This window comes from Gasterosteus aculeatus, chromosome 10 (assembly GCF_964276395.1).
Source record: "Gasterosteus aculeatus chromosome 10, fGasAcu3.hap1.1, whole genome shotgun sequence".
NCBI classification, from domain to species: Eukaryota; Metazoa; Chordata; class Actinopteri; order Perciformes; family Gasterosteidae; genus Gasterosteus; species Gasterosteus aculeatus.
In genome coordinates, this window is record NC_135697.1 from 640,372 (window position 1) to 775,433 (window position 135,062).

At 44.8% G+C, this 135,062-nt stretch overlaps 9 protein-coding genes and 1 long non-coding RNA gene across 15 annotated transcripts; 5 read left to right on the forward strand and 5 right to left on the reverse strand.

Moving 5' to 3' along the window:
* Positions 1-782: 782 nt before the first annotated feature.
* On the reverse strand, positions 783-7,592 carry stx12 (syntaxin 12). The gene is made up of 10 exons (XM_040188906.2): positions 7,426-7,592; positions 6,315-6,433; positions 3,459-3,528; positions 2,931-3,030; positions 2,438-2,575; positions 2,320-2,363; positions 1,836-1,941; positions 1,655-1,727; positions 1,487-1,569; positions 783-1,403 (listed from the first exon to the last, which is right to left on the reverse strand). Exons 2-10 carry the CDS (start codon positions 6,412-6,414, stop codon positions 1,305-1,307), a joined length of 813 nt encoding a protein of 270 aa, XP_040044840.1. The 5' UTR covers positions 6,415-6,433; positions 7,426-7,592; the 3' UTR covers positions 783-1,304.
* A 6,663-nt stretch (positions 7,593-14,255) lies between these two features.
* On the forward strand, positions 14,256-28,564 carry abcf1 (ATP-binding cassette, sub-family F (GCN20), member 1). The gene is made up of 24 exons (XM_040188575.2): positions 14,256-14,730; positions 16,880-16,932; positions 17,026-17,100; positions 17,385-17,511; positions 17,581-17,615; positions 17,691-17,774; positions 18,136-18,219; positions 18,297-18,392; positions 21,018-21,140; positions 21,226-21,326; positions 21,983-22,068; positions 22,149-22,288; positions 23,050-23,198; positions 23,283-23,366; positions 23,731-23,855; positions 24,402-24,514; positions 24,606-24,780; positions 25,535-25,609; positions 26,124-26,194; positions 26,272-26,304; positions 26,815-26,983; positions 27,781-27,845; positions 27,918-27,990; positions 28,348-28,564. Exons 1-24 carry the CDS (start codon positions 14,670-14,672, stop codon positions 28,512-28,514), a joined length of 2,364 nt encoding a protein of 787 aa, XP_040044509.2. The 5' UTR covers positions 14,256-14,669; the 3' UTR covers positions 28,515-28,564.
* Positions 28,565-28,585: 21 nt separating this feature from the next.
* Positions 28,586-31,590, reverse strand: mrps18b (mitochondrial ribosomal protein S18B). Its single transcript, XM_078081870.1, has 6 exons — positions 31,523-31,590; positions 31,019-31,125; positions 30,844-30,941; positions 30,691-30,759; positions 28,999-29,065; positions 28,586-28,782 (listed from the first exon to the last, which is right to left on the reverse strand). The coding sequence occupies exons 1-6, from the start codon at positions 31,588-31,590 to the stop codon at positions 28,586-28,588; spliced, it is 606 nt and encodes a 201-aa protein (XP_077937996.1).
* A 230-nt stretch (positions 31,591-31,820) lies between these two features.
* Positions 31,821-43,943, forward strand: ppp1r10 (protein phosphatase 1, regulatory subunit 10). 6 transcript variants are annotated; one of them, XM_078081251.1, is made up of 20 exons: positions 31,870-32,021; positions 32,430-32,564; positions 32,735-32,814; positions 35,563-35,671; positions 35,782-35,868; positions 36,501-36,636; positions 37,760-37,811; positions 37,887-37,976; positions 38,060-38,188; positions 38,438-38,543; positions 38,677-38,780; positions 38,877-39,010; positions 39,212-39,371; positions 39,452-39,595; positions 39,977-40,223; positions 40,317-40,392; positions 40,473-40,691; positions 42,348-42,465; positions 42,562-42,939; positions 43,139-43,943. In XM_078081251.1, the coding sequence occupies exons 4-20, from the start codon at positions 35,565-35,567 to the stop codon at positions 43,288-43,290; spliced, it is 2,439 nt and encodes an 812-aa protein (XP_077937377.1). In that variant the 5' UTR covers positions 31,870-32,021; positions 32,430-32,564; positions 32,735-32,814; positions 35,563-35,564; the 3' UTR covers positions 43,291-43,943. The 6 variants fall into 6 exon arrangements, with proteins under 6 accessions (XP_077937378.1, XP_077937375.1, XP_077937377.1 ...); XM_078081253.1 differs by lacking the exon at positions 31,870-32,021 and adding an exon at positions 34,078-34,143 and having other exon boundaries at positions 32,429-32,564; positions 32,735-33,018; XM_078081254.1 differs by lacking the exon at positions 31,870-32,021 and adding an exon at positions 34,078-34,143 and having other exon boundaries at positions 32,546-32,564.
* Positions 43,944-47,157: 3,214 nt separating this feature from the next.
* LOC144383524 (uncharacterized) lies at positions 47,158-53,518 on the reverse strand. Its single transcript, XR_013450954.1, has 2 exons — positions 48,640-53,518; positions 47,158-48,449 (listed from the first exon to the last, which is right to left on the reverse strand). It is a non-coding gene; the product is annotated as an uncharacterized LOC144383524 (long non-coding RNA).
* Positions 53,519-55,390: 1,872 nt separating this feature from the next.
* On the forward strand, positions 55,391-57,721 carry agr2 (anterior gradient 2). The gene is made up of 8 exons (XM_040189747.2): positions 55,391-56,040; positions 56,380-56,497; positions 56,584-56,647; positions 56,728-56,780; positions 56,937-57,013; positions 57,178-57,241; positions 57,353-57,436; positions 57,527-57,721. Exons 2-8 carry the CDS (start codon positions 56,392-56,394, stop codon positions 57,574-57,576), a joined length of 498 nt encoding a protein of 165 aa, XP_040045681.1. The 5' UTR covers positions 55,391-56,040; positions 56,380-56,391; the 3' UTR covers positions 57,577-57,721.
* Positions 57,722-84,130: 26,409 nt separating this feature from the next.
* Positions 84,131-86,159, reverse strand: LOC120825941 (sclerostin domain-containing protein 1). Its single transcript, XM_040187802.2, has 2 exons — positions 85,243-86,159; positions 84,131-84,643 (listed from the first exon to the last, which is right to left on the reverse strand). Exons 1-2 carry the CDS (start codon positions 85,436-85,438, stop codon positions 84,216-84,218), a joined length of 624 nt encoding a protein of 207 aa, XP_040043736.2. The 5' UTR covers positions 85,439-86,159; the 3' UTR covers positions 84,131-84,215.
* On the forward strand, positions 86,158-90,327 carry ssr2 (signal sequence receptor, beta). The gene is given in 6 exon segments (XM_040189167.2): positions 86,158-87,641; positions 87,994-88,154; positions 88,281-88,379; positions 88,972-89,080; positions 89,173-89,250; positions 89,942-90,327. Coding segments are annotated over 6 exon segments (720 nt in total). The 5' UTR covers positions 86,158-87,479; the 3' UTR covers positions 90,053-90,327.
* A 5,028-nt stretch (positions 90,328-95,355) lies between these two features.
* On the forward strand, positions 95,356-117,173 carry LOC120826486 (death-associated protein kinase 2). The gene is made up of 12 exons (XM_040188836.2): positions 95,356-95,705; positions 103,193-103,334; positions 104,700-104,921; positions 105,474-105,612; positions 105,715-105,844; positions 106,094-106,142; positions 106,361-106,387; positions 107,386-107,538; positions 107,791-107,836; positions 107,930-108,019; positions 114,287-114,373; positions 115,665-117,173. Exons 2-12 carry the CDS (start codon positions 103,273-103,275, stop codon positions 115,743-115,745), a joined length of 1,086 nt encoding a protein of 361 aa, XP_040044770.2. The 5' UTR covers positions 95,356-95,705; positions 103,193-103,272; the 3' UTR covers positions 115,746-117,173.
* Positions 117,174-120,173: 3,000 nt separating this feature from the next.
* Positions 120,174-131,648, reverse strand: tpm3 (tropomyosin 3). The gene is made up of 10 exons (XM_040189118.2): positions 131,335-131,648; positions 128,210-128,335; positions 126,315-126,448; positions 124,702-124,819; positions 124,447-124,517; positions 124,040-124,115; positions 123,145-123,207; positions 122,939-123,008; positions 122,050-122,128; positions 120,174-121,319 (listed from the first exon to the last, which is right to left on the reverse strand). Exons 1-10 carry the CDS (start codon positions 131,446-131,448, stop codon positions 121,316-121,318), a joined length of 855 nt encoding a protein of 284 aa, XP_040045052.2. The 5' UTR covers positions 131,449-131,648; the 3' UTR covers positions 120,174-121,315.
* Positions 131,649-135,062: the final 3,414 nt, after the last annotated feature.

Here is a 135,062-nt window from a genome sequence, read left to right on the forward strand (position 1 = left end):
GTTGTTGTACAGCAACAATGACATTAATTGAAAACCGTTTGGTCTTTGTAATGCAGCAGCAACATTTCAGTGGTTAACAGTGCTCGGCTGGCTGAGTCCATGTTGGTATCTTTGGACCATCATCTCACCGGGTTTTTCCAGAGGCTTGAAATACGATCGGACCAGTGTGAGCTTCTCCAACAGGAAGAAAGTTTTCAACGCTTTGTCTAGTTTTTCTAAAAATGCTCGTCCCCTAAATAACTTGCCATAGACACGCGGCCAATAGAAAGTCCACAGAGCGATCTGAAAATGCCCTTTTTGCAAGTGATTTAGTGACAACAGTAGAAGCTTTGTGGATCCATGTGACACAACCCTTGGGCTGTCCAGCATTCTGAATGACACAACGCAGAGCAGTCAGCTGCTCTCCCTTTCCACCGGTGGCCCCCCAGCAGGTAGCACGACCCAGTCAGACCATCACAGACTTTCACCAGCAGATGGTATCGCTGACTAAATGGGTTGTTTGTCTTGTCCCAATGACTAAAGCGTGAAGCTGTGCCACTGTTGACTGCAGAGAACATAGTTTTACTACACATTTTGCCAATTGAATACGTTGATATTTCATCCATATTTCTTGCACTGTGTACATGTGTTGTGTTATTGTCCAATCTTCGTGAGCTCTCCCTGAACTCACTGCGCAGTATGTAGATTTCATTCTATACTGTGATGCTTAAGAACTAAATTGTACACCAAGTGAGCTTTAAACATTCCAGCCGGCTTGAGCCACAAGACTGAAGACACATCCAGAGTGTTTAAGACATTTATTAGACTCATAGAAATCAATTTAAAAACATTTTCTTTGCAGACTGGACTCGGAGTACTCGTATAATGTACTTAGCAGAATATATTGCAGCACTTTGTAATATTTACAGACATGGAATAGAGCTTTCATTTTACAACATGTACATTACAAACAGGACTGCCATCAGCAGCAGGATGAATACGAGTCCCGGGGGACGTTACTGGGAGCGCCAGACACTCCTCACACCCGACATCAGAAGCTATGGACTCAATGACTTAACAAGTTGAGTGTTGCTTTTTCCTGCGCTGAAATTGTTCTCAATAACATGTGAAATACTTTGACAACTAGTGTTAGTACAGTAAACCAGACAAGACAGAACTTCAGCCCATCGGACTTTAAATAGGGTTTTACAAAAAGAGTCTAAATGTGCTCAGAGACGGAGCCTCGGCCTCATCTGCTGCCTGCGACTGGGAGGTGGGCGGGGCACAACGAAACGCTACCGACACATCGGCTGTGTGGAGCCGCCTCACTTGCTAGAAGAAGCTTGCCAGATAATGATGCCAAGTATCACGAGCACAATGGAGCAGACCATGGCGAGGACGCACATCTTCTTCCGGGACTTTTGCTGTGAGAGCAGAGCACAGGTTGGAGGGTTACTGGCAGGAACGCCACAGGCGGAGGGCACCGAGTTGGCGGCTGCAGACTCACTTGGTAGTAGGCGGCTCTCTGGAGCTGCTCTGTTCCTCGTTCTACGTGAACTTCAGCGTTCTCCACGTTCGCCTCAATGCTGTCTGCAGGGCAAACGATGAACAAGGTCACGTTCTTCAGCTCAGTTCACACCCCGGGGACCCTGAGAAGGAGCCCAGTGCGACTCACCAATCATCTCCCCCTGATCGTGGATCATCACTGCCAGGTCCTTGAAGATCTGGTTTACATCCAAAATGTCGGACTGAAACACACAAACAAACGAGGTAGAATCAGCTGCGTGGTGCCGGGACAGGGTGGGGGCTTTCTAGCAGAGGTCCTGGTGTGGATGGATGGATATTAGTAAGCTGACCTCCAGCTGCCTGATGTTGGTTTCTCTCTCCTTGATGAGCTCCAGGTCCTCCTCTGTGATGGCCCCCTCCTCTGCCTGGGTGGTCATCTGACCCCAGTCCTCCTGGCTTTACAAAAACACGCCTTTTACAGCATGCTGAAATCCACAGAGGGCCGCTGTGGTTTTCCCTTTCAGATGCACTCCATTAACTGCACAACAATTGATCTCTCTGATTATTATTTGGTGGTCAACTAAAGATGTCTTGACTAATTCCATGTTGGTGGCGTCATTTTTTTTGTTTTAAGGCTTGAGGTTTGTGAGGGAAACGTCCTAACAAGAGATATTCTTTTCTGACCACCAAATGAGAAAGAATGAATTCTCAAAGAATTCAATTTCTGTCTTTAACTATTCAAGTGATCCTTAGTTTCCTAATATCTACATTTCTCCCTGGTCGCAAAGTGCCGCTGCCTGGCAGAGGAAGCCTAAACGAAGGAGCGTCACTTACTTGTCAAAAGAAACCAGCTTTTCATCCTGAGGGACGTCTTCAGTCTGTGGGACAGAGGGACGTGCAGTCAGCCGATGACACGTGGACATGAAGGCCAGTGAGGAGAGTTCCTACTCACTGACAAGCGGGATCCAGCTCGGGCTCTGGCCACTGACTCCTTCTCCTTCTCGGCCGCGCGCCGCTGCACCACTTGGAAGTTGTTGAGAGCTGCTGAGAAATCGTTCATGAGCCGCTCCCTCTGGATCTTCTGCTGCCTCTGGACAGTACGGAGGGAACCAGAAAGATGAGATATAGGAGCAGGTTTACACCACTGACAGATATATCTAGTCAAACAGGCAGTGGAAACTAATAAACTGTATTGTCATAATTATCAGGAAACAGAAGGTCTGAAGGACCAGAATCAGGGAAGCTGAGTCTCTTGCTTGGCCGTTCCTTCTGGTCACATGACATCCAGTCTCACCATGGTTTTCACCATGTGAGGGTGTCGGGACGGAGGATGTTGCATGTGGGGCACGGACTGTAAAGCCCTCTGAGGCTAATTTGTGATGGTATGAAATCCAACGGTTTGCACTGTGACATGACAACAGATCACGAGGCAGAGTGATACTTACTTGCTCTGAGGGGGAGGTGGGCAAAGGGGTGGAGCCCAACTCCTTCAGGTGCTTGTTGGTTTCCTTTGCCAGTTGGTTGGTATAATGTTGTATCTGCTGCCTATGGACACACAACCGTTTAGAACGGCCCCAGAGGACCCAGAACCCCGCCCTGATTATGGTGATCGCCTCGCCGTCTGCCCTGAGCTCTACAGCCACTTTTAACAGCTCATTTAAACCCACGTAGGACATCAAACCATCAACACCCTGAAAATACTAAATAATTATATAATAATAATAATAATAATTGGTTATCGTCCTTCCGTGCTGATCACAACTACCACATATTCTTTCATTTTGGAAATGTAGACCTTTAATATGCCACTTTTTGATATCCTGGGCTGTCATCTCCAGAGAGGAAATCACCACCTGGAGCAGCCAATACACATCAGGAGAACTTCTAATGACAGGGGTTTATTTTGTAAAAGCACGGTGAATATAGTAACGGAGTCAAAGAACAGATGAAGGATGAGCTCAGCGGGTACGTACAGGCGGTCCTGGAGCTGACTGGTGTCCTGGCTGGTCCCCAGCTGGTTCACCAGGCTCTTGATCTGAGCAGCTGTGAAGAGAACAAACTGCAGCATTCTGTGCGTACAGATGTAACCAAACACGCCATGGAGAGGAACAGCTGAGCCCTTCCACAAAGCTCAGGAGTTAGTTAAGCCTGAGATGAAGGAAACTTGGTGTTACTATGGTGACAGACTGTGAGCCTCGCCTTGTCACTGTAAAGCTTCCTGGGTCACATTCAAAGTCCTTGCTGGATAAGAAATCCTGCAGCTTTTATCTATTCCCACTCAATTCTTTGAACAGCACTTTGGGATATTTCACCAGATCAATTTCAAATCTGCTCAGTAGAATCTATATATAAGTATAAGAGCTTTGTGATTGCAGTGTGTCATTGATCATCTTTGAAGCAGTGGTGGCAAAAAACTTCTTTTCAACAAAAGAAGGTCAATTGTGATTGGCTGTTGGTCTCCAATCACAACGCGTCCTAAAGAAGACGAAAAAAAGTGATATTAGAAGTCCAGCTAGCCACCATCAGACATGACCGAAGCAAATGATGAGAACAGCACGTGTTTTAATCCAGGCCGTTAGCATTTAGCACAAATGCTGCAAACTTCAACAACTCGCTGAGCTTCCGCGATGCTGTAGGTAGTTCTACTAGCGTTGTGATTGGAGACCAACAGCCAATCACAATTGACCTTCTTTAATTCTCTGATTGGTTGGTTTTGTGGCACCAAAAAAAGCCCCTCCCTCTGGAATGCAGAGGGAGGGGCAGCTACGGAGAAGGTTGTCACCCCGTGCCCGGTGCTTGGTCGTGTGGGGGGTGGATAGGTGATGATGATGGTGAGGTGGGAGGGGGCCTGATCATGGAGGGCTTTGTGAGTGAGGAGAAGGGTTTTGTATTGGATCCGTTGTGGGAGCGGCTGTTTTGGATGTACTGGAGTTCATTCAGGATCTCAGATGATGTGCCATGAAGAATGCTCTTGCAGTAATCTATTCCAGAGGTGAAGGCATGGGGCAGAGGTTTGCCAGCAGATGTGGAGAGGGATGGGCGATTTTATTTTTCTCTACAGGCCAGTATTGACTCACTGTAGTGACCTACTAGCAGCAGAACTACTCCTCCCAGTCTTTAGGACCTTGCCTGAGCTAGGATACAAAGCTTTAACAACGTTGCCACTGCACATTCCGGTGATTCCACATGAAAAAGGGACTATTGTAACTTGACTAAAGGTAAATCTGGACTAGTCCAAATGAATGACATCGAGCAGGGTGCTAATAAACCTCACCATGTTTTTCTTCACTGAGGACAAAGGAAAAACACAAACATATGGGGGTCCCCCGTGGCCTGATGCCAGGGGCTGATAACAGGAGCCCTGCTGGGGGGGTCCAGACCCCCTTGGTCATAAATGGCGCGTTTCAACCGAGCGGTACGGTACGGTACGGGTCGGGTCGGTACCCTTTTATTTGTGTCTCCACTGCAAAAAGTTGAGAATGGTACCAAAAATCCAAACCGTACCGTACCACTTTTAGGGTACCCTTCCGTTGGGGTACCTGGCACAGTTGTTTGGTACTAAAGGGCGGAGCTAGACTCACTGCAGAGCGTTGATTGGTTGAAAGAGTGTCGTCATTTGCGCGTGCCGCGAGGGGAAAGACAACACACGAGGCTTGCAGCATGTAGCCTTTGCTCAAACAAAGATTGTCGTCTCCTTGTGACAAACAGCCACATATCGAGAAGCAAGAACAGGATCGGCTGTACGTCCTCCATTGTTGTTTGCGGTTAGCTTTCAGTTTTCATGTTTGAATGTGTACCTGCAAATGTCGTAATATTCCCTGTTGATCTGATTCTGTGATACGTTTGCTGTAAGGGAGTGAAAGTGCCAACTGTATTACGCTGTTGAATGATATCTCATGGTCAAAATAGTTCTTATTTTCTTTTCGATCTTATATCGCTATTCCCAGGTCTCCGCCGTGTGATCCGTTTGCCTGTGATTTTATTTCGTATCGGCAGCCACATCGTTTGTTTCCGTAACTGCACACACATAAGTCCAACCGTCCTGATTCACGTTGCTGATCTACGTTTCGCTGGTCGCGGGTCAGAATGCCCTCACGTATCCCCCCCCCCCTTCGTCCAAGCCGTAGTCCCTAGCAACCGATAGCGTTGCCATAGCAGTGCAATTATCGTCTTCTTCTTTGTTTCACTACGTGGAACACTTCCCTGCATTTCGCTTGCATTTCGCATACCGCTCTTACGCCCCTCGCGTCGAGTAGTCGTATTACACCGCCTAACGTTCCCGTCTTCCCCGCCTCTGTGGTTTGATTCAACGGTCTCACTCCCGCCCGCTGCTCTCGCTCGCCCCCTAGTGTGATAATCGGCACTCCGCTTATTGTTGCGCGCAACCCCACAGTCGTTCCTTCCCTGCACCCCCCCCCCCCCCCCCCCCACCCCCTCTGTGCTCACACACACACACACACACACACACACACACACACTCTGGTTTTGATTGCTTGTTTAGCGAGTAGGTTTAAAATAAGTGTTATGTGTTATGCTCAAACTTAAATCCTTCCAGCATCTTCACTCTCAAGCAGTGAATATCAATTATGAGACTTGATTTATAGTATTGGTTATTGGTCCCTGTTAGCTCAGGGTGGTGCCCTGTTATTTGTTTATTTCCTAAGAAGTATCTTAGTGATTATTAATAATTCTATTAATGCCCATAAGTTAGTTCCTCATTTGCTAGTAACCTAATACGACCCCCTAGCCGCTCCCAACAATGGTCTGTCTGTAGACTCATCTGAAACTCCGGATCCTTTGGTTGATGGTGACGGCAGAGAGGCCCTTACTGTTTTGGGTGATCTTCTGGATGTTGGAGCTACATGTCTGGATGAGGCCGTTGAAGTCCCGTGGGACGGGCCGGTAGCTCTCTGCTTTGCCGTAGGACATGTTTGCCAGAGCTCTTCGACTGCAGAAAGAGGGGAAGTGTTTTTCAAGTTACATGCCATCCAAACATGTTCCTTAACAGACCGATTTTATGGGACTTTTGAACGTGGTCGACAATGATGGTGTGGAACCAAGATGGTCACCTGACACAGTTTAGTCCGGGAACAACTTTATTTTACTGACGTGACAGATTAAGTTTGTGAACAGTTAAATCTACTAATGGCAGTTCAACACAGCATGTAACGTTACCACAAACGAATGAATACATATAAACACTTAAAGTCTAATTACTACAGAAAGTTACTTTGCTGAGAGAAAGTAGTGTTACTCGGGCGATGATGGGGAAATGGTGAAAGATGTGGAGGTGTTGAAGCGGGACTTCTTATGGTGAAGGCCAGAATTGGGACACCGGACCGGTTGACAGCATTGATGGGGATTTTAACCCTTTAACCAATATTTAATCTCGCAGATGTTTACAATGACGATGGACGTCTGGCCGTCATGGCTGCACCGCAGCCGGTTGATTCCCCGGCGTTAGCGTCCTTTTACCGACTGCTTAAAAGGCTCTGGACAACTTTAACATAATTAAATTCAAACAGTATTTGGCTCGAAAGGTAAGGTGCTGACGTTAACTTTAACACCGTTAAAAAGCAATAGTTTTACTGGATATTTAGCAAGGAACCGCCCAATTCAGGTCAGGTGATATGTGCTAACTCACACGGGAAGGTTACGCTAAAATGGTTTATATCAGGGATATTTGCGAGTTGCATATTGAGTCTCTTACCTCACGCGACTGTCTACGTCATCTGGCTCTGTTATTTTTACCTAAATGACGTTACGCTACGTCGATAATATGCTTAGCCGATAGCGTTCTAGCTAACTGTTGCTAACCTGGCAGCTTTTGCCTGTTTCGGATAAACTAACGTTACATTCCCTAAACCGCTTTGCTCTTCAGAAACAACAACTAGGAGGGAACTGCGTACTGTTAACACAATGGGAAAAATATAATAATACCTGCTTATATGGGTGGTATTTTTCCTAGTCCTGTCGTCAAGAAACCGCTCTTCCTGATCTGTGACGTATGTGCATAACGGTATAACGTCACGTGAGATGCGCGAGCAGAGACGTTCGTGGCTCTTCTTCTTTGAGGTTTTGTGCGGACGCTGGCATCCTCTCCATTGTATTACTGCCACCTACCGTTTGGCTGCCGTACACGTCTTGTTGTTTTCTCCAACGATAGGATCCGTGTACTTTTTGATCGTTTTTATGCAAAGCGAGGCAAGGCAATTTTATTTGTATAGCACATTTCAACATGGCAATTCAAAGTGCTTCACACAAAACCATTAAAACATCCGAATATAAAGCAAGGAGATTTACAAACAGGTGAGAACGTTGATTGAAACACAAGAGAAAACAGTTTTTGAAAACAGGATTTGAAAAATTACGTTTAAAAAAACTAATAATGGAATACAATTTGCAGTGTGGTTTCAGAATTTCTTTAAGAGTTCCTAAATACAGACATGGTCAATGAATCCAGATATGTGGAGCAGAAAAACTCTGCTTCTCCGTGTTTAGTTTTGACTGGGAACAGAAAGTAGACCAGTCCCAGACGACAGAGGATTTTGAAGTCAGTTCTGTGTTTGATGGGAAGCCAGTGTAAAGACTTGAGAACTGGAGGGATGTGATCCACTTCCCTGGTCTTGGTGAGTACTCAAGTTGCAGTGCTCTGGATCAGCTGTAGCTTTCTGGTTGACTTTTTAGCTAGAGGGACATGTAAAAACACTGTTACAGTAGTCAAGTCTACTGAAGATAAATGCATGGACGTTTTTCCAAATCTGGTTGAGACAAGTCCTATAATCCTTTACATATTCTTTAGGTGATAGTAGGCTGATATTGTAACTGTATTGATATGACTGTTCAGGGTGAGGTCCGAATCCATAATTACACCTAGATTTCTAGCTTGGTCTATAGTTTTTAACATCAGTGCTCGAAGCTCAGTGCTGACTTTCAATGCTGACTTTTCGATACCGAAAACAATTACTTTTGTCACATCCAGTTGTTGATTTGTTCAACGCATTTATCCAGCCCTTCTATTGGACTGTAGTCCCCTGGTGGTAGTTATGTTGATTTGTGTGTCATTTGCATAACACACATTGTTGTTTTCCATAATCTGAGCTGAGGAAGCATGTAGATGTTGAACAGTTGGGGCCCCAGGATTGAACCTTGGGGAACACCGCGTGTCATTTTCTTCAGCTTTGATGTGTATTCTCGGTCTTTCAAGTAGTGTGTAAATGGTGTGCCAGAAAGTCCCACCCAGTTGATTAGTCTATCTAGTAGTGTGTCATGGTGGACCATGTCGAATGCTGCGCTGAGATGAAGTAATACCAAGACAGAAATTCTGCCATTGTATTGTACCGTTTAAATACGGAAAAGGGTGTCCGTGAACAACTTTTCCTTCCGTAAATCCCTTTTTTGTTTTTTCCCTATAAAACGAAAATACATTGATATTTATTTTCCACGTATTGAGCTGTTACCTCAGTGAACAGAGAAAAGACAGAACATTTAAGGAAACACAGAGTAAACATGTTCACATCTTTACCAGTAGATGGCAGAATACGTGTATTAAAACCTTTGATTTTTTTTTAACTGTTTTGGGTTTTTTTTGTTATTTCTCTAGGTCATTACAAAGATATTTAATGTTTTTTTTTATTTTCTGCGATGTTTAGGGTTCATTTTTAATCATTATTGTATACATCTTGTTATATTTATGTCATGGAAGAGTGAATATGCGTTCACTATGCATCACTGATTGCGTTCATTTAAACAGTGAAACATGGTGGTCCTCTTTAAGGATGAATACTTATGCACTTATGCATTTTTTATTTTCATTTTGTTTGTCACAATAAAACGTATTTTGCACTTTCAAAGCACTATGCATGTTGTATTGATCGAATGGTAATAAGTCCAAAGGGGTGAATACAAGTAGACACCTTATCATTCTCATTCATAGATTAAAGCTGTATAGTCGTATCCAACACACTGTGTGAGCTGGTCCTGTGCTGCTTTCATGGCTGCCACATTACCGTCTTTCTCCACTTTCCAACTGATTCCATCCATCTGATTTTGAAAGGCCTTTTATTCTCCCTTCATCTGGTGAAAGATGTGAAAGATGTCAACTAGCTTGATGTAAAAATGCATTTCTGGGCCTGTCTACATAACCTTATGTGATGGTGATGATTATAATATCATGCTAGCAATCAATGCTAACATGCTAATGACACGGATTGTGTTACTTGTCATTAAAAGTTTAAACTCATTCTACTCTCACATCAGTTTGATGTAAAGACAACTTTGGCAGTTCCGATGGAAGGTGCATTGAAGAGAAAACAACCGATACAAGAAAAATAAAGAATGGTTTGTTTTAAAAAAATGAAGAAACTCCGGACGGACAGAAGACATCTTGGATTGAAAGTTAAAATCAAAAGTATTTCATAAAGGAAAAGGTGTTGGGCTAAAAAGAACATATGAGCTGAGGAGTCGCTGGTCTCTGCAATCAACAGACCACAGAGAGGCCCATTCACCACCCATTATCAAGGTGTGATGTGAAGGCATTGTCCACGGCCCTGGGCATGTGACCTCTCCTGGTGCGTCCAATGTAATTCGGATTTCGAATGTCTCTCGTTCAATATCAGCTGTGCTATCAAGTATTACATTGCATTTTGGTTGGTTACATTACATTGAATACAATCATATAGATGCATGTGCATCTGTGCTATTCCGCTCATTACACTAGACTGTTACACTAGTATATTTATTTATTGATTACATAGTTTCAGAATCATAGCTGTATCCTGGTGTACACTAAATGCATTTTATACATTTTTAATTTATGAACTGGGCCGTCAGTTTATTTCTGATAATCTACAAGGGCCAACATCCAATAAAAGGAGATAATGCACGCAGAAATTTAATTTAATTCCAAGGAGGTTGAACCTCTACTGAATTTTTACCTATGTTTCAGGAGGAACAGATAAAGAGGTGAGCTGTCCACGTTATATCCACAGAAGTTCCCGTCGAACGTTTGTGTACCATCAGCCTGGCCAGCCTGCTTCAAACATTCCATCCATCTGGACCACTGTCGCACGTCTGCCGCGTCATCAGAGCAGTGTCGCTCTCGGTGCTAGCAACACGGGAAACATCGCGGGATCTCTGCACACTCAGTTGAGCAGCTTGGGAAACACCGCGAGATCTCGCTACACCAAGCAGGCCAGAAAACGTGTAGTGGATTCCAGTGTACTACGGCCTCTACAGAGATCCACCACAGCATCAACACTCAAAATAGAACTTTTCAATACAAAATCCCTCACAAATAAAGCATCCTTCATACAAGACCACATCATGGACAAGGGATTAGACTTCATGTGACTGACAGAAACATGGCACCAGCCAGGGGTTTACTCAGCACCTAATGAAGTCTGTCCCCCCGGTTACAGCTATCTGGAGAGAGCCCGCAGCACTGGTCGTGGTGGCGGCCTAGCTGTCATCCACCGACAGAACTTGGTCCCCTCTCCCCCTGCCTACACTGTCCTCATTTGAATGCCTAGCATTCAAATGTAAACCCCCCTTCCCCATGACAATGCTCCTCGTCTACCGGCCCCCCAAACCCAACTTAGCTTTCATCTCAGAGATACATGACCTTCTCACAACACTCTGCACCACCTCTGCCAACATTATTGTACTTGGAGATATTAATATTCATGTAGACAACCCCTCCTGCCACTTTGCAGCTGAATTTCTGCAACTACTGGACTGCCTCAACCTCCAACAACATGTCGATGTCCGCACACACTCCCGGGGGCACACACTGGACCTGGTCATTTCCAACTCCGCCCCCATTAGCAACCTTCTGGCATATGATCTGGGTGTGTCTGACCACAAGGCCATCTCAATGGAGCTGCCACTCATTTCCCCACACACCAAAGACAAGCGTCAAATCTGCTATACGGACCTGAAAAAGATCAACCCGGACACCTTGGCCATAGACCTCCAACATCTCTCTTCTGCTGATTTCTCCTCATGCACTGAGTCGGTTGCCTTCTACAACTAATCACTGAGCAGTCTCTTAGATCTCCACGGCCCTGTCAAAACTAGAACTGTCAGCTTCTAACGCTCAGCCCCCTGGTACACCTACGAACTCCGGCAAATGAAAACAGCCGGGCGTGTCCTTGAGCAGCGCCTCAAGGCCTCAGGACTCTTTGTTCATAGACAGGCCTACAGAGAACATCAGAAGTCCCATTCAAGGTCCTTGAGAGATGCACGTTCACAGTTCTATTCCAACATTATCAATAACAGCCCTGGCAACTCCAAGCAACTTTTCTCTACCATAAATGACATTCTTAAACCCAAACTCACTGTCATTCAGAAGCCACAGATGAGAGGTGCAACAATTTCATCACTTTTTTCAGAAAAAAAGTAGACACCATCCGCTCCCTGCTATCCAGTTTCTCCACACTGCCTGTCCCGACTGCTGACCCACAGCCTGGGATTTCCCAACCTACAGCTGTTTTTTTGCCATCTCACAGCGAGAAGTTGAGGACATCATCAAAAAGATGAAACCATCCACCTGTGCCCTGGACCCCTTCCCCACAGCCCTGGTAAAATCCAACCTCCATGCCATAAGTCCCCTCATCACAAAGGTCATTAACCACTCCCTCCGGGCTGGCCATGTCCCATCAACACTGAATACCGCTGTCATCCGGCCATTTCTCAAAAAACCCACCCAAGACCCAGACGTCTTTGCCAACTACAGGCCCATCTCCAACCTTCCATTCCTTTCCAAGGTGCTGGAAAAAGTAGTTGCTGCACAGCTTCAGGACCATCTAAAACAAAACAACCTGTTCGAGAAATTTCAATCTGGTTTCCGCCCTGGCCACAGCACAGAAGCAGCCCTGGTCAGGGTCACAAATGACCTACTGATGACTGCAGACGCTGGCTCCCCATCTCTTCTCATCCTCCTGGACTTGACTGCAGCATTCGATACTGTGGACCACAACATCCTCCTCCACCGTCTACATTCCACTATTGGTCTTTCTGACCTCGTCCATCAGTGGTTCTCATCCTACCTCACCGGGAGAACTGAGCATGTCGCCTTGGGAGAGGCTAAATCCCTGACACACAATGTCACCTGTGGTGTCCCTCAAGGCTCAGAGCTCAGCCCCACCCTGTTCATCATCCAGTTCTCAATGCGCTCCTCGCCGCCTTGAGAAATTGCAGTACATCCAGAACAGCGCTGCTAGGATCCTGTTGAGGGTGCGCAAACATGAGCACATCACCCCCATCCTCAAATCACTCCACTGGCTTCCTGTCTCACTCAAGGTTGAGTACAAAGTCTCCCTCCTTACCCACCAGTGCATCCATGGTGAAGCCCCCCCTTACCTCAAGGAACTCCTCACCCCACAGACATCAACACATACCCTCCGATCTGCCTCAGCATATCTTTTGAAACCTCCCAGGACAAAGCTCCGTACAATGGGAGATCGGGCTTTCTGCTCAGCTGCTCCCAGTCTGTGGAATGCTCTCCCTGACCACCTGAGGACACCACAGACTGTGGATGCTTTTAAACGTTCTCCCAGTATCGTGAGTCCGTTCTCCCCGTCCCGTCAGTCCGTTCTCCCCGTCCCGTGAGTCCGTTCTCCCCGTCCTGTGAGTCCGTTCTCCCAGTCCCGTCAGTCCGTTCTCCCCGTCCCGTGAGTCCGTTCTCCCCGTCCAGTGAGTGTGTTTTCCAGTCCCGTCAGTCCGTTCTCCCCGTCCCGTGAGTCCGTTCTCCCCGTCCCGTCAGTCCGTTCTCCCCGTCCCGTGAGTCCGTTCTCCCAGTCCAGTGAGTCCGTTCTCCCCGTCCTGTGAGTCCGTTCTCCCCGTCCCGTCAGTCCGTTCTCCCCGTCCCGTGAGTCCGTTCTCCCAGTCCAGTGAGTCCGTTCTCCCCGTCCTGTGAGTCCGTTCTCCCAGTCCCGTCAGTCCGTTCTCCCCGTCCCGTGAGTCCGTTCTCCCCGTCCCGTCAGTCCGTTCTCCCCGTCCCGTCAGTCCGTTCTCCCCGTCCCGTCAGTCTGTTCTCCCAGTCCAGTGAGTCCGTTCTCCCCATCCCGTGAGTCCGTTCTCCCAGTCCCGTGAGTCCGTTCTCCCCGTCCCGTGAGTCCGTTCTCCCCGTCCCGTGAGTCCGTTCTCCCAGTCCAGTGAGTCCGTTCTCCCCATCCCGTGAGTCCGTTCTCCCAGTCCCGTGAGTCCGTTCTCCCCGTCCCGTGAGTCCGTTCTCCCAGTCCAGTGAGTCCGTTCTCCCCGTCCTGTGAGTCCGTTCTCCCCGTCCCGTCAGTCCGTTCTCCCCGTCCAGTGAGTGTGTTTTCCAGTCCCGTCAGTCCGTTCTCCCCGTCCCGTGAGTCCGTTCTCCCCGTCCCGTCAGTCCGTTCTCCCCGTCCCGTGAGTCCGTTCTCCCAGTCCAGTGAGTCCGTTCTCCCCGTCCTGTGAGTCCGTTCTCCCCGTCCCGTCAGTCCGTTCTCCCCGTCCCGTGAGTCCGTTCTCCCAGTCCAGTGAGTCCGTTCTCCCCGTCCTGTGAGTCCGTTCTCCCAGTCCCGTCAGTCCGTTCTCCCCGTCCCGTGAGTCCGTTCTCCCCGTCCCGTCAGTCCGTTCTCCCCGTCCCGTCAGTCCGTTCTCCCCGTCCCGTCAGTCTGTTCTCCCAGTCCAGTGAGTCCGTTCTCCCCATCCCGTGAGTCCGTTCTCCCAGTCCCGTGAGTCCGTTCTCCCCGTCCCGTGAGTCCGTTCTCCCCGTCCCGTGAGTCCGTTCTCCCAGTCCAGTGAGTCCGTTCTCCCCATCCCGTGAGTCCGTTCTCCCAGTCCCGTGAGTCCGTTCTCCCCGTCCCGTGAGTCCGTTCTCCCCGTCCCGTCAGTCCGTTCTCCCAGTCCCGTGAGTCCGTTCTCGCCGTCTTCGGTATTGAGACAGGCCCACGGGAAATACTTTTCAGTTGTAAGATCGGTCAACGTCCAAGAGGCGGCAGTAATTCAGATGGCCGCAGTCCTCCAGCCGGAGGTGGCGCTGTCGCTGCTGCAGCCGCTTGTCAGTGGAGCGAAGCGGCACACGAAGCAGAACAGGACTCTGTTGATGACCGGCATGTGCCTCCTGGATTGGGCCGCACGACGCTTGGCACCATCATTGTAATTCAAAGAATAAAGACTTTCTCTTTCCAAGAAGCGGACGCGAGAGAAGCACGATGCCCAAGTCAATGCAGGAAGAAGCGGTGTGGGTGGACGAGGAGGCGGCCCCGCCAGCCGGTGAGGTTAGCTTTCGGTTGGGGAGAAGCTAGCTAACGTTACTGCTTCAACGGCACTCCGTTACAACGCGTCAGATAGCGACGTGCTCATAAAGCACTCTGTCTGTATGTAAGAGACTCTGTCTGTATGTAAGAGACTCTGTCTGTATGTAAGAGAACGCGTTAATACGTCCGTTCAACCAGCGTCCTGTAACCGTTCGTTATCAGCATCTAACCCAATTGAAACACATGATGGATGATGCAATGTCAAGTTATTTCACCAAACCAACTGTAGATGTTCTCTATTCGCTACATGTGTGAGTTCTGTTCGTCCTCATGGACGCTTACTGAATATCACGACTCGTATCGATCCATTTGGCCTCCATGTGACGCTAGCGACGATGCTTTAGAGTTCTGACTCAAAGATGTTCGCCGCGGAATGTTCGAGAAGAAGCTTTATTCCACTCGTGGAACCGTGAATGCTCGTTTAACGTGTTGCTCGTGTCCGCTGCGCCCAGAGGCCTCCCGCTGTGACCGTTAAACTTTGCTACAATGTACTTGAAGAACTAAATGTTCAATCCTCTCAACTGTAAATGACCATTGTGACCAAGACTACATACATGTACGCGTACAGCCACCCACTCTTCACTCTTATTCACTTCACTCTTATAAGTGTGTAAAGCTCCTTTCGTATGATTTAAGACAAGGACAAACAGAAGCTCATTGCACATGACTGACGCTCCGCAGTCTTCATGAGGACCAGGAACCTCAACGCAGCACTTGGTTGTCCTGGTCCTTTAGTCACAATGCTTGTGACCTGGCCAACGGAGACTTCATGGTCCTTTTATTGCTTCCACTGTCCCAACTACAAAAGACACCCGTAAGCCTAGTTTATGCTTCTGCGTTTTCACAGCGGCAGACGCAAGAGCCCCTTGCGTGTCCCTTGCGTGTCTTTTCACACCTTCTTGTGTGTGTGGACCCATTTTTCTAGACGCATCTAAAGCGACTCAGCCTCCTGCAGCACCAGGCTGTGATTGGTCTGCTGACTGCGTCCTTTACAGAGTCTCACATCTCCGCTTTCACAGCACAATACGGCCGTTATTAAAAGGAAGATGTTTACGAGAGAACGGATCAGATTGAAGAGCTTTTAAATATGAGCACTTGTACAAGCCGTCATTGGCGGACTATAAGGACGCCGGATGGCCTCTGATTCATGGAGGGAGATCTCCACAAACGAAGGGAACAAAGTTGTGGAGGAAAATACGGGACAAATGTGTCCTTGATGAAAAGCAGCAGTGTGATGCACGGGGCAATAAAGTCTATGATCAATAAATAAACAAATAAATAAATGGACGTGACTCTCCAGGTCGTCTTCAACAAAACACGTGACTCCACCTGTTGTTCTGGAGGTGAATCGCTCTGCAACACACGCAAGACTTTACAACCAGGAAGTGAAACGAGTGCATCGACACGACGTAAAGACGCAGAAACATGCGGCGGCCTTTAACGTTTCAGTGCCGTACGTCCTACGATCAGGGCAACACGCTATTTTCTTGGCTGAATCATAGACCATTCTCCACTTTTCTTTTTTTGTTGTCTTCATCATTTGTGTCCATCCTGCAGGGTTTCCTTCACTTGCATTTCATCAAACGCCTCCACCTGCCACGTGTGTGTTTGTGCGTCTTAGTAACCTGAGAGGGAAACGATACGTGCAGGATACATCGTTAGCAGCCGTTTCCTTCTCACGGTGTGGTGTGTGAACTAGTTTAAATGTGTGTGTCTCACAGTCACTGCTTGAGGCTTGAGGACCCTGCAATGAGTTTATTATTTTAGAAAAAGGAGCAGGTCCACGTGGAGATCTCTGCTGGCCGACCGTCTGTGAACCGTCCTGAGCTGTTAAGCGGGTCTTTACCCGGCGGCGCGTGACTCTGAAGCACACTGACGTGGTCCGTAGTCACTTTACATGAACCAACGTGGCCGAGCCTTCTGGGCTAACAACCACATCAATAACCGCTCTTTTGCGGTAAAATAAACCGATATATAAAACTCCACCCGCCTCAGGGTTCTCCTCACATTTGGTGGGTGGGTGGTGCTGATGTCCAGACCTTTTTTCTATTCTACGTCTGTAGTTGGTGGAGTCATCATGAAATAAAATATCTGTTCCCTTGCAGCAGAAAAGACGACCGTGAAAAAGGGCAAGAAAGATAAGAAGAAGAAGAAGAGTGTGAGTAATCGTGTGGTTCGTAGGTACAGTATTGAACCGCCGTGACCACTGTGTCACATCTCACCACATCTGTTCTGTGGATTCTTTCTCCAGTTCTTTGAGGAACTTTGCACAGATGTCAAACCTAAAGCAGATGAGGCTGCTGTGAGAGAGACCGCAGGGAAACAGGTAACCGTCCCTCTGCAAGTAGGTCTTTAATCAGGCAGGCTGTGCACGATGTGCCCGTGGAGCAGGAGCAGCAGCACAGCGTGACTATCTGTATCGCCATCGTCCTCTGTCTCATTGTCACTTGATTCAGTATTGATTGCTTTCAGGCTCCGTACATGAAAAGCTTCATATAAATTCAATTTCTGCTGTTTTAAGCTTTACGTTGGTATATGAAATGTTCCATTGTTGCTACTGTTGACATTTAAATATCTACTATTCTTAGAATGTCAAATTCCTCTCCTCAGTCTCATAAAAAGAAAAAAGACGTGCGGAAAGGCAAGGGTGGAGACGCAGGTGGGGACGACGATGAGGACGTCATGCTGAAGCTGAAAAAGCTTTCAATGCAAGCAAGTGATGAGGACGACGAGCCAGGTACGACATGTGTGTGCAATGAGACCATGTAGCCGTCCCCCTACATTAACAGTTCACTGCCCCCCACAGCCACAGCCGGCAGGAAAGGGAGCAAGAAGAAGCAGGTTGGTCTAAAGTCTTCACTGACACGCCGTCCTCACTCGTAACATGTTACAGTGTAAAGCACGTCTGTTCTGCAGGGCGGAAACATCTTTGCTGCTCTGAGCCAGAGTGATGAGGATGAGGCACGCCCAGTGGATGAAGAAGATACACCAGCAAAAAGGGTACTGCACCTTCTTCGGTCTAAAATAACCACAAACAAAGGCAGGAAGTGTGTGCCGCTGCCGTTTAGAGCGGCGTCTGAGGTAGAGCGTGTAATAAAATAATAAAACGTGACATGTCTGTCGGCCAACCAGCGTCTGCGTTCCATCAGAAGAGAAACGGTTTCTTTCTCTCTTGATGAAGAGTAATAAGCTGCTCGTGCACTATGGAGGCCCGTCTCACATTCTTTCATTCTTAATTTGCTGGTTCTATATTTGAGGAGCTTAGAATGTAGCGTCTTCATATGTGTGTAGACGTAAAGGAACAACGCGGCTCGGCTCTTTTTCTAAGTAACCATGATATGTTTGAACTCCGTCCATGCAGAGCGGGAAACCGGCTGTACGACCACACAGTAAGGACGAAGATGAGGAGGAGGAGGATGCCAGTGACGGAGGTGACACGATGATGGTACGTGTGTCCTCCACAAGCTACATGCACCCCTCTCTGCCGTGGCAACCCTCCTGTCTTGTGCGTTTGCCCGTCAGAGCGCTGAGGACGTCATCGCAGAGCAGGCCGACGGGCAGGAGAGCGACCCGCTGGCCAACCTCAGCAAGAAGGACAAGAAGAAGAAAAAGAAACGGGTAACCGCTGTGGATATACACGAGTTCTTTAAACGGCCAACAGTCAAATATTAGCAGGTTTAGTTGTCATTCTACTACTGCCCACAGAGTGATAGAATACAACATACTAATCCTAGTCAGCTTTGTTATGGACCACTAATGATGAAAATCCCTTCATATACACATTGATATCAGTTGTGTGAGACCTTTTGTAATGTTACAGCCTTAATCCAAAGTAGGTCATACACACCCTCTCCATTATAGCAGGACTACCCCCCCCCTGTCACAAGTACCTGAACCCAATCTGCATTATAATCAACCCTGTGAAGTGTCACCTGTTTAACAAAAAAACAAAAATGAAACTCACTTTATATTTAGTTTTCAGCAACATGCATTTTCAGACCGTTACTTTCTTTGTCCAGTTTCCAGTTGCAGTCTTGGTACACGTGATACTCAGGTTCTGTGTAAGAACAGGAAACATCCACTGGCGCTCACTCTGAGGGATTAAAAAATCTAAAGAAGAAATCAAATGAAGGGATGAATAAATAGTTGCCCACCCTGAGTGTAGTATTGTAGGTGCTATCAGAGGGTAGTGTATACAGAGAGAGTTAACGGGTCACCGTTCACCCACATACAGTAAGAACCCCATTGTACCAATACGCTGCAGCCACCCGTGGCTTTGTAAGCCGGTAGGAGTGTTGTTCCTTCCATCTGATAGATGTCCCATAGCTGTTGGGTCCATACGTGGTGTGATGGGGCATCGGAGAGTTCTTCTCCCCTCCAGCCCCTCAGGCATTGCTCCCAGTGGTGCTCCGTGGGGTCTGGTTGGAATACCTCTTTGAGGGCATTAAAGACTTCGCTCCAGTAAGCACATAAGCCACAATACATGTGTGTGATTGGCAGCACGTGCACACTTCCACCACGTTGGAGTGTGTTGGGCCCATCTTGGCTAATATTTCTGAAGAATCTGGTAATTACTGAAGTGTAAGTAATTTCCTCCCATGTATTGTGTGGTATGATCCTGTTCATTTCCGCCTCCCATCAACGCTTTATTTGTAGGGAATTATGTGGTTCAATACAGATTGACAGCAGGGGGGACAAAGGACAACCTTGTCTGCAGCCGCGTTGCAATGGGAATCGTTCATCTATATCCATTAACTAACAGCTGACTGCAGTGATTAATATAATGTTTCTTTCCAATCTAAAAAGTTGCCTCCAAATTTGAACCGTTTTAGTGTTTGGAATAGATCCTGCCATGATACCCGGTCAAATGCTTTTTGAGTCTCGAGTGAAGAGCAGGTATGTGTTTTTGTTTACAGATTCGTAAAACTGAAACGGATTCTGCTATTTCATCCGGTTTTGTAACAAAGGTTTCTATGGCGGCAAATCACTGTCAGAATTCCAGAGCGCAAATCGGGTTGATGCGCGCGTGTAAATCAAACATCCGCGAGCAAAAGTCTGTCTCGCGTGAGATATCTGCCCCATGTCCCATGTCGAAGTGTCCCTGAGCAAGACACCAACCCCTAATTGCTCCCCAGGCAAAATGTGAATAAAGCCCCGGGTTTAAAGCGTAATGTAAGTCGCTTTGGATAAACGCGTCTGTAATGTAATGTTAATCTCTGCACGCGCTCGAAGCTTTCTGACAGTGAGGGGGCGGAGCCAGTCACCATGGTCTCTACACCTGATTGGTTACAAACCCCGTCTGTGGATTGGCTGGAGTGATGCATTCACACAACAATAGAAGCCCATTTATGCACTGAAGAAAGGGGATAGAAAGTCAAAATTCTGAGAGAAAACGTTGTCAAAAAACAAACGCGCCCCTTTGGTAACCGTAGTGGAGCGTAGATGACAACCAGCTACAAGCATCATTTACCATCATTACCGGCACATTGAGAGCAATGCGTCCAGCTGGCAGACCGCTCCGTCAGTCTGAATCTGAGTATCTAATAACTTTACTGAACTATGGAGGAGCCTGCGCACATCTTACCTCATTGTTTCCATTTTCCAAAAAGTCGATCCCTATTGAAAGTTGGCAAGATATTCACAGATTCAGACTTCATTTTACCAATAATTCATGGTAAATGATGGTTGTAGCTGGTTGTCATCTACGGTCCAGCTGGTTGATAATCGGATGGTGAGCGGACATCCACTGAGAGATGACAGGCAGCGATCCGAGTGAGGGAAGGGGAGAATTAGTTGGGTGTCATCGGCAGAGCTGTGGTAGGAGACGAGAAGTAAGGATCTGGTGGTTGACTGTGTCAAATGCAGCAGAGCGGTCCAGAAGGACGAGGACAGAGGAGTCCCACACTGACCGGGACGAAATTCAACACCACCTTTCCCAGCGTACAATGAAAACTGACCTCACGACAGAACCACTGAGTTTATAAGAGGTGGCCAGCACAAAGGGGGGAGACAAAACTACACAACCCCTGGAATGAACAATATCTTTAACAAAATGTGGAGCTATGGATAAACCTGTCAATGCAAAAAGAATTCGTCTTTAACGTTTTTCAGGCCAAGGTCCCCCAAACTGAGGCGAGATGGGGCAGAGACCCCCTATTCTACGGAGCTGGTCCAGTCTTTTATTTTTGAGCTTTGCTAAGTTGGTCATTTTCTCTTGTGTTCTCGTCTGTGATCTGGTTCCAGATGGAGTATGAGCGGCAGGTGGCCAGTGTCCGTGCTCAGAACGCCTTGGAGGGAGATTTCTCCATCTCCCAGGCAGAGATGTCCTCCAGACAGGCCATGCTGGAGAACGCCTCGGACATCAAGGTGGAATACTGAGTGACTGGGCACAACATTTGTGTGAAGATGAACCAATGAACCTAATTGTTTCACGTGTTCGGTGCCCTTTTAGCTGGAGAGGTTCAGCATCTCCGCTCATGGGAAAGAGCTGTTCATCAACGCTGACCTTCTCATTGTGGCGGGAAGAAGATATGGTTTGGTTGGACCCAATGGGTAACTATCTTCTACTGGCTGTGGATACAGACCCAATGATGTCTTCTGCCTGATGTCTATGGGGGGGGGGGGGCAAGAGAAGAAGACAAAGCGAGCCCAGCTCAACTGCACCTGGATGCAGCTTGTTGGGAAGATCGTCTTATAAATAATACAATTATATAACTTAGAAAAGTAATCAATTCAAATCAAAGGCTGAGCAGTAGAAACGTAGATCCAAACTATATGTGAAAGATGGAAGCAGCACGTGCCGTGTCTGTCTGCAGAGGATGCAGCTAGCTATTGACCTGAGGGATAACACTAAAACCAGAGGCTTGAGAAGCTTAAGAGGACTATCACATGAAAGGCACTGTTTTATTCAACCTGCACTTTGTATTGTTCAATGAAAGAATAGAGTTCTACTCCCAAATGGATTAAGTCAATATGTTGTTTTTTAAATTCGTATTAAAAGGTTTGCATGCATGTCTGCTTATGACAAACAAAATATTGTTTAGTCAAATAACAAGGTGATGCAGTTAAATGACCCCAAAATGTCCGTTATTACCGTATATTCCCGTTAATTCCCATAGAAACGTGCAAACTTACTAGCAGTAATAGTAGCCAATGTACTTCCTGTTGTCAGTTCCCTCGTGTTCACTTGTCTCCGTCCCACCCTTCAGCAAAGGAAAGACCACCTTACTGAAGCACATAGCCAACCGAGCTCTGAGCATCCCCCCCAACATCGATGTGCTGCTGTGTGAGCAGGGTGAGTGAGCTGTCACACGGCCTCTGTCCAGGTCCCGCCGCCCGCCCGCTCACTCTGCCATGCCTCTGTTCCCGTGCTAGAGGTGGTAGCTGATGACACCCCGGCGGTGCAGGCGGTGCTGAAGGCAGACACCCGCCGCCTGAAGCTCCTGGAGGAGGAGCGGCAGCTGCAGGTGCGCCTGGAGAAGGGAGAGGACAGCGTGGCGGAGCGGCTGGAGAAGGTGAGTGGAGGAGAGCCTCTGTTTGCATGGAACACCACCTATGCACTTCTTCTACTGTTGATGAAGTAACGTTTCTGTGGCTGCTCCAGATGAGCTTCATGAGACACAACACGGCTGTAGAATGCTGTCTGACCAGAGTGTCACAGGGAATAACAGGAAACCACCAAGGGGGTTTGTCCTGAAAGGACCTAGACATTATGAGTGCAGAGGGCGAGTTGGACCTGAGCTCTGTGGAAGTAGATCTGATCAGCACCGGGGGTTTGATTCAATTCATTTTATTTTGTATAGCCCAAAATCACAAATTACAAATGTGCCTCAGATCTTTACAGTCTGTACACATACGACATCCTCTGTCCCCAAACCCTCACTTTGGCACAGGAGAGACACACACAAGAGAAGAAACCTTAGTGAGACGGTAGATTGAATGCGGTCAGGAAACCACTGGTCCCACTGTGTCAGTGGTTACTGGGAAATGACAGGAAGTGAATAGTAAACCCCAAAGCAGTGGGATCAAACATCAGCGTTGTGTTCTGTTGGCTCTGCTGCTCCCAAATGTCCCAAACAAATACATATTTGGCTCTTAAGAAGAATTCCATTGGACTTCGTACTGAATACATGAATTGCTCCAATCTGGGAACACGGTGACCCAAAAGGAAAAAATAAAGCAAATGGACTGGCACTGATTATGAGTGACACTTGACACTCTCACTTCCACGGCAGTGGTGTGGAGGGTCTGGATGAAGTGTTGTCCTACCTGACAGGTCTATGAAGAACTCCGGGCTATTGGAGCTGCAGCCGCCGAGCCCAAGGCCCGGAGGATCCTGGCCGGTCTCTCCTTCACCCCTGAGATGCAGAACAGACCCACCAAGAGGTTCTCTGGAGGGTGGAGAATGAGGGTGTCCCTCGCCAGGTACACCGCTTCATGAGCGCAACCGGGCCGACCTCAACCCGTCACAAGTTCTTCTCCATTAAGGCTTTACTTGTGCGTCCACAGAGCTCTGTTCATGGAGCCCACTCTGCTGATGCTGGACGAACCCACCAACCACCTGGACCTGAACGCCGTCATCTGGCTCAACAAGTACAAGCAGCATTTTAATCTGATGTATCACAGTATTTAGTAGTAGTAGATTTGAATACTGTTCCTTTAACAGGACTACGTCTGAGCCGTCGGCTGTTAGCCGTTAGCCGTTAGCTGTGTCCAGATGGCGTTTTCAGTTGTATCCGCTGGATGAGGGAGGCACACTAGCCATGTAGGCCATGTGAACCAAGGCCGCTGGACGTGTTTCCCATTGAGCTTTTATCCAAAGCAAACCGGTCTTTTTCCTCGTTACGGAGCGTTGTGGGTTTTCACTGTGCTGGAGGGTGTAAAATGAATTATTTATAGACCTGGCTAAGCATAAACGTGAATATTTGTGGATGTCTGTTATGTGCTCCTTCCACAGCTACCTTCAAGGCTGGAAGAAGACTCTCCTCATCGTTTCCCATGACCAAAGTTTCCTTGACGATGTGTGCACTGATATCATCCACCTGGACAACGAGAAGCTCTACTACTACAGAGGGAACTACTGTGAGTGCATTTTAGAGCAGCTTCCACCGCGGAGACCAAACGACAACCACAGCACTTGGACACCGACGTTTGCAGAGATCAGACTGACTACTTCCAGTCTGCAATTCACTATTTATGAATTCACTATTTATGAATTCACTATTTATGAATTCACTATTGAATTTTGCTCATAACAACGCGATTAATCCCAGAAAGAATGACGGCACATGTTTTTAGTCTCTAACTGAAATATTCGGATCCCATTTGTTCGTGGAAGGTTGAAGCTGCGTTTAAAACCCGGTTGGTGAACTTTGTCCATTTGGGGGACGTTTAACCAGTGAGGTTGTGCTCTTCACGGGAGGAAAGGAATCTTTCTAGTATTTGTGAGTGTGTAGAAAGAGCCAAACGTGAAATATATATGTCATCTTTACACACTTGGATATTTGAGCACAGGCCTTTAATTCTCCAAAATCCACATGCGGGTCCTCGGATGGATGTTGACGAAGGACTGATTGATGTCCTGCGTCCTCACCATGGCTGCTCAGTTTGACTTTGCTTTTCTTGAAGTGACCTTCAAGAAGATGTACGTGCAGAAGCAGAAAGAACTACAGAAACAGTACGACAAGCAGGAGAAGAAGCTGAAGGACCTGAAGGCTGGTGGCAAGTCCACCAAACAGGCAGTAAGTCTGCTCCTTCTTCTCTGCCTCTGCAGTCCCTGTTCAACTGCTTCTTTGCCTCCCGTCATTGTGTGTGTCTAAATGTTCCCCTCAGGAGAAGCAAACCAAGGTCGACCTGACCAGAAAGCAGCAGAAAGGCAAGAAGAAAGGAGCTCAGGAGGAGGAGAGCCAGGATGCCACGGAGCTGCTGAAGAGGCCCAGAGAGTACACCGTCAAGTTCACCTTCCCCAACCCGCCGCCGCTGTCCCCGCCCATCCTGGGACTACACTGTGAGAGCCCACTGCACCACCCACCACCCAGCCAGAGCAGCCTGACACCCGTCTGAAAGATCCAACCAGGCTTCCCTTCATACACAGTTACATACTCAGAATGTCTAAAATATAAATGAATTGGGTCAAACATCAGATTGTAACTGAGCGTGTGAAGAGGCCCCAGCATGCACCGGGGTTAATGATCCCTGCTCAGCTCTACGGGCTCTAAGGAAGGTGAAGCTTGTCCCCCAGATGCTTCATTGGTTGAGACGCGTAATGATGCCCCTCCCAAGCCAATACGGATCAACACCTCACCCCTTGTGGTCTGTGTGAATTCAGATCCAATGAGCAACGGGCTCCCAAAATCAGTATAATGATGAAAACAAGTTACTGTCCAGGTAATGAATCATTTATGTTTATTCCTGGATTTGATTCGGTTTGTTGCACATTAATAAAACAGTTCTGTAAATGTGTCAGTTAGCCAAAAGTCTATATTTCCTCAATGGCCCTACAGGGAGAGAAGAGACAAAATAGACCTCAAAACACAAAACAGAAGATCCAGTTAACAATGTGTGCATCTAAAATACAAACGAATAAAAACCCCACATTGTCAAGTACTAACAAGACGTGCAACCCGAGGGCTGATTAATGCGGTAAGAGTTAACTTGAGAGCTCAGCTGGATGGACAAGTCCTGTCCTTTAAACTAATGATGCGTGTTGATATCCAGCGTGGCTGCGAGCTGACCAGAACTGAGCCGTCTCTGCCTTGCAGGTGTTGACTTTGGCTACACTGCTCAGAAGCCTCTCTTCAAAAACGTGGACTTTGGAATCGACATGGACTCGAGGAGTAAGTATGCTGCTTCTAACGCCGAGCATCTTGTTCTGCTACTGGGAACATGTGGATCCTTGTGTCTGGCTACATGCACACGGCGTGCAGTCAGCTGCAGATATGACTGAGCAATACCAGTTCCTATGCAACACCGTTCAAGCCATAGTTCTCCTGTCATGCCATCATGTAAGCATGCAGCTAATGCATGCACAGAAGCGTGGTGAGGACATGCACAGAGCCCACCCACATGCTTTAGCATCAATAGCATGCTAGGTACCAGCGTGGGTGTTAATGTCACCGTAGGAAGCATTAATAGGCCGAGTCAGAGTGGTCCAAGCACAGAGCCTGGTGGAACTGGCACCGAGGTCGGTGATCATCTGACACTACTGATGTAACCAGACATCCTCCGTCCTTCAGAAGGTTTCACCTCTGGTGTGTCTGTCCTCTGAACACACGCTGGCATTTACAGGGGTACAATTCAGAAAATGAGTTGGCCCTCCGACGTTGTGATGACCTTTCCTCCTTCCTTAAGTTTGTATAGTTGGACCCAATGGTGTCGGGAAGAGTACCCTGCTTCTGCTGCTCATTGGGAAGCTAAGTCCTGTAAGTATGCAGGTCCCATCGCATCTGAATTCTACCCCAATCCACGCAGCAGCGTCCTAACTGTGCCCCTCTTTCAGTCTAAAGGTGAGATGAGGAGGAATCATCGCTTGGTGAGTAACTTCCTCTTCGCCTCTAGAGCCTAATGCGTTTAATCTGCTTCTGGAATTAGTTCCCTCAAAATGTATACTTACATTTTTTTCAGGTTGAGATTGTTTAGTTCCTTTCAGGCTTGTTGTGATCTGGCGTAGGAGGCGTGTCATCAACTGGGGGGGATCTCTTACGACATCAGTCTGTACACAGCGTTCACGCTTGATACCATTGCTGACCTGTAACATCAGTTAAATCCAAAGCGACTTGCATTACATTTTTACATTTGTGTCTGGTGCAAAGTGTGCAGCAGGTTGGATCCGGTCTCTAGCGTTAGCTTAGCTTCCATGCTAACCAGAGCAGCCTACTCACTTCCGATACATTTAGATGAAATAAATCGACGATGACGGGGGTTAAGTTTCACAGGCCTCCGTGTGGACTCACTGGTGCCCTCTGACGGGCCACGCGGAGACTTCTACACCAGATGTGCTGACCGGTGACCTTCTGACCGGCGTTGTGTGTCTGCCTTGCAGAAAGTGGGCTTCTTCAACCAGCAGTACGCCGATCAGCTGAACATGGAGGAGACCGCCACAGAGTACCTCATGAGGAACTTCAATCTCCCCTACCAGGACGGCAGGAAGTGCCTGGGACGCTTCGGCCTGGAGAGCCACGCCCACACCATCCAGATCTCTAAGCTGTCGGGTAGGAACATGGAGGTCACTACTGGGGTCGCTAAGGGAAACGTTCCACGGGAAGGGACGGCATGAAGCTGGGATCTTCAACGTAGTTGAGAAGGAGACGATGTGAGCTGCAGCTCGCGTGTGGACTGAATGTTCATTTGTCTCCAGCAGGCTAACCCGTTACCGCAGTGAGCAGGACGGATGTACCTCCATCGTTCAGGGCTTCAAAAAGCGCCAGTTATAAATAAAATGAAGCGACATTGCTGGTTTATTCCCGTTAACTCCCATGGAACGTTTCCAACTGCGTCGCTAGTCACAACATCGCAGTGTCTGAATCTTCATGAGGACGCAGCCTTCAGGGTTCGAGTTCAGTTTCTTTGTGTATTTATTCTGTAACCTGACTGACTTAAAGTGATATTTGCGGTCTGCCTGAGCTCATTTTGATCCATTTCTCTTCATACTATAAACCATATGAACCCATGTGAGCCTCAGTGAGGTGACTTTTCACTGATAACTACAGACGAGCGGCTCGTTGTGTTTATGAGAACAGTACGTGGACTTAAGGAGCATCTTCTAACGTCACGTAACCCAACTGAAGTGATGTTATAACATTCATAACGTAACGTTACATCTAAAAGTGAAGAGATCACCCGCCTCCGTCCTGAATGAATTACATCCTCCTTGGCCCGCACTGCATGCTGGGACATGCTGGGCCGCTAAGGACCGATGTGTCCTCCAAACCGGCTCCTGGAGGAGAGGACAGGCGGGTCGCAGCCAAAGGGACATGTATAGTTGAGCGGATTTCTTCTGTCTCCCCAGGCGGGCAGAAAGCCAGGGTGGTGTTTGCGGAGCTGTCCTGCCGTCAGCCCGATGTGCTGATCCTGGTGAGTTTACGCCGCGCGTGTGCTGCTCATGTGCTCCATCGGCGAGCTGACCACCTGCCTCTTCTGTCCTAGGACGAGCCCACCAACAACCTGGACATCGAGTCCATCGATGCCTTATCGGAGGCCATCAATGAGTATAAAGGAGGTAAGAAAGGAGGACCAGCATGCGAGTGTCTCCCTCACACCGTAGACCAGCAGCACAGCCGTTATTGACTTCATACAGATGCATGTGACTGGATTCCCTTACAAGAGCAGGTCAAAGGTCAGCCTGCTCAGGTAATTGGGTCATGGAGTAGAGAGGGTGCTCCCAACCGCCAGGAACCACAAGGTTGGCGGTTGGAGTCCCGGCTGCTCCGTGTCCCTGAGCTGAGCTGTAATGTAATGGAGACGCTCTAACTAGTGGGAGACACGAGGGTTTGTGTTGACAGTCTGTAGTCGTGAGCAAAATGCTCACTTTGTTTGTGTTCCTGGTGGAAATAAACGCTGACTCTGTCCCATCCAGCTGTGATCATCGTGAGTCACGACGCCCGGCTCATCACGGAGACTCAGTGCACCATGTGGGTGGTGGAGGACAGCACGGTGAACCAGATCGACGGAGACTTTGACGACTACAAGCGGGAGGTGCTTGAGTCTCTGGGGGAGACCATGGTCAACAAGGTCAACCCGTGATTACTAAGCGCTCTCCTGAAGATCACACACAATAAAACCAATGAACTCTTTGTTGTTGTTTTATTAGCCATTCACTTTAAATAAGCCTTGTACGTCATCTTCACTTTAGCCACTTCCTCCTCATCAGCTGCCATTTCACTGTACCACCGGTACCACGTTTCACCAGCGGTCAACGACTGGGCCGGTGGGGTCGACCCCACAGCATCATGGGAATTGGAGTAGTCCTCTCCTGAGAACTCCACATACGGTATCTGAAAGCTGAGAAAGCCTGCAGGACACAAAGAAGTGAGGAGTTGTTTTCTTTGGTTGGTGTTGTGGGAGGAACTGGTCCTAAACGCGTGCTCACGTACCGTGATCTCTCGCTGTGCCGACGGCCTGCTGCAGCTTCTTCTGCTGTTTCATACACACACCTGCAGACAGAAGAAGCAACGCTCTGATCTGGGACCCACGGATGCCTCAGTGCATGCGCATGTTTAGGACGTACCGGTTCGGGTGGGGTCGTACACCATTCCAGTGTGGGGGCTGATAAACTGCTGCAACAATTTCACATTCTGCAGGAAAGGGTACATTTAGATTAGCGGTTCACAGTGAATTGATAGGATGTAAGCTAATCTAAGACCTCTGGGGGGAGGATCAGCATTAGGACAGGAACCACTGGAAAAAGGCCCATGATTGTGGAAGCTGCCAAGAGCTGAAGTTTAACCTAAAAAAACCCTCAGTTCTGACTTTCAATCCCTTAAAGAGCCTCAGACATCTGAAACTACACCTCTGCGTTTAAAGCGGTTCATAGACCGCTGGTTTCACTTGTAAAGGGGTGCGAATTGTGAGATGCATGTAGTGGTAAAAACATTCTGTGCTAAAAGGTCTCAGTGGTTGACCCTGAGATGTAGAGATAGAAAGGTTTGGGGAAGGGTTTAACTTGCTCTCACAGACCTTCGATCAGAGGAGCATTGTGTGTTACCCTCATCTTCACCTGAGTTATCTCAACTTGTGGCTTCTCGTAACTGGCGCTAAGAACTGTCTTCATGTGTATAAAAAAAGATTAGATTAGATTCAAATTTGTCACTGCACAGGGTACAAGTACTGAGGCAACAAAATGCAGTTTAACATCCAAAACTCAGCGTTTTTACTGCTCGGAGACGCCACTACACAGAGCGCTGGAATACGTGCTGGTGTGTTGGACCTCCTGCTTGCAAGCAATAATTAGAGACATATCTGCAGAGAATTGCTCATGTAATCTTTTTCTCTTCTAAATAAATGTTAACTTTTTGACTTTAACTGATCAACGTGCTGGATCCTTCTCATCAACCAACTCGGGGGGATCGGAGAACCTGACAGTATCAGTGGTACAGCATTTGATTTCTATGTAAAATATAAATCTGAAAACTAGTTTTTTTTAAGTCTGTTGAAACTACCAAAGTACAGAGTAAATGTACGTAGCCACTGGAAACATTTGTTTCATTACACGTCATTTATCTGACGCTTTTATCCAAAGCGACTTACAATAAGTGCATTTAACCATAAGGACAAACTCAGAACAAGAAAGTGCAATTTCCTCATAAGCCAGTTTACAACTTGCTATAGATAAGTGTCATTATAAGTCCAATGTAAGTGGAGAGTGTTTAGTCTGAAGATGTGAAGGCTCTCTGTGGAGATCTAGTGGAGTGTTTTGCTCTCAGTGAGACTGAAGCAAAGCTGATGTTACATCAGTATCGCTGATAGTTGCATAATGAACAATAAATCACAGGTTGTGACCTTTCGTTTACGAGTGTTGGTTGAATGAGATGGCTTTTTTCGGCTTACTCCCCTGTGAAAGTCTTTTTACGGTTTATCCTGTTTTTCCAGCGCACTTCATTCACACACCTACAGGATGAACACATGCGGTTGTATGAATTTCTTTTGAGGCACTTTGATGCAAAAGCTGTAAACATTGTGCTAAAACAATGAAATACATTTTATTCTCTGTTGATCAATAATAATAGCTGTTAGTTGAGGTGAACTAATGAATCCTTTCCTTCTCTTGTGTAAGGCGACATTAGAACACTGCATGGCTGATGCCACATGTTGGAGGGGAGGACCGCTCGATGTTGTGGATTCATTTCTTTGCATGTGAATCCGTTAAAAGACGTCAGTGAGCCGAGCAGCACAGGGAGTGGGCTGTGAGGCGCTGACCCACCTGATGGTGGATTATGACGTTGGGATCCCGGCAGACTGGGCAGGGGTTCCCACAGATCTCCTCTCCTCTCTACACAAACAGAATCAGTGGTTAGGGGACTTCCTGCGACCCCACGGATGCGATGAATGGGACCAATAGATTCAAATGGTTCACAATGCAAGTCTTGCGTGTCTTCTGTGGGGGGATGCCCCCTTTGTGGTTCCTCCTGTAGCCCGCCCACACCGGTTCCATCCCATACTTCTCGATGTACTCTGCCAGGGGAGAAGAACGTATGATGAGATAAAGCACAAGGACCGGAGAGGACACCGGACCCCTGTCTTCTAGGTACCTTCACTCTCCAGATAATCCCACGGCCGGTCCTGGTAGCGGAGCAGCGCCTCAGCGGCCTGAGCTGCTTGGTCCTGTTGGAGCGACGCTGCTGTGCAGAGCCGGTGACTTGGAGATAGAAACGGAGAGAGTCCAACGGGCCGCTGAATCCAAAGGAAAATGGTCTCAGCATTGCCATCACCACAAGAGTAACGGCACGTTAGCTCCTCTGCACCCGGTTAGAGCAAGAAGAGAATGGAAGGTTCTTCTCTTCTCTTACGGAGCTTATAACAGCGTACTGCTCTCCTAGAGAGCTGCGCCGCACAGAAGCTGGTTACTTGTTAAATAGTAGGACGGGAGTCATCAAGCTCCTTCAGTGCAGACAGCTCATTCAAGATAACGCTCAAGGTTACAGTGAGTTGTACAATCCAATGCTGCCGTTGATATTGGAAGTAACTTCATCATTGCGTAGGTTTCTGACTACATGAATACTTTGTTACAAACATTGAATGGGTCGTAACACTACACATGAGATCCATCAAGCTTGTGTTCATCTTGGGAGAGGATCAGTCCCTCCTCTTCTTCTACATACATGCTGTATGTGCAGACTGGAGGCAAATGGCTCATTTTGGGCCACACTAAATAAACTTGGAATTGCGTATTTTAGCTGAAGAAGCACTACAGTGCTCCCCGTTTTAATAGTAACTTGGGCCACACATACAACGCATGTCACACTACTGAATCTGGCTTATTGTCCAGAGGTTCTCAAACTAGTTGAAGATAAATAAAGTAGAAACTAGCGACATCGATACCGGAGCAACCGCAGTGATCAACTGACGTCAACGTTACACGTTCCAAACGTACCGCTAAGCTACGTACACACGGAGATAGCAGCACATTCACACGAAATACCTGATACACTCGTGATGGACGTAAAAGGGAAGGCGAGAGACGGGACAGAGCCTTCGCGATGCCGCTGAGGGAGGCGGCCATGTTTTCTGCCACAGTGGGGTTGGAGGTTAAAGGTGAAAGAGCAAGTGATGATGTAACGGTAGCATATAAAGCGTTGCTTTTTTCAATCATACATATTAATATTATATTGTGTATGTGGAGCCATATTCTGACTTGACATGAAATGTTTTTATGGAGGTTTTTATGGAGATTGTTAAAATTATTCGTTTTCGTCGCAACCATAGTGACGAAGAAACCCCCTGAAAGACAAACAAGTCGCCATTTTAAAGCAGTCGTGTTACATTTATATTTACATTTATATATCAGATCATAACTACAATCCCGCCAGATCAACGGCATCGTTTGGCGTGCTTTGCTGTCCAATGTATCATGCTAATGTACATTGTTTTCAATGTACATCTTGGGAGTATTTCCAAGTAACAGCTTGCAAACTGCGTGGTACGCCATTACGCCCTTGACAGGAGAATTGGAGGTCGGCCATCCACCATTTTGTTTCAGCCGAAACGGAAAAACACGTTACCCGTGACGTAAAAATCGTCACTGCGTATAAAGCCCAAGTCCCTCCTCCGCGCACTCATTCCTGGATTTGGTCGAAGGTAAGTGAAGTCAGAAAGACAGCGGGACTTATTTTCAACATTTTGTCAGTCTAAAATGCGAAGTTCCTACGGAATAATTGCAAGAACAACCAAATGACTTCCGATATAACGGCAGACGACGGAATTCCTTCGGCTCTAAAGTAAAATGTGTCTTTTTGTGTGTTTTGCAGGTATGAGTTCGCTTTGCTGAAGACTTGACACGTCGAGGACTTTTGAACAACTCTACTCAAATTCATATTTTTTTCTTCAAGTAATGGACATTTGATTACTATTTTTTGCCTCCAGTTTGTTCCTGAAGGAAAGGCTAGCTTTCAGCCCCACCCTTAAGAAGTACTTCCAGTTGATATTAAAACCATGAAGGGTTAATAATACAAAATTGATGAAATAAGAGATATAAGTGCCTGAGAAGCACACTCTAATACACCCGTGAAGCTGAGGACCTATAGTTTCCATAGTAAGTTGATTTTTGACGTTAAATCAAGTTAAACTGGTCGTAGACGGAGGGCTGTTAGCGGTAGCTGGCTAGCCGCCACCGTGAGTTAGCTTAGCTGCTTTATAGTATGAGCTCACACAGGAAAGTGGACGGAGGCACAAGGCTCCGTTTCTTTGTGTGTGAGACGGAGTGGACGAGTTGGATAAATTCAAGTTAATTAATAAGTTAATTCGGAAATTATCCATAAGCAATCTATTCATAAAGATTGCCGTAGGCACTGAACAAACTAATTCATGACGTTGGACCTTTTTTTGCCTGCCAGATTCGTTGTATAGGCTGTGCGCCACGGAACGACCAAACACCGCAGTCTATACATAAAGATTGCATTAGCGTGAGGATTGTGGACAGATCTTGTGAAGCACTGTGTGTATACCGATAATTACAGCGCAGGGATCCAGAAAGCCCGCACCACGCACTCGGCAATCTGTGGATAAAGATTGCAGGATGACTCAAGCGAAGCGCTCTTTCGAAACACAAACAGTCGGGATGGTGAAATGGTGGAGGTTTGCCTTTCGTCGTCGGACAGCAGCGGGGGCCGCGTACTCGGAGTTTTTACTAAACCGTCCAGCAGAAAGTACAGAGACGCGCGGTGACTGGCGCTGCTCAGTGCGCGGGGAGCCATTGTTGCTCGCGCGGTGTTGTTCGGCTCGGCCGCCATGGAGGGGCGACGGGGGGCGGGCTCTGATTGGCACGCGCAGCGGGCGACGGAGGGCGGGCTCTGATTGGCGCGCGGCTCCAGGTCCCGCCCCTCTTCCCGGGAGGACCAAAGGCTGCCCGCGTAGAAGAAGAGTTTGACGTTAATTTTAAATATTCAGTAAGGCCTCGATGAATACGCCCCGTTGGTTCACAAACAACATGTCAGTAATGACATTCTGTCGGAAGGCATTTGAGTGTAGTCCTAGTTGTTTTCCATAATGGACCAGTGATGTATGTAGTAACACCAACAATGCATTTCAAAACACGTATTTAGGGCCATAATCTATACTGATCTTGTCTGTGTATTGATTGTGACATTTACAGGAAGTGGGTTATTTGCAGTGTTGTGGAGGTCTGAGGCTAAATATAACTTCTACAACAGTTATCCGGGTAAGACTTAACTGATTCATCACTTTATGACATTTCCAATGAACTGATGTCCTCCAGAATAGCAGGTTCTGCTCTTGAGTTAAAACAGTTCTACCATCTGCACAGTTGTGTGCCTGCAAAAAAGATGCAACCACTGCGTTACTTCAGAGGTTATTCATAAGACCTTCGTTGGTCATTTCTTGTAACCTGTAATGGTGAATGCATTCATACGGGCCTGTTGATTTTTCACCAGCTGTCTTTGTTTGGATCACGTTGGACTTTTTAAAGTTAACAGGTAGACTATTATGACGCGTGGTGTTGTCTTTGTGGTTGTGGAGCTCCCCAGGCGGTGGTGGCGGCGTGTAGACGTGCGTGACCTGTAGATGGAGGGTAGAGGGTGGAACAGATGACACCTGAATGTTTTACTTGGAAATTCCAATTTTTAAGCATTTCATACTTGCAGAGACGTCTTTTCTGTTTTAATCTGGATTTTGACAATTTTCATTTCATCAGATACCACATGAAATTTCTCAATAGAGTTTCCATTAACTGTTGATTCTGTTATCGTTCTACTGGTTTCGATTTTCTTAATGTGAATTATTGTGATAGACATGTGGCATTAAACATTTGATACATTATTACCGGTAAATTTTCTTATAAAAAATTAATCCTGGTGGTTATTCTAGATCCAACAAGACTGACCTTTCCTCTTGTCCCTGGTTCATATTGATATAATGCATTTATTTGTAAAAAAACAAACAAAAACCAGTAACCAGTATTTTGTTGGTCACTTAATAACATGCAGTTTAGTTTCTGAGTGGCTTTTGCTTCGGGCCTGACGGGGAATAAATAACTTGTTGTCTCGCACACAAAGTGACGGTCAGTTTAAACGTCCTGTCCTGAAGTCAACGTCTCGCAGAGCGGACACCGACACCAGCTGATGTCCCGAATGCCTCCAAACATCCCAAGAACAAGGCAGCGAACGGGAATCCTGCTGCACTGTGTGTCAGAGCTCTGTGTTGTGTATGTGAGCCGGTCAGCAGTCAGCAGACATCGTCTCTTCTCTGCTTTACTGACAGTAGCTTCCTCTGGGAGACGTCCTCACACCCCCGTGATGGCTCCTGCTTGGCTGCTGGTGCTGATATTTGGTGTTGTGAGTGAGGTGGTTAGACGTCCGTGTTGATGGACCCACGGCGGGGGGTAGATGGTGTGCAGTGTTGAGGTGCCAGTCTTGTACTGTTACGGGCTGATTGTGTCCCATGTGAAGGGGCTTGGAAGGATACTGATCAGAGCTGTAAAGTCCTTGTTCCTCAGGCTCCTTTTTCTCTCTGGCAAGCAAACAGTCCCCACTAAACAGCACCTGAACACCTTTGACCAGATACCAACTCTTTGCTACACAGAACACACACAGTTCACTCATGGTTTGCGTGTGTGTTTCAGACATGGCAGGGGGACCGGTGGACCCCAGAGAGATCCTGAAGAGTGTGGAGCCTCTGCTGGGGAAAGATGGAGAGCTCCGCAGTCTGGAGGGGGTCCCAAAGGTGTACAGGTGAGAAACTGAGAGGAGGCTGAACTCATTATGGGCGCGACCTTTGCCCTTTGCCCTTCTTGACTGCACCGTGTTATATCTTCATACTTGTGCTTTTCTTTTTAATGCAGCCTTATGAAAGCTTCTACCAAGATGGTCAGTAGATGTATGTACCTGAGCATCTTGCTGCAGACCAAATCCCACGATGTTCTGAACAGGTGGGCTTTACTCTTTCTTCATATGCTGGATATTGCAAGCCTGGTTCTTATAACATCAATATTAACAATATAATGGAAATATTATATTGCATTTGAAGAAATCAACTTACACTGTTTCTTTCCTTTCACGTCAAATTAATTTATTTCAGTTAAATTATACTGAAATAAACTAACCTGCATTTACTTGTGTTTAAAAATGCATCAATAAACCACATTGTTTGGGCTCAAACCGTATAAAAAAACATGCTTCTCGAGTCAGTATCAAGATCCAATCACATCTGTGTACATTGTTATAATAGTACGCATCAATCAATTGCACCAAACACATATTTTGTCACACCAAAGCGTTTTCTGTTCGTGATACGATTCGATTTGAGAACATAACTGAACTCTGAAGCAGACAAACACAAACCAGAAATGAATACCACAGAACAATGTTGTGTTTATGTATTTTATTCAGAATCAATTTCACATAAAACATTGTGAGAAAGTCACGGTGCCAACATCCGAGAGAAGGGAGAGACAGTAACGTGATAGCAGCTTCTGAACATAATCTGTTACTAGCATGCTTCCATTGGTCTTTTGATCCGTGAAGATCTGCATCCTTCATCCTTCTTCTCTCATTCATCCAGGTTTATCAGAGTCGGTGGCTACAAGATGCTAAACGCCTGGCTCACCTACTCCAAAACCACCAACAACACCCCCCTGCTGCAACTCATCCTGCTCACGCTGCAGAAGTTGCCTCTCAAAGTGGACCACCTCAAACAGGTACTGTCTCTGTCCATCCACCACCAGAACCCTGGTCCACCATCCACTAGAACCCTGGTCCATCATCCAGTAGAACCCTGGTCCACCATCCACTAGAACCCTGGTCCATCATCTACTAGAACCCTGATCCATCATCTACTAGAACCCTGATCCATCATCTACTAGAACCCTGGTCCACCATCCACTAGAACCCTGGTCCATCATCTACTAGAACCCTGGTCCATCATCTACTAGAACCCTGGTCCACCATCCAGTAGAACCTTGGTCCACCATCCACTAGAATCCTGGTCCACCATCCAGTAGAACCCTGGTCCATCATCCACTAGAACCCTGGTCCACCATCCACTAGAACCCTGGTCCATCATCCACTAGAACCCTGGTCCACCATCCACTAGAACCCTGGTCCATCATCTACTAGAACCCTGGTCCACCATCCACCAGAACACTGGTCCACCATCCTGTAGAACCCCGGTCCGTCATCCACTAGAACCCCGGTCCATCATCCACTAGAACCCCGGTCCATCATCCAGTAGAACCCCGGTCAACCATCCAGTAGAACCCCGGTCAACCATCCAGTAGAACCCCGGTCCACCATCCAGTAGAACCCCGGTCCACCATCCAGTAGAACCCCGGTCCATCATCCAGTAGAACCCCGGTCCATCATCCAGTAGAACCCCGGTCCATCATCCAGTAGAACCCCGGTCCATCATCCAGTAGAACCCTGGTCCATCATCCAGTAGAACCCCGGTCCACCATCCAGTAGAACCCGGTCCATCATCCACTAGAACCCTGGTCCACCATCCACTAGAACCCTGGTCCACCATCCAGTAGAACCCTGGTCCATCATCCAGTAGAACCCCGGTCCATCATCCAGTAGAACCCTGGGCCACCATCCAGTAGAACCCTGGTCCATCATCTACTAGAACCCTGGTCCATCATCCAGTAGAACCCTGGTCCATCATCTACTAGAACCCTGGTCCATCATCCAGTAGAACCCTGGTCCATCATCCAGTAGAACCCCGGTCCACCATCCAGTAGAACCCTGGTCCACCATCCACTAGAACCTTGGTCCACCATCCAGTAGAACCCTGGCTTTAGTATCTGACATCTCTTTCCCTTCCAGAACAACACAGCCAAGCTGGTGAAGCAGCTGAGCAAGAGCGCGGACACTGAAGGTCTGTGAGCTTCTTTCAAACATGAATGATTGCATGAGGAGGAGACGTGCTCATGTTGCGGTGTTTCCCTCTCAGAGCTGAGGAAGTTGGCGTCGGTGCTCGTAGAGGGCTGGATGGCTACAATCCGTTCCCAGAGTGTGTCGAGCAGCAGCACCTCTCCTGCTGGTGAGCAGCCCTCATTTCTTCCCAGTGAAGCGTGCACAGTTTCTACCTGCAACACATACTGACACGTTCCATCTCGCCTCCAGATAAGAAAAAGAAGAAAGTGGAGGGCAAGCTACCCGTTCGGGACGTGAAGGAGAAGAGTGGAGAGGAGGAGAAGAAGAAGGAGAAACCTAAAGCTCACGCACCGAGCCACGCAAAGATCCGCTCCATTGGTAAACAGAACCGTCCTGAATGTCACGTGATCACGTCCAGTATGATGCTGATATCATGGCTCAAAGCCACGTCACTGGAACCACGTAACACACGCGTATATCCATTCGCCTACCGGGTACCCAGGAAGAGGAGACGCCATGTCCCGCCACAAACTCAAATGTGTCCAAATCTCATGTGTTATTGTCCACTAGCAGCTGCTGGCCGTCATCTTCTCTCTGTAAATAATGGATATGCTCTTTGTTGTGTAGGATTGGAGATGGACACTCCCAGCATGGCCCCTGCTAAGAAGACGCCCACCGCCCCGCAGCTGGGGGACAAGTACAACATCAAGCCTCCAGTCCTCAAGAGGCTAAGGTACTGAACCCTCCGTGTCTCTGGTAATACAGCAGCGTCCTGTGCTGGATTCACACCGCTGGCTCAGGACTGCCCCCTGCTGGCCGATGACAGTGCTTCAATGTTTTCTTTTGTGTCCCCTTTCCTCCACTAGCTCTGGTCCAGCAGATGCTCCACCGCTGGAGAAGAAATACAAACCTCTGAACACCCCCTCTAACTCTGCCAAAGAGATCAAAGTGAAGATCATTCCAGCACAGCGTATGTTTAAGCCCACGGCCTCATTTGAAACGCATGTAAGAGAGAGACATGATGGTGGTGTGTGATGTTCTCCGCTCTCTTGTGTCCTCACTGCAGCGATGGAGTGCACAGGGTTCCTGGACGCTCTGAACTCTGCTCCAGTGCCTGGGATTAAGATTAAGAAGAAGAAATCTGGTGCTGGTACTACCCCCAATACCACTACCAAGGCCAACTCCCCCACGTCTAACAAGGTACACACCCATCCCATTCTGAGCAGCCTGAGGATATTTGACTTATAGTCTTCAGAACAAATGTTGTTTGCATTTGAACCAAACATGAAAGATTTATCAGAACTGCCGGTGCACAGAAGTGAGGAACGTCAGACTCCAAGAAGCTGTAAACATCTCTGTCTTTTTGCAGTCAAGATAAAGTCCAATACTCTTTGTCTGCAGGGAAGTCCATTTGACAGCAAACCTTCTTCGTATTCTTCATCTTCTGCAAAACCGTCATCTCCAGAAACAGCTGCTTCCATCACTCCTGCTGATGAAAACCAGGAGCTGGAGCGGCCCGGGACCCCTGTTCCCTCTGAGGAGGCCGAGGCCTCTGACAACGGTACGGTCCTTGAGGTGATGATGATGACCTTAGTGAAGTTCATTCAGTCAGCCTCCTGACGTGGTCCCGTTGCTTTGTAGGCGAGAAGCCGAACGCTCTGGCAGAACCACGGGGAGAAGAAGAGAGCTTGACCAAGAAAGGCAAGAAGAAGAAGACAGTTCACTGGGCTGAGGAGGAGCAGCTCAAACACTACTTCTACTTTGATCTGGATGAGACAGAGAGAGGTAAGGACATGAACCCCTGTGGGACTATCGCTTTCACAGCTGATCCAAAATGTGAGAGAGGGGAGAGAATAGAAATATTAGAGAGGTCCTAGGTCCCTCCCTAATATTCCTTTATATTGTGGTTTCTCACCAACACATCATGATGATACTCGTTTTCACCAAACATGTTGTCCCTGAGGGGAACCTTTGTTCCCTGTCTGTCCCCTTACTGAATCACAATGACAGAATATGCTCAATGTACTGATCGCATATCGAGGTTGGCCAGTCAGACTTCCTGTATTTCTGTGGCGTTGTGAGGGTTTAGGCAAAGTGTCATTGATGTGACGCCGGTTCCGGTACCCAACGCTCCTCATGACTCATCTTATTGCACATAATTCACAGTTAACGTCAACAAGATCAAGGACTTTGGCGAGGCTGCCAAACGAGAGCTGATGATGGACAGGCAGACGTATGAGATGTCCCGCCGGCTCTCTCATGACACCATGGAAGAAAGGGTCCCCTGGACCCCCCCAAGGCCCCTGACGCTGACCGGCAGCCTGGTCATCACTGGCACCAACAGCACAGAGAAACTCTCCCAGAGAGACCGTGAGATGGGCATCCTGCAGGAGATCTTCCTCACCAAGGAGAGGTCAGGCCCTTTCTGTGTTCATTTTAATCTCGATTCTCCACACAAGAGGCTCTCCAGTGATGCTAATGGTTTTCCAAATTGTCTTGTTACTAGTGTGCCCGATAGTCCACATGAACCAGACCCGGAGCCTTATGAGCCCATGCCCCCCCGTCTCATTCCTCTGGACGAGGTTAGTGCATTCACATCACTCACTGGCAACAGTTGGCCTTCCTGTCGCTTCCCTCCAACGAACACATTTTGTGCACGCAGGACTCCACCACGCAGGAGGACGGATATGTGGAGCCCATGGACACGGCGTCCCAGCACGGCTCTGCTTTGGCCCTGACCGAGAGCTCCAAGCTGCCCCCGGTGCTGGCCAACCTCATGGGCAACCTGAGCAGCACCTCCCGCAGCCCACAGGCCACGCCCACAGTCAGCAACCCCGTGGCCCCCACTGTCAACGTCCAGGAGCTGCTCTCATCCATCATGGTACGTACGTGTGCAGAGCTCACCGAATTCCCTCCGCCGGCGTGTCGCCGGCGTGTCGCCGGCGTGTCGCTGGCGTGCCGCTGGCGTGTTGCTGACGTGTCACTGACGTGGTGCCGACGTGGCGCCGACGTGTCGCTGGCGTGGCGGCGACGTGGCGCCGGCGTGTCACTGACGTGTCACTGACGTGTCACTGACGTGTCACTGACGTGGCGCCGACGTGTCACTGGCGTGTCACTGACGTGGCGCCAACGTGGCGCCGACGTGTCACTGACGTGTCGCTGGCGTGTCACTGACGTGCCGCTGACGTGTGGTTGGCGTGTCGCTGACGTGCCGCGGACGTGCCGCTGACGTGCCGCTGGCGTGTCGCTGACAGGTTGCTGGCGTGTCACTGACGTGCCGCTGACGTGTGGTTGGCGTGTCGCTCACGTGCCGCGGACGTGCCGCTGACGTGCCGCTGGCGTGTCGCTGACAGGTTGCTGGCGTGTCACTGACGTGCCGCTGACGTGTGGTTGGCGTGTCACTGACGTGTCACTGACGTGTCACTGACGTGGCGCCAACGTGGCGCCGGCGTGTCGCTGGCGTGCCGCTGGCGTGTTGCTGACGTGTCACTGACGTGGTGCCGACGTGGCGCCGACGTGTCGCTGGCGTGGCGGCGACGTGGCGCCGGCGTGTCACTGGCGTGTCACTGACGTGTCACTGACGTGTCACTGACGTGGCGCCGACGTGTCACTGGCGTGTCACTGACGTGGCGCCAACGTGGCGCCGACGTGTCACTGACGTGTCGCTGGCGTGTCACTGACGTGCCGCTGACGTGTGGTTGGCGTGTCGCTGACGTGCCGCGGACGTGCCGCTGACGTGCCGCTGGCGTGTCGCTGACAGGTTGCTGGCGTGTCACTGACGTGCCGCTGACGTGTGGTTGGCGTGTCGCTCACGTGCCGCGGACGTGCCGCTGACGTGCCGCTGACGTGTCACTGACGTGGTGCCGACGTGGCGCCGACGTGTCGCTGGCGTGGCGGCGACGTGGCGCCGGCGTGTCACTGACGTGTCACTGACGTGTCACTGACGTGTCACTGACGTGGTGCCGACGTGGCGCCGACGTGTCGCTGGCGTGGCGGCGACGTGGCGCCGACGTGTCGCTGGCGTGGCGGCGACGTGGCGCCGGCGTGTCACTGACGTGTCACTGACGTGTCACTGACGTGTCACTGACGTGTCGCTGGCGTGGCGGCGACGTGGCGCCGGCGTGTCACTGACGTGTCACTGACGTGTCACTGACGTGTCACTGACGTGTCACTGACGTGGTGCCGACGTGGCGCCGACGTGTCGCTGGCGTGGCGGCGACGTGGCGCCGGCGTGTCACTGACGTGTCACTGACGTGTCACTGACGTGTCACTGACGTGTCGCTGGCGTGTCGCTGACAGGTTGCTGGCGTGTCACTGACGTGCCGCTGACGTGTGGTTGGCGTGTCGCTGACGTGCCGCTGACGTGCCGCTGACGTGCCGCTGGCGTGTCGCTGACAGGTTGCTGGCGTGTCACTGACGTGCCGCTGACGTGTGGTTGGCGTGCCGCTCACGTGCCGCGGACGTGCCGCGGACGTGCCGCGGACGTGCCGCTGACGTGCCGCTGGCGTGTGGCTGACGTGTCGCTGTCTGTCCGCAGGGTGCTTCTGGTAACCAGTCGACTGAGGACTTGATCAAGCAGCCTAACTTCTCGGACAAGATTAAACAGCTACTGGGCTCTCTCCAGCAGACCCAGAACCAGGGAGGACCTCCACCAGGTGAACCCCACGTCTCCTCCCTGTGCCGTAGCATCATGGCCCCCTGTGGGGGTCCTGTTCCTCGTTCTTATGTAACCTGCTTGTCTTTCCATCTAGTCAACCCTGGTTTGCTGGGTCACGGTCCAGGCATGAACAATATGAACAACATGAACATGCACATGCAGATGCCCATGAACGGCGGCTACCCACCCAACAACCCGCCCGGGGGTCCTCGCTTCAACCACCCTCCACCCCCTCACAACCACGGCCCGCCTTTCAACAGCGGCGGAGGCCCGCGCATGATGGGGCCGCCACCGGGCCAGGGCCAGGGCCGCGGGGACAATGGCAACTACTGGGGAGATGATTCCATGAGAGGGGGGCCCCACAGGGGGGGCCACTTCCACCGAGGAGGCCGAGGCCGAGGAGGAGGAGGAGACCTGGGCTTCAGGGGCAGAGGACGAGGGGGGCCCAGAGGAGGACACAACAACATGAATGGTATGTGGGACACGGGCCTCAGAATAACCCGAATGAAATCACAGCCAGAACGTATGTAGATTTAGGGGGGGGGGGGGGGGGGGGCACTTCCTGCTCCGGCTGCAGTCAGAGACCCACACGTCTCCCCAGCCAGTCTTACGGTTCTGCAAATGAGGTGTGTGTCGCGTGATTGTAACTGTGCTCCATCTCCTCCTGGCAGACATGTCCAAGAGGCCCGTGTGTCGTCACTTCATGATGAAGGGAAGCTGCAGGTACGAGAGTAACTGTGCTTTCTATCACCCTGGGGTAAACGGACCCCCGCTGCCACCCAACCACCCCGCTAACAACCAGCACCCACAGCACGGACACTAGGGCCCTGCTGGCGAGCGGTGATCCAACCCTGCACCTTCCGCGACGCCGGCCCGGAGCAGCTAGCTGAGGGGAGAGCGATGCCACGGCGTTTTTATTGGGTCATTTTAAACAGCGACCCTGTCTGAGCCAGCACCACTGAATCTGTCCTGCGCTGTGCTTGTCTTCCTGTGCACGTGTGATATTGTATCATATTCCCTTCATGAAGTCAGACAAGTGACAGCAGCATTTCGGAAGCACTTAATGAACCCATGACTCGCTGACCCCGAGGCAAAGGTCATGGTGCTCAGACGGGGTTCTTCCAGCTGCTGCTGCTGAATGGGACGACGTGGACAGGACCAGCCACAGCGCGTGTCCCCATCCCAAGTGTGTGACGTGGGTCTGTCAGTCATCTGTAGTCTGGGGGGTTCAGCCATATGACTGTTTTCTGTGAAAACGATGACCTTTGTGTCTCTTGTGGGACTGTGATAATCTATTGGTTGTTGTTTTTTATTTTATTTTCATGCGATCATCAGAATATCGGCCCTTTTTTAAGGTGGGTTCAGTTTTTGTCGGTATGAAATGTTTGTAAGAATACAAAATGCACATTCATGCTCAGTCATATTTTCTGTTGAATTATTTTGTACAAAGTGTATTGAATAAATGTCAAACATAAATGCGCTGTGTTTAGTGGATACGGGTATGACCGCTCACAGGTTCTTCACCCAGCGCCGCTCAATAAACACTCATGGCTGCAGCTGAAGGCGGCGCACAGTGACAGCGTGACGCAGAAGCCAACTCTCACCGGACGGAGCTGACGCTGGCACTCCGGGTTCATCCCGCGGGGGAACTGTGGTCCACATGACTTCCTGCTGTGAGATGATGGCAATAGATGTATTCTGTCTGTGCTACAAACACTTCAATTCATTTTATTTTTACTGCCCAAAATCACAAAGTACAAGTTTTCCTCGGAGGGCTTTAGGCTGTGCATCCTCACAACTCCCCCCACCATGTACTGACCCTGAATGAACCTGAACCCAGCTAATGGGTCAACGCACCATGTGTCTGCACAGCAGAAGGTTGTGAGCGCGTTAGCATTTAGCTCACGCAGCACCGTGTCCCACTCGTAGCTTCGCTGTGACTCGACACACCTGATGATCTTTACATTTACATACAATCAGAACATATGTGGCTACTCAGAGAGCACAACATGTGTTATTTATTCATACTTCTGCCTTTATTGAGCTGGTGAGAACAGTCAAACATTCTGGTATGTGTGGATAAGGAGAACTAGTATTACACACACATGTCGTCACACGTTCATTGGTCATTATTAAAGAATCAACTTGATCGACTCGGCACCTGGACCCTCACATCGGGTCTGATTAGGAGGGACGGCATCCATCCCACTTTGGATGGAGCTGAACTTCTTTCTAAGAACCTGACCCAGTTTCTTAGTGGACTTAATCCATGACCCAGAGTTCAGACCAGGGAGCAGAGTCGCAGTCTTACACACTTCTCTGCGCTTCAATCTGAGCAGTCACTCAGCATAATGAACCCTATAGAGACCTTGTCTGCCCCACGGACACACTTATCTAAGTTAAAGGTAAACAACCCAGGAGTTGTAGTAAATAACTTAATTAAAGTTAAAACTAATAATGCAATAGTGCAACAAAATAGGAGAATTAAAGGGGGTCTTTTGAAGATCAGATCTCTGTCATCTAAAGCTGTTTTGGTAAATGAACTAATATCAGATCACCATGTCGATATATTTTGTCTTACTGAAACGTGGTTGTTGAATGGGGAATATTTCTGTTTAAATGAAGCGACTCCTCCGAGTCTTGTTAATACTCATATTCCCCGAAGCACAGGCCGAGGGGGGGGGGAGTGGCAGCTATTTATGACTCCTGCCTTTTAATAAACGTTAAACCTAAGGTGGATTATAACTCATTTGAAAGCCTGGTTCTCTTTGTAATAGTGTACAGGGCCCCAGGTCTTTATTCAGAATTTCTTTCTGAATTTTCACAGTTCTTAACGAGTTTGGTCCTTAAAACGGACAAGGTAATTATTGTGGGTGACTTTAACATTCATGTGGATGTCGACAACGACAGCCTTAGTACTGCATTCCTTTCATTGTTAGATTCAATCGGTTTCTGTCAGTGTGTAAATAAACCAACTCACTGTTTTAACCACACTCTCGACTTGGTGCTTGTGTATGGGATTGGGATTGAACATTTAACAATTTTTCCACAGAACCCTCTCCTGTCGGACCATTGTCTGATAGCCTTTGAATTTCTACTATCAGAACCACCTCCTCCTGCCAAAGGTTTCTACAGTCGACGCTTATCGGATACCGCTGTAGCCTTATTTAAAGAAGCCATTCCTTCTGCACTAAGTTCAGTGCCCTGCCTCAAGATACAAGAAGACTCCTGTGAGAACCTCAGTCCGTCCCAGATTGATAATTTCGTCGATAATGCTACAGGCTCTTTGAGAGTGGCGCTGGACGCCATTGCTCCTCTGGAAAGAAGAATAGAAACAAGAAGGAAGTCTGCTCTGTGGTATAACCCTCAAACACAGAACCTAAAGCTTCACCTCTTCCACAAATAGAAATAGAGAAGCTGTGGGGAGACTGACAACATATAAATCTCCTGGTGTTGATGGTTTCCCAGCAGAGTGGTATAAAACATTTATTGAACTACTAATCAATACTGAAGGGCTCGTTTAAATATACCTTTGCCAACTGGGAACTGTCATGGAAGGAAGCTGTAATAAAGGAAAGAACAGTGATAACCGGCGGTTATATCAATGCTTACTACAGAGGTACACATGATATACCTCGCTTTTGCAAAAAGATATGAGCGATTCATAAATGATATTGTAGATGAAGACCACACACAGGCTTCATCAAGGTGCCCGAGATTAAAATGAACTTATTAACTACAGAAATATCAATACTGCCTTGATAAAAGGCACAAGCATTTAGGCAGAATAAAGACAACTTGTTTAAAGACAAATGAGAGTTGGAAGGCGCACTCAGAAGAAAACAGATGCAAGAAAAGAAAAGAATGGCCAACGTCCAGTAAGAGGAGAACGTCCCAGAATAAATGGAATTTAATTCGCAGGAGGTTGAACTTCCAATGAATTTCTACCTTGGTTCACTGGGGGAAGAGGTGGGAGGTGAGCTGGAGGACAGCGAGGGAAGGCTCACCGAAACCCAGTCTCCTCCGGATCAATGAGGACGGACTTCAACATCTCCTGGATCTTCTCCAAGAACATACGAATGGAGATGAACACAAGGAGCCTGACAGCCCCTCTGGGAGGGACCAGAACTATCAAAATGCAGCATAGAGAATAAAGGGAGAAAAAGAGTGAAGTGGAGGCTGTGAAGGTGAGCGCGCGTGCTGAAAGGAAGTGGATTTCAGCGGCTAAAACTAACGTGGAGTTGGAATTGCAGAGTCAACTGGAAATTGAGAGAACTCAAACAACAACAAAGAAGCAGAAGCTCACAGAAATCAGCAGGGGGCAGTAAAGCGAATGAAGGGAAGCTTCAGGGATTTCCACGAGGACAAGACGAGCAGAAAGAGAGTGGAAAAAGACAAGATGGCAGCAACCCTGAAAGCATCACAGGACCTTCTCCAGGCTGAGCGCCACTCAGCAGATGAAGACCAACCAGGATGAGGTGCAGCTATTTATGGACTTCTGCTGGACTGGACAAACAGACACAGCTAAGACTGAGCAGCACCTGAAGAATCTTCCCTGAAGTCCCCCTCATGGCTCGGCTGAAACCCTCACAAGGAGACACTCTTGCCAAGCTGCACATGTAAGACAAGGTCAATAAAAACCTCACAGCTGCTCTGAAGATCAGCTGGAGAGACATCATTTCCATGCAGCTCAGATTAAACCAGCAATTTATTGGTACACCAACAATTATGAAGCAAAATGGAAATAGCTAAAACGATAGGTGGAATGAAGGGGAATTCAAAGCCTCAACTCAACTCATGTCCTGTTTAACATCATTAAACAGGACATTTATTAAATAATGTTTGCAAACATGGAGACAGAATTTACACACAAGTTATGCGTAACCACTGCGCAATGGTCTTCATCTCCGGAGTGGGAGGATATGAAGATAACCCAATGGAACAGGGGGCTTTGTGCACATCCGAGGGCCGTCACGTTCTTTTCCCAGGACATGTAGTCACCAGGACGTCGTCTAGAGATTCTTCTATCAGCTGATTGTAAGAGGTGCAGACATTGTGCGCTCTTAAGAGCCCTGCTAACTATGACACAATGTTACTTCAGTTTTTCCAACTGAAATATAGCAAAAGATCGGCTTCAACGGATGGATGTTGATGTTAATTAGAGATGTACTAAATTGGTATAAAAATACACTAGACTAGAAGAAGAGCTCAGGCTCCTGGGATGGATCCTCCGATACATATTTTATTCCAGGTATTATCGGTCAGACGTAATAAAATGGATTCTCTATGAAATAACAGCAATATGCATTACATTACATGTCATTACATTACATTTCATTACATTACATCACATGTCATTTATCTGACGCTTTTTTTCAAAGCGACTTACAATAAGTGCATTTAAGTGCATTAGAGTCTGAAGAGGTGTGTTTTTAGTCTGAAGATGTGAAGGCTCTCTGTGGTCCTGGTGTCTTCAGAGACCTCCTTCCACCATTTAGGAGCAGGACAGCAAAGAGTGGAGACCTAGTCGAGTGTTTTGTTCTCAGTAAGGAGGAACAAGCAGTTTATCACATGCAGAGCGGAGAGTGCAGGTCGGGATGTCGGGTTGGACCAGGTCCTGGATGTAAGCTGGACCCCATCCATTCACAGCATGGTACGTGAGCACCATGTTTAGAACTGGATGAGCCACCGGTACCAGTGAAGAGAGCGGAGGAGTGGAGGAGAACTTAGGTTAAAGACCAGTGGAGCTGCTGCATTCTGGATGAGCTGCAGAGGTGGAATGGTGGTAGCAGGAGACCTGCAGGAGAGAGTTACAGTAGTCCAGGACGGAGATGACAAGAGCCTGAATCAGTACCTGCGCCGCCTTCTGAGTGAGAAGAGGACGTGTTCTCCTGATGTTGTAGAGCGAGTATCTACAGGATCGCGTTGTCAGTGATGTTGGGAGTCAGGGAGAGTCGGCTGTCGAGTGTCACGCCGAGGTTCCTGCAGACAAAGTGCGCATTTACACGTAGTTGCCAAAGTTAACCGTCGCGCCAGGGGTCGGAGAATCTTTTCCTAGAAAGAGAAGTAGTATGCAGTAGTCTAGAAGTATGCACAGTTATTAAAGATGGAAGAGTTTTTTTTTTAAACGGAAAAATAATGCACACTTGGGAAAAAATGGAATAATTTGAACCATAGGAGTTTACTCCCTCCCTCCCTGCGGCCCAGCGTGGAGGCCGTAGGAGGCCTGGAGCCGGATGGCGAGGTCCATCACGCGCTCCCAGTGTGATCCGCCAGGAACCCCACTACGGGCGGCCCGCTGGAGACTGCGTGGACCGCCCATAGCCAGACGGGTTCCCCTGAACTCTTCCCGGGGAAAAAACTCTGCTGAGTCCTTAGGTGGTTGCGTCATTCTGTCAGAGATGGAGGGAGGCAGGACTCAAATGCAGAGTTCTTAAAAAAAAAGAGATTTTAATAGTCAAAAAGGCAAAACGCAAAAGGCCAACGGGCAAAAACACACACAGGAACTGGGGAAAAGCTGCAGGCAGGAACTACGAACATCCAGGACCATAGACAATGACAATGAAGTGACAAGAGACACACACTGCTTAAATACACTAGGGAGGTGCAGGTGATTGGACACAGGTGGAAACAATCAGACAATCACAGGGGATGACAGGACCAGGCAGGAAGTGAAGTTACCCAGGGAGACAAGAGGCAGAAAACTACAAAATAAGACAGGAAATAAAACCACACCGTGACACGTGTGACATACTGTACATAAGTCATGAAACATGTATGTTTCTTACTTTGGTAACATGACAGCATACACTGCCTACCTATCGGACCGATCCCAGTTTGTGCTTGTAAACGGTGAATCCTCAAAGACCACCAATGTTGGTCACGGAGTCCCACAAGGTTCTGTACTTGGACCGATTTTATTTACCCTCTATATGCTTCCTTTGGGCGATCTTATCAGGAAACACCGCATAAACTTCCATTGTTATGCAGACGATACTCAACTGTATCTGTCGATCAAGCCAGAAGAGACGGACCAGTTAGTTAGACTCCAAGAATGTCTTGGAGACATCAAAACTTGGATGACCGGCAACTTCCTGATGCTAAACTCAGAAAAAACGGAAGTTATCCTGATAGGCCCAGAGCGCCTTCGAAGCCAGCTGTCGCGTGATACAGTTTTTATGGATGGAATTGCTCTGGTACCCAGCAGCACCGTCAGGAATCTGGGAGTTCTCTTCGACCAGGATATGACCTTCAACTCGCATATAAAGAAGACTTCAAGGACTGCCTATTTTCATCTACGTAACATATCAAAAATCAGGAACTTCCTGTCTCAAAGTGATGCAGAAAAATTAGTTCACGCGTTTGTCACTTCCAGACTGGACTACTGTAATTCTTTGTTATCAGGCTGCTCTTATAAATCTCTTAAGCCTCTCCAGCTGATTCAGAATGCTGCAGCACGTGTATTAACAAGAACTAAGAAAAGGGATCATATCACTCCTGTATTAACTTCTCTGCACTGGCTCTGTTAAATCAAGAATAGATTTTAAGGTACTTCTCCTCACCTACAAGGCACTTGCTGGTGAGGCACCGTCGTATCTTAGAGAGCTTGTAACACCTTATTGCCCTACAAGGCAGCTGCGCTCCATAGATGCTGGGTTACTTGTTGTTCCTAGGGTTTTAAAAAGTAGGCTGGGGGCCAGAGCCTTCAGTTATCAAGCTCCTCTTTTGTGGAACCAGGTTCCACTTTCAGTCCGGGGGGCAGATTCGGTCAGCTCTTGTAAAGTAAAACTTAAAACGTTCCTCTTTGATTCTGCCTATAGTTAGGGCTGGCTCAGGTTAGTCCGGACCAGCCCTTAGTTAAGCTGCTATAGGCTTAGAATGCCGGGGGAATTCTTAGAACACACCAAGCTCCTCTCTTACGCTCTCGTTCTACCATAATTCAAGTTTTATTAATGCACATGACTAATTCAGCTTCTTTCCGGGAGTTTTTTTTTGTGCTTTCTCCCCTATCAGGTCTCCGTAGATCGTGGTTCCTTTCGGGACCCTGGTCCTGACACCTACCGTGGCCATGCTGACGCCTGCTGCTGCCATCATCATCATCATCATCATCATCATTATTTTAGATATTAATCATATTACTGTACTCATAAACCGACATTACCCTCTCCTAAAGTCTCTGTGCTCTCGCTCCCCACAGGCTTCTGTGGATGGTGGTTCTATGTGATGGTGGTTCTATCTGACGGTGGTTCTATCTGATGGTGGTTGCCCCTGCAGTGGTCCTGCTGTGCGCCTGGCTTACTACTCACAATTACTTGAATCATTTCTGTCATAGGAATTGCATGTATTATACATTGTTCATTCTGTACACATGGCATCCATTGTAGTCTGTCCATCCCGGGAGTGGGATCCCTCCTCTGACGTTCTCCCTAAGGTTTCTTCCCTTTTTTCCCTCTTGTAAGGGTTTTTTCATTTTTTGGGGAGTTTTTCCTGTGCCGATGGAGGGTTTCGGGGCAGAGGATGTTGTATGTGTACAGACTGTAAAGCCCTCTGAGGCAAATTTGTAATTTGCGATTCTGGGCTTTACAAAATAAAATGACTTGACTTGACTTGACTGTGTTAAAAGGAGTACATGGAGAAGGTTCAGGGCGGCTATCACAGAGAAAACCACCATCACAAGATGGATGGTTGAAGGTTGTGATACAGAAGAGAGCTCGAGAGGAGCCATGTGACAACTGGGAGAGATGGAAGATGTAAACAAGTCAACAACAACACAAGATAAGAACAGCTGAACATTTCTCAGGATTTTTCCTGCTTTTCAGGAATCCAGATCCATTTTTTAATCAGTACTATTATGTATTTTCTTCTTCTTGTATGTACATGTTCAATCTGTGGGGAAAAGGCAAAAATAAAGTGTGATAATAAAATCAATAAAACAGCAATACATACGTTACCTGTTTCTGTTCACATGATCAGGCTGGTGGGCTTCAGGCTGCGGCCGTGTCACAAACTGGGGTCTCTGTTCTTGGTTGAACACATAGTGCTCGTGAGACCCAGGGACAGATATGCCTCCTCTACTTTCACATCTTCACCTTTTTTGTGCCGGTGGTCACGTTGCCTGTTACAGCTGGAACAGACGGTCACTGATGGACCCTTTACACCAGTCACACCCATGTCCATCTTCTCTCTCCCCCTCTCCCCCTTCTCATCTGAAGATGAGCCTCTACTCGGGGTGGTTGGATGTTACGTCGGAGTTTGGGGACCACTGCTTTAAATGAACAAGCTTAAAACTGCGTCACAAAAGCAGAAATGAAAAATTAACAAGAGAAAGTGATGAAGCAGAGAAAGTAGTAAATGTGTGTTTGAGTCCTCAGCTTTATCTGCAGTGAGCGTAATGGCATTGTTCTGCACTACAAGGAAGTTGCATCCTATTTGCGTGGCTCTGCCAATAGCAGTGTGTGTGTGTGTGTGTGTGTGTGTGTGTTATCAGGGCAGGGCCGAGTGCAGCTGCTGAATGAGACGTTTTAATAGGAGCGGCCTTTAGTTCAAATATTGACCGTAGTGTGTGAAAACATGCTGTCACAGGGGAGGGAGGTTAGGGACACCTCAGCGTTAAACTGTTGCCACATCCTGGTTACAAGCCAACAGCACAGCACACATCGTCCAGAACAATTATTGGTTTAGTCTTTTGGGACAATTGGTTAGTGAAGCTTTTGGCTGAAGGAATGTATGAAGGATGCATGAAGGAGGAATGAAAGAGGAACACCATTCAGTCAGAGAGAAACAAAGATGGCGTACGAACGGTAGATGGACTTACGTTCATGTAGCTCCTGTCGGGTCTTGGGCCACACTCACACTTCCCCTACTACGAGTTTTAAAACAAAGAAGTTCTCCGTCCACACGCGCGCTTTGGAGATGATCCACACGGCAACAACGTACGTCACATGACCATTAGTGTTACACATGATGATATACACACTGCAGCTGGTTCAGTTGCAGAAAATGTGCCCAAACACAACAATGGCTAAAAGAGGGACGAGAGATCTCTTTGCTTGGACCGATGGCGACGAGGTCCAACTCCTGAAAGTTACCCGAGAGTACAAAGCGCCAAATATGGAGTCCATACGCAATAAGTATCATAAATGTTGAACAGCTCTCAGACAGATTCGCCTCGGCCTGTTGACTTCTGGTGCAGCCACCGGGAATCCTTTTCTATGAGCCCTTCACTGTTAACTGAAATATTCTGTCTCTTTTGCTCTCTGCACGGACTGTTGCCATTCAGCCAAAGCACCGTCCACATGACATCTGGGGTGTAACGCTCAAATCCTGTGAGAAGGTTTCCAGTCTTTATCTTCTCCTAACAGATTTCTTCCTATTTTCCCATTTCGGAGGGTTTTTTAGGGAGTTTTTGTTCTGTGGCAGGCAAAGTTTTGTGAGCGATGTTCAGATGTTCATGTTTTGTGATATTTGATGTGGTAGATTATCAGATGGTAAATTTTTAGAGTGGTCATTCTAAATTGATTGCATAGTTTGTGATTATTATGTAATCAAAAGAGTGGAATGTAATGGGAAAATGATATGTGACCCTTTTAAATGCTTCATTTGTATAACCAGTTTATTAGTTGCAAATGCTTAGGTCACAAAGGCCCTGACATAAGAACTGATGTCTCCCACTTGGATTAGATGTTTCCAGCGTCATAGCTGTAGAGATTGAACAAAGTGTTTGTTATGTCTATGACCACCTTTGTTTTAGCATGTTGGGAGAGCAAGGACACGGTCAAAGAACTGACGTGTCTCACATGGATAAGATGTTCCCAGTACCCTGGCTGTAGATACTCAACAAGATGGTTAATGGTTTCTGTTGACGCCACCGATATCTAAATTTAGGTATAAGAACTGCCTCGATGTGTTGGGGGAAAAAAGGAGGTTCTTGACAGTCTACTGACCACGTAGCTGTTGTGACCCTTTTTCCCTTGCAAGGAAATAAACGGAGAAAAGACATACTTGACTCAGAGCCTTTGATTCTTACTTAACGGTTGTCTGTGCAAAGTCTCCCACCACTCTAGTGGACCCTTACCCTCAGTACTGCTCGGACTAGAAATGATAACCACAAAGCAACATATTCTACATTTGTTATATAAGATTATGGTCGACTCAATCCAACATGCAACATTTCTACTAAAACACATAATCGCCACAACAAGGGCTGCAAAGGGGAGGAAAGATTCACCCTCCAACCCTCCACAGGAAGTTAAGCTCGGGAATTGGGGAATTTTGACCTTGTTTGCAAAAGCATATAATAGGAAGGCATATATAAAGCATTTAATGTACAACGTAACGAGAAGAAGACAATGTGAGCCCAGTGAGCTGCAGCTGGATGCAGAAACATAAACCTAAAACGTCTGTGGATTAAACTGAATGTTCATTTGCATCCAGCAGGCTAAGCCGTTACAGCAGTGAGCAGGACGTACGTATGTCCACACCAAAGACTCCGTCACCTCCATCGTTCAGGGCTTTGGGGGCCATCAACAAGCGGCAGTTATGAAAAAAATGAATCACTGCAAATCAAAGGCTGAGCAGTAAAAACGTAGATATGTGAAAGATGTGGATGCAGCTAGCTGACCTGAGGGGATTCTGGGAAAAACACTAAAACCAGAGGCTTGAGAAGCTTAATTCATCCTACATTTAGGAGTGGACTATCATAGGAAAGGCACTATTTTATTCAACGGTCGCGTTTTTGTTGTTCAATGAAAGAAGTTTTACTCCTAAATGGATTAAGTCAAAAATTACATTTTTTAAACTGTATTAGAAATGTTTGCATGCATGTCTGCTTATGACAAAACTAAATGTTGTTTAGTCATATATGGCGAGATAAATACAGTTAAATTACCCCAAAATGTCCAGTTTGATTCAATTCAATTCATTTTATTTTGTATAGCCCAAAATCGCAAATTACAAATTTGCCTCAGAGGGCTTTACAGTCTGTACACATACGACATCCTCTGCCCCGAAACCCACCATCGGCACAGGAAAAACTCCCCAAAAATAAAAACACCCTTCATGGGGAAAGAAGGGAAGAAACCTTAGTTTATTCCTGTAAGTCACATGAAAGAGGTTGGAACAACCCGAAATGTGGACGAATCACCTTTGAGAAGAATCCTCTACAAATGCACTATTTGCTCTGTTGATGAAACCTGCATTGGCCTTAACTCTTTTAAGCATTTGCTGAATCCCAAATGAAACTATTTTTGTTATTTTGAGTTTTTTTAAGGTTTTGCATGTGCAGTAGAGCTCTGGTCACAGAGTCACAACGTGTTTTCATGGCATTTGTTGAAAGTAAGACATTACTGTCTAACAGGGGCCACTTTGGATCTGTGGAATTCATCCATTACGTTCTGTGTGTGGTGTTCGTTACATTCATGAAACCTGCTGTTCAATGACGACGCAGACGTCTCAGTTAGCTTTCTTTCATTATTTGTCAATGACTGGAATTGCTGTTGTGTGTAGTTGTCGATGATTATTTTACGACTTTGTCACAAACAGCCATTGATAAACTCTGGAGTTCTAACTTTTCCAGAGGGTCAAGTGGTCCCGTCTCTAAAGAAATTAAGAGCTATAATGACAACGCAAACGTCCTGCTGAAGGATTATTTTGAACAACCTGGCAACCTTATGTATGGTATAAAAGTAAATGATTTATTAACCATTAACAAACTGAATGGCCATTCGGCTTGAAGAAATGACTGAAGAGTGTGACCACTTAACACAGATGTCTAAAAGTAACCGGATAAAATCTCATTGAAAAATATAAATGCAAATAGCAATTTGTAATACGCCCACTCAGATTTGGACGTCCTCTGGGTGGATCTGGTGTGGCGGGTGGAGACAGGATATGTGTTCCAGGATGAAGGATATTCCTTCCCAGTCACAGAACAAAGGTGCTCCTCATAGCGTCGGCTCTCGCTTCACCACCCTGCTGAGATGAACCTCCGACTCCGTTACATTTACACCATTATTGAAAGATTGATCTTCTTTTTTGATTAACAGAATGTAACTTTTAATGTTGAATGAAACGTATAACTACAGCCAGTTCTGCTTTTAAGCTGAACGGGTTGTTTTTATAGTAATACTAGTGTTTTAAATAACTAATGATGGAGCAATTATCTCCTAGTAGCCTTCATGCACTTTGGACGCCCCACCATGAAAAAGGGGACAAGTGGGACCGATCTTTAAACCAAGTCTGACACTTAGTTACTGTCTCGCAGCTATTTTATTCCTCACTGGTGTGGTCAGGAAGCCTGGATACAAAGCAGTTACTGTGCATCTCAATCAACGTATTGACTTTGTAGGAAAAACTAATTCAGTTTAAACGTTGTGGCTCGAGCCATTCGCAGAAAGACCAATCCTCCTCCTCATCATCATCATCATCATCATCATCACCCAGACGCGCCTTTCACACATAGGGAGGGCGGGCCCGCAGGTGAACAGGTGTTTAAATAGTGTCAGACAAGAGCAGAGGCCCAGAAGATCCTGGAGCGGCGGTCTACCTTCATTCTCACCTGGCCAGTCAGGAACAGGTAAGAGCCAACGCTGCTCCTCTCGGCCTCCGCCACTTCATTCGCTTTCTGTACCCAGCAACGCGATTCAACTGTGCTATTACTCTGTGATGTGTTGATTAAGGATTTCAGTCTCCTGGAATATTATCTGTAGTTTAGCACATGACGACAGCCGACAGTAGATTGTCATACCCTTGTCTCTCTTCACTAGCTTCCTCTTCAATCCACAAATAAAGCTCCACGATCCAATCCCCCAGATTGTTGACTGGACATGGTTGTTTCCGAGTTTACTTTCCTGTTGTTTCCCATTGATCACAGGGTTTGTTCACCCTGTGCCTTTGTATCGTACTTTTGTTCCAGCAAAGCTTAAAGATGAAAGCGGGGTTGTCCGTCCTCTTGGCCCTGGTGGTCATGTCCTCTGCCTTTGGGAAATACGTCCCTAAATCTGGCAAAAGGATCCCTCAGACGCTCTCCAGAGGTCTGTGTCATATGGCATCACATGGCCCTCAAGGCTAATGGCTGAGGCTAAAGTCGAGTATGATGAACATGTTCCTGTCTGTCCAGGTTGGGGCGATCAGCTGATTTGGGCTCAGACGTACGAGGAGGCTCTCTACTGGGCCAGATCCAGGTAACAAACAGGTCTAGCAATGACACAGACTTTCATGGAAGTTGCTGATTAAATGCAAGTGACACTGATTTGTGTTTTAGAAACAAGCCTCTGATGGTTCTGTTCCACCTTGAGGACTGTCCACACAGCCACGGTAAGTCAAGGATTCACTTCCTTGAATTGTGTCGTATTAATGATGAATTAAGAGCCAAAGCTGTTGGAAGAGCAAGCGGTCTTTGGTTTGTACACGTCGTGACCTACTGCTACTGTATGAGCTGCTTCAGCTGATGAACGACGTTTCCTCCTGCAGAACTCAGGAAGGTTTTATCTGAGGACAACGGGATCCAGAAAATGCTCGATGAGGACTTCGTCGTCCTCAATCTAATGGTACTTGACCCGTCATCCCATTGTCATATTTATATTACTGCCCTGGGATTGTTGCTTAGAGATTTGTCATCTATTGAAATACTGAAATAATGACTAATAACTGTTAAGGGAATAAGGGAATAGTTCAGTATGATGTCACATGTTGTCCCTTCTCTCGCCTACAGTATGAAACCACAGACAAACATCTGTCTCCTGATGGACAGTATGTCCCCAGAATCATTTTCGTTGGTAAGAATTTACCCAGCTTCACAGAGCGAATGATTCCCTTATCACACAAGGCACCTTAGCCTGACACGTAGAAGTACCTCTGCTCATTCAGTAGTAATAATGTCCTTACAGATCCTGCAATGACGGTGAGGGCCGACATCGTGGGACGCTACTCCAACCGCATGTATGCCTACGAACCAGCGGACATCAAACTCTGTAAGTGCAGCCTGAGGCCGGCCAGCTGGGCCTGTTTCTGCCCTTGAAACCCAGACTGATTCCTTGTAAACGTTCCCTCCTCTCCTCCAGTGAAAAGCAACATGGAAAAGGCCAAGAAGCTCCTGAAGTCGGAGCTGTGAGCAGGACGAGGCCACGTGCGCTCACTACCGTCTACAAGTGGAACTCGAAGCACTGGGAAGGTTCCCTTCTGATTCTTACTTTTGATATTATTACTGTACATTCAGAATGCCTTTCGAATAAATGTGGAACTGTTCATACATACAAGATGGAGAGTGTGTGGGTTTATTTGCCGACAGATTGCAAAAGATTATAAAACGACACATGAATATTACACAGGACATTTAGAGTTGCTCTCGTGCTGCTAATACAACGGATGGTATGAAGGCATTTTCAGCCTGCATCATATTAAGTACTGCACCATTCTTCCTCATCGCCCTCCGAATGTGTAACTAATCGGGGGTCGAGCCATTGCCCTTTTGATTGACGGATGACCCGCCTACCCCCAACTCTCTCTAAAGTCTCAGTGAAAAGGACGTTGGAGGGTCTCATTGTCCTGTTCTATGTACCGCAGTGAAAAAGAATAGATGAGATTTGTAAAGCTCCAACAGGGATTTACATCAGATTCTTATTGTTAAATGTGTGCACAATGTAACAATAACGGGTCAGGTGGGCGCAGTAAGCACCACCTCTGACTCACTTAGTAACAAGGAGTGTCCTGTTCAAACACCGGAGCTTAATGTTCTGCTGAGCACATATTATACAGCGTTTAGAGTTTTTTGTTGGTATTAAAAGAGTGATGCTTTTAGTCTGAACAGTTGAATTAATCATTTAAACATTTCATGGAGTCACCTGAATGTGTGTGACTCAGTGAGCTTCAGTGGGCCGAGTATAGATGCAAAGATGTGGTTCCTAACAGGTTCCATAATGTTTGGAATATGCTCACGGATCTGAAATACATCAATGTTGACATTATAGAGGGCGTGGGCACTTTGAGTGACAGGTAGCACGCTGCGTCGCACCAGCTCCACCACCCATCCTCACAGGTATGACAACAATTACCGATGCTAACAACCAAAGTGTGGCAGTAGTGATGAAACTAAAGCTAATCCTCCTACACAGAAATCCCATGATTCACGATGTACGGTGGTCATCGGAATCATGTGACCTTAGCGGCAGCTCGGAACACTTGAAATATTGAATATATTCAGTCTGATTGATCTCTATATTGAAAGAACCTGTCTGCGTTTTCCTTAAAATGATGGTGATACAGTGGTGCTCAATGGCAACTGATTTGTGGTGTTCAAAATGATGTATCTTATAAAATGATGGTAATGCCCCCCCCCCCCCCCCCCTCCATCCACAATGGAACAGTGATCAATCTGACCGATGTTATCCATTGTGATGGAGACATATGGAGTTGACTGTTCTTTGATAGGAGCATGGCTCCACTTATTGTAGCTCACAGACTCCTGCAGAGGTGACGGCAGCTTCGACATCTTTTCTGTCTGCGATGTAAAGCGTACACAGGTGGAGAAGGTCAGGGGGGTGGAGGAGGAGGTCTGTTTATGGAGGGCTTTGTGAGTGAGGAGAAGAACATTGAATTGGATCCTTGGTGGAACAGAGAGAGGAGGTCTTGTTTATTTACTGTAAACGCCTGCAGATGTTTAAAGAAATGTTTTGAATGGTGCAGAAACTTTGAACAGTGAGCGGAAATCTGGAGAACAAATGAGCTTTTGAATTCCACGACTTTAAAAGGGCCGACCAGGAAAAGAAGTGGCCCAAGAGATCCGGTCAGACCGGCCCAATGAAGACTCAGCACGTTGGTCAGTGGGCCACTAAAAATACCCATGCACTTAACATTATTAACATAAATTACATTAAATGTTTCTCATTATAATATTTGAGCGTTTCGCCTGGATACTTGGAATATAATGATACTGGCTGTTGTACAACTACAAGGTAGGTATAGTTTGCTAGATGAATATGCTTAACTCTGGGCTAGTATTGGGTTATACGGGTTGAAGGTGCCTAACAAAACAATAAGCTGTGTAACCAGTCAGTGGTTTCCCAACGAATTTAGAGATTTTTTTATATTTTGATGCACCTTCCTTCAGACATCTCTTCTTTTTCTCCCTGAGCTTTTCAGTTCCAACTTTAGAGGATTTACGTCCTGCTGCCAGAACGTGCCAGAACTCTCTTATAGGGAGAGACTTCTCTAGACCAGTCTATCATGACCATCGATAATGGTTCACAGGAGGCTTCTGACTGCCACCATCTGACGGGGAGTGTCCTTAGCGCCGCAGTCGTATGTGATTGGCTGCACATTCAAGCGTAGCTCCTCCCATGTTGTCCTCGTAAATTCCTTTATGCTCCAAGGCATTCCATGAATATGAAATCCCTCACTCACCTGACCAATTCCTATTCACTTACTATTGCAGTACATTCAATGATCACACCTCATTTATCAGTTGTACAGCTTCCTAAGTATCTACCGACTGCTCCATTGCAGAGGGATTGATGCCAACGCCCCTCGCTGTCTACTTTCTGAAACAGCAACATGTGGCTCTAGCCAGGGCGCACAGCACCAGGGAATTCATGTTTCTCAAAGGATAGATCCAACTGATCTAAACTCTTCCTCCTTTTTGTGGATATCAATTCTGGAAATATTGGGGGATTACCAACATGGTACACATGTCCTTAGTGCCTAGAGTGGGAATCATCATGACTTTGGGGATGTCTCAATCAATTACTGCCCAGAAATGATCAGCTAACCAACTCTCCAACCTGTCAGATAGTCATGCTGGTGAAGGAGAACCCTATGCTGGTTGATGTGGCAGCTCTGGAGCAGTGTTGCCCGGTGATGGATATGCTGTGTGATCAGTGTGTGAAGCAGGAATGAAGTCCTTGCCATAAAGAGGAACTACATCAGCTGTGTGCTGCAGAAATACCTCGACTTCCTGCAGAAACAAGATGACAAGCTGGACGTTCTTGTCAAGAAGTGATTCCTCTGAGCTCCATGAGTTTGTCTAATGTAAATACAACCAGCAGCACTGCCAGCACTCAGTGGGTTAGAGTAGGGCCCAGACCAGCTCTATAGGAAAAGTTACGTCCTACATGACTGATAGATTCACATCAAGTTGCTATCATAACTATGATGTAATCGCTCTGTGGTTTCTTACAAAATACCAAATGAGGGTATAATGTACCCCCTACTTTTGACATGTCTATTTGGGCAATAGTCACTGAATCACTGTGATTCTGTGATGCATGTTTTGGAGTTTTTTTTAGGGAAGACTAATCCGGCTCTTTAAACCCTGATACACAGATACATTTGGACACTACAGCGTACCAATCTATACGCATACTAAACGATTGGCTGTATGAGTCACTTTGTGGAAGAAACTAGGAACAATCTTTTATGTGTAAGGCAAAAATAAATAAATACTAAAATTGAAGTTGACTGAATTGTTATTTATTTTGTAATGGTATCCAATACCAATCTCAAATGAGATGGTTTCAAACTAATACTTTAGGAATCAAACCACTGGGTACAATACACTGTTTGAACGGTCAAGAAAAGTCATGGAGGGTAAAATTGGAAACATAACTATTATGGAAACCTGCTTTTATGCTCTGGGCCCAGTGATGGCTTCCAAGAGTAGCAGCAGAAGTTCATACGAGATTGTATCAAGACGTTTCCTTATTGTGAAGCAACACTCTACAGCAGCAGGTGAGGATCGTCACACAAATAGAGATCACAGTGCATCAGTGGCGCCTGGTGGATGTTTCCTTTGGTAACCAGACAGTTTCAGTAAAGTAACAAAAAAAGGGTATCAAACACGCATTATTACTTTGCAGTTCATTTTTTATTTATTTAACATTTATTCCAACAGTTTAACATAATAAGGACAGCTCATTCATACAATATATATTAATGAATATGTATAACTATATATAAAACAATATTCAGCATATGATATAACTACAATGTCGTAACTATTATGAATATACAATAAAACATCATGGCATTCTGTCTCGGAGGTCTACAGATAATTCCTTGGACTTCATGGTTTGGTTTATGCTCTGAGATGCACTGTCAACTGTGATACCTTATATAGACAGGTGTGTGCCTTTCTCAATCATGTCCAATCAACTGAATTTAGCACAGGTGGACTCCAATCAAGTTGTAGAAACATCTGAAGGATGATCAGTGGAAACAGGATGAACCTGAGCTAAATTTTGAGTGTCACGGCAAAGGCTGTGAATACTTATGTAGGCCTACATGTTATGTTTGCGTTCTTTCTTTTTAACAGATTTGCAAAAATTTGCAAAAAAATGTTTTCACTTTGTCATTATGGGTTGTTGTGTGTAGAATGTTGAGGAAAATAATGAATTTAATAAATTTTGGAATAAGGCTGTAACATAACAAAATGTGGAAAAAGTGAAGCGCTGTGAATACTTTCCGGATGCACTGTATATGTAATTCAAATGTATAACTAGAAAAGGCATTTCCTGCTGAAAATGCGTTGGAATGCAAAAAGCTGAAAGCTGCACTGAATATTTGAAAATAGCTGAAAATACAGAAAGTTGAAGGGAATTTGAATACATTTGCTAAAATGACAGATATTTGAAAAGCTGAAATGAATTTGAAATTGCTGAAAATACAGAAATGGGAGAAGCTGAAAGGAATTTCAATAGATTTGCTGAAAAAGCAGAAATGAAAACAGCTGAAATAAATTTGAAATATTGCAAAAAAATACAGAAATGAATATTAAAAAATTGCTGTTGATAGAGGCATAAGAATAGCTGAAATTATTTTAAAGAACTGCTGAAAATACAGGAAGTGGGGAAGCTGAATTTCAATAGATTTTCTAAAAACAGAAGTTGCAGGAGCTTAAATTTGTTTAAAATTGTTTGTAGTAATATTAGTAGTAGTATTAGTTATAATTGTGGTATTAGTAGTACTAGCAGTATAAGCAGTAATAGTAGGTTTAGTATCAATAGCAGTAGAAACAGCTGGAATACTGATACTATTGGCCATAGTAGTATTTTTAATAACATTAGTAGTAGTTGTATTAATAGCAGTAGAAATACTAGTAGTATGGTAGTAGAAGTATCAGTTGTAGTTCTACTAGAAGTACTAGTAATATTCGTAGTGGTTATAGTAGTATTTGAAAGAGCAATGCGTATTTCAACGAAACCGCTTCATGGTTAAGGTACAGATAATCATTGAAGCTTTTAGTTTGTAATGATGGAATTGGGTGAGGGGGGGTTGGGAAACAGAATGTTTGTTATTCAAACTAAGAAGTTTTTAATTAATAGGCCTCATCACAAACATTACAGTAAAAATTCCCTCCATGGGGCTTTTATTTTGAAATTATTGGATTGGGTGGGGTGGGGGGGTGTAGATAGAGGGAGGGAGGGTGAGGAAGGGAGGGGTGGTGAGGAAGAGATAGAGGGAGAGAGAGAGAGGAGAAATAGACAGACATACTGACTGACTGAGAGTGATTAACAGTGAGAAGAGGTCAGGGTGGAGGGGGGAGGGGGGCGAGTGTCTTTATCATATTGGTCTGTTGACAGAAAGCATAGCTGCGTCATGTGACTCCACTAATCAGGTCATAGGAGCAGCTTTGAGCCACAGACAGAGATCCTGCAGCGTGTGAGCGAGTAACCACGACAACGGCGCACCTATTGGATTGGGTGGGGTGGGGGGGTGTAGATAGAGGGAGGGAGGGTGAGAGGGTGAGGAATGGAATGGTGGTGAGGAAGAGATAGAGAGGGAGAGGGGAGGAGAATTAGACAGACTGACTGACTGAGAGTGATTAACAGTGAGAAGAGGTCAGGGTGGAGGGGGGAGGGGGGGCGAGTGTCTTTATCATATTGGTCTGTTGACAGAAAGCATAGCTGCGTCATGTGACTCCACTAATCAGGTCATAGGAGCAGCTGTGAGCCACAGACAGATCCTGCAGCATGTGAGTGCTCGTAACCACGACAACGGCGCACCTGTGATCATTAACGATCTGCTGCAAAATGCAGAGACATGGCAGCAAGTTACACAGAATCCACACCTCAAACAAATGGGAACCAGCGCAAAACTATAACAGCTATCTAAAAAATACGGCGTTTGTATGAGACCCAAGACTCTACCGAACGCGTGGATGTGCTTTTTATGTCTGTCCGGTAATAAATACGGCTCCTATGGCCGTTGACAAAACGTGTACCTTGTGGATTTTTGTGAGAAATATGTCGGCAGATTTGTATTGGAGCCTATGGGGCTTTTGGCAGAGGTTGTGTCACTCAAACACTCCTTGCGCCAAAACTAAAGAACTCTGGGATTCCATGAACACATTAATCCAATCAGCACAACCATACCCTCATTAATCTGAAGAAATGAAGCCTCTAGAGTGTATACTTTGGCTGCAAGGACAGAAGTTCCATATTTTTTTTACCAGATTCCTGCGATGCCCCACACTCTAGCCGTCGAGGTCCCCCTCTAGCAGACGCAATACACACTCATGTAAAAGTCAGAAACGGAGCGAAGAACTAGTGAAACATAATCAGTGATTATGAAAAAAGTACAATAGATATCAAGAAGCAGTTTTTTTCATAAAATAGTTAAGACTTGTGTGAACATTTGAAAGTTGAAATGGTGTCTGTAGCTGAAAGATTTGCGAAGCTGAAAAATCTGAAAGTTGAAGAAGTTTAGGAGGATTTGAAAGCAAACTCCATTTGAAAACCATGTTAAAATATTAATGATTATTGATTTATATAAATTCAAGCATAAGAGGTAGAAAGCTGAAAAGTCATAGCCCTCAAGCCAGAAAGGAGCTGAACATTTTAATATTTGAACGGTTTTAATAGCTGAAAGTGTGAAGGAGTTGAAAGGTGCCGCGGAAGAAATAGAAGATGAAGAATAAAGATTCGAAAAACAATACTTGGAATGCATCGTTAATGCATTCCAACAATAAAGATTAGAAGAACAATACTTGGAATGCTTAAAGCATTCCAACTAATTATACATTCATTTGCCAGTTTATTCGGTACAGCTAGCTAATGTGGTCTAATGAAACAGCCCAGCAATCAATCTAACCTTCAATAAAGTTAAACCGTCAGTTCCTGTTTTAGCAGTGTTCATACATTTAATTGAACTAGAAAATGCATTTCCTGCTGAAAATGCGTTGGAATGCAAAAAGCTGAAAGCTGAAATGAACTTTTTAAAATAGCTGAAAATACAGAAAGTTGAAGGGAATTTGAATACATTTGCTGAAATTATAGATATTAGAAAAGCTGAAATGAATTTGAAATTGCTGAAAATACAGAAATGGGAGAAGCTGAAAGGAATTTCAATAGATTTGCTGAAAAAGCAGAAATGAAAACAGCTGAAATATATTTGAAATATTGCAAAAAAATACAGAAATGAATAGTGAAAAATTGCTGTTGATAGAGGCATAAGAATAGCTGAAATTATTTTAAAGAACTGCTGAAAATACAGGAAGTGGGGAAGCTGAATTTCAATAGATTTTCTAAAAACAGAAGTTGCAGGAGCTTAAATTTGTTTAAAATTGTTTGTAGTAATATTAGTAGTAGTATTAGTTATAATTGTGGTATTAGTAGTACTAGCAGTAATAGTAGGTTTAGTATCAATAGCAGTAGAAACAGCTGTAATACTATTAGCCATAGTCGTATTTGTAATAACATTAGTAGTAGTTGTAGTATTAATAGCAGTAGAAATACTAGTAGTATGGTAGTAGAAGTATCAGTTGTAGTACTAGAAGTACGAGTAATATTCGTAGTGGGAGACAGAATGTTTGTTATTCAAACTAAGAAGTTTTTAATTAATAGGCCTCATCACAAACATTACAGTAAAAATTCCCTCCATGTGGCTTTTATTTTGAAATTATTGGATTGGGTGGGTTGGGGGGGTGTAGATAGAGGGAGGGAGGGTGAGAGGGTGAGGAAGGGAGGGGTGGTGAGGAAGAGATAGAGGGAGAGAAAGAGGAGAAATAGACAGACATACTGACTGACTGAGTGATTAACAGTGAGAAGAGGTCAGGGTGGAGGGGGGAGGGGGGGCGAGTGTCTTTATCATATTGGTCTGTTGACAGAAAGCATAGCTGCGTCATGTGACTCCACTAATCACGTCATTGGAGCAGCTGTGAGTCACACACAGAGATACTGCAGCGTGTTTACGAGTAACCACGGCAACGGCGCACCTATTGGATTGGGTGGGGTGGGGGGGTGTAGATAGAGGGAGGGAGGGTGAGAGGGTGAGGAAGGGAATGGTGGTGAGGAAGAGAGGGAGAGGGGAGGAGAATTAGACTGACTGACTGACTGAGAGTGATTAACAGTAAGTAGAGGTCAGGGTGGAGGGGGGAGGGGGGCTAGTGTCTTTATCATATTGGTCTGTTGACAGAAAGCATAGCTGCGTCATGTGACTCCACTAATCAGGTCACAAGGAGCAGCTGTGAGCCACAGACAGATCCTGCAGCATGTGAGTGCTCGTAACCACGACAACGACGCACCTGTGCGGCTGCAAAAGTGCAGACACAGGACAGCGAGTTACACAGAATCCACACCTCAAACAAATGAGAACCAGCGCAAAACTATAACAGCTATCTAAAAAAATACGGCGTTTGTATGAGACCCAAGACTCTACCGAACGCGTGGATGTGTTTTTATGTCTGTCCGGTAATAAATACGGCTCCTATGGCCGTTGACAAAACGTGTACCTTGTGGATTTTTGTGAGAAATATGTCGGCAGATTTGTATTGGAGCCTATGGGGCTTTTGGCAGAGGTTGTGTCACTCAAACACTCCTTGCGCCAAAACTAAAGAACTCTGGGATTCCATGAACACATTAATCCAATCAGCACAACCATACCCTCATTAATCTGAAGAAATGAAGCCTCTAGAGTGTATACTTTGGCTGCAAGGACAAAAGTTCCATATTTTTTTAACCAGATTCCTGCGATGCCCCACACTCTAGCCGTCGAGCTCTCCACTCTAGCAGACGCAATACACACTCATGTAAAAGTCAGAAACGGAGCGAAGAACTAGTGAAACATAATCAGTGATTATAAAAAAAGTACAATAGATATCAACAAGCAGTTTTTTTCCTAAAATAGTTCAGACTTGTGTCAACATTTGAAAGTTTAAATGGTGTCTGTAGCTGAAAGATTGGGGAAGCTGAAAAGTCTGAAAGTTGAAGAAGTTTAAGGAGGATTTGAAAACAATTTCCATTGGAAAACCATGTTAAAATATTTATGATTATTGATTTATATAAATTCAAGCATAAGTGGTAGAAAGCTGAAAAGTCATAGCCTTAAAGCCAGAAAGGAGCTGAACATTTTAATATTTGAACGGTTTAAATAGCTGAAAATGTGAAGGAGTTGAAAGGTCGCGCGGAAGAAATAGAATAACTAGAAAAGGCATTTCCTGCTGAAAATGCGTTGGAATGCAAAAAGCTGAAAGCTGAAATGAACTTTTTAAAATAGCTGAAAATACAGAAAGTTGAAGGGAATTTGAATACATTTGCTGAAATTATAGATATTAGAAAAGCTGAAATGAATTTGAAATTGCTGAAAATACAGAAATGGGAGAAGCTGAAAGGAATTTCAATAGATTTGCTGAAAAAGCAGAAATGAAAACAGCTGAAATAAATTTGAAATATTGCAAAAAAATACAGAAATGAATAGTGAAAAATTGCTGTTGATAGAGGCATAAGAATAGCTGAAATTATTTTAAAGAACTGCTGAAAATACAGGAAGTGGGGAAGCTGAATTTCAATAGATTTTCTAAAAACAGAAGTTGCAGGAGCTTAAATTTGTTTAAAATTGTTTGTAGTAATATTAGTAGTAGTAGTAGTTATAATTGTGGTATTAGTAGTACTAGCAGTAATAGTAGGTTTAGTATCAATAGCAGTAGAAACAGCTGTAATACTATTAGCCATAGTCGTATTTGTAATAACATTAGTAGTAGTTGTAGTATTAATAGCAGTAGAAATACTAGTAGTATGGTAGTAGAAGTATCAGTTGTAGTACTAGAAGTACGAGTAATATTCGTAGTGGGAGACAGAATGTTTGTTATTCAAACTAAGAAGTTTTTAATTAATAGGCCTCATCACAAACATTACAGTAAAAATTCCCTCCATGTGGCTTTTATTTTGAAATTATTGGATTGGGTGGGTTGGGGGGGTGTAGATAGAGGGAGGGAGGGTGAGAGGGTGAGGAAGGGAGGGGTGGTGAGGAAGAGATAGAGGGAGAGGAGGAGAAATAGACATACTGACTGACTGAGAGTGATTAACAGTGAGAAGAGGTCAGGGTGGAGGGGGGAGGGGGGCGAGTGTCTTTATCATATTGGTCTGTTGACAGAAAGCATAGCTGCGTCATGTGACTCCACTAATCAGGTCATAGAAGCAGCTGTGAGTCACAGACAGAGATACTGCAGCGTGTTTACGAGTAACCACGGCAACGGCGCACCTATTGCATTGGGTGGGGTGGGGGGGTGTAGATAGAGGGAGGGAGGGTGAGAGGGTGAGGAAGGGAATGGTGGTGAGGAAGAGAGGGAGAGGGGAGGAGAATTAGACAGACTGACTGACTGAGAGTGATTAACAGTAAGTAGAGGTCAGGGTGGAGGGGGGAGGGGGGGCGAGTGTCTTTATCATATTGGTCTGTTGACAGAAAGCATAGCTGCGTCATGTGACTCCACTAATCAGGTCACAAGGAGCAGCTGTGAGCCACAGACAGAGATCCTGCAGCGTGTGAGTGCTCGTAACCACGACAACGGCGCACCTGTGATCATTAACGAGCTGCTGCAAAAGACAGAGACATGGCAGCAAGTTACACAGAATCCACACCTCACACAAATGAGAACCAGCGCAAAACTATAACAGCTATCTAAAAAATACGGCGTTTGTATGAGACCCAAGACTCTACCGAACGCGTGGATGTGTTTTTATGTCTGTCCGGTAATAAATACGGCTCCTATGGCCGTTTACAAAACGTGTACCTTGTGGATTTTTGTGAGAAATATGTCGGCAGATTTGTATTGGAGCCTATGGGGCTTTTGCCAGAGGTTGTGTCACTCAAACACTCCTTGCGCCAAAACTAAAAAACTCTGGGATTCCATGAACACATTAATCCAATCAGCACAACCATACCCTCATTAATCTGAAGAAATGAAGCCTCTAGAGTGTATACTTTGGCTGCAAGGACAGAAGTTCCATACTTTTTTAACCAGATTTCTGCGCTGCTCCACACTCTAGCCTCGAGGTCCCGCCTCTAGCAGACGCAATACACACTCATGTAAAAGTCAGAAACGGAGCGAAGAACTAGTGAAACATAATCAGTGATTATGAAAAAAGTACAATAGATATCAAGAAGCAGTTTTTTTCATAAAATAGTTAAGACTTGTGTCAACATTTAAAAGTTTAAATGGTGTCTGTAGCTGAAAGATTTGCAAAGCTGAAAAATCTGAAAGTTGAAGAAGTTTAGGAGGATTTGAAAGCAAACTCCATTTGAAAACCATGTTAAAATATTAATGATTATTGATTTATATAAATTCAAGCATAAGAGGTAGAAAGCTGAAAAGTCATAGCCCTCAAGCCAGAAAGGAGCTGAACATTTTAATATTTGAAGGATTTTAATAGCTGAAAATGTGAAGGAGTTGAAAGGGGGCGCGGAAGAAATAGAAGAAACATAATAACTAGAAAAGGCATTTCCTGCTGAAAATGCGTTGGAATGCAAAAAGCTGAAAGCTGCACTGAATATTTGAAAATAGCTGAAAATACAGAAAGTTGAAGGGAATTTGAATACATTTGCTGAAAAGCTGAAATGAATTTGAAATTGCTGAAAATACAGAAATGGGAGAAGCTGAAAGGAATCAATAGATTTGCTGAAAAAGCAGAAATGAAAACAGCTGAAATAAATTTGAAATATTGCAAAAAAATACAGAAATGAATATTAAAAAATTGCTGTTGATAGAGGCATAAGAATAGCTGAAATTATTTTAAAGAACTGCTGAAAATACAGGAAGTGGGGAAGCTGAATTTCAATAGATTTTCTAAAAACAGAAGTTGCAGGAGCTTAAATTTGTTTAAAATTGTTTGTAGTAATATTAGTAGTAGTATTAGTTATAATCGTGGTATTAGTAGTACTAGCAGTAATAGTAGGTTTAGTATCAATAGCAGTAGAAACAGCTGTAATACTATTAGCCATAGTCGTATTTGTAATAACATTAGTAGTAGTTGTAGTATTAATAGCAGTAGAAATACTAGTAGTATGGTAGTAGAAGTATCAGTTGTAGTACTAGAAGTACGAGTAATATTCGTAGTGGGAGACAGAATGTTTGTTATTCACACTTAAAAGTTTTTAATTAATAGGCCTCATCACAGACATTACAGTAAAAATTCCCTCCATGGGGCTTTTATTTTGAAATTATTGGATTGGGTGGGGTGGGGGGGAGTAGATAGAGGGAGGGAGGGTGAGAGGGTGAGGAAGGGAGGGGTGGTGAGGAAGAGATAGAGGGAGAGAGAGAGGAGAAATGGACAGACATACTGACTGACTGAGTGATTAACAGTGAGAAGAGGTCAGGGGGGAGGGGGGGCGAGTGTCTTTATCATATTGGTCTGTTGACAGAAAGCATAGCTGCGTCATGTGACTCCACTAATCAGGTCATAGGAGCAGCTGTGAGCCACAGACAGAGATCCTGCAGCGTGTGAGTGCTCGTAACCACGACAACGGCGCACCTGTGCTCATTAACGATCTACTGCAAAAGACAGAGACATGGCAGCAAGTTACACAGAATCCACACCTCAAACAAATGGGAACCAGCGCAAAACTATAACAGCTATCTAAAAAATACGGCGTTTGTATGAGACCCAAGACTCTACCGAACGCGTGGATGTGTTTTTATGTCTGTCCGGTAATAAATACGGCTCCTATGGCCGTTTACAAAACGTGTACCTTGTGGATTTTTGTGAGAAATATGTCGGCAGATTTGTATTGGAGCCTATGGGGCTTTTGGCAGAGGTTGTGTCACTCAAACACACCTTGCGCCAAAACTAAAGAACTCTGGGATTCCATGAACACATTAATCCAATCAGCACAACCATACCCTCATTAATCTGAAGAAATGAAGCCTCTAGAGTGTATACTTTGGCTGCAAGGACAAAAGTTCCATATTTTTTTAACCAGATTCCTGCGATGCCCCACACTCTAGCCGTCGAGCTCTCCACTCTAGCAGACGCAATACACACTCATGTAAAAGTCAGAAACGGAGCGAAGAACTAGTGAAACATAATCAGTGATTATGAAAAAAGTACAATAGATATCAAGAAGCAGTTTTTTTCATAAAATAGTTGAGACTTGTGTCAACATTTGAAAGTTTAAATGGTGTCTGTAGCTGAAAGATTGGCGAAGCTGAAAAGTCTGAAAGTTGAAGAAGTTTAAGGAGGATTTGAAAACAATTTCCATTGGAAAACCATGTTAAAATATTTATGATTATTGATTTATATAAATTCAAGCATAAGTGGTAGAAAGCTGAAAAGTCATAGCCTTAAAGCCAGAAAGGAGCTGAACATTTTAATATTTGAACGGTTTAAATAGCTGAAAATGTGAAGGAGTTGAAAGGTCGCGCGGAAGAAATAGAATAATAACTAGAAAAAGCATTTCCTGCTGAAAATGCGTTGGAATGCAAAAAGCTGAAAGCTGCACTGAATATTTAAAAATAGCTGAAAATACAGAAAGTTGAAGGGAATTTGAATACATTTGCTGAATATTTAAAAATAGCTGAAAATACAGAAAGTTGAAGGGAATTTGAGTACATTTGCTGAATATTTGAAAATAGCTGAAAATACAGAAAGTTGAAGGGAATTTGAATACATTTGCTGAAATAAAAGATATTAGAAAAGCTGAAATTAATTTGAAATAGTTGAAAATACAGAAATGGGAGAAGCTGAAAGGAATTTCAATAGATTTGCTGAAAAAGCAGAAATGAAAACAGCTGAAATAAATGTGAAATATTGCAAAACAGAAGTTGCAGGAGCTTAAATGAATTTTAAAAAGTACAGAAATAACAAAAGCTGAGATGAATAAAAAGAGGTTTAAAATTGTTTGTAGTAATGTTAGTTGTAATTTGGGTATTAGTACTAGCAGTAGAAGTCGGTTTAGTATCAATAGCAGTAGAAACAGCTGGAATACTGATACTATTAGCCATAGTAGTATTTTTAATAACATTAGTAGTAGTTGTATTAATAGCAGTAGAAATACTAGTAGTATGGTAGTAGAAGTATCAGTTGTAGTTCTACTAGAAGTACTAGTAATATTCGTAGTGGTTATAGTAGTATTTGAAAGAGCAATGCGTATTTCAACGAAACCGCTTCATGGTTAAGGTACAGATAATCATTCAGGCTTTTAGTTTGTAATGATGGAATTGGGTGAGGGGGGGTTGGGAGACAGAATGTTTGTTATTCAAACTAAGAAGTTTTTAATTAATAGGCCTCATCACAAACATTACAGTAAAAATTCCCTCCATGTGGCTTTTATTTTGAAATTATTGGATTGGGTGGGTTGGGGGGGTGTAGATAGAGGGAGGGAGGGTGAGAGGGTGAGGAAGGGAGGGGTGGTGAGGAAGAGATAGAGGGAGAGAGAGAGGAGGAGAAATAGACAGACATACTGACTGACTGAGTGATTAACAGTGAGAAGAGGTCAGGGTGGAGGGGGGAGGGGGGGCGAGTGTCTTTATCATATTGGTCTGTTGACAGAAAGCATAGCTGCGTCATGTGACTCCACTAATCACGTCATTGGAGCAGCTGTGAGTCACACACAGAGATACTGCAGCGTGTTTACGAGTAACCACGGCAACGGCGCACCTATTGAATTGGGTGGGGTGGGGGGGTGTAGATAGAGGGAGGGAGGGTGAGAGGGTGAGGAAGGGAATGGTGGTGAGGAAGAGAGGGAGAGGGGAGGAGAATTAGACTGACTGACTGACTGAGAGTGATTAACAGTAAGTAGAGGTCAGGGTGGAGGGGGGAGGGGGGCTAGTGTCTTTATCATATTGGTCTGTTGACAGAAAGCATAGCTGCGTCATGTGACTCCACTAATCAGGTCACAAGGAGCAGCTTTGAGCCACAGACAGAGATCCTGCAGCGTGTGAGCGAGTAACCACGACAACGGCGCACCTATTGGATTGGGTGGGGTGGGGGGGTGTAGATAGAGGGAGGGAGGGTGAGAGGGTGAGGAAGGGAATGGTGGTGAGGAAGAGAGAGAGGGAGAGGGGAGGAGAATTAGACAGACTGACTGACTGACTGAGTGATTAACAGTGAGAAGAGGTCAGGGTGGAGGGGGGAGGGGGGGCGAGTGTCTTTATCATATTGGTCTGTTGACAGAAAGCATAGCTGCGTCATGTGACTCCACTAATCAGGTCATAGGAGCGAGCAGCTGTGAGCCACAGACAGATCCTGCAGCATGTGAGTGCTCGTAACCACGACAACGGCGCACCTGTGATCATTAACGATCTGCTGCAAAAGACAGAGACATGGCAGCGAGTTACACAGAATCCACACCTCACACAAATGGGAACCAGCGCAAAACTATAACAGCTATCTAAAAAATACGGCGTTTGTATGAGACCCAAGACTCTACCGAACGCGTGGATGTGTTTTTATGTCTGTCCGGTAATAAATACGGCTCCTATGGCCGTTTACAAAACGTGTACCTTGTGGATTTTTGTGAGAAATATGTCGGCAGATTTGTATTGGAGCCTATGGGGCTTTTGGCAGAGGTTGTGTCACTCAAACACTCCTTGCGCCAAAACTAAAGAACTCTGGGATTCCATGAAAGCATTAATCCAATCAGCACAACCATGTCCTCATTAATCTGAAGAAATGAAGCCTCTAGGGTGTATACTTTGGCTGCAAGGACAGAAGTTCCATATTTTTTTAACCAGATTCCTGCGATGCCCCACACTCTAGCCTGCGAGGTCCCGCCTCTAGCAGACGCAATACACACTCATGTAAAAGTCAGAAACGGAGCGAAGAACTAGTGAAACATAATCCGTCATTATAAAAAAAGTACAATAGATATGAAGAAGCAGTTTTTTTCATAAAATAGTTGAGACTTGTGTGAACATTTGAGAGTTGAAATGGTGTCTGTAGCTGAAAGATTTGCGAAGCTGAAAAATCTGAAAGTTGAAGAAGTTGAAGAGGATTTAAACACGATCTCCATAGGAAAACCATTAGACGAAATATTCATGATTACTGATTTATATAAATTCAAGCTTAAGAGGTAGAAAGCTGAACATACATAGCCCTCAAGCCAGAAATAAGCTGAATATTTTAAAATTTGAACGGTTTAAATAGCTGAAAATGGGAAGCAGTTGAAAGGTGGCACGGAAGAAATAGAATAAGAATAAGTTGAAATAAAGATTAGAAGAACAATACTTGGAATGCTTAAAGCATTCCAACTAATAAGTCGGAAATAAAGATTCGAAGAACAATACTTGGAATGCATCGTTAATGCATTCCAACAATTACTGGTGTACCAGTAATTGATATTGCGATACGACGAGATGAAATGGTCAGGCGTATCTCAAGAAGGTCATAATGAACATACAAGCTCCCAATCTCTCTCATCCTATAACTACTCAACTGAGTAAGCAAGTTAGCTTGCCAAACACTAGCCCAGACAGCATGCTATCGTCATTAGCATATTAGGATCACTGATATGATATTATAACCATCACCACATATATACAGGCTACGTGGCCTAATGGTGCGCCGTTTGTAAAATGTAGCACGCTCTAAAATCCTGCGCAGTTTTGGGACATTTAGCATTATCATATAGAAAAAAAGCACGACAATATTCATATGTCCTTTTTTCAAACATTTAGAGAGAAATTCATGTAAATTCATGGCATAACTTTTCCAAGAATAATGTTTGGTAGTAACACAAAGTTGTTACATAATATAAATGTCTCATCTAAATGTAAATGTTAAATATAAACATAAATGTTAAATATAAACATAAATGTTAAATGTAAATAAAAATGTTAAATGTTATATATACATTTTGAATGTAAATATAAATGTAAATAAAATATTAAATAAAAATGTACATTTTATATATAAATGTTAAATATAAATGTAAATGTTAAATGTTAAATGTAAATGTTAAATGTTCAGTCTACATGTCAGACTTGACGACTGAACATTACAATATTTACGGTAATTCATGCCGCAGCCAGACGAGCTGGCAGGTCCGAATGAATTATCTCGTTATAGAGCAGGGATGTCAAACTCATTTTAGATAGGGGGCCACATACTGTCCACTTTGATGTCAAATATTTACCTTTACAGACAATCTGTTTTTCTAAAGAGTGAACTATTGAGCAGTTTTTTGATTTGTTGGGTAAGTCTGTTGAGTATTTTATATACAAAATTACGTATTAAGTATTTTGTTACAAATTTGCCCCGTAGGGCGTTACTGTCTGTACACATGCAACATCCTTTGACCCGAAACCCTCTGATCGGCACAGGAAAACTCCCCAAATGAAAAAACCTTCATGGGGAAAAAAGGGAAGAAACCTTAGGGAGAAGGTCAGAGGAGGGATCCCACTCCCGGGATGGACAGACTACAATGGATGCCATGTGTACAGGATGAACAATGTGTAATACATGCAATTCCTATGACAGAAATGATTCAAGTAATTGTGAGTAGTAAGCCAGACGCACAGCAGGACCACTGCAGGGGCAACCACCATCAGATAGAACCACCATCACATAGAACCACCATCACATAGAACCACCATCACATAGAACCACCGTCACATAGAACCACCGTCACATAGAACCACCGTCAGATAGAACCACCGTCAGATAGAACCACCATCACATAGAACCACCATCAGATAGAACCACCATCACATAGAACCACCATCAAATAGAACCACCATCACATAGAACCACCATCCACAGAAGCCTGTGGGGAGGGAGAGCACAGAGACTTTAGGAGAGGGTAATGTTGGTTTATGATGACAGTAATAGTAACACGATGAATATTTAAAATAATAATAATAATGATGATGAGTTGCAGCAGCAGGTGTCAGGTGCAAGAACAGAGTCCAGATAGAACCATGATTCATGGAAACTTGTGTGGCGAGAAAGCACAAATACTCCGTGGAAGAAACAAAGTTAGTGATGCACATTAATGTTTAAAGCAATAGAAATTGGAATATATTGGCGTTAGAAGCGGTAGGTGTCCACGGGCCAGGCAGGAGTCAGGACCAGGGTCATGACGGAACCACGATCTACGGAGACCTGCTAGGCGTGTTAAAAATACACAACCGACATAAGTAATGTGTGTTTTGGTCAGATGATGAAAGTCCGTCTGTGGGCGGAGGAGCAAGTGGCTGCTGCCCTGCAGAGCTCCAGGCTCCAGGCCTGTTCCTCCACCTCTACTGAGGGACGTCGCTGCAGCCAAGACTGAGGTGGGACAACCAGCCCGTGGTCCTGAATGAGAACCAGTCATGTCTTTTTGTGAATTTTCACAGACGTTTGACATGGAGACGTGAGGCTAAAAATGAACAATGTCAGCAGGGTACATCCAGTATTTATATATTTCACAACAAGCTGTGAGGTTACAAATATTGAGCCTCAAAAAAGCTGTTCAAGAAAGCTTTACACACTGTCAGCTTTAAAATAGTAAAGGTATTAAATATAATCGTAGAAGACCAGCAAACACCCTGATTAGTCTGATTAGTGAACGGGAGAAGCATACATTGAAGTCTGCACTTTAGGATTATTCTAAACCAACTAACAAAAAGATCTACAATATGTCATCGCAAAATGGAGGCTTTATTGTGTACGCTTGTGATATCAGGTTCCTTTAAATGATATAGAATGATTAATAGAATTTGTAAAAAGGTTGGTCAGATGACAAAAACAGACGACAGAATTTTGTTGTGTTTTTCAAATGTTCACTTCTGTTTACCTCAAATTTGATGTAGTTTTGGTTAGGGATCAATTTTAGTTACTGAAAACAAGCCAAGCCAAGTGCAGTCAGGTGGGACAGCTGCCATTAAAGGCCATGGTGTTTTAATGTTCCCAGTCTGCAGGTGGCTCTATACCTCCAAAGGGACGCATCCTACTCACATGCCTGCAGAAATGTCAATTTTAAAGCTATGTTGACATACAGGTATCTAAATCACAAACCTTATTTATACTCTTTGTATACACGTATATCCTAGACGTGACACTTTGACACGAACACCAACATACATTATATGCCACATCTTCAATTTCCTAACATCCCACAGTGACCACACTAGATGGTAGTGTGTTCCCTCTCTAATGAGGAAATTTAGTTGGGGCTTTTCTGTGCTTTACTGTCATTGTTAACCGTCATGCTAATTGGTAATAAAGCTTTGACCAAAGCTTTACTACCACATTTTCAATTTAGTTATTGATTTGATTTTTTTCATACTGATAGTTGGCAGAGGTCATGGCTCCTGATTAGTTTTAAAATATTAATTCAAGAAAGTTTCACTCGACCTTTGCTAGTTTAACTTGACTAAAGTTAAACTAAACCTGCTATCGTATATTAATTGACTGTATGCCAGTTTGACGAAAGATCTTTAACGTTACGCAAAAGGATTTCCCGGATGAAAAGAGACTTCTTGGCCCTTTAATTCTCACACATGAACCTCCTTTGGCGATGCATTCAATTTCTATAGAGATCAGTCTTCCTGAGTGCATTGTTCCCTATTTGCTCCCACGGGAGCACGCTGACCCTTGTCACTATGTTGGGAGCCACAAGCAGCAAGCATGGCTACTATCACACTGATTATCAGACTGCAACCGAGCATAAAGGCTCGATCTCAGATTTCTGTTTTCTGTAATGTAAAAAATGAGCAAATGCTTTGTCAGATCAAATGGCCCCTTTAAAGCCCTGCAGGTTCTTTTTCCTCAGCTGCTCGTCATCCATACCACAGCCTCGGTGATGGGATGTGACAGGCTTTTTGGGGTAATTGGAGATCATTTTGGGAGCAAAAGGACAAGAAATACTCCCTTCCTCTATGCAACAATAATGACATGAGCAAGACACTTGAGGTGTGGATTTATTTTCTGTATCAACAAAGACGAGACACGGAGAGTCGGACCAAGAGCCCTGGGAAAGGCTTGTAAGAGGACACCTTGGGTCTTAAGGGCAAGATGAAGGTGAAGAGGAGGCTTGTCTGGCTGATGGGGAACTCTAGATGAGGCCCAGTGAAGAACTTTAAGACAAACTATGATATCTGTGTTTAATGCATAATACACACAGTTGCAACGCATATAATTTGCTTATCACACAGGGTGATTATGTTGAAGAACTTTATAACACAAAACATTTCTTATTAGAAAACATTTTATGGTGGCTCAATTTAAATATGCTAATATCTGCTGGTCACCTGGTGACATTATTATGCCATTGTTCTGATAACATATTAGGTGACTTTTAAATGTTATTTGTACTGCCCAAATCACAAATCACAAATCTGGACTTATGTTTCGATAAATTACAGCTCAGTCGCGCCCCCTTATGATCATATAGGAACATTGAAGGCCCCCCTCCCTAAATGGTTTGTACCTTCTTTGTTTTCAATTAGGTGCATTATAATAAATTGACTCTATAAATATTAGTTTTTCTTTATAAAATAAGTACATATATACCTTTTTAGTGAAACTAAACTAGCTTTGTGCTGTTTCTGTCGTGTTCACGTTGCCTGTTGAGCTGGAACAGACTTCAAAACCCACCTCTTCAAACGCAAACCCCTACATGACTCATTCTCCTGTTTTCTCTAGTTCAATTTTACATTTATATTTGAGTGTTTTCCTTCCTTTACATTTACAGTGTAAAGTGTGTGTGTACCAAGAAAACTAAAGTATTATTATCATTATTATTAATTTACACTTTACTTTTTTTGGACTAAGCTTTTAATGGACTAATATCATGCTTTTCTACTCTACATGTTATCATTACACACTGTTGAGAGGAGCTACCATGCACCCAAATCATCATCATTAACTACCATTCACACACCGGGGTCACAGCTACGGGAGCAATGTTGCCGTTAAGTATCTGGTTCGTGGACTCTAAGTCGTGCAAGAGGTTTCTGAGCTCCTTCCCTGTGGCAGGAAGCTGCAGTCCACCAGGACCAGGACCTTCTTCCATCTTCCCCTCATTACATGGTCTCATAAACCAAGTCGGACTCCCCCACTGACCCAGACAGTAGTTTCTCACCTATGGAAATATATGTATATACTTCATCTCACATCATACATATGTTTTTGAACGTACTTATCTTGTTTTTCCTATTTCATTTCTGTCTTTTCTATCTTATTTTATTAATATGTCATGTCGTAACATGTCTGTGTGGGTTCTCTCCGGGTACTCCGGCTTCCTCCCACAGTCCAGGATCAGGTTGATTGGTAACTCTAAATTGCCCGTAGGTGTGTGCGGATGAGTGTTAGCCCTGTGATTGGCTGGCGACCAGTCCAGGGTGGACCCTGCGGCCCCTCTGTGACCCTGTGTGCACGATAAGTGGTTTGAGGATGGATGGATCCAGTTCTACTGCTGCAAATGTGTAAAAACACTTTTTAATATTTTTAATATCATTCCCTAGCGAGAATTTCAACTTATTCCAAATCAAAGAAAGAATATAACTTGTATGAAATTTCTTCTGCTTTTCTTCTCCTTTGTTAATCCGTTTCTTAAAAGCATAAGAATTGGATGTATTAGTGAGGGAAGCCGTGTGATCCCTGCATGGCTGTGAACCGTTCTCTCTTTGTCTGCCAAAGGTTTCCTGAGAGTTGTGTCCTGCCTGAAGGACATGGAAGGACAAACAGGTGTGTCTAGAGCAGAGAGATTAAACTCTCTTTGATTGTGTGAGTCTATTGAATGAAGAACACACATTCCGAGAGAGATTCAGCATTTAAGCACCTTTCACAGCTTCAGGCCCAAGGACATAAAACAAAATGGACTATTGTTTGACTCTATTTTGGTCTCTTTACTTAGTATGTCTGTAGAGGATACAGTTCTGCTGCTTTTGATGTTGCTCCCACCGTCGCTTTGATTAATACAATACCCTAAATGTATTACTGTTAAATAATTAAATACTATAATACTATCTCCACAAATAAAAAAAACAGTTCAACTTCAGTCTTCTTTAAATCTTCAAGTTTAAGGGATTGTCTCTAAAGGTTAAATAGTGAGACAGATGTCAATTAGCTTGTATATTTTATGTCTGGGTCTGGCTACATAGGCTATTGTATATACATGGTGATGGTTATACTATTAAGCTAGTGGTCGATGCTAACATGCTAATGACGCTAGGATGTGGCTAATGTGGTAAAGCGGTGATGGTTGACGTGGTAACATGTGGTTGATGTAGTAAAGCGGTGATGGTGGACGTGGTAACATGTGGTTAATGTAGTAAAGCGGTGATGGTTGACGCGGTAACATGTGGTTGATGTAGTAAAGCGGTGATGGTTGACGTGGTAACATGTGGTTAATGTAGTAAAGTGTTGATGGTTGACGTGGTAACATGTGGTTAATGTAGTAAAGCGGTGATGGTTGATGTGGTAACATGTGGTTAATGTAGTAAAGCGGTGATGGTTGACGTGGTAACATGTGGTTAATGTAGTAAAGCGGTGATGGTTGACGCGGTAACATGTGGTTACATTACATGTCATTTAGCGGACGCTTTTATCCAAAGCGACGTACAGTAAGTGCATTCAACCATAGGGTACAAACTCAGGAGAACAAGAAACAAGAAAGTGCAATTTCCTCAAATAAGCCAATTTACAATTTGCTATAAATGAGTGACGTTACAAGTACAATTTAAGTGCTACAATTTGTTAGTCTTTTAGTCGAGGTAGAGTCTGAAGAGGTGTGTCTTTAGTTTGCGGCGGAAGATGTGAAGGCTCTCTGCGGTCCTGATGTCTTCAGAGAGCTCGTTCCACCATTTCGGCGCAAGGACAGCAAAGAGTCGAGACCTAGTCGAGTGTTTTGCTCTCAGTGAGGGAGGGACGAGTAGTTTTGCAGATGCAGAGCGGAGAGTGCGGGTTGGGATGTAGGGTTTGACCATGTCCTGGATGTAAGCTGGACCCGATCCATTCACAGCATGGTACGTGAGCACCAGTGTTTAGAACTGGATGAGCCACCGGTACCAGTGAAGAGAGCGGAGGAGTGGAGGAGTGTGGGAGAATTTCGGAAGGTTGAAGACCAGTGGAGCTGCTGCATTCTGAATGAGCTGCAGAGGTGGAATGGCGGTAGCGGGGAGACCTGCCAGGGGATAGTTGCAGTAGTCCAGGCGTGAGATGACAAGAGCCTGAATCAGTACCTGGGCAGCCTTCTGAGTGAGAAGGGGACGTGTTCTCCTGATGTTGTAGAGCGAGTATCTACAGGATCGTGTTGTCGCGGTGATGTTGGCAGTCAGGGAGAGTTGGCTGTCGAGTGTCACGCCGAAGTTCTTAGCGGTCAAAGTGGGCGTTACGGAGTACGGAGTTCCCAAAGTTGACTGTCAAGTCATGGGTAAGCGAATCTTTTCCGGGAAAGAGAAGTAGTGCAGTCTTGTTGGGGTTGATGTAGTAACGCGGTGATGGTTGACGTGGTAACATGTGGTTGATTTAGTAAAGCGGTGATGGTTGACGTGGTAACATGTGGTTGATTTAGTAAAGCGGTGATGGTTGACGTGGTAACATGTGGTTGATTTAGTAAAGCGGTGATGGTTGACGTGGTAACATGTGGTTGATTTAGTAAAGCGGTGATGGTTGACGTGGTAACATGTGGTTGATTTAGTAAAGCGGTGATGGTTGACGTGGTAACATGTGGTTGATGTAGTAAACGGTCATGGTTAATGTTGTAATGTGTGTAACCGGCAGTGAAATGTTCCTCCTGACCTACCGTAGAGCTGGTTAGACCCAACCCCCTTCTTGCTTCCTGGTAACCAATTAGTGTCCTCCAACATGCAAGCCTCACATAAATTGTATTAGTTTTCCCCTCCTCTTCCCATGTGGTGAGTCTGAATCATAGCTTGCAGGTAGGTCATCTTTGCTGTGGGTAGATCTGTGTCTTTATTATGCAAACAAAAAAACTGTTTTGAGAGTAAATGTATGGATCGACTAGGCGCTCGGCGTGTGCTTCCACAATTAAACACTGACGGGAAGTTTCATCATCCCCTCCTGCTAAGCAGCCATCATGTTCAACAGCACTCCCAGGCCCGGCTAACCAGCATGTCGTTGTGTCCTTGGGCAAGACACTTGACCCAACATGGCTCCTGTAGCTGCGACTACAGTGTGTGAATGTTAGTTACTGATGGCAGGTGTCACTGTGTGTGGTTCTCCTGTCATCAGTGTGTGAATGGGTGAATGATGTCATGTAGTGTTAAAGCGCTTTGAGTGGTCAGAAGACTAGAAAAGCGCTATACAAGTACAGTCCATTTAGCATTTACCATTCACTCACGTTGTGGTCTTACACGGGTATAAAAGATTTCTTTACCAAGACGAAGATGAGAGAAGGTTATCAAATTCTAGCCGGACACTTTACAGATATATGTAAGTACAGATATATAGATATATTTAAAGATAAGACATTTCACAGTTCATGCAGGGAGGTTTCCTGGAGCGATCTCTTCATTGGAGTCTTTACAATCTGAACGAACACGTCACAGATGTATAAATAATGATTGGTTTCTTTGTCATATGCAAAATGTTGGAGGACCTGTATGTATGAATTAGAGAACAGTGTGGATCCGTGTGTGAAACACAGATTACTTTATCTTTGGCTCTGTTTTACTGTGATGACATGTATGTTATCCTGCAGTGAATGTAGAGTGTCACGGCACCTGCTTATTAACACAACATTACTTTATTCCCTCCTACAGAAGGTATCTGTACATTTTCCTTGGCTGGTAAGACAGGTTTAACATCCTGTTGTCATGGGATGAAGATAATAGTCACAGCCTGTAGGCTTACAATAATGAACAGATACATGACACAATAAATCATCTTAACATGTTGCAGCAGCTGGAAGTAGCCCCAATAGCCTGGAGGGGAAGGTATCCCCTTCACAATAAAAATGGTGTCTGTTGAAAGGGAGCCTTGTCACTGACTAATGCCTCTGTTGTTATGGAGTTCCTGTTTGCTGTAAGGCACGCCTGCAGCAGTATGTCACAAACACAACCATGTTAACAATGTTCATTCATTATTATTGATTATGTCAGATAATTACTTAAAACACAAAAGGACAACTTTGACTGTTTTGTGCAAAGAAATGACATACTATCAACCCATAAAACGTAACCCACACATTATACCATCTAAGCATCATTCTATTCTACATGGAAATATGAAATATCTTATATTTGATATATTATGCTGACATATTTCACAGGTCTTATATCCAACATCTGTTCAGCCTTTGATTACTAATCAGGTTTCTTTTATAAAAGCTATCTGCCACATGTGTTACAATAAACCTGAACACAAACTGTTGCCTAATACTAAATTATTACCTTCATTGCCACCAGAAGTTAGTGTTAGTGGCTTTGGGTGATACTTTGTGGGGGTGGCCATGTTTGTGCCCTACAAGTGTCTCTGATTGATTTTCAATCGATTGATTGCATGTTCTCCCCGTGTCTGCATGGGTTCTCTCCGGGTTCTCTGGCTTCCTCCCACAATCCAGAAACATGCTCTGGGGATCAGGTTAATGGGTGACTCTAAATTGCCAGTAGGTGTGTGTGTGTGTGTGTGTGTGTGTGTGTGTGTGTGTGTGTGTGTGTGTGTGTGTGTGTGTGTGTGTGTGTGTGTCTCTGTGTAGCCCTGCGATTGGCTGGCGACCAGTCCAGGATGTACTACTTCTCTCGCCCAAAACCCGCCGAGCCTGCGACCCTGTGTGCAGGATAAGCGGTTTGATGATGCATGGATGGACTTTCAGACCAAATGTGCAAGAGGAGCATGAGCAGAGCTGCGTGGAACGTCTGCAGTTGGGATTTTATACAACTAATTCTCACGTGTCCAAGAAAATGTAATGCCTGCCAGCTGGATTACTTTTTCCAGAAATATAGCATACTTTTCATAATATGTTTGCTACCAGAGTCAGTTGGAAAACTATTTTGTAACATAAATGTAACTCCAAAGGTTGGATCATGGAATACATTAGGGTGTAGTTAACCTACACCCAGCGTGGCTCTTTTCAAAGTGGGGTGGAAAAGTGATGGAAATCACTAATGAAAACATTTTGTCTAAGTGTGTCCGTTATCCTGCACTAGTGGGTGATGTGGGAGGTTAATGAGCTACTCATCAAGAAATAGTTCCATAAAAAAACTTTAAAACGCATTTGGACTTCTGTCTGAAGATTGATACACTGTAGAGTTGTTACAGTGTATTTGATGATCTTTGCACAGCCAGTCAGCTGTTTCCCCTGCTTCCTGTCTTTCTGCTAAGCTAGGCTAACAAGAATCCAACCAAAAATAGACTGAGACCATCTGAACATCTCATTTTTAAATGCGGGACTATTCCTCCCGTGAAATATTGTTTAAGCACATTTCTCTAGGTGACAGTATTTCATTTTTGGAGACAAATCTACATTGTTGACTTAGGGTTAGGGTTAATCATTTGGTTACAATGTACACGCTTCGATTTCAGGAATCAGGAACATTTATTGTTAGACATACGAGGAACTTGACATGACGGTAGGCGCATCGTCTACAGACTTGACATGATATTAATTGTCAGACTGTATCTCGGCTCTCTCCTCAGGCAGTCCTGCCTTCTTCTGAGTTTTTTTCTGTTTCTCGCTGAGGACAGGTGTGTCCTTGTGTCCCGAGTCATTCTGTTGCCTGGAGTAGCGCTTGCACCTGCAAGAAGTCACCACAGTTATCTTGTAGGTCCTGGCGCTGCCATCCTGGCACTGGAGTCGGATCCGCTGTGTCCGGGTCCGGTCAATGACGCAACGCCACTCCTGAGCGTCCCGCCGGCTCCAGTAGCTCCCTGTGTGACCCCCAGCGCCAATCCAGTTGGGCAGCAGTTGAGCCGGCAGACACTCCCCAGCACATACAAGCTCCTTGATGGGGTTGACGCTGGTGCACTGGCCATCGGATATGTACTTGGTGGACCTCAGCTCCCTGCAGCCCACCTGGCTCTGGTCTGGGCCTGGAACATGAGATCTGGTTAGAGATACGCTCTGTTGACGTCTTGTCAACAGTGGTGGCTACTCTAAAAAGTGTCTACATGTAAATATAAAACATGGGGACTCAAAGTCGGGATACCTCAGACTCTGCTTTTTCTTTAGTGATATGTTGTGTTAAATATTAAAGACAAACGAAACAGGCATTACTATGTGAAGGGCTTAGAGTTTTATTTTGTATTAATTGTATTAAATGACTATTCAAATTGTGATTTTGATTTGGAATTAGCTCATTATCCATTTATTTTTGTCATGCAAGAATTTGTGTATGAAGTATTAAATATATCTGTGTGGGCAAGCAGTCAGCAGCAGCACGCACCTTTGCATAAACTACAAATAAACACAGAAATATCTGTATGGATAACTGAGTTGTTTATCAGAAATACATACTGTTCAACATTAAACTATAGTTCTAAAAACAAGGAGATAAAATGTTCTTTTATGCGTTAACTCACATCAGCACGAGCGAATATCTTTGAAACACGTGACAACCTCTGACAACAAAAGCAATCGAATGTAAAAAGCATGTAAATATATCGCGCCGCGCGTAACCACTTGGCCTCACCATTACGCACAGGGTCAGCCGGCCGTCTCCCGCTGTTCCTCGCGTGGTTCGTGTCTCCATCGCCCGGCTCGTCCTGAGCCCCGTGGGGCAGCTGAGTGCTGTCGGACTCGGAGGCGTCGTTGTGAACAGCGGAGCTGCTCCGGCTCAGTAGCATCAGAAGCGCAAAGAGCTGGAGTCCGCAGGAAGGACGCGACATGACTGCGCCTGAATGTACTGAGAAGACAGGACCTGCTGCTGGGCTTTAAATACCCTCTGCTGTGTTACCAAGGCGCCCCCTATCGACAAGCAGCCTGCACCAGCATCAGTGACAAATGCTCTGGGTTCAAATGTTAGCACTTCTAATAATCGTTTGAATAAAACAACACACATACTGTTACAGTATCTCGTTGGTTTTCAAAATGATGATGATACTTTCTCAGAAAAGAGAAGAAACGTAAGTGATAACTATAATATATAAGTAATTATTATGACATCATTTTCACTTTGACGTTCTGTCCCTTCAAATCTTTTGTTTTAGTGGCGGAAATGTGCTTCCATACTAAGTAGTTAGTAGCTGGTACATTTGCTTTTCAAAAGGATACATGGGAAACTACTTCATCGATTGGCTAAATATTGCTGTGTTGAAAACTTGGCCACACTGTAATAAATTCTGTAGGATATTAGAAACAAATATACAACCCGGTTCATAAAATTAATAAAAATGCATATAGTGTACACCAGAATACAGCCATGATTCTGGAACCGTGTAATCAATAAAGTAATGACAATATTGTGAAACCACTGTAATTCTGCAACTGTAATAGAATAATACCAATGCAGTTATGATTGTATTTAATGTAATGTAATCAACTGGAATGCTTGCATGTAATACTTGAACAACAACTGATATTGACTAAGGGTCATTCGGGGTCATTCTCAGCTGAGATGTTCTTTTTTCCACAACACCTTTTATTAAATACATTTGATTTTACCTTTTGATCTGCGATGACCTCTGTCCGTCCGGCGTTTCTTCATTTTTGAATACAACAATTCCTGTAAATTTACAGTGGAATAACTGTAGCTTACAGTTAAATCCTGAGCACATTTCATGTGGAGTTCAACGGAGGAGTTAACTTGACTCATTGCTAGCTCAGTGACATTAGCTAAGGTCAGCTAGCTAACAGCAGCTATGGTAACGCTATTATTGAAACAAGCAGTAAAAGCCTCTTTGTTACAGAGTTGTGTGCAGCTATGCTCTGAAATCTGAATTCTCTTAAGAGAACTTTTTAATTTCAGAGCAACAATCTACTGATTTAGCTAACTTGTGCGGATTAATTAGAGAGACTAGCCTGCCTCCCATTTTTGTTTTGACGTTTTTGACATTAGTTGCTGGAAATGATTTCATACAACGTCTGCAGCTTTGGCATTTGTGCAGCATCATGGTTCCAACAAAGGGTTTACAGCCGCTGTCAAGAGTGAGGATTTTGCAAAACATCCCTCGCTACATCCAGAGAAGTTGGTGTAGCGTTTTCCACGTGGAATCAGAGAGCAAAGAAAATCGAGGTGTGGACTAACCACCGTGCTCCGAGCTGAACTAAAACCTCTCTACCAATGATCTTTCCTCTGTGGACTGTCCGGCCTTCACATGCTCCATGACAGTGTTTCTCATACACCATCCTCCAAAACCAAACCCATCCTTTCTAGCTGAAACAAATAATCTCCTTACTTCACTCAGCATTTAGCAATTTGTCACTAATATTGTCATTGTTGGTGATTTAAATATCCATGTCCCCTCCTGACAATTTGCAGCAGATATGTGCTTAAGTGTTCTGGCCTGCAGCAGCACGTTGAGGTGCCTGCTCACACCAAGGAGCACAGTCTGGATGTGGTTATCACTGACTTTGCCCCTGTCAGTAACAGGTTAACTACCTCTGTGTGTCTGACCAAAAGGTGGTCTCAATGGCCTTGACGTTCATGCTGCCTACTTAGCCTTTTGAGCTATACTAAATCAAATTCTCCCTCTAAAGTCCAGCTCTCCACCTCTGCTTCCCTCCAGTGTTGCCAAGTGGCCTACTTTCCTGTAGTCAAAAGAGGTTTGTGGGTTTTATGTTTGCTTTGAATGGATTATTCAAGGTTCCTTCTTATTTGAATGTTGGACTGGTGCAAACCTACGCATTATTTGCCGAGTTAAAAGTACAATAATGTGACAACCTATCGTACTAGTCCATGTCAGCTGAGTTTACCCCCCGCAGGAAACAATGAGCTCTCCGAGCCAGCGGGGGCGCTGCTCGGCCGCCGCCGCCCTCCTCTTCCTCTCGGGACACGTCATGCCAGCAGCTTCCGGCTAGTGCGCATGCGCGTCCCCGGCTCCTCCTTTAGGACCTGCGCCTCGAAGAAGAGCAACTCACTGGACGGCGAAGGTCTGTTCCGCTTCTTTCTGTTAACTAACCTTTACTAAATAACGTTTTAGAATCAGGTCCATGCTCGTTAGTGGCTGAATGAGTTGTGTGAGGAAAGCGTAGACAAGGCGCGCGGTTGCTAATGCTGGAAGCTAACGTTGACGTCAGGTGAGCCGCTTGTCCACGTAAGCGTCTGGAACACGAACGTAACGTCGTGATTCAGTGGACTTTAACCTCTGTTTCTACTCTAGAAAGGTTCGTCCAACTGAAGGAAAGCCGGCGGTCCGCTTTATTTCAGTTCGGAGCCCAGAGAGCCGCCGCTGTGAAACAATCCGTGCTTGTTTTCCCGACGTGAATGATCTTGTCTCCGCAGATGATGAAGATGCTGCACGTGTTTTTGGGCCTGGCTCTGATGGGCCTGGGTTCCGGAGAAGAGGGGGCCCGTCTGCTGGCCTCCAAGTCCTTGTTGAACCGCTACGCGGTGGAGGGCCGGGACCTCACCCTGCAGTACAACGTCTACAACGTGGGCTCCAGGTGAGACCCCCCACACTGACGTCACCTGCATGTCCGTGGGGGGCAGTGATGTGGACTCTATGATCAGGTTGCTGAGACTCATTTGACTGCTCGTGACTGTCTGTGTCCTCCTGTCTGTGTCCACAGTGCTGCACTGGAGGTGGAGCTGTCGGATGATTCTTTCCCCCCGGAGGACTTTGGAATCGTCTCGGGGATGTTGAACGTGAAATGGGACCGGATCGCTCCGTATCCTTGAGCCCAACGTTCCTGCCATGGTGGTGCTTGATGAAGTTGGTAGTTGAACAAAGAAAGATGAATTCTAATAGAGCATGAGATTTACAGCTGGGCCTTAAATGCATAAAAACCCTGCTTTTTAAATACCAAAATAGCTTTTCACCTAAACCTCTACAATGAGCTCCTGTGGTTAGTAGTGAACACTTGAGCTCTCAAAGGTCGATCGTAGTGAATAAGGATCTAAAGAGGTACTACTAAATGATAAAAAGGCTATAATTCTTGTATGGATACTTTGTTCTGTCCCGTTGTTTGAGGGCTCTCAGACGTTTTCCTCGAGTCAGCATTGGAGACTGACCAGGCCCAAGGGAATTACCCACAAGTCATTGCAATGTGACGTCAAAGAATAGGAAAACCAGTGAAGCGCGGAGACGTGAACGGGACGGCACTTGTGCGTTCAGACCGATAATGAAATGTACACATTTAATAAATCAGCGATCAAAGAACTGATTTGTTTTGTAGCGTCTTAGTGGTTGGGAGACTAGAAGCCCATCAATCATGTTCCAGTGAACCTCCAGCTATGTGACTTAACTGCTGGCCTCTGCAGAGCGAGCAATGTCTCTCACACCGTGGTGCTGCGGCCCCTGAAGGCCGGATACTTTAACTTCACCTCTGCCTCCGTCAGCTACCTCGCCCAGGAGGGGGGGCAAGTCGTGGTAAAAGCACTTGATAATCTCCCCGAATCAAAGCCGCTCGTGCGTGTGTGTGTGTTGTAGTGAAGGAAGCTCCGTGTGCGTCTGTCCTACAGGTGGGCTTCACCAGCGCCCCCGGACAGGGGGGCATCCTGGCTCAGAGGGAGTTTGACCGGCGCTTCTCCCCACACTATGTAAGTCACTGTGTGTGTGTGTGTGTGTGTGTGTGTGTGTGTGTGTGTGTGTGTGTTCCATGGAGTTTGAGTAGACTGGACAATATGGCTCCAACTAACAATTGTTTTCATAATCAACCTTTTATTTCCATTAAGTGACTAATGATTATTTTTCATAGAAAATGAAATGACTGTTGGAACTTGAATTTCAATATTTAACCTATAAATTAAATAGTAATACAAAATTGCAAGTTAAAAGTAAGGCGATTTTGCAAATAAAGCCTTAAAGTAACTGAGAAAGCGTGTTGAGGGTGTGAAATGCCGACGCTGCGTTGTGCCGTTTGGTTTGCTGATGGATACTTTGCTTTTTTCGTCTCAAAGACTTCTTCTTTTCCTTGGTGCATGTAGACATGGAAGCGATACTGCCCCCAGTGCTTCCTGTAGTGCACTGCAATGCCGTATGAAAATCACTGGTAGCGCTGCATCTTTTTAGAATAGAAAATGTGTTGACAATTTTTCCCAATAGATGTCATTGACTTTGTTGACTAATCGTTGCGGCGCTATTGAATATTAAAAACAGTGTGATGTAACATTATGTGACTACTGAACAAACGCCTCTCCAAAATGACGACATGGTTGAATCAACAAAAATACTGCGCTTAGAAGTGTTATTTTGGAATAAAGGATGCGACTCCTCCCCCTCCTCTTGTAGCTGGACTGGGCGGCGTTCGGGGTGATGACTCTGCCCTCCATCGGCATCCCTCTGCTCCTCTGGTACTCCAGCAAGAGGAAGTACGACTCACCGAAGGCCAAGAAGAACTGAGCGGCTGCGTGGGAGGGGAACTCTGAATAGCTTAATGCGCCGTTATCGGAGTTTGAAAGTCAGGACGTGCGGTGACCAAGAACTTTCCATCCAGGAAGAGGACAACAGCCAGAGTGAGGTCAACAACGCTGCTCATTTGGCTTCATGGGACAATTGCATGGCTGTTACTACTGTAACTGAATTGTGTTATTGTGTACATATGGAACTGAATTCACATTGAGTTTCCAGCCAGCTGTTGAATTTGAAGATAAATTAAAGTTGTTTTTTTTTCTACATTTGTGTGTCTGAGGTTCTTCGTTTTTATTCCAAGTTTGATTTAGTTTTTAAAGGTTCTGTGTAAGAAGTTGGTCATTTGGGTTAGTATATAAAATATGCGTGTTGCAAAGCAGTGCACCGCCAGAACACTGTTTGTCGAAGATGACCCAGAGAATGATTGTGTCTTTGTGTGGAAGTCGTTGTTTGTTTATTTACTCGGACGTTTGCAAAGATCTCCCTCCATGAAACCATCCGCCGTCCTCATAGTCCGCCAATGACGGCTTGTACAAGTGCTCATGTTTACACATTTCTTCCCACAAAAGCTCTTCAATCTGATCCGTTCTCTCGTAAACATTCTTCCTTTTAATAACGGCCGTATTGTGCTGTGAAAACGGAGACGTGAGACTCCGTAAAGGACGTAGTCAGCGGACCAATCACAGCCTGGTGCTGCAGGAGGCTGCAAAGCTTTACACGTTAGTCTAGAAATATGGGTCGACGCACACAAGGAGTGAGGACACGCATGACGTCGCCGTATTAAAGTTCACATCGCAGCCCAGCTGCACGCACACAGGACTGCGGTGAGGACACACAACCAGGACGTGGATAAAAACAGGCACTTTTCATCAAATAATTCATTGTGTGAAGTTTTGTGGGGCTTTTGAGTTGGTCTTTCCTCAACTGGGTTTATAGGCGCATCTATACATGTTCTAATATATCTTATATATTTATATTTGTTATCAATAAGGCTGTACTACTCTAGGTTTTTGCTTCCCTCAGCTGACACATCTCGTCCGCTGAGATTAGGGGCGCCGTCCTCTGGAGGGACATTCTGTCCCATCAGGGTAAACAATCAGTCCTGTACGTGCGTAACCATCATGTGTTTTGATGCCATACCTGCAGAATATATTCCTGCTCCAAAGATGAAAACCTTTGAGTCAGCTTGGTGCATGACATGTGTGTCCGTCTGTCTCCTGCTTGCAAACATTAAATCACCTGTTTTGATGATTTTACGCCGGCGTCGAGTGAGGATTTTTCTAACAACATTGTAACGTATTTATCCTGAAAATCCACCAGCCGCCACTGAATATAATATATACTGTCACATCTTTGTTTGTGAAAGTTACGTGACGTTGGTAATTATGTTTTTCATCATGCTCCCCCTCTGCCCTCCTCACCTGAACCGCCCCTGGTCCATGTACTGCTCTTATGAACATCAATGTACCGACACACATGCATAACAAATACACAACGTCTGTAGTTATTAAGGAAAAGTCACACTTTAGTTTAGAGGCATCTTAGAACATCTTATTGATGCTGTGACGGTTTTATATATATAGTTTATACTTCATAGTGTGAAGAGAAATGGATCAAGCTTAGGCAGACAAGTTATGAACCTGAAATATCACTTTCTAAGTCAGTAACGTCACAGAATAAATACACAAAGAAACTGAACTTGCTTTGCTCCTTTCTTTTGTTGTGTGATTATAAACTACCTTTACATTTAGTTTTGTTTTATGGAGCAGGAGGATGTGATTGCTGGTTGTTATTGACAGAATTGATTGACTCCTCTTCCTTAAGATTGCATTATTACTTTTCGCTAAAAGTACATGGCTTAACTGATTTAATTTGAATTTAAATAACCGGAAAAATGTTCTTTTCTCAGCCTGAGATATATCATGCTCTGAAGGGGAATCATATCTTCCTAAATTAAATGAAATAAGATTATCTTCTCTATCTGTACGTTTTTTGGTTTTAAGGCTTTCGCTGTCACGCGCAGCAGGTTGCTAGGCAACGGGAGCCGTGGAGGTAGCTGACGCAAGCAGGAAGTCCCCCGTAGGCCAGACCGTCACGTGTCAGAGACCGCTCGGTTCAGCCTATGTGGTGTTGGAGGACCAGCCCAGGTCTACCGCGCAGGCTGCTGAAGGCTGCAGGCTACAAGGATGCAACCTAGGCGATTGAGACAGATATTCTGCGCTTCATCACGTAGTTGAAATGGGCCCGACGACGGCCATCGTATGCACCGCGTTTTAAAGAAAATGCACCTCTATTCAGGGTGTTACGGTAGAGGGGCGTATACAGCTATAAAGGCACTAGTATCTGTCAACAGTCATTTCCCTAACTTTGAACTGTCTTTAAACCAGATCCAAAACAGGCTACACTCTACCTTCACTTGATTCCTGTTATAGAGGACATCCTCTATGCACATGTAACCTTTCATGATCTATTACTGTACAGTTTTCAAGAGATTTAACGGGAAAGTCATGGAAAATGACATGATTATCGTCAATAATTTTAATCTTTGAATCGCCATTTCACTATCTAATGTACAGTTTTGTAGAGAATTAAAGATAAAGTCAGCTCAGTGGGTCCAAGTCCCCCTTGTCCCCTTAATGTCCGGTGCGATTCGCGATTGGGCGCACTTCTCCCTCACCCATCGGGCCGCCTGTCTAGCCAGCATGTTTGGTCCTCGTACTAACCGTGTTACTAACCACGTTACTAACCATGCTACTAACCGTGCTACTAACCACGTTACTAACCATGCAACTAACCACATTACTAACCACATTACTAACCGTGCTACTAACTGCGCTACTAACCAGGTTACTAACCATGCTACTAACCGTTCTACTAACTGCCCTACTAAACACGTTACTAACCGTGCTACTAACCGTTGGCTGCCTGTCTAGCCAGCATGTTTGGTCCTCGTACTAACCGTGTTACTAACCACGTTACTAACCATGCTACTAACCGTGCTACTAACCACGTTACTAACCATGCAACTAACCACATTACTAACCATGCTACTAACCACATTACTAACCGTGCTACTAACTGCGCTACTAACCAGGTTCATAACCATGCTACTAACCACATTACTAACCGTGCTACTAACCGTTCTACTAACTGCCCTACTAAACACGTTACTAACCATGCTACTAACCACATTACTAACCGTGCTACTAACCGTTCTACTAACTGCGCTACTAACCACATTACTAACCATGCTACTAACCGCACTACTAACCGCACTACTAACCACGTTACTAACCATGCTACTAACCACATTACTAACCGTGCTACTAACCACACTACTAACCATGTTACTAACCACATTACTAACCATGCTACTAACCGCACTACTAACCACGTTACTAACCATGCTACTAACCGCATTACTAACCGTGCTACTAACCATGCTACTAACCATGCTACTAACCACACTACTAACCGCGCTACTAACCGTGCCACTAACTGCGCTACTGACCGTGTTACTGACCGTGTTACTAACCGTGCTACTAACCGCGTTACTAACCATGCTACTAACCACATTACTACCCATGCTACTAACCGTTCTACTAACTGCGCTACTAACCACGTTACTAACCGTGCTACTAACCACATTACTAACCGTGCTACTAACCGTACCACTAACTGCACTACTAACCGTGCTACTAACCGTGCCACTAACTGCACTACTAACCTTGCTACTAACCATGCTACTAACTGCGCAGTTGAACGTGGCTCAGTCGGTCCGAAGAGGTGGTTTATAAGGTGGTGCGATGGCCTACGTCACCCCTGACAGTCCGAAAAGGAGTGAGGTTCAGATCCCCAGATTTATAAACGTTGCGTACGCACAAAAGAAGGCGTACGCCGCTCTCTACGCAAAAATTGGTATTTATAAAAAGCAAACTTGACGGAAAAATGTGCCGTCCTTCACGCAAGCTCGGACCCATGTGTACGCACAAAAACGGGTGAAATGAGAACCGTCGGCAAACGCAAGAAACACTCTTAACGTGTGTAAAACTAGACTGTTGTAAAAGAAATGCCAACACTGCCTCATAAATAACACAAACACCCGATTGATTGATCTGCAGCGTAAAACAAACAGAAATACAAATTAACACATTTTCCAAAAGAAAAGTGAAATATGTTCTGCAATAATATCGGTATGTTATTAAATTCATCCTCCACAGCGGTTGCTTGTCAGATGAAATCAGATGGACGGTAATAAAGTGCCATGTCATCACAATGCATAATGACGCTGATGGCTGATCTTGCGCTCTTAGAAGACGTGGCACATGGAAGGATTGGCGCTGTAGTGCTGCGTAGGACGTGCGTGCGCACGGTTTTATAAGTCTGAATATTTCTGTGCGTACGCACGTCCTACGTTTCATCCGTACGACACTTCTGGTTTTATAAATGAGGCCCCTGGAGTGGCAGAGATAGGCGCTAGGTAGCAACAATGCAGGGCCTAGAGGAGGCCAACTTCAATAAGTAAATCAAGTGAAAATAGAGTGTTTCTCAGGTCAATGCATGAGGCTTGAGAACCCTGCACTGAGTTTATTATTGCACATCTTTTTTGAGACGACTACTGTAACGGATGTCTTGCAGCCGAAGAAACGCTGGCTACTGTCACCAGAAAACGGAGCAGGTCCACGTGGATCTCTGCTAGCCAACCGGCGAACTTCATTTCCACGTCACATCTGTCTCTGAAGTGCCGCGGATTCAGCCTGCTAACTAAACTGAGACAGATAAGCTAAACTAAGAAAGCCGCTGTCCGTAGTCGGTGTACAAGAACCAACGTTGCACCAATGTAACCGAGTGTTCTGGGTTGGTGAATGATGCACTCATGACAGATTACTAACCGCCCATAATATATCATCACAGTATACATGTGGTCCTCTATATTTCTTATACAACATTTGATATCTGCCTTTAATTTCCTTCAAAACTGTACAGTAATATATCATGCAAGTATACATGAGCCTAGAGGAGGTCAACCTGACCGAGTATCAAGTGGAGTATCGAGTGTAACCTTATAAGGATCTGGTTCAAAGACAGTGAAATGCTAAATATTATGTAATTCTACTGACTTTATATTTGATTCTATCCAAAACCATACAGTAATATATCATGCAAGTATGCATGAGGATAGAGGAGGTCCTCTTTAACAAGAATCAAGTGAAAATAGAGTGTAACCTCTTAAGGATCTGGTTTAAGGACTCTTGAAAGGCGATTAGCGCCTTTGGGGCTGTACAAGCCCCTTTACCGTAACGCCGTGAATAGAGGCGCGTTTCATTTGGAAATGCGGTCCACATGCCCGCAGTTCTACACGATGTACTCAGGGACATCTCCGTCCGTCTGGTCGGTGTCAACACAAAGATAAGAAGAGGCCGATGGTTGAGAGCCTAACCGACAGGAGGTGCCGTGCACATCGCAGGTCGCAGCCCTCTGTTTGTATGACCGGACATCCGCATTCCGCAACCGCCAGAGCCGCAGGGCCGAACGAGCCGCGCACCGTGGACACCGAGGACACCGAGACACCGAGGAGCGCTTAGCTGCTCACAATAGTCTCACCCACAGGCAGACAACGGTTCAAAGGACACAATCCCACTGGGTATGTAGCCTTCGTTCTGCTCCTAGACTACTTCCACGTCCGTGTCGGTGTGCTTCCCGGTTCATGTGTGTGCAGGTGTGTACATGTGTGTACATGTGTGTGCATGTGTGTAGACGTGTGTACGTACACAGAGATCCACGCAGCAGATTTTACTTTGAAACGTCGTACCCGTGGAATTAAAAAATAGCAAGTGCACTGATTAAAATCTGCATGAATCCGTACAATGGTCCGTCAGCTGGATCTCTGGTGTAAGCGACTTGTTGCTGTTGGATCAGATAATGAAGTCTAATGCACATTTTATTAGGGAAGCTAACAGCTGTTACAAAACAGGCACTGCGTTAGACACGAAGCAAAGTAAACCAAACCAAATGTATTTTGTATTAGTTGGGACTACTTTTATTGGGGTTCCTTCCATCAATCCTTCCATTTCGGCCCATTTCTGTAGTGATAAATAAACCCATAGCTTAATAAAGACCACATAGAACAAAGTCTATGGTGTCAGCTTCTGTGGCAATCGTTTCCCTGAACTTGTATAAATTTGAACTGATCACAGATTAGTATCATTTTCAACGTGTTTTCACAAGAGAAGATCCAGCAGGTATCGCTTCTAATGTTAAGCAGTGACATGCAGTCAGGGTAGGAACTACCTGGACCAAATTAAAACATAAAAAAGTTCATTATTCATTAGGGTCCTCGCTACGACTAGTCGGAGAGGAACCTATTGTATTTCATGGAATTATTATTATTCTCTCACGCAACGATTGCCCTTTTTGAGCCTTTTGGCCTATTTTCGAACTCCTTCCAGGGCTTAAACACGATTCTTTTCAAATTCGCGCAGTGTGATCTTGAGGACCTAACCTCTAAAAATTGTATTTTGCCGGAAGAAATTATGTGTGTAGGGAGCATTTAAAAAAAAACACCATTCGGCATGAAAAGTTGTTTTAACTGGACCATACTCTATCCAATCTGCTCCATATTTCTCATATAGCATGAACTTCTCAACCTGTAGACGTCCATATGATCATTTTTAACCTTGCACCACCTGGGAAAAACAGGAAGTTGATTGTTTTTTTTAATTTTACATCCTGCTCCTCAAAGGTTATGCTCCTCAAAAGTTAATCTGATCCCTCTCACATTTTCTTAGCAGAGAGGTAAGACTTTGATAATGCTTCACTGCGAATATTATAAGAATCCGATAATCGTGGCGAGTGGGTGCATCGGCAAAGTTGATCCTTCGCCAAGAACAACTAAACTGTTGTAACTCTACTCCACAACATCGGATTCTTTCCAATTTACACATGTTTGATGAGACTCTGGGCCTGAAGTGATGTGAAGTTGAATCAAGTCAAAGCGCCACCTACTGATAACAGGAAGTGAAATTTTCTAGTATCCAATTAAAAACAAAGGTGTCATTTCAAGAGGCTTTAATTTCTTAAATCAGAATGTCCTGGTTATCATAGAGCGACACCTTGGGGATGTGTACTCTCTGCCTGAAGTGGAAATACTGTGTAACTATTAGTTGTTTCCTTTATCAATCTAATCCTAAATTGACCAGATGTAGTCTTGTGGTGGAGAATTTGAAGGAAACTTGCTCATGTATGGTATTTTAAGAGGCTTTAATTTTGGAATGGTACATGAGAATGTCCTGGTTATTACTGAGTGACACCTTGGGGATGTGTACTATCCGTCTGAAGTGAAATGATCATGTTTCCTTTTTTGATCTGATCCGATAATCTATGACATTTCGCGTCGCTCCACACGGTTAACGACGACTTGACTCTTGGACGCTTTGTCCGATGGCTGCAGGAGTTCTTGGGTACGTTTCTAGTCGCCCGGCCGGTGCCCCGACGTGCGGAGTAGCGAGGACCCGTCCATCGCTGCTCGCAGCTTTAATTAAACGTTGTATTTTTAATGTTTATTCTTGTGATTTATATATGCAATGTGTTTGTTACAGTTATGCGTAATCAAGTACAAAAGAATTGGTAAAGTAAGCCGTGCTTTTACTGTCCATTCACTGCGAACGACAAGCGAGTCACTTTACGCTTAAGCGTAATTCCCACGAAAGTCAAGTCAAAATGACCACTGCCGTCATGAAGCCCTGTATAGACGAATTTTACAACACTGTGATCGACGTCTTCGTGAGGAAAGAGCGATGGATCGATTGGATACAAATACTCTACCGATTGGTGAGTCAGAAACTATTTTGGGCTAAATATAGAATTAAAAAGTGTGGTTGAAAAGTACCGACTACAAGCCATTTGCCTTTATATTTAATTAAGCAGTCTGTGTTTTCATTGTTGCTGCCTGACAAACATAATTGGCCGAGTGCAATAATTAAACAATAACGTCCGAGAGTTCGTGAATAATGTTGCGTCACAACTGTAATAGGCTCTCATGTTAAGTGTTATCAGTGATGTGATTGGCTCTTGACTTCACATGACTGTGTAAAGTGTAAAGTGTAAGCTGGTCAGTTCCGGAGTTGCAGACTTGTGTGTATGCTGATGTATTCTTGCAGTCTTCAGTAAACATGTTCATTCAACCACAGTCTAAAGTGCATATTATACACCCACCAAGATATCACATTGGTGACGAGGATGGCCGGCCTGCAGAAATGTCATATGTGTTCCAAGACAGGGCATATTTGTTAGGAAAGCGGGGAAGGCAGGACCCACACGCAGAGTTTTGGGAAACAAAAAGACTTTAATAGTCAAGACTTCAAATCAAAAAAAGGCCAAGGGAGAAAAACGCAAACATTCAACAATGAGGCGACAAGTGACAAGAGACACACGGCTTAAATACACTGGGAAGGTGCAGGTGATTGGACACAGGTGGAAACAATCAGACAATCACAGGGGATAGCAGGACAAGGCAGGAAGTGAGGTTAACCAGGGACACAAGAGGCAGAAAACTACAACAAACTACAAAAAGGACGCGAACACAAACCGTGACAATATTTCCAGATCATGTCGAAATAAAAGACAGACTGCCAAGGCCCAGTATAAGTGTAATATGAGTGTTGATGGAGAAGATGACCAATTCAGAGTCGTTACAGTCTACATGACATCCAGTGGGAACGGAGGCATTAAACTGGATAGGTTGGAAAAAGAGGGAATACTTTCCAAAGTGGGTCAAAGTCAATGGGGGGCCTCGATTGTGGTGGTACCACGCCGATAAATCCATCAGCAACTGTGGGGATTACAAGGTCACAATAAATAGCCAACGGGAAGTAGAGATTTACCCCCTTCCCAACACTGAGGATTTATTTGCGACTCTAGCTGGGAGGAAATGGTTTTCAAAGGTAGATCTCTCCCATGCTTACCAGAAATTGAGATTGAGACAGACTCTGAACAGTATTCAACCATAAATACCCAGAGAGGACTGTACCACTACCATCGCCTCAGCTATGGGGTTGCCAGCGCACCATCAATTGTTTGATCAGTGATGGATCAAGTTCTGCGGGGACAAGAAGGAGTGACTTGTTTTTTGGATGACATCTTAATCACAGCCAACACTAAAGCCCTGCACTTGAAAAGACTGGAAGCAGTGTTGGGCTGTCTGGCACGTTATGGCTTGAGAGCAAAGTTAGCCAAATGCAGATTTTGTAGAGTATTTGGGGCATCGGATAGACCATGAAGGCTTACAGTACACCCCACACACCAAAAAGTGGAGGTAGTGGATAGTCATTCCAAATGGCTAGAGGTTTTTCACATGACTTCCACCACGTCAAGCCGAACCATAGAGGTGTTGCGCAACCTCTTTACTGCACATGGTCTTCCGCAAGAGATTGTGTCTGATAATGGACCCCAGTTTGCCTCCTCAGAGTTGAAACATGTTTCTAGCCAAAAATGGAATAAAAGAAACGCTGGTCCCACCGTATCACAGGCTGTCAAACTTTGTGCTCATGTATAGGGTTACGCCTCACTCAGTCACAGGTCACTCTCCAGCTGAGCTGTTCTTAAAGCGTGAGATACGCACCCGCTTCAGTCTGTTGAGACCAGACCTGTCCCACACTGTAACACCAACAGGCAAAACAGAAACTGTATCATGATAGAGAGGGACTGAAATTGAACGAGTTTCAGGAGAATGATTGAGTCAGAGTAAACAATTTCAGGGGAGGAACTGAGAAATGGACTGCCGCTACGGTCATAAGGCGTGTGGGTCCTGTGACATAACTGGTCTGGGAAGGACACCTGTTCTGGTCCGTCCATGTTGATCATATGCTGGGGAGAAGAGGAGAACTCAAGAAACTGGAGCTGTACACACATTTTGAGGACCAGGACTTAACACCAGTTAGATGTGTCACATGTGTCAAAATAAATTTTGACACATGTGACTTTGAGAAACAAGCCTAAGTATATACATTTATATCCTGTTACCAGTAGGTGGCGCTGTCACTGTGATCCAGAATGAATGATGAGATGAATTGACCAGGCGGAGTACATCAATGTATAAAACTTCTAATTTCCTTTTGCCAGGAGGTGGTGCTATTCTTTATTAATTATGAAGTTGGCATGGCAATGGACTATTCAAATATGAAATTCACCACTGTTTTGATATACATGTAACATTTGGGGAGTTTGGGTATAAAGTCCCCAAAAAGGCAGTTCATTGAGCAGAAAAATAATAACAATAATTCCTACAGTTTCAATTGGGATCTCGCTTCCCGATTCGAGCCCTAATAATAATAGTAATTCCTTCATTTTCAATAAAAATGCAGTCCTTGAAATTTATTTTATCTGAGAGTTAAAGGACATAGCCTTATTAAAGATAACTCCAGAATTCTTTCCGTTGCTGCTGGATACCAGAGCAATGTCATCTTGATAACCTACATCCCTAAATAATTGACTTTGGAGGCGCTCTGGGCCTAATAGAATAACCTCTGCTTTGTGTGAGTTTAACATCAGGAAGTTGCTGGTCTTTCAGGTTTCGATGTCCTTAAGCCATGCTTGAAGTTTAACAAGCTGGTTTAATACAATAAATATAATTGAGTATTGTCTGCATAAGGTAAATAACATTGGTCCAAGCACAGAACCTTGTGGAACTCCGTGACTACATTGGTAATCATCTAGATTTCATTGTCTACAAAAGTTGGACTCTGACTTAGGCGAGTTTAGCGCGGCTCCTTTAATGCCAATCAAATGTCCTAACCTCTGTAACAGGATAGTAACCTGCTAGTAACGGGACTTGTCTGTGACTTGCGTCCTTTGTCACTTGGTAAACATGTGAATCTTTAGTCACTTGTTTTTTACGTGAATCCCTAATTACATGCTTATGACTGAAGTTCTTTGTCATTTGCTGGTGACTTGTTAATCGAGTGACTTGTTAGTCATTTTAGTTAGATACATCCTCATGCAAATAAAGTAAAATTATATAATTTATGTCTATAATATATCTTTTAGTTAATTATTTTTAGACCACCATAGATGACAATTAAAATAGTTAGATCGTTTAGACATTTTGACAGTTTACAGGGGTGTCCTGATTCAATTTGACTTTTAGTTGCAAGGTTACGATTTGGTTTTCATTGTAAAACAATGGATTCTTGATTCATTTAGATGAGCAGATTATTGTTTTTTTGTCATAGCTGTCATTGACATTTTATTATTTTTAGCCTTGGTGTGAAATCCTTAGCAAAAAAAAAGACAAAAAAATATAATTGGGCGTAGACTTAATGTGCAGCTTGACACTGGGCTCTTTAATTCTCTATCACAAAGGGAAGTCAGATGCATTGAGGGAAGTTGGTTTTATAGAGCTGATATGTGAGTGGTGTGTTAAATTAACCAAGTCTATTGTCATAGAAGAGGGGAGTTGCTGAAAAGATACAAGGTCAAAAGTCCCATTGGCATATGTTGGTGATGACTGGAGTATACCTTTTGTTCTGATAGCATACACATATGGTTATTGAGGGCAATAATAGCAATGACTGGATGGATATAATAGTTTCCATCTTTTGTTAAGTGAGGGGTTATTGCAGTCAATAATAAAAACCTTTAGGTTCACTACCCCCAAAAGAGAAGTCTAAATTAGGAAGAACAACCCCATGTTATCTCCGCTCTGTAGAAGCTAACAATATCATCCAAGGACTTTTCTTTTTGCTCCATGAAACTGATGTCTTGCATAATCTTGGTAAGGAATGGCCATAGTTAAACTTTTAAATGCAATATACTTGAGTGTGTGTGTGTGTGTGTTTGTGTATCTGGAAGAAGCAGATTTGGTTGAAAGATCTATATTAATAAAATACTTAAGATCAATAGGATTACTAACAACGGACGGATCCGCCCTGTAGTCGACTGCTATCTGGGCCCGTTTTGCTCTTTTGTATTGTATGTGATTGGACGGCTGGGGTTTAAGAGGGAGACGGTGGAGGCCGGCGCTCTCTCTTGGTCTCTCCAGCTCACAATCAGTCTTTGTCATTTTGCAGTGGAGAAAATGTTGAACAGTGCTGGTCACAGGGGGGGGGGGGGCCCTTCTTTTGAACTTGTTTTTTCCTCCGGTACGGGGGGGACAGGTAAGTAAGAATGTTTTTTGCAAAGATTGTTTTGATTATTGTTTTGACCCAAAGCTTATTGTACCCAATGATAAATAAATGATTGTGGGCTAGTGCTTATTTGGGAGTGGCCACGGATAGGCTGCGCTCGTGTTTTCCCTGGACTGGGGCTTAACATAAACACTGTTCATTTTGGCCTTCCAGTTCAGTCTGTTATCGATGGAGACACCCAAGTATGTCCACATCCCCACCCAGAACCCTCAGCGATTATTGAGAGGTTGTCTTCCTCCTGAAGTCCACCACCGTCTATCTGGTCTTGGCCACGTTCAGAATCAGGGTATTTCTACCTGGCCATTTCACAAAGCCACCCACTACTGGCCTGTACTTCTTTTCCCATCCACTTATACACCCGAACCCTGCAGAGTTATCGTTCACGAGGTGAACAGGAAGGGACACAGAACAGTTGCCAGCAGGGCTCCAGCATCACTGACCACCGTATCAGACGGCCCTGTCGGACAAACTGGTCTGCCTCTGAGGTAGTCAGTGATAGAGGGGATGCTGGATGCGTTAACCCCCACCACCCGCAGCTTCTCACTCAACAGGGCTTGGATGCTGTTGAACGCACTGGAGAAGCCAAACAAAGTGATTCTAACAGCCTCCTGTTACATCCCGGTGCGACTGAGCTCGTTGCAGCAGGTAGAAGTTCACTCACATAAAGGGTAGAGAAACATGATTTTCTCTCTACCTTATCGTACGTTCATGCTGCCATTTGGCATCCCTTCACCTCCCCATTGCCGCCCAATCTTCATCACATTCATTAGCTTAAAACCTGTTGCACCCGAGGGTCTCCAAATTTGGTCAAAATGAGCCAGAACCGAGCCAGAACTGGATTATCGAACAAAAATATGAATGCTTCACACAGAGTATCGGCTACAATATGAGAAGACTGCATAGTGTGTGTGTTAATTTGCACTGACATGTTACTGTTTCTCGTACTCAGGTACGACTTTGGTGTAGATGGAGCTCGGGTGACCATGAACCACTTGAAGTTGGACTAACAAAGGAGTGAAACAAAGCGACATGGCGGTCTTCAAACCTGAAAATGTTGAGGACTTCTATGAGATCGGAGAAGTTCTGGGAAGGTATGGATACATTAACCCGTTTACCTTCACACAGCATTAGGTATTTGAACCTTTTACAGATTTTGTATGACAACTCATTTAATTGGAAGTGAAACATTGTCAATGAAGGTTGTCGAGTGGCAGAATTAATTTAAGTGTGCCCATATCCCAAAGAAACTGATTAGCCATGTGCATGGTTAATAAACTTGAAGACGCTGGAATTACTTTAACAGCTGACAGGAAGGGCGATTGCGTGCATTTTTTAAAGTACCGGTACTAAAAAAGGGCGGCACGGTGGCGTGGTGGTTAGCACTGTTGCCTCACAGCAAGAAGGTCCTGGGTTCGATTCCGCCCAGTGGCCTTTCTGTGTGGAGTCTGCATGTTCTCCCCGTGTCTGCGTGGGTTCTCTCCGGGTTCTCCGGCTTCCTCCCACAGTCCAAAGACATGCTCTGGGGATCAGGTTAATTGGGGACTTTAAATTGCCCGTAGATGTGTGAATGTGAGTGTGAATGGTTGTGTGTCTCTGTGTTAGCCCTGCGATTGGCTGGCGACCAATCCAGGATGTACCCTGTCTATCGCCCGAAGTTGGCTGGGATGGACTCCAGCCCCCCCCCGCGACCCTGTGTGCAGGATAAGCGGTTTTGACAATGGATGGATGGACGGTACTAAAAATGTTGATCAACGTAAGGGTACCGCGGTACCTTTCTAGTGCCGTACACCGTGCCACACTAGTCCTGACCCCATCTCTGACAGTTAAGAACCTCCACGACACTCCACGTTTCCCTCACTGCCAACATTACAGCAACAACACGTTCCTGCTGCACAACATCATGTGAATACGCCCCCCTCTCAATCAATGCAAGTTCTGGTCCAGGCTATGTCGTCTCACGCCTTGACTATTGTTACTCCCTCTTAGTAGCTCTACCTGCCAGCGCCATCCGACCTCTGCAGCTCACCCAGAATGCAGCAGCGACGGGTCTTCAGCGTACCCAAATTCACCCCCAGTACTCTGCTCCCTTCACTGGTTACCAGTGGCTGCCCGCATCCATTTCAAAACATTGGTACTTGCGTACCGTACAGCTAAAAGATTCGGTCCAGTCTACATCCAGAACGTGGTCAAACCTTCTGTTCCAGACAATCTGCTTGCTGCTCCCGCACAGAAAGATAAAAAGTCAACAAAATGACGCTGTTCGCTGTCCTGGCTCGTGAATGGTGGAATGAGCTCCCCATCGACAGCAGGACAGCTGGAAAGGTTAGGGCAAAGCTAACCCTAACCCGCAAACTGAAATGCACCTCTACCGACTATACCTAAACTAGTCAGCCCTTTATTGCTGTATCGCGAGGTCAGTTTGTAATGTCTGTGAATTATGTTCTTGCCCCATACAGTGGGCATTTTGGTCAGGTTCGACAGGTTCGGGAGCGGGCTACTGGGACTTGTTGGGCAGGCAAGTTCCTGAAGATCCGGAAGAACACGTGCAGTCGCCTTGGTCTGGACCGGAGCTGTGTGGAGAAGGAGGTGGAGATCCTCCAGGCTGTACAACATCCAAACATTGTAACTCTCAAAGACGTTTTTGAGAGCCGAGCTGAGGTGGTGCTCGTCCTGGAGCTGTGAGTGACGTGTGTGTGTCATGTTATTGTAGCACATTGTCTTGCACCCATCCAGTGTGAAGCTGCAGGGTGTGCATGCTGTGTCATACGTCATGGCAGCATTCAGCGTGAAAATCAGACCTCACAGAGACATTTCGAACATAGCTGCCCATAGATGTTTAGTTGTGCCAGTCAACCCCAATGTTTTTCCACAAATTGAAATGTCTTCAGAATCAGAATTGTATTTATTGTCTTTAAATACACATTAACATGAATCCAACATATTGATGCAGAAGACGTTATCTCTCAGTCGCAACACACACATTGAGCTTCCCACAGCAGCTCTCAGGATGGATACCGGTTCACTCACAGCACCTTTCATGCGGATACGACAGCACAGGCACCAGCCAATCAGATCGTGTTTTAAAAAAGATCTCTCGTAACCCCTGGAGTGCCTTTACGTACCCCCACTGTAGAACTACTGCTCTAGGGTTACATCTGTATTCCTGTCTAATGACCCCCTGGAAGACGAAATAATAGAAACACTTAACACGTGTGTATTTGACATTTCAGTGTTAGTGGAGGGGAGTTGTTTGACTTCATTGCTGCAAAGGAGAACCTGCTGGAGAGTGAGGCCATTGAGTTCATGAAGCAGATCCTGGAGGGACTTAGCTTTATGCATAGCAAGAACATCGGCCACTTTGACCTCAAGGTACCAATGCATTGCTGCTTCTCTGCTTGCCTTGGATGTTTGGAAACAGATGTGAACTCAAACTGAACATTCCACCATAACGCCGTTCGTGTCTCTGTTCAGCCAGAGAACATCATGCTGTCAGACAAAGTGGCTGCTCAGCCCAACATCAAACTCATCGACTTCGGCCTGGCTCATCATTTTTATCAAGGGGAGGAGTACAAAAGCACAAGTGGTACCCCACAGTACATCGGTGAGGATGAGTATTCCTACATTTGTGTCAAACTGTGAGATCTTTTCAATGGCATTTGTATCTATGAAATCCTTCATGAACAGGCAGTAAGAGCAGCAGGCAAGTCCCGAGCTCAACATATTGTTTTCTCTACACATGCACTGATGAAGGACTTCTTTCATATTCAACTAGACTTGTTGTCTATTTTTCTATCTGTATGTCTGTAAATCAGTCTGTCCGTCTGTCTTTGTGTATGTCCCTCTCTTTCAGCACCCGAGGTGATCAACAGTGAGCCTCTGAGCACAGCAGCAGATATGTGGTGAGGATTGTTCCACCGAGCAAAGCCAACGATGACTCTTTACTGCCTGGTGTCTGTATAAATTCCTCTGTTAGTAAGGGCCTCTAAGCCCCCCCACTATGGTCGCATTTGTCTCACTGACCTAATGAGGGGACGTCCAAGCTGACAGTATTTGTCTTGAAAAAGTTAAAAGCACCTCCCATCCACATGCCTGCATCTTGTGCTTATTTGTCCCCCAGGAGCATTGCTGTTATTACCTACATTCTGTAAGTACAGTCTCTCTATGGCTCGGTTGGCATGTGAGTGTTGCATGCACTATGTACTGTCCTACAGGGGCGACTGTGGGTGAGTGGTCGTCCTCCAATCAGAGGGTTGGTGGTTCGATCCCAGGTCCTGCTAACCCGCATGTCGATGTGTACCACTGAGGTGCCATGTTGGGTGCCATGTTGGCCAACATCGGCGTCAGGGGGTCGTGGCACGTTTGGAAGCTGTGCCACATCATGTAGCACAGCACATGCAGCACGATGTTTCACACCTTTTCAGGAGTAAACAATAACCTCCCTCCAGTGCAGTCGAGGCAGCGCCATCTGCCCTTAAACAGGCCGATGGTGCGCTGCACTACAGCGCCAATCCTTCCATGTGCCACGTCTCCTAAGAGCGAAGATCAGCCATCAGCGTCATTACGCATTGTGACGGCATCATGGCATTTTTATTACCGTCCATCTGATTGCATCTGACAAGCAACAGCTGTGTTTAGAGGATGAATTTAATAACATGCCAATATTATTGCAGAACATATTTCACTTTACTTTTTGAAAATGTGTTAATTTGTATTTCTGTTTGTTTTACGCTGCAGACTTTCACACACGTTTGCGTGTTTCTTGCATTTGCCGACGGTTCTCATTTCACCCGTTTTTGTGCGTACGCTTGGGTCCGAGCTTGCGTGAAGGACAGCACATTTTTCCGTCAAGTTTGCTTTTTATAAATACCAATTATTGCGTAGAGAGCGGGGTACGCCTTCTTTTGTGCGTACGCAACGTTTATAATCGAGGCCCCTGACCCCTAATTGCTTCCTGGGCAAAAGTGTAAAAAGCCATGGGTTAAAAATGCAATGTAAGGATAAAAGCGTCAGGTAAATGACCTGTAATGTGATGTAAAGACTATAAAAGCACTGTACAGTCCATTTATCATTTTATGGTCTGTAAATCCTTTTATCGTTGTATGTAATAAAGCACACAACCTGGATGTCTCACTCTGTCCTCAGATTGAGTGGTTTGTCACCATTCCAAGGTGAGACAGATGAGGAGACACTGAGGAACATCAGTGTCATGAACTACACGTTCCCTCCGCAGTATTTCAACATGACCACCTCCATGGCCAAAGACTTCATCCAGAAACTCCTTTTAAAAAACCCCAGGTTTGTTAGTCCCCTATTAGAGCTAAAGCAAGTTTGTGCAAATAAGTAAGGTCTATAATAGGAATAGGACACATGCTGCTGTATATGCATGTCATGTATATTAACTGACATTGATTTATTGATTTATTTAGGTGTACTGCACCAAATGGTGCCTCGGCTACAAGACAATAGACAGCAAACACATCACTACTGCTCACATCTTCCGGCTCTTGAGATCTGTTGCCATGACACCCCTATTGATGTGTATTTCAGTGAAAGAATGACAGCTGAGGAATGTCTGCTTCATCCATGGATTAAGGTTACTACCAGTCTTCCAACCTTCTTGGATTGATTGCTACTAAATATTACTGTGTGTTACTTAAAACAACTGCACATGTTGTCTTTTTTTCAGCCTATCACACGCAAACAGGTGGCCCATAGGAATCGTTCCTCAATCAACATGAAGAACTTTAAGAAGTTCAACGCGAGAAGAAAATGGAAGGTGAGTGTGGATATGTACGCCAAACCAACATGTAAGTCAGGGGTCTCAAACTCGCGGCCCGCGGGCCAATTGCGGCCCCCGGGACGATATTTTGTGGCCCCATCCTTAATATGAAAGTGTAATGTTAGTGCGGCCCGCAAGTTTTATACTGTAACCCCACTGTCAGCTGCTGTGTGGGACATGTTATGATGTTCTGGTTTCCTACTGTGTGCTTGTCCAGTGAACGTGGCATGCATGTGACTGACATGGGGGGCGGGTCGTGTGTGTCGGCCGAGGTGCAGAGAGCAGGAGGGTGAAATTCAGTTTCCTGCCCTCTTTCGCGCAGGTGATCATGTGACTAACCGTTAGCATCGCTCGTTTAATAAAGTTTTCCTTTACGACTCACACTAACAACACATGAAGCATCTGACGTCACCGACGAGCGTCTCCGTCCATTACTACGCAGCTTCGATTCACGTAACTTCACGTTTGGCTATAAAGGAATTCTACGGTCACATGACCTTAGGTCTCCCCCGCTGAGTTAAAGGAGGACTAGTGTTGGAGTCTCATTCCGACCGATCCCCCAGGGTGGGGTTCAATGACTGCTTTTGAAAGTGAGTGTTAAGTTGTGTTATTGTCGACCATGCCGTTCGGACGCTAGTCTGGCCCGCGTTCGGTTGAAGTGGGCTGCATCTGGCCCGCAGCTGATTTGAGTTTGAGACCCCTGATGTAAGTAAAGCATATTGGTATCAAAGATCGACAGTAGAGACATGAAATGGAAGACGAGAGAGATTAGTAACAAACTGCATTAATTCAATTCAATTCAATTCATTTTATTTTGTATAGCCCATAATCGCAAATTACAAATTTGCCTCACAGGGCTTTACAGTGTGTACACATACAACATCCTCTGTCCCGAACCCCACCATCGGCACAGGAAAAACTCCCCAAAAAATGAAAAAACCCTTCCAAGAGGGAAAAAAGGGAAGAAACCTTAGGGAGAACGTCAGAGGAGGGATCCCACTCCCGGGATGGACAGACTACAATGGATGCCATGTGTACAGAATGAACAATGTATAATACATGCAATTCCTATGACAGAAATGATTCAAGTAATTGTGAGTAGTAAGCCAGGCGCACAGCAGGACCACTGCAGGGACAACCATCATCAGATAGAACCACCATCCACAGAAGCCTGTGGGGAGGGAGAGCACAGAGACTTAGAGCGACCTAGAGGGTAATGTCGGTTTATGAGTACAGTAATATGATTATTATCTAAAATAATGATGATGATGGCAGCAGCAGGCGTCAGCAGGGCCACGGTAGGTGTCAGGACCAGGGTCCCGAAGGAACCACGATCTACGGAGACCTGATAGGGGAGAAAGCAAAAAAAAAACTCCCGGAAAGAAGCTGTATTAGTCATGTGCATTAATAAAACTTGAATTATGGTAGTACGAGAGCGTGAGAGAGGAGCTCGGTGTGTCCTAAGAATTCCCCCGGCATTCTAAGCCTATAGCAGGTTAACTAAGGGCTGGTCCGGACTAACCTGAGCCAGCCCTAACTATAGGCAGAATCAAAGAGGAACGTTTTAAGTTTTACTTTAAAAGAGCTGACCGAATCTGCTCCCCGGACTGAAAGTGGAACCTGGTTCCACAAAAGAGGAGCTTGATAACTGAAGGCTCTGGCCCCCAGCCTACTTTTTAAAACCATAGGAACAACAAGTAACCCAGCATCTATGGAGCGCAGTTGCCTTGTAGGGCAATACGGTGTTACAAGCTCTTGAAAATAATTGGTGCCTCACCAGCAAGTGCCTTGTAGGTGAGGAGAAGTACCTTAAAATCTATTCTTGATTTAACAGGGAGCCAGTGCAGAGAAGTTAATACAGGAGTGATATGATCCCTTTTCTTAGTTCTTGTTAATACACGTGCTGCAGCATTCTGAACCAACTGGTTCAGCCTGATAACAAAGAATTACAGTAGTCCAGTCTGGAAGTGACAAACGCATGAACTAATTTTTCTGCATCACTTTGAGACAGGAAGTTCCTGATTTTTGATATGTTACGTAGATGAAAATAGGCAGTCCTTGAAGTCTTCTTTATATGCGAGTTGAAGGTCATATCCTGGTCGAAGAGAACTCCCAGATTCCTGACGGTGCTGCTGGGTACCAGAGCAATTCCATCCATAAAAACTGTATCACGTGACAGCTGGCTTCGAAGGCGCTCTGGGCCTATCAGGATAACTTCCGTTTTTTCTGAGTTTAGCATTAGGAAGTTGCCGGTCATCCAAGTTTTGATGTCTCCAAGACATTCTTGAAGTCTAACTAACTGGTCCGTCTCTTCTGGCTTGATCGACAGATACAGTTGAGTATCGTCTGCATAACAATGGAAGTTTATGCGGTGTTTCCTGATAAGATCGCCCAAAGGAAGCATATAGAGGGTAAATAAAATCGGTCCAAGTACAGAACCTTGTGGGACTCCGTGACCAACATTGGTGGTCTTTGAGGATTCACCGTTTACAAGCACAAACTGTGCTAGGATAAGTAGGATTTAAACCAGCTGAGTGCAGTTCCTTTGATACCAATTAAATGTTCTAGTCTCTGCAACAGGATACAATGGTCTATGGTATCAAATGCGGCACTGAGGTCCAGCAAGACAAGAAAAGAGATGAGTCCGTGGTCCGATGCAAGTAGAAGATCATTCGTAATTTCCACCAGTGCTGTTTCTGTACTGTGATGCACTAATCCTGACTGGAAATCCTCGAACAAAGCATTGTTTTGTAGAAAGTCACATAATTGATTTGCGACGGATTTCTCAAGGATCTTAGAGAGGAAGGGACGATTAGAGATAGGTCTGTAGTTAGCCAACACCTCTGGAGCAAGAGTAGGTTTCTTAAGAAGAGGTTTAATTACAGCTACCTTGAAGGACTGTGGTACATGTCCTGTCAACAAAGACAGATTCATAATATCGAATAAGGATGTGCTAACTAAAGGAAAAACTTCCTTAAGCAGTTTGGTCGGAATCGGATCCAAGAGACAAGTAGAAGATTTAGACTTTGAAAATAAAGAAGTCAGTTGATCAAGGTTGATGGAAGAGAAGGCATCCAAACAAGCATCAGGGCCCACTGCTGCATGCAAGGTTCCTACATCGGAGGACAGGTTGGCACTGGTTGAAGGCAGGAGACCATCAATTTTCTCTTTGATAGTCAGAATCTTATCATTGAAGAAGTTCATGAAGTCGTTACTAGTGAGGTCCAAAGGAATACACGGCTCGACAGAGCTGTGACTCTCTGTCAGTCGGGCTACAGTGCTGAAGAGAAACCTGGAGTTGTTTTTATTTTTCTCTATTAATGATGAGTAATAAGATGCTCTTGCGTTACGGAGAGCCTTCTTATACGTTTTAAGGCTGTCTTGCCAAACTAGCCTAGATCCTTCTGATTTGGTGGAACGCCATAATCGTTCAAGTTTCCGCACAGTTTGCTTTAGGTTCCGTGTTTGAGGGTTATACCACGGAGCAGACTTCCTTCTTGTTGCTATTCTTCTTTCCAGAGGAGCAATAGCATCCAGCGCCACTCTCAAAGAGCCTGTAGCAGTATCGACAAAATTATCGATCTGGGACGGACTGAGGTTCTCACAGGAGTCTTCTTGTATCTTGAGGCAGGGCACTGAACTTAGAGCAGAAGGAATGGCTTCTTTAAATAAGGCTACAGCGGTATCCGATAAGCGTCGACTGTAGAAACCCTTGGCAGGAGGAGGTGGTTCTGATAGTAGAAGTCTACGGTACACCAGTCAATAGTCTTGTGACTAGCGATAGACATTATCTCATATGATCTCATACCACCCTTAAGTGTTACATTGACGGACATTGTCCCATAATTGGCGGAGTAGTGGATAATTCAAACCATTTCAATGCTCACATTGATAAGTGAGAGCATCTCAACACTGAAAGTGTATTCACACTACGTCGGGCTGTCCCGCGTCTCTGTGCATTTTTATCCACTTTTATCCAAAGCGACTTATAATACGTGCATTTAACCATAGGGATACAAACTCAGAAGAACAAGAAACAACAATTTCCAACTTAGGAACCATTATAAGTACAATGTAAGTGCTACAGTTATTTAGTGTGTTAGTGGAGGTAGAGTCTGAAGAGGTGCGTCTTTAGTCTGAAGATGTGAAGGCTCTCTGTGGTCCTGATGTCTTCAGAGAGCTCCTTCCACCATTTAGGAGCAGGACAGCAAAGAGTGGTGATCTAGTCGAGTGTTTTGTTCTCAGTGGGGAGGAACAAGCAGTTTATCACATGCAGAGCGGAGAGTGCGGGACGGGATGTCGGGTTGGACCAGGTCCTGGATGTAAGCTGGACCCCATCCATTCACAGCATGGTACGTGAGCACCAGTGTTTAGAACTGGATGGGCCACCGGTACCAGTGAAGAGAGCGGAGGAGCGGAGGAGTGAGGGAGAACTTAGGTTAAAGACCAGTGGAGCTGCTGCATTCTGGATGAGCTGCAGAGGTGGAATGGTGGTAGCAGGAGACCTGCAGGAGAGAGTTACAGTAGTCCAGGAGGGAGACGACAAGAGCCTGAATCAGTACCTGCGCCGCCTTCTGAGTGAGAAGAGGACGTATCCTCCTGATGTTGTAGAGCGTGTATCTACAGGATCGCGTTGTCGCAGTGATGTTGGGAGTCAGGGAGAGTTGACTGTCAAGTGTCACGCCGAGGTTCCTGACAGTAAAAGTGGGCATTTACACGGAGTTGCCAAAATTAACAGTCAGGTCCTGGGTCGGAGGGTCTTTTCCCAGAAAGAGAAGTAGTTCAGCCTTGTCGGGGTTGATTTTCAGATGGTGGGTGGACATCCAAGTAGAGATGTCAGTCAGACAGGCAGATCCGTGCCGCCACCTGGGTGTCGAGTGAGGGACGGAGAGAGTTGGGTGTCATCGGCATAGCTGTGGGAGGAGAAGCCATGCAAGCAAATGACAGCGCCGAGAGAGTTGGTGTAGAACGAGAAGAGGAGGGGACCCAGGACGGAACCCTGAGGAACTCCAGTAGTAAGATTACAGATCCTCGCCAGGTTACCCGGTAAGTGCGGCCATCGAGGTAGGACGAGAGAAGGGAGAGAGCAGAGCCTGAGACTCCAAGTTCCTGAATGGAGGAAATAAGGATCTGGTGGTTGACTGTGTCAAATGCAGCAGAGAGGTCCAGAAGGACGAAGACAGACGAGAGAGAGGAGCTCTAGCAGTGTGGAGTTGCTCTGAGACAGCGAGGAGAGCAGTCTCTGTGGAACGGCCTTGAAGCCTGACTGGTGGGGGTAAAGGAGGTTGTTACAGTGGAGATAGGAGGAGAGTTGGTTAAAGAGCGCACGTTCAAGAGTTTTGGACATAAAGGGAAGAAGAGAGACCGGTCTGTAGTTGTTTTCTTCAGAAGGGTTGAGGGTAGGTTTCTTCAGGAGAGGGTTGACTCTTGATAACAGAGCATTGTTGATGAGACAAGAAGGTCAGGAGCGATAGATTGTGGAATATGTGATGGAATGGGGTCAAGGTAGTCGGACAGGCAGCGGTTACTAGGGTAAGAATTTGCTTAGGAGACAGGGGGGTGAAAGAGGAACGCGAGGGTGAGTCAGTGGGACACAAGTAGTAGGAGGTGGGTTTGAGAAAGAGGAGCGTATGTCAGCTATTTTTTGGGGTAAAATAGTTATCACAGTCTCCTGGAAGAAGGGTGGAGGAGGACTAGGGAGTTCGAGGAGGTTGGAGAAGATAGAGTTTTTGGGGTTAGAAAATGAGGACTCAATTCTGGATTGGTAGAAGGAGCTTTTGGCAGCAGAGATAGAAGCAGAAAAAGAGGAGAGAAGATATTGAAATTCAAGCAGGTCATCAGGTCGTTTATATTTACATCTCCTTTCCGATGCTCGCATGGTGGCTCTCATGGCATCGGTTGAGACAGCCACGGAGCCGGAGGGGATTGGCCAATGCCCCTACGTGTGCGGAGTAGCAAAGACCTGTCCATTGCTGCTCGCAGCTTTTATTTCACGTGTGTTTACTGCTCACACCAACATAAAAGGCCCAGACACACCAGCTATTCAACACAAACAACATTATGTCCTATTTTGCCTTTCTGAATGGTGAGCTGTTTGCATTGCGGCTAGTAGTCGTGTGTGCTACCTAGGGGTTTCACACCTGAGCAAAACAAATGAGAATGCCTTACTAAGTAACTTTATAGGCATAGTACTAACATCCATGTATTCTGGTTGGCTAACAAACTTTACTGACCACTGTGAGCCGTTGTCTCTTTACCCCGTAGATGTCCTATAACATGGTGTGGATGTGTAACCGGCTGGTCCAGTTGAAACTGCTGCCGAAGGGCAATACAGATCCAGATCCACTACAGGTGAGACACTTTATTTCATTAAACTTAAGTCACATATTCATTTATTTGTTATTATTGCAAAATATTGCTCTGGTTGTTCATTATAGAGACCAAAAGTCAAAATTTTGGATCCAGGTTAAATCACAGATGTTTAAGAATGGCGTCATAATCTGTGGCCGCAGGCATGTGATTCTTTCTGATTGCATCTGTAATCATTAGGGGTGTAACGATTCATTCACTGAATCGATTAATCGATTTATATTCCTGCGATCCAACTGAATCGATCTGTGCTCCGCAAATCGGCATTGCGGACGGCATATATCGATTACAAACCGATTGAAATGGTACATAATCGATTGTATCGATACCTGGAAACTGCACATTGGATTTAAGTACAAAAACGGTGTGGATGTGTGTTTGTTTGTTTTTTAGCACTTTAGACGCGTTAAACGTTACTCGATGCTTCAGTCTGCCTGTCTGTGACGTCATCAGTACGCAGCGGCAGCCGCGCGAAACTCTGAACAACAACAAAACACAGCGTGGAGGAGACGACTGCGAGCGAGACATTTACAAACCAACTTATCGATCCAGCGTGTGGAAACATTTTGGCTTTACACGGAGGTGTTCTAAATAAGTCGCTCGCTGTTTGTAGAATATGTAGAAGACAAATAAAAACCACGGAAACACGACAAATCTTTCCGGCCATCTACTAAGGCGCCGCGGGATTAAACAACGCCGACAGTCAGGACCTCTAGCAGCGTCACCGCTGCAGCAGCAGCAGGTAACTGCAGCTCTGCAGACACCTCAGGCCTCGCCAGCACCAAACTCATCACAGTAACAAGTTTATCTGTGAAGACATGCGACCCTAAAATGTGGTTGAAAATCCGGGGTTCTGTGATTTGATCCAAACATTGTGTAATTATTGTGTAATGTTTACATTGAAAATGGCACTTGATTCCAATAAAAGGTTAATACATTTGCCATTAATTGTTGTTTGCTTGTTTATAATATCCATAATTAATTTAAACCTGATTTCCTTACAATAAACAACAGGGATCTCAGAAACTTTGCCTGGACTGTCCAGTAAAGTTACTGAATCGATTTCAAGTCACTGAATAAAATCGAATCGAATCGTTCTAAATTAACCCAGATCGTCCATGAATCGAATCGGCAACCATGAATCGCGATTTGAATCGAATCGTTGTTAAGATGAATCGTTACACCCCTAATGAGTATCCATATTAGTAGTTCCAGATGCGCAGATACAAAATCTTGTGTTCGATATTAACCAATCTGTACTCCCTTCCTCCAGAGACAATGTGAAAGCGACGTAGAGGACAACGAAAGCAAGCCCGCCTCTCTGCTGCGTCGAAGACTCAGCAGCAGTTCATAAAGCTGAGCAGAGAAAGATTCCAGGATGCATCTCTAAGGGAAAAAGTGAAACAGGCGATGGTACTGTCAAATGAGTGTGCATGACTTCATCTGATGCCTATTTCTCAAGACAAAAAAGCTTTCATTTTATTTCACGTACAATGTATTTTGGTGATGGCAGGTAAAGTTTTTGATAACAGTGTGAAAATAAAGCATATTATAGTATCAAAGAGAAAAATTCTTTAAAATGTCACATGATATTATAAAGGATAACGAACATGAGGAACAATAAAAAATGTATCATAGTAATAAGTGAGAACAGTAACATTCCTAAAAAGACAAATCTCTCCTTCCCCTTGTTAACAGACCCCCGTTTGGGACTGTGCTTCTATGGGCGCCGTTTGTAAAATGTAATATTTACACTTAACATTTATATTATTTAACAACTTTGTGTTACTGCCAAACCTTATCCTTGGAAAAGTTATTGCATGAATTTACATAAATTTCTCTCTAAATGTTTGAAAAAGTGACATGAATATTGTTGTGTTTTTTTTTACATATGATAATGCTAAATGTACCAAAGCTGCGCAGGATTTTCGAACGTACGACATTTTACAAACGGTGCCCCATATGCTTCTAATCCAGGATGCCACAAAGTCTTCTTGGCCAAATGTTTTTGTAATTTTTATTCAGTTTTTCCACCTCACATACAGGATTCTATGTCTGATTCTACATAACATGGCTACCATATCAGCTGACTTTGGGTCACATAGGTCATCATTTAAAGCAGAATTCTATCATAACTAACCTCCTATTTCTTTACGTACCTCATGACTTTATTTTTGTAATATAACTTATTTACTTAAAATGTTTCTGGAAACTTTTTCTGTTTTGTGTAAAATGTTTTGAATGTTTAGAAAAATTTGAACTTGAGCTAAAACTCAGATTCTAAGCTCCGATAGGAGCTGTCAAACTCAAACCCCCTGATCATTTTCATACTAATGAAGATGCTATATACATTCTAATTAGTAAAGTACTTTATTTTAATCAGTACTTGTTGTTTGACGTCTTGTACTCATGTATTAGGTCACTTGCCTTGTGATGTATGACTTATCACACAATCATACATGTGTTGTAAACAATTTCACCAACTAAACATCTGATCTTTTTGACTGTCATCTGGATTCAGTCAAGACTTGGAACAATGATGACACGTCCGTTTGCACGAGTATCTTGTTTAAAATGACTTGTATCTGTCATTTGACTGCTTAATTTCCTTTTTATCTCATTCGAATGATTCACTTGACAAAGCAAATTGCAGTAGGTCAACAGTGAAACTGCAGTTACTTTGATCACTGCTATACTTGACTAAATATATACAGAACTTTCTGACATACCTCACATACAGAGAGGTTTAATGTGAAAGTTATAATAAAGATTTTGAATGAAATAATATTTGCTGTTTCCTTAAAATAGTATTAAAACAACTGGCCTGTCCTTTCATTTTCCCTCTTCCCAGAGGTCCTCCAAATAGATAAAAAGGACTGGGCCATTGCATCATTTGTAACTTGATTCTGCAAAATGTATTTCCTGCGTTGTCATTCACAAGCAAGGCTTAGAAATGAAAAGTGCCTGGAGGAGAGGAGCGATAAACAAGATATTAGGTAAGGATCGAGCAGTGGAGTGGTAGCTATGGTTGCATGTTTCAAAATTCGCTGTGATGCCAGATTACTGCTCACATGACTCCACCTACATTTGGTTTATGATACCTTATCCCAATATGTATGTTGGTGCTTTGTATGTTCTTAAATAATCATCCATGTTGTTGTGTATCCGAACCCATCTTATAAAGGTTGTCTCGACTGCTCGTAGAGGAACCTATTGTATTTTACTGAATTATTAACCTCTCTAAGGCATTTGGCCTTTTGGGGAGCTCTATCATCCATCCATCCATTGTCAAACCGCTTATCCTGCACACAGGGTCGCAGGGGGGCTGGAGTCCATCCCAGCCAGGCGATAGACAGGGTTCATCCTGGACTGGTCGCCAGCCAATTGCAGGACTAACACAGAGACACACAACCATTCACACTCACATGCACTACGGGCAATTTAGAGTCACCAATTATCATTGTTAAATTTGACATGCATATCAGTACTCGTGTGAAATGTGATATTTCTGGGGTCTCACATTTGGGTATAAAGAAATGTCTCTATAGCTCCCCTAGAAATTTGAAAAGTACCACAGTAGCCCAGTTTTTCCTCCCGATGCCCGATTGACTTGGCACACATGTGCTCTTGGTTAAGCTCTACAAAAAAGCACTGGCTTTTAAAAGCACTTAATTAGATTTTATGCCATTTTGAATTATGTCAAAAACATATTTTTGCCTACTCCTCCTAAACAGTTTCTGTGGATCATTATTGGTTCAATGACATCAGAAGTCATTTAAGTCTTGTAGATATCAAATTGTTTTAATAAGATATGGACCAATGAACTTCTAAGGGGCTCAATATGGCAAGAAACCTAACTTCTAAATTACTTGCCAAAGACCAAACTCCTCCCAGAGATTAAATTTGATTATTTTTAAATTTGTGTGATCTTGAGACCTTTAACTTTAAATATTAAAGCTTGAAAAAATATATCTATGTGACCGCGGAGCATCCGCAAAAACAAAACAAACATTTGGAAGTTTGTTTTAACTCGGTTATACATTATCTAATCTGCTCTACATTTCTCATATGTCATGACCTCCTTACCCTGTGCACATTCATATGATAATTGTTAAACCTTATCAGATAATACTGCATAAACTCCCATTGTTATGCAGACGATACTCAACTTTATCTGTCGATCAAACCAGTAGACGGACCAGCTTGTTAGACTTCAAGAATGTCTTGGAGACAACAAAACTTGGATGACCCGCAACTTCCTGATGCTAAACTCAGAAAAAACAGAAGTTATCCTGATAGGCCCAGAGCGCCTTTGAAGCCAGCTGTCACGTCATACACTTTTTATGGATGGAATTGCTCTGGTACCCAGCAGCACCATCAAGAATATTGGAGTGCTCTTCGACTAGGATATGACCTTCAACTCGCATATAAAGAAGATTTCAAGGACTGCCTTTTTTCATGTAAGTAATATATCAAAAATCAGGAACCTCCTGTCTCAAAGTGATGCAGAAAAATTAGTTCATGCGTTTGTCACTTCCAGACTGGACTACTGTAATTCTTTGTTATCGGGCTGCTCTTGTAAATCTCTTAAGCCTCTCCAGTTGGTTCAGAATGCTGCAGCACGTGTATTAACAAGAACTAAGAAAAGGGATCATATCACTCCTGTATTAACTTCTCTGCACTGGCTCCCTGTTAAATCAAGAATAGATTTTCAAGGTACTTCTCCTCACCTACAAGGCACTTGCTGGTGAGGCACCGTTGTATCTTAAAGAGCTTGTAACACCTTATTGCCCTACAAGGCAGCTGCGCTCCATAGATGCTGGGTTACTGGTTGTTCCTATGGTTTTAATAAGTAGGCTGGGGGCCAGAGCCTTCAGTTATCAAGCTCCTCTTTTGTGGAACCAGCTTCCACTTTCAGTCCGGGGGGCAGATTCGGTCAGCTCTTTTAAGGTAAAACTTAAAACGTTCCTCTTTGATTCTGCCTATAGTTAGGGCTGGCTCAGGTCAGCCCGGACCAGCCCTTAGTTAAGCTGCTATAGGCTTAGAATGCCGGTGGAATTCTTAGGACACACCGAGCTCCTCTCTCACGCTCTCGTTCTACAATAATTCACGTTTTATTAATGCACATGACTAATTCTGCTTCTTTCCGGGAGTTTTTTGTGCTTTCTCCCCTAGCAGGTCTCCGTAGATTGTAGTTCCTTCTGGACCCTGTGGACCTGCTGCTGCAACTCATCATCATCATTATTATTTTAAATATTAATCATATTACTGTACTCATAAACCAACATTACCCTCTCCTAAAGTCTCTGTGCTCTCCCTCCCCACAGGCTTCTGTGGATGGTGGTTCTATGTGATGGTGGTTCTATCTGATGGTGGTTGTCCCTGCAGTGGTCCTGCTGTGCGCCTGGCTTACTACTCACAATTACTTGAATCATTTCTGTCATAGGAGTTGCATGTATTATACATTGTTCATTCTGTACACATGGCATCCATTGTAGTCTGTCCATCCCGGGAGTGGGATCCTCCTCTGACGTTCTCCCTAAGGTTTCTTCCCTTTTTTCCCTCTTGGAAGGGTTTTTTCATTTTTTGGGGAGTTTTTCCTGTGCCGATGGAGGGTTTCGGGGCAGAGGATGTCGTATGTGTACAGACTGTAAAGCCCTCTGAGGCAAATTTGGGCTGTACAAAATAAAATTGAATGAAATCTAGTCACAGCTAGACGTTTTTTACTTTACACCCTGCTCCTCACAGGTTAATCAGATCTCTCTTAAAAGTTGTCACGAAAGATTGTTGCTACTTTTATTCAGATCTGAGTACTGAGTACTGGGTACTGAGTACCACCACTTTTTGATCTTATTTTCTGTTTTCAGTTCATTCATGCACACACTTGTTTTGTATACAGTTCATGTATTGTAGTGCATGCACTACTCAGCTGTCCGTCATCTCCCACTGTCTGTGGTTGTCCGTTTTCTTTTCACTGTGACTTAAGGAAGCATCTGAAGTGTTCATTTATTGGGAAATTAGTCTTTTAGTTTGTATAAGAGCAAATTTTGCAAATTAAGCTTTGTAAAGTGCAACCTGTAATATCATGATGGACAGACCTTTTTTTACATTATAAATTGTACTTGATAGGTTATCTTCTTCCCTTTAATTTTTTTCTACTTAAAACTCTCTGCCATGTCTACTTTTCCTGCAATGGGTCACTCATTGGCGATGATGTCCACTGGGTTTTCTGGAGTTTCAAAACATTTCCTGTATATTCTATTCGGCCGACACTCAACATTTAGGTTAATGCCGTACAAAAGGACCTGCTGAGGCCTACATTCAAATTTAAAGTTTACATTTTGCTCAATACCTGACCATTGTGGCCTCTCTCAATCCACGGCTCCTGCTGTCTAAATGTCCAGGTGTAATTAAGCAAGACACTGAATGGCTCCTGGGTTCTGTACAGTACCCCACTACTGATACTTGAAGGTCAAATTGAGTCTATATATATATATATATATATATATATATATATATATATATATATATATATATATATATATATATATATTTATATGTATGGAAATCATTTTTTGTGATATATTTGAGGTTTTTGTGTCCACAATTTTTGATATGGAGTACGTAACAAGAACCGCCATGGACACATTTCATTAGCGCAAGCTTTTTTCTCCTCTTGTTTCACCTTGTTAGAGAACAGAGTAGACACAGAAAACATTCAATGAACAATGGTCATTAGACAGAGACTAGAAACCCCGTGAGAAGGAGCCAGTTCAGCAGATAAATAGAGCAAGAAACAAAGTAAAGCTGGAAGACAACTTTTCCATTCAACAGTTGAGTACTGAGATGCACGAGATGGTGCTGATGGGTGGTGCTGGTGGGCAGGAGGGCCCAACTTGGCAGGACGGTGGAGCTTCTGGATGGTTAGCTAAAAAAACACAAGACGCAAGAGATGGTGGTGAAGAACTACATTATTTCATTGAGTATTTTCACATACTTTAGAACATGTCAAAAGGGGAAGTTATTGGAAGAAATGTCAATGTCATATTCATTTTTTCTGACATAACACTGACTGGAATGAAGTTGCATGATCGGCAGCACAACTTAAATCTCACCCTACAACACAACACTCAAATTAAACCTGTCCCATCTGGCAAATTCTACAAAGGAGTGAATCCGTCATTCAGAGGTTTTTAAAGGATGCATGTTCGTATCCTCTTTGCCCCAAAGGACCCACAGTTCTATGCGCAGCATGCACTTTATTTTAAACTAAATAAACCTGCACATATTTCAACTCAGCATTCTAACAAAGTCTAACCAAAGCCGGTTTGATGAGTTTTATTTCATTTAAAGTACAACTATTGTGTCTTGCAATGGAATCTGCTGACTGAAGCTGTTTTTGAAGTTACACATTTCACTAATGAAAATATATACATGTTTTGATTATTGAGGAATTATAAATTCCAAACCCATCCCGGTCTTGGTTTTGATTTAGTTTGTTTCCTGGTTTATTGTAAAATGACCCGCCTCCTTTTTGGCAGCTGTAATAAGCAGAATTACAAACTGAGGGGTCAGTGTACAATAAAGTTACTTTTGATCCACAATTACAGGCTGCCTCATAATAAACTTCTCCATAGGAAATGTCACATATCACTCACATAGATGTCATGTCATTCAGGGCGTGGTCCAGTTCCTCGCTGATGGCTTTGTACTTCAGCTTCTGTGCATAAAGCTCATCTTTGTGTCCATACAGCAAGAGGTGTTGTAAAGGGAACGGGAAACACAAGATAGACTCATATTAGTATTGTGGAACATGTGATGAGATCTTTTGTGACAAGAAATATTGCAGGGCCATAGAACCTTCAACCCTGATTTGAAACAGGGTTCACCCTCTGGAAATGATTCGTCCACATCCAACGTGGAAATGTGGGAACAGACAGTTAGGTAGAACCATAGTGACAACACACATTAGTGGGGCCGTAAAGTGCTGTGGCAGCTATGGAGACGTACGTCAGAAAGGTTAGCTGTCGGTGTGAAAACCTTTTTCTACTGTCATACAGAACAGGACATTTATATCTAAGCTGTAAACAAAGTATTACTATCTTATCAGCATATACTAAAATGGATCTGATAATAAAGTACAGTGCAAAGAGCTTGTTAATCACAATTACCGAGATATGTTAATTTAAAATGTTAATTTACTATATATATATATATTTTTCTTTTTCTCTCTGGATAAAAATGACTACTTTTAGTTGGATGCATACATGACATCCTACACTTTAATCGCACATGAAGCAGAGCACAAGTGATGACACGCTAATGTACTTGTATGACTGGTAAATGGGAATTAAGAGCAACCTAGATTATTTGTACAAAACGGACTCACTCATGAACGTTCCCCTAGAGCACAGACTTAGGAGTCTGGGAGGTTGCTAAAGCATTCACTTTGTCGGTGAAAAAGCGCACCCATTTGGATATCAGACCTTTTTAAGTCTATGTAAAGGGCACCCTCAGGGTTGGTTGGTAAGTGTATTCTATGTATACCTTCCAGATCATCAATGGTCTTCTCCAGCTTTGCCACAGATCTTTCAGCAAACTCAGCCCGGGTCTCAGCCTAAGATGACAACGTCAGAAGACATCTAAAGTCAAAAACTAAAGTCAACCTTTGCGGTCTTAACACATCGCTCAGTCTCTGATGCTGTAGGATGGTTTTATATTGAGGAAAGTATTGGTCGTTCGTCTTGTCTCACCTCTTTCAGCTTGTCAGTCAAGATCTTGATCTCTTCCTCATATTTGTCCTCCTTTTGAGAGTACTGCAATGAGAAACAACATTATTTAAATGCTTAAATAGAAAGTGGAAATGAACAGTTTACATTTGGCAGATTCTGGAAAACCTTGTATTACCAACACCATCATTTAGGAAATTCACAATATTTGCAGAAAGCAGTCGGGATCAGGAAAATACATATTAATGACTAAAAGTCTATGAAAAGAACACTACATTCTGCTGAAAAACCAAATGTTGGCCCAGCAAAGGACTAACGTTCAAAGCAGTTTTCCTGAAATACAGTAGTTAAAACATTTACAATGAGATTGGTGGTAAGGGAACCAGTTTGGACTCGTCTCTGTGTGGACTTGTGTCTCTCTGCCTTTGTGCAGTGATGGTCTTGTGCTATCTGTGCTCTAACAAGAAAAGGTCCATGGGAATCTGTCTTTTGTTTTGGATAAAAACAAGAAACGTTCATTGTGATTGCTGTGTGTTTTGTTATGCCCCGGTTTGTTTATTTCGTCATGTGTTTGTTGTCATTGTCCGTAGACTCCGCCCTTTGCCCGTTGTCATTCACCTGTCCTCTATCTCCCTGATTGTTTCCCCTGTGTCTGGTTAGTTTCCCCTCCTATATATAGGTGTGTCTTTCTGTTGTTCCCTGTCAGATTGTCATTCGGGGTTTCTGTACCTACATGTTATGAGAACTGACAGTTTTTCTGGTTTTGTGTTTTGCCCTTTTGGAGTCTCTACATCTTTCAAGTGAGAAACCCTAACTATGTATGCTATGTTTGTTTCCCTAGTCATTTATTTAAGTTTTCATTTGTTACCCTATATGCAGAATAACTAAAGCAACTTTGAGTTGTGCAGTTTATCTTTACCTTCTCAGCCTGGGCCTCCAGAGACTTCAGGTTATTGGTGACGTTCTTCAGTTCCTCCTCCAGTTCAGCACATTTGCTGTAGAAGTTTTGATTTCAGGGAAGGAAGGAAGGAAGGAAGGAAGGAAGGAAGGAAGGAAGGAAGCCAATTTAATTTCAAGATACTATGGTGATAAATTCACATTGTAAAAAGAGTATTCAGGTTCTTCCCTTGAATAAAACGGGTGAGACACAAGTAAAGAAATACTCCTCAGGCTGTGAGACATCTCTGTTCATCATCAGGACTTCACCATTAAGAACACCTTGGTTTTATTTTGTTTAGTATAGAATAAAGGGAAACCAGCCCTGACCACACACACACACACACACACACACACACACACACACACACACACGGTGATGAGACTTACGCTTCAGCAAGTTCTGCCCTCTCCTCCGTTCGCTCCAGCTCTGCTTCTACAATCACCAGTTTACGAGCCACCTGGACAGATGCATTAGAGATCAATGTGTGGGACTGGTCGGTTACAAGGATGAGTGCTGGTGTCTCAAACGGTGGGTTTATTGTGAAACGCCATTGTCAATTCTGCAGCGGTGCATGTAGAAAATGCTCCTTTGAGATGCTCGTGAGAAAGCTGTATTCTAAGACTTCTCATTCACAAACTCACCTCCTCATACTTGCGGTCTGCCTCCTCTGCGATGTGTTTGGCCTCCTTCAGCTGAATCTCCTGAAGCTCCATCTTTTCTTCATCTTTTTGAGCCCTGTTCTCAATCACCTTCATACCTCTGTGCACACAAGCCATTACTTATTTCTTACCTCAAAAATGTTCTCCATTTTTAGCATTCTATTCTATTCAAATATTCTATCTATAAAAAAGTGAATTATGGATGGATGACTTCGCTATTGTGAGAATTACACAAGGACATAAATTGGATTTCTATAAAAGTGGCTGCTATTCCTAAAAAGTCCACTGGGGGTGCCACTCTGTGGGTGAGCGCATGCGTTGGACCAGCAGGTCGTTCACCAACGCAGTGCCGCCAGATCTTTTCCATTGGAAAATAAGATATATCAGGTCAGGTGACCACGCATGCGCCATCGCTTCTGACAGACGAGACGCTTGTTGTATGCAGCGCTGTTGTTCCGTCTGGTTACTGCTACTTCTGGTAATTATTATTATTCGAGTGGGAGGGTAGATCGCCATGACTTGGGTTGAAAAGTTGAGTGAAATGTAGCTCGCAAGTTGAAAAAAGTGTGGGGACCCCTCCCTTAGACCTCTTTGACTATGGCCTTAAGCCTAGTTTATGCTTCTGCGTTTTCAGAGAGACGCAAGGACACGCAAGACCTCCTCCCCCTATGATTTTTAATGGTCTGGATCAAAGTAGGCATTATCTGGCCCAAACCTTAAATGAGTTTGACACCCCTGCCCTAGAGAGTCTCGGGGGTTGGAGTCAATACAAGTTAACATCACCTGGTCGCCCGACACTCACAGGGCTGACATGGAGACATTCACACCCCTACAGAATAACCCCCAGAGCATGTCTTTGGACTGTGGGAGGAACATGCAAACTCAACACAGAACGGCCACTGATCAGATTAGTATCAACTCTTCATTATGTCAATTGTAATGAAAAAGTGGTGTGAAACATTATACTTCCTCAGTCTTGCAATCAACCATATGTGGTCATTAGCTAGTCAGTGGGGCACAAACACATGGACACATAGACTGACATGTACTGAAGTAAGTGGCAATCGGGCCAGCTGGCTATGTGTACAGAGAGAAGGAGCTCTGATAACAGCACACCCAGGGAGACATTACTCCTCTGGAAGTTGTCAGATGATCTCTATGTTGAATATGTCGGGTCGCAGGGGCAACAACTCCAGCAGGGGACCCCAAACTTCCCTTTCCCGGACCACATCTACCAGCTCTGACTGGGGGATCCCAAGGCGTTCCCAGGCCAGTGCAGAGATATAATCTCTCCACCTAGTCCTGGGTCTTCCCCGGGGCCTCTCCCAGCTGGCCGTGCCTGGATCACCTCCCTAAGGAGGCGCCGTGGGGGCGTCCTCACCAGATGCCTAACTACTCAAAGCTCCTCACGAATGGCTGAGCTGCAGTGATGTTCAGGTGTATTCCAGGACCCTGTGGCATCACTGCTGGTGACAGTAGGTGTAACAGAGCATGTTTCTGTGGAGAAACCCTGGTCCTCTTCTGTTGCCATGATTTGTAATGTGAATTATCCCTCTAATCTATGAACACTGATCACAGTGACTGCAGAAAATCACCTTTCACTCTCATCAGCAGCCTTCTCTGCCTCCTCTAACTTCTGCAAAGCCGTTGCCAGTCTCTCCTGAGCTCGATCCAACTCCTCCTCCACCAGCTGGATACGTCGGTTCAGGGAAGCCACTTCTGCTTCAGCCTGAGCACAGAAAATAATGGTCGGAGTGAAAAGGACTTTTACCTCGGTGTAGACGCTGCCGCGTGTAGAAAACATGTTCCTTGCTGAGAAGCATTACCCTTTTATCATGGTTCACCATCTGTAACAAAGCCTGTGTCGGATGCATTGTCCTACTCGTAATAACGCTTGCTGTAATGGGTTATATAAGGCATGCACCTTCAAATGCTGTGTGACGTTCTTTTTTTCTTTAAATGAACACCTAGCTGGTGATGGTAATGGGGGAGTGTGACGTTTACAAGGTATGACAAATCCTAGAATAATAATGGATGAGAAGACATTTAGAGTTGATACACAGGCAGGGGTGATCATGGTTAAACATTGGAAAACAGTAGGGGCAACAACTCGACCATTGCTGTTAAGGGTTTAAAGTTACAACATACAATATTGGGAGCATTTGGATTTGTCTCTTAAAGGCTCTCCACATCCCGGATCTGTCTTGTATAGATATGATATCACATTATATCGCAATCGCAGCCACTAAGCAAAAAATATAGCCTGAACTAAGGCTCCTAATGGTTTGTGTTCCTTTCCCCTTCATTTCCCTGTATCCCCTCCTAATTCAGAGCCTTCACCAAGTGCAGTGAAGACGGGTGGTGTGTGACCTATTGGGATGGTGTGCTCTGGGTCAAAATGCTTCGGTCCACCCCTGTTTATACTTGATTGGTTTTTAAAGGGGAAAGTCCAGTCATCATATGAGATGGTTTGAAAGGTATTGTTTTTAATGCTTTCAATGATAAAAAAGAGATACAGTTAGATAATAAATAATTTGGATCCAGCTGCTCCTGAAACTACGGCCTTACACTTGTATTTTGTTTCAGGCATTCTTAGAGCAGCGGCCTCCGCTGTCAGCTGTGCTTTCTATATGTAGAACCTGAATAACATTTTTCAGCAATGACTGAAAATGAAAAGAGGCACGAGACTAAATGGTAAATGGTCTGTACTTGTATAGCGCTTTTCTAGTCTTCTGACCACTCAAAGCCCTTTAACACTACATGACATCATTCACCCATTCACACCCATTCACACACTGATGACAGGAGAACCACACACAGTGACACCTGCCATCAGTAGCTAACATCCACACACTGTAGTCGCAGCTACAGGAGCCATGTTGGGTTAAGTGTCTTGCCCACACATCGACACGCGGGTTAGCCGGACCTGGGATCGAACCGACAACCCTCTGATTGGAGGACGACCTGCTCCCCACTCACCCACAGTCGAGACTAAAAGCTGGAATGTTGGCCTTCCTTCCTTCAATGGTTGTCAGATTAACAGGAATCGTAGTCATACATGTTAATATGGTAAGTCTGTTGTTCATTTGCTCTATTAGCTAGTGTACATAATTAAAATCTTTTATTTTTTTCGGTTGCCTGCTTATTCTCTCCAAAAGTAAACGGACTAAATAAATACTGTGACCCAGGAGGAATGGATGATGCACCCAAAATGGACTTGGACCATTGTTAAGCATGCAGTCAAGGTTGAGCGACTGACATCATGGCCGAAATAGGCCACTTAATCCCCCCCAACAGCTGTGAGGAGTCCATGCACAGCATAATGACAATGGAATGCAAGGGAGACGCAGGGAATCAGCCAGGCCTGGTTTACACTGACACCATCACATCACGTTTTGAAATAAGCATAGACAATAATGTAATAAGACGCTAAGTAATAATAATAATATGATGGAAGTTTGTATTGCACTTTTGGAATTGTATTACTCACATCAGCAGCCTTCTTATCAGCCACCTCAAGCTTTTCCTGAGCATCCTTCAGGGCCTCCGAATACTTGTCAAGCTCGTCTTCAGTCCCCTTCAGCTTCTTTTGCATTTGCAGGAGTTCGTCTTCATGCTGAGGTCATTGGAGATCAAACACTAGTTAGCAATGTGTTCATTGGATCATTTTTTGTCGTGCTTAATACATTGATTATAATGCACTGGAATTGAACATAACATCGTTTTCAACATGACTATGAATATGTACATCTTAGCACCTACTATTATTCCTGCTGGCCATCATATTCCCTACCATTATAACAGTTCACTTTATATTTTTTTCAATTTCATTTTTGAAGAGTTTTTTTCCGATACAAATTTAGGGGCTAAGGACAGAAAGTGTTGTACGCTGTAAAGGTTATAAAGTCCTGTGAGGCAGATTTGGGATATTGGGCTGTATGACCTCACTAAAAGATGGTATTAACTTGAATTTTTACTCCAAATGATAATTGAGGATTTTGTTGTTTTGTCACACAGAGAGATCTGTTAATGACCACTTTAACTGCAGGTATTAATACAGCAAGAAGAACCTGTTTCAATATGGGGTTCTCACTATTGGTTACATACAGATTTGGGAAATCTAATGCACTATTCTGTAGTCTGACCTTTCTTTCACTCAGGTACCAACAAATAAATCATTTTTCAAACGTTTTCATGACATATTACATGCAACCCATGGCCAGTTATGTACTAATTGAGGCAGCAGTAGCTCACAGACAGAGGACTAGTGGACTAGTAGTTGGAGATGCCCTTGAGGTAGACACTGAACCTCCAAAGCTGTGTATTTCCTGCCCACAGCTGTCAAAGTGTAATACAAACACAACATAGTATAATGTACTGTGACAAATAGTAGAATACAAAAAACAGAGAGAGTCAGTAGTTTTATTCAGGATGGCTCTGATAGTATCCTTTCTCAGTCTTTCACATCAATTTGATAGCTCTCCAAAGTTGCAGTCTCACTCTTTGAAAGGAGCACCTGGATCGTCCATTGGAATGATAACCACATCCATATCCTCCCCAAGGTAAACTGATAGCTGGGTGCCAGTTACCCAACTATCAGACTTCCACTGCGTGTACAGCTTTCTCATGGCAGAGGACATAAGGACTCGCTCATCCAAGTCCCATAAAATCCTGATGCTTTAGTACACAATAGCTCCCATATACAGAGAAAGTGTTTAGGTTGTGTTGCTGGAAACTAGAAGCAGGACTTCCACCTCTGTGTCTGTCTCGCACCGATTGTCAGATGACCGGTGGTCACTAATTCTTTTAGGGAAGTTCCACCATCCTAGAAGAGGGATCCCTCCACTATCTCTCTCCCCCCTTCCATCATTTTCTGCCAGTTTTTTGGGCAGGTTTTTTTCCTGTGTTAATTTAAGGGTTACAGGTTATAATGTCAAATGTGTAAAGATTGTAAAAGCCTCTTAGGCAGATTTGTAATGTCGGGCGCTACAAAATGAAATGAATTGGAGCAATGCCTAAAGTGAACCATCCCTTGTGAAAATGTGATGAAGTGACTGGGCTTCCAACTGTGTTTTGAGCAGACTGTATCTGTTTTGTGTTAGAAGTGTTTACTGTCATTTGGCCCCTGAGTGGCACACTGGTTGGAACAGTCAATGAGTTGAGCGGAAACCTGGTCCTAGGGAGCGCGGTAGTTGGCAATGGGCGGAAAGGAAACGCCTCCATAACGGGCTGGGCTACTTTGGGAAGTGAGTCCACAACAGAGGAAGTCTAGCAGGGCCCCTGGCTGGCAGACGTCTTCTCCAAAACATTCTCCAAAAGAACCAACAAGCCACTGCTGCTTGGCTCATGCTGTGGTGGGGACGAATAACCAGTTCAGTGGAGTGGCAGGGTTTGATTCCTGGCTCTACTGGTGTCCATGCCAATGTGCCCTTGGGCAAGGGACTTTACCCCAAAAAAGCTCCCGTACCTGTGACCACTGTGTGTGAATGGTGTCAATGTTAGTAAGCAGCAGTAAATAACTGGTAGCTAGTGTCGCCCGTGTGTGAATGGGTGTGTGTGGGTGAATGATGGCTTATAGTGCTAAAGAGGTTTGAGTGGTCGGAAGATTTGGAAAGAGAAATACAAGTACAGTATCTCTTATCTACGATTTACAGAAGAATTCCTCTTAGCTATCGTTGTACAAAGTCTTCCCATTGACTCCTCAGGACTCTCCACATCTTTCTTTGCAGACTAATAAGACTTTACTTAAACTACACGTTTTCCCCAAACATAATTTAAAAAAACAATAGATTTTCTAATAATTTTGGATTGTGTCCAATGTTCTTTAATTTAACTCGCTTTGGATAAAAGCTTGAGTTAAAGCACTATTTTCTTTTTTGTTGCAACAAATCCTCAAGCCAAAATATGTAGAAGGGCTGGCTTAGTGACAAACGTGATGATTTTCAATTAGATGGTGGACATTGTTTTTATACATTTTCATGAACTCAATTTTCATGTTAACTAAACAAATACGTGATAAAATATAGAACAAATTATGGTTTGACATACTGGGAGAAAAAAATAAATATTAAAAATAAATAGCTAAATTAAAATACTTTACATTACATGTGAACTAGTTGACGCTTTTATCCAAATCAACTTGCTATAGATAAGAGCCATTATAAGTACACTGATAGAAGGCAGAATGTGGCATAGTTTGATATTGAAATTGAAATGAGTAAATAATTTTGAAATATGACATAAACAGAATATTTAACTTTGTAACTCACTTAACTGAAAATGTTCAAGGAATAGAATGACAGGAGTAAAACTTAGATTTATGTATATGAACCGATTACTCCAATGGCAAGCTGGGATTCCGACCACATTTAGTTTATGTAATTGCAATCTCAGTAGTGAGTTAATTATACAAATGCTGCTCATGGTTTTATTTAAGAGAGAGCAAAAAGACTTCATCCAGTTTATTTATCTTCAAACTGCGTTCAAAGAATGTAATTGATGAGCAGATCCAGTTATTTAGCCTGTTAACCGGATTGAGGACTCGATTTGGGCGGGTTCCCAATTTTTCTTTGTGTGATTGGATCTAAATGTAGTGCGTCTGTGTTCATTACCCACCTGCTTGCTTCTGTCTTCGGCTGCTTTCTTGTCGGCTTCAGCTTGTTCAGCCTGGTCCAGTGCATTCTCCTTGTCTAACTTTAGCATGAGCATCTTCTTCTTGATGGCCTCCATTTTGGCTGAGGTTTGGCTAGTGGATTTTAGAAGCCGTGCAGAGATTTGAAGACGTGACAGCCTGGTGGAGACAGTAAACTCTGTCAAGGATAGAGGGAGTGCATTTATATGACCGAGGAGTGGACACTCCCACTGCTATGCCTCTACTAAACTCTCACACAACCACACCCTCCTCTATCTCCAATAATCACCTCTCAAATGAAGAGCAAACCTGCACACTAACTACACGTATGTTGCATGTATGTCTTCATACTTGGAAACTGAAAAAAGTCCTCATTCTACCCTTTATTGACATCAAGGTCTGACCTGGTCCTTGTGATGTGGCTTCTAAATAAAATAAAACATTGTAAAGAATAGCAACATAACCTTCATTTCCCCGCATGGGATCAAAATAGTTTTTCTGTTGTGAAATATATTTTTCTGTCTGACAAAATGCTCAAATTACAGATCAGTTATAGGTTGAACTATAGTTATGGGAGTGAAATGTTATCTTTAAAATTCTTCATGGTTTTCTGATTCTTCTTCTTCTAGTAGTTATCCTCAGGCTGCTTATGATCAAAAGTATGTTGTAACGGGTTTGCATATTCAGTTGCACTCATTTGGTCACCACAATGTTAAACAGCTGTTGCTGCCATTAATAAGCCGAGCACTCGGGATCTGGAGATACGGCTCAGAAGGTAGAGTGAGTCTCCCTCAATCAGAAGACCATTGGTTTGTTCCTCAGCTCCTCTAGTCCAAGTGTCTAAGCTTCCCTGTGCAAGACACTAACCCCAAATTACTGCTCTGCATGCTGTGTATGAATATGCGTGAAATGTGGGAGTGAAATGTATTGAAAAGTGCTTTGAAAAACTTGAACGGTACTAATATAAAGACCATTTAATATCAAGTACAATCTGATGGAACCAAGGCCAGGATTCTCCTTTGTGTATAGAGAGTATATCAGGCAATGTAATTTGCATCAACCGTCTTGTGATGGTGTGATAGGTTGTGAGACAGAGCGAACACAATACAAAGTGACTCCGAGGAGGAATGGCTGTCCTGTAACCCTACTCCATCACCTGGCCTGTAATGTCTATAATTGGATTTCTCCTGGGATGGACAGAGCACAGGGCCAGGGGGGGGACTATGTCAGTAATTCCTCGCTCTAGGCCCCAGCTGGTTATTAATAAACATCTTTTGGCTGACATTGTCCTGTAGATTAGAAGAAGAGACTAGCTGTAAACAGAAATAGGCTGAGATGATTGCTGAGAGAAAAGATTTATTTGTGAAGACTGTTTTTAATACGACTAGCTGAAAACCACCAAAATACAAACCGACTGATATCTGTCTCCCGTGTAGTGTCTGTGTAACAAACCGTTGGACAGCAACTGTGGTGGCGGGGTGTGGTTCAGTGGTTCAGGGGACGGTGCCAGTAGTTGAGTAAGAAGCACAGGTGGAAGTGATCTGGACTGATTGTCTCCCTCTTGAAAAGCAGTGAGCAGGACCTGGAGCGAGAGCGTGAGTGGGCGATCCGCCTGTTGCCTCTTCTGACCGGGGAGGCACAGAGAGCAACCCTGCCAGGCATGTCTACACCGACGTAAAAAGGGCGATCATGGACCGGCTGGGGCTCTCCCCCGAGGACCACAGGAGGCAGTTTCGGGAGGCGAGGCTGGGGCCGGGGGACCGCCCATTCGCGTTCACCGTGGCCGTGGGAGGAGCGCCGGCGGTGGTGGAGAAGGTGGTGGTGAAGCAGCTCCTGTAGGGTCTGCCGCCACATCACTGAGCTGAGCTGAGGACCACCTGGCGGTTTACCCCGGCGGGCAGGGAGAGGGCGGTCGGCCGGCCACAGCCAGTCCCCGTCCCCACGCCACGAAGGAGGTTATCGCAGCAGGGCCCCTAGCCCTTCCACGGGGTACTGATCCATCCGGCCTTACCGGAACTCTCCCCAACCTACAGAGGGCTCCTCAACCGCCAGGGCAGGGGTGTTGGAAGTGCGAGCAACCCGGACACTACCGGCGGGAGTGCCCGCTGATGGAGGTGGGCCAGACGGTGCGGGTTGCCGGGCCTCCAGCACCCTCCCCCGCTCCAGGAGCGACGTACTGCGTTCCGGTAAGGATCCAGGGGGTACACATCAGGCGATGGTGGATTCGGGCTGCACGCAGTCTATGATTCACCAGAGGCTGGTTCGACCCGGGGCATTGGTGGAGGCATCCCGGGTGAGTATTAAGTGTGTGCATGAGGATATTCACAACTACCCAGTGGTGCCGATAGAGATCAGGTTTGGGGGTAAAAAGCATAAAGTAAAGGATGCGGTTAGCTCCCGCCTAACGCACCCCATGATCTTGGGGACAGATTGATCTGGGTTTCACCCGGCGGAGCCCCCAATGGAGACGCCGCTGGTTCCTGTATTACGCTCCATGGAAGATTTTCCACTGGAGATGTCTCGTGATGATACTCTACACTTTGCCTTCATGGTCAAATGGTGCGCCCCGACACAGCATTATCATACCTGCACTTTTCACTGATTAGGGACAGGCTATACAGAGTGAGTCGTGACACTGTTGGTACCGAATAGCCGTCGGGAAATAATTTTCCAGGCGGCTCACTATAACCCCATGGGGGGTCACATGGATAGCGATAAAACTCTGGATCGGATAGTGGCCCGATTTTACTGGCCAGGCATCTGGGCGGATGTGCACCGATGGTGAACCAGCCGGCCATCCCGAGAGCACCGTTGCATCCGCTACCGTTAATGGAGCTGCTTAGGTATGGACCTCATCGGGCCATTTCACCGGAGTGCACGGGGGTATCGCTTTGTGTTAGTTATGGTAGATTACGCAACCCCATATCCCGAGGCAGTGCTGTTGCGCAGCATCTCCGCCAAGAGTGTTGCGCAGGCGCTGTTTCAGGTAATCTCTCGAGTCGGAATCCTGAAAGATATTCTGATTGACCAGGGCACCTCGTTCATGTCACGCACACTGCGGGAACTGTACGAATTACTGGGGGCTAAGTCTGTTCGGACCAGTATGTATCACCCCCAGACTGACGGCCTGGTGGAACGACTGAATAGGACGTTAAAATCCATGATTGGTAAGCTCATTCACGACGATGAACGTAATTGGGATAAATGGCTTGATCCTCTGTTGTTTGCCGTACGGGAGGTTCCCCAAGCCTCCACGGGATTTTCTCCCTTCGAGCTGCTGTTTGGCAGGAAACCACGTTGGGTGCTCGACCTACTTAAGGAACACTGGTAGGAGGGTCCTGGTAAGAACGAAATTCAGTACGTCCTCGACCTGCGAGCCAAACTCCACACACTGGGGGAGTTATCACGTGAGAATTTGCTCCAGGAGCGTCAACAACGACTGTACAACAGAGGGGCCAAGCTGAGACAATTTACACCTCGAGAAAAAGTGCTTGTATTGCTTCCTTCTTCTAGCTCAAAACTACTCGCCAAGTGCCAAGGGCCCTTTGCGGTTACACGGCGGGTAGGGGACGTCGACTATGAGGTGGTGCGATCTGACAGGGGTGGAGCTACACAGATCTACCACCTCAACCTCCTCAAGGCATGGAGGGAGGCGGAGTCCGTGTCCCTGGTGTCTGCAGTAGCGGAGAGCGAGGAGCTGGGGCCATAGGTC

Bases quoted from the DNA above. Each gene is read 5' to 3' on its own strand.
- tpm3 (XM_040189118.2), bottom strand. From the start codon at position 131,448: ATGGAGGCCATCAAGAAGAAGATGCTCATGCTAAAGTTAGACAAGGAG. The intron at 123,208-124,039 runs GTAAAGATAAAC...TTCTCATTGCAG, and splicing joins TGGAGGCCCAGGCTGAGAAG to TACTCTCAAAAGGAGGACAA. The intron at 122,129-122,938 runs GTATACATAGAA...ATGGACACAAAG, and splicing joins GACCATTGATGATCTGGAAG to ATGAGCTTTATGCACAGAAG.
- agr2 (XM_040189747.2), top strand. From the start codon at position 56,392: ATGAAAGCGGGGTTGTCCGTCCTCTTGGCCCTGGTGGTCATGTCCTCT. The intron at 56,498-56,583 runs GTCTGTGTCATA...CTGTCTGTCCAG, and splicing joins CCCTCAGACGCTCTCCAGAG to GTTGGGGCGATCAGCTGATT. The intron at 56,648-56,727 runs GTAACAAACAGG...TTTGTGTTTTAG, and splicing joins CTCTACTGGGCCAGATCCAG to AAACAAGCCTCTGATGGTTC.
- mrps18b (XM_078081870.1), bottom strand. From the start codon at position 31,590: ATGTATGTAGAAGAAGAGGAGGGACTGATCCTCTCCCAAGATGAACAC. The intron at 29,066-30,690 runs GTGGGTCAGCGC...CCTTTCCTGCAG, and splicing joins ACGTCATAATCCACCATCAG to AATGTGAAATTGTTGCAGCA. The intron at 28,783-28,998 runs GTACGTCCTAAA...TGTGTCCTGCAG, and splicing joins GTACGACCCCACCCGAACCG to GCTTTCTCAGCTTTCAGATA.
- abcf1 (XM_040188575.2), top strand. From the start codon at position 14,670: ATGCCCAAGTCAATGCAGGAAGAAGCGGTGTGGGTGGACGAGGAGGCG. The intron at 22,069-22,148 runs GTGAGTGAGCTG...TTCCCGTGCTAG, and splicing joins TGTGCTGCTGTGTGAGCAGG to AGGTGGTAGCTGATGACACC. The intron at 26,195-26,271 runs GTAAGTATGCAG...CCCCTCTTTCAG, and splicing joins TCATTGGGAAGCTAAGTCCT to TCTAAAGGTGAGATGAGGAG.
- ppp1r10 (XM_078081249.1), top strand. From the start codon at position 31,967: ATGCCGCTGAGGGAGGCGGCCATGTTTTCTGCCACAGTGGGGTTGGAG. The intron at 32,022-35,562 runs GTGAAAGAGCAA...TGTGTGTTTCAG, and splicing joins AGTGGGGTTGGAGGTTAAAG to ACATGGCAGGGGGACCGGTG. The intron at 35,672-35,781 runs GTGAGAAACTGA...TTTTTAATGCAG, and splicing joins GGGGTCCCAAAGGTGTACAG to CCTTATGAAAGCTTCTACCA.
- LOC120825941 (XM_040187802.2), bottom strand. From the start codon at position 85,438: ATGTCGCGTCCTTCCTGCGGACTCCAGCTCTTTGCGCTTCTGATGCTA. The intron at 84,644-85,242 runs GTGAGGCCAAGT...CTCATGTTCCAG, and splicing joins GGCTGACCCTGTGCGTAATG to GCCCAGACCAGAGCCAGGTG.
- stx12 (XM_040188906.2), bottom strand. From the start codon at position 6,414: ATGTCCTACGGCAAAGCAGAGAGCTACCGGCCCGTCCCACGGGACTTC. The intron at 1,728-1,835 runs GTCAGCTTACTA...TGTGTGTTTCAG, and splicing joins CCAACATCAGGCAGCTGGAG to TCCGACATTTTGGATGTAAA. The intron at 1,570-1,654 runs GTGAGTCGCACT...TTTGCCCTGCAG, and splicing joins CGATCAGGGGGAGATGATTG to ACAGCATTGAGGCGAACGTG.
- LOC120826486 (XM_040188836.2), top strand. From the start codon at position 103,273: ATGGCGGTCTTCAAACCTGAAAATGTTGAGGACTTCTATGAGATCGGA. The intron at 107,837-107,929 runs GTTACTACCAGT...TCTTTTTTTCAG, and splicing joins TGCTTCATCCATGGATTAAG to CCTATCACACGCAAACAGGT. The intron at 114,374-115,664 runs GTGAGACACTTT...CCCTTCCTCCAG, and splicing joins CAGATCCAGATCCACTACAG to AGACAATGTGAAAGCGACGT.